This window comes from Anser cygnoides, chromosome 6, assembly GCF_040182565.1.
Source record: "Anser cygnoides isolate HZ-2024a breed goose chromosome 6, Taihu_goose_T2T_genome, whole genome shotgun sequence".
NCBI lineage: Eukaryota > Metazoa > Chordata > Aves > Anseriformes > Anatidae > Anser > Anser cygnoides.
In genome coordinates this window covers 4,562,575-4,706,753 of record NC_089878.1, presented here as the reverse complement: position 1 = coordinate 4,706,753, position 144,179 = coordinate 4,562,575, and positions in this window count along the sequence as shown.

Sequence of the window (144,179 nt, the reverse complement as noted above, 5' to 3'; positions counted from 1 at the left end):
TTGAGCTGCTCCAGTGAGGTTTACAACGCTAAATCTTGTTTTGGAGGAATGCGTAGGATGGTTTCTCTAGCCTGATTTCTGTGTCACAAAGAATTGCGTAAGGTGTCCTTAAAAGTGACAGAACTGGTTACAGTGGATCTCTTTTCAGCTCATAAACCTTATTGATTTTTTTTTTCTTTTCAAATACAAGTATGCCATTAAATTCAGAGTCAAAAGCAGCTGGATATTGCACGCCTTCCATGGAAACAAATGTTCAGATTTTTGGATGTCTTCCAGCCACTTTCTCATGCTAGACTGGTGGAAAGCAGGCTTGAAACTGGTGATGCCTGCCAGGATCAACACGGGAATTCTCTCTTATATGACTGGAATACAGGCTCTAAAAAACTGAAAGAAATATTGGATGAAGATACAGGTTTAAGTGATGTTTGCCTGTCCCATCCTTAGCTTCAGAGCAGCACTTTGGTAGCAAAGACAGCGCTAAGTAACCCTCAGGCTTCCACTTGCTAACAGGACAAAAGTGTGCTATTTTGCATTGCAATGATACAGCATGGGACTCTAAAATTTGTCCACAACTCCATGGCCTGAGAGAAATGGAGCAAGGCTAAGGTCATCAGCTGGATCCTGCGATTTGGTCACCTCCAGCTCTTCCCAAGACAGCTGTGTGACAGACAAGGAGCAGAGCTTGGGAGCTACCAAAATACACACACCCTGGAGGCTGAATAGATGCTCTTCTTCTGGGAATCAGGGGTATAAATCTCCTAATACAGAGAGGAGTAGAGATAGAGAGAGAATTATATGTGTGGAGAGAGAATTGCATGTGTGACACCTCACAGTAACCCACTATAGTCTGAATTCTAGTCAACTTTGAAGAAGTCTGGAACTAAAACAGAAATTTTGTGGGGAATCCATCTAATCTGTTGCAAAAAGAATTAATTTATTTTTCCTCTGAATTCAAGGGATGGGATAGGTGCAGGTAGGTCTAAAGCTCCTTACTCTATAGTTAGAAGCACAGACAGAAACGTAATTCCTGCAGTTAGACACTGTAATGCAAATAGTCTGTTCTGGTAATTTGTATTATTAGCTGGATGAAAATCTTTAAAATGAATAATTTATTTGCTGAAAAAAAATAAAGGATGTCTAGCTCTCTTTGTGAAAGCAGTTTAAATTTGCCAGAACTTTTGGGGAAAAAGAAAGAGGAGGATAATAGAACTCAAAATATTTAACATTTTCAGTGGGGAATTTCCTTTTTTCTTGTTTTGAAACAGTGTTTTGAGACTAAATTTAGATACTTCAAATAGAGAGAAGGTCTGAACAAAAAGTATTTCATTCTGGACCAGGCCAATGTTCATCTTAAGTATGTTTTTTAAGGGTTCAGACATCAATGTAAGTTACATACTTTTTGTATGTATCTCTAAGTATTACAGCCTGCTTTTCTGCAAATGCAGTGTTGCACTGTACATTCATTCACCATTAATTTCTTACAGCACTTCTTTCTTACGACCTGTTGTTCAGTTCATAAAGAGAACATAAGCAATTAGCCTTGGTAGTAATGTTCAGTAACACCTGAAATGGCTTCCAGCACCCCCATATTAATTCAAAAGTAATAACAAGAATGTCAATGCATCTTCAAAAAAAAAGTCACTGCTATGTGCAGCAGTCTATGCAAGGCATTGGCTGGCAGAGAGAAAATCTTTTGCTGAAATATTAAGCAGGTTATAAAACATCATTTGTGTCTTACTTTCACAATGGTTTTAATCTGTCATTATAAAACCATCCAATTAGGACAACAAAAAGGAAGGATATATTTTGAAGAGCTGTTTCTGTCCAAATTAACTGCTTCATTTTGACTTATATTTTTTTCCAAAGTGTTATGTTTGATTTTTATGAATTGCACAACATATTTTATTTTTGTTTGAAATGGGAGCCATGGGAAATCTCCTCTGATCTACTTGGAAGCTTGAGCTAGGATAGCACAGATTTTTTAAGCAAAGACAGCATTTTAACCTATATACACTGCACCACAATATCGTAACCAAAATGTGGTAGGTTTGTTCCAACTGCAATTCAAAGAAATTTGGATTCAAGCTTTTTATGAACTTCTGTTAAACCACTAATTATCGTATTAGATTTTATAAAGTACCAAAGAAAGGGAAATCTTGGTTTCTGACTTGGAGAAAACCATCTGTTTTTATGGGAAGTGCTATTTGCTTGTGTACTGGCAGTGAGAAGAACCTTGCTTTATAATAGCAGAAATAGCAACAAATCTCCAAATCCACAACCAACTCTGGTTTGAATTGTAAATATATTCACTCACTAAGCAGGTCAAGGTGTTATTTGCAGTTTGTTGTTCAGTCCATTCTAAAGGTGAACCTGACACCAAAGCACCCTGCATTTTCACTCAGGGGTTGCTTCATGCATTTCTGAGATGCCATTTTGCTTTGCTGGGATTTTTTTTTACTTTTAAGTTATAGAAAAACATATTATTTTATGCATACACGTGTTTTCCTATCATAAATTTTTGCCAACTCTTTGTCAGGAAAAGGAATTTTTCTTTATATTTCTCCTGGACTAGTTACAAATAAACTCAGACCTCTCTCCTAGATTTATTAGGGATGGACTCCTACAATGCAGTATTTCTTGGGGCACTGACAAAGCTTGTTCATATCTAAAATACATAGCAAGTCTGACACCGTAACATACTGTACGCTTATGTTGTAGCCACATACTTGTGGCAGGTTTCTGCTCCTTGCACTGCAAAAAGGGAATTTTTTCCAGTCCTCCCTACATTTTTTTCTCTTTCCTACCTCTTGCATCTACCTTAGCAGTCAGAAAATAGAGGGGCAAAACTAAAATTAGGAAATAAGGTCCTGAATGAGGAGCAAATGTTCTTTTCATGAGAAAGTGGCAGAGCCTATTTAAGCTAAGCTAGCAGCCAAAGTATACCAGAGCAGCAAAACAAACAAGAATCAAATTGTTCTAAGACGGCATAGCACATTTTTATACACATCCCTGGATTTACTGTCTTAACGTGCAACATATTTCCAATCTCCGTTCTTCCTAACGCTGTATTTTTCTCTCCTGATCTTTCAAGTTTATAACTGTCCTAACCACCTGGTACATGGTATGAAACTGTTCTCTCAGGGAGAACACAGCTTAATTAGGCTTCTACATGGTATTTATTCTGCTTATTTCCTTGCCAGTTAGACAAGTAAATCATCTGACAAAAAATGTCCCAAATGTGTTTCAGTTTAGATGCAGATTTGCCTCTTCCTTGCACACATGTGAGTTGACTCTCGCACTTACACAGAGCTCTTCTGCTGTCAATCTTATTTACAGCAGAAGCAGCAACAAGCTGGAGATTTATTGAAAATTGTCTGTGATGGAGAATTACATGCACACATTTCTTTGTTCTCCTATCTGTTCTTTACTCCTTATTACAGCTTCTGGATCCACTGATTGTCCTAAAATTATCTTTATGCTTCACGGTTATAATTTTTCTAGCCACCTTGTCCACAAGAGCTTTTTCAAGTAACAGAGCAATGACACAAACCTCAGGAAGTTGTAAACAAGGATATTTTAAGGATTTATGTCTGAATTATAACTATCAAAGTCAAACCAACAACAAAGTACTTTGTGCCTTCACATAATTTCTGGCATTCTATTAATACACAAAAAAATATTGTTTTCAAAAAAGGGTAAGCATCAGTGCTAAGTCTAGGGTTCAGGAACAAAAGGGTGTGTTCTTTCCCAAATATTACTGGATTTCTTTCAGGGAATGATTTTGCAGTGCTACTGGATCAATATGTTGATCTCCTTTCAGGATATTACATTGATAATGTAACAGAAGCTATCTATTTTCCTTGATCTGAAAATCTTTGAGCTATTTATTATATATTAGATTTATATATAATTTTCATTACTATTTGGAAACTAAAACTACCTAGAGTTTAGAGTGTCACAGAAGCCTTACAGAAATCTACGTACAGTCCAATACCCTCCTTAAGAAGTTTCAGAATAAAGTAATCATAAAAGTCTGAGGCAGTTGAATAATTTCCAAATACTTTTCATAGTCAAAAGCAATTTAAAATGTTTATAGCACCTTAATATTTTTGCTGTAAGTGCTCCAATTTGGAAATCAGTGAGGCTGAATGCTCACAGCAAAGTTCAGGACATGCTGAACTTACTTACAAATATAGCACTCAAAATGGAGATAAATAGATAGATGAGGACGGCCAGCTGGGGAAAAATAACAGCCCAAAAATAAAAAATCAGCTTTGACTGAATAAAAAGAACCAATCAGAACTCCTTGTGTTCGGCTATGTATATTGTGCTGAAATGAGAGAAAGAAAAGTGAGTGTCTCTCATGCTATGAAAATAAACAGAAGGAAACAAGGCTATAAAGTCTCGGCAATAGCTGGATATTTCATTACGGTTGCTAATGCTCTCTTTTCAGAATGATTTCTCACGTGCAGGTGTCTGCATACACCCATTCACTTTTTTCCTCCCCTCCATATAGCAACACAGCATTAGCCAAACTTTTTGAAGGACACTGACATACTTTTCTGGTTTGGTAAGGAGAAAAGAATTGTGTCACACCTCCTCCAAGTCACCTTTCTTCTGCAGTGCCACAACAGGAGCACGCGCACGGAGCCAGGCAGGAAAAGGAGGCTAAGCCCAGCTGCCACATCCCAGTCTCCAACCCAGTCACCTGCCCTGCCCTCACAGCCCACTCCCCACCTCCTATGTTCTGCAACACCCACAGGCACTCGTTAACATCACGGAGACCCTGTTCTGTCATGGCCACTCTTGGATGCTGTGCATTTTATCCCCCGCTCTCTGAACACCTTCTCACTCTCCTGCAGCTCCATCCAGTCAATTGTGTTGAATCTCTATAAGTGGCCACCCAGTCCTGAAAGTCTCCACTGCCAAAAACGCTCCTGTCCACTAGAAGAATTATTATTGTGAGACACCAGACATTGATTTGCATATTCCGTCAGGCCAAAAAAAAAAAAAAAAGTTTTAAACACTTATTTATCTGCTCGTCTGTTCTTTGGCAAAAAAGCTCTTTGTGGCCACCAGCAAATGGTAGTTTATTTTGGTTGACCCACTGAACAGTACTTTGACAAACACAATCTGTACTTTGTTTGTAGGCAGTATATTAAACCTGAAACAATACCAAGTTAAAACCTCAAATTACAAGAGATGTCACATACTCTATTAAGAGCACTACAAAAAAAAACACATTCATTTTTAACTAACTATAGCAATAAAATATGACACTGCAATAGCATATTCTCACTTGCGCTGGAAAGCTGACTTTATCCTCAAGGTAACACTTTATTTTCCACCCCAGTTTCAGTGGTGACCATGAGCACATAGAACCTATCCGACAAAGATCTGAGGAAAATTTGTTACATCAGCAACAACTCCTTCCAAAAGAAAAAAAGAAAGAGAGAGAAACTGAAGATGCTACTTGGCCTAGAAGTTTCTCTGTTTCTCTATTCACTGTGTTAAGCAACACCTGCCTTATTTTTCCTCCCCACCTAAAATTTTACTTCAGACAGACTTATTATTTAGGAAAATGTTTAGAAGTTCTGTAGGAAGGAGTAATAAAACCAACAAGAAAAACCAAAGCTTTAGAAGGGACGTGCTCCTTCTGGCCTTTCCTCCTCTACAGTGAAATCAGTTCTACTACAAAGCTTCAACCCATGGCTCACACATCCCCTACATCTCAAACGACAGAGTCCTATTTTAGGGACTCGCATCAGACCTTCTGTTGGTACAAGGTTGAATTTCACTCCCACCAGAAGCAATACGCTCACAGTCTGTGCATCAGACACGCTTCACCTTTGCACCATGCCTTTATGAAATTTTCAGACTTTACTGAAATATAATGGAAGTGCCACATGTCAACTTAGGGTTTATTTCTGTATTGTGCCATTCATTTCTGCAACTGTGTTTTGGTTACCTAAGAAACAGTCACTGGGTAAAATGTGACTGATTATGTTGTCAGGTTGATTGTCAGTACCGTGGGTAGAGTTTCATGGGGGTATATGATTGTGGAGGATGCAAAAATTAAAATAAATACTTGACAATGTTATTTCTTTTTGGTAGTGTTACGGAAAAGCTATACTTAAACTGGGAGAAATTATGCTTTTAAGAAGTTTATTAGGAGCTGAATTACATTTTGAGGTTAATTTAGCCAAAGCAAGAAAAAGAGAAGAGGCCTACAAGCAGAAAATAAGTGTATTTTTAGAAAAGCAATCTGTATTGAAAGGTTAGTAACACAATAACTTCATAAACTCCCCAAGATTTTAATAAGAACTGAACTTATTTTCAAATAACTGTGCTGCTCAATGCTTTCATTTGTCATTGCCATACACAAAATATGGAAGCCTAACAACCTTACTTTGTGACTTTCTAGTGTCAGAATCTCTACGTGCTTGATTATTTCGGCACCGAGAATATGTGCCATTTTGCTTGCAACCCACATTATTTAGATTGAAAGAACTTGCTAAACAAAAACTAAATAGCTGTGTTCAGAGATGAATGCCACCTTCTAGTTAACCCCATGCAGCATGGATCTGCTAAGACCACTGCCCTACTCCTCGTGGAAAGAAAGAAGCTGCCACATCAAATAGAGATTTTCTGCAGTTGTGGCATGTAACTAGAGGAAGGGAAGAAAGAATATCATTTTAATTATCATGAACATAAAACAGGATTTTACCAGAGCTCTGATAATATTACAGTGATCCATTTGTATTGAGAAGCATATGTTCTTAAAGATTTTTAAGTAATAGCGTGTATCAGAGGAGAGATTTTTGGGCACAACCTAAAGGTCTTTTCCTCTATTATAACCTCCCCAGTACCTCTTACAGATGTAGTTTCACTCCCCTTATTATTATAGTTCTAATGACAATGGGAGATTTGCTCAGCAAAGTTATGAGATATTACCCTCTTCTTTCATGTTGGGCAAGATTGTTAGTGCTGCATCTGCAACGCCAAAGTATGCTGACAGCAACACACAATTCTTTGATAAATAACATTTATAGAACAAGTTTTTTGGGGAGAAGAGGGATTGCTTTAAAGTATTTCAGCGTCAATTCTCCTACCATAGATGCTGAATGGTTCAGCCAAGGACAGAACTGTACACAGTGAAAACAGAAATCTCTAGTGGAAAAAGTGGTTACTGATGACTGTGTAACAGTGGTGAAGAAAACTGTCTTGTTGACCAGTCCTGAGCATGGCACAGTTGCTCCTAAAGTGTTCTTCTGGCTGGACATTATCCAGAGGTTTCTGGGTGCAAGTCCCAACAAGGTCAGCTATTTTTTCTCTCATTAAAAAATAATGTCAGAACCACTGTAGCATGGTGGCTCGACAGCCTAATGTATCCTGGTTAGTGCTCTGGCCTTCTGCTCTCAAATACCAGTTGGGGATCAAAACACACAGTGAAAACTCAATGAATTTCCAGGTCTGTTGCACAGGAACAGAGAGGGGTCTTTGGTGTTATGAAGACATTTAGCTTTTGGGAGGGGAAACAGACCATATGTTTGGAGAGATGACTGACTTCTGCAGGGATTTGAAAGAGCACAGATCTACTTTGTAGATTATTTCCGTAATGAGGATAGAGTGAATAAACACATTACCAAAAATTCAAAGTACTGGAAGAGTACTTCAAATGAGAGTGTGACTCGATGTTGTACAGCATTTGCTACTAGACATATTTAATGGGCATGTTACCTGAAAAATAAGAATTTATTTTTCAAAATATGTTAGCATTTCAGAATTTTTTTCTTTTTATTCTCCATTTTTTTTTGAAAATTTTTTTTTCTTTTCCTTGTACTCATTCCAGGGAAGATGAAGCTTTGGGAAGAAGAGTAAAATAAAAATAAAATAAAATATTTCATTTGTACAGACAGTCTAGGTCTAATAAAAGATGGAGCGTAAAGGTAGGGTTTCTAGTATAGTTTCCAATTTCACATTAATGAAATAGAAGTTGCTTAGTACAAACCAATTGAAGAGATAAAAATACAACTGAGGTGAAGAGAAATAACAGAAGTTGAAAAACAGCATTTTGGCTGGCAAAGCCTGGGAGAAGAAATAGGGATCACAGGTTAAATTTAGATATCCTGCTCTACTGTAATGTACCCAGAAGATATTCCTGTTTATGAAAGGGTAAATTTTTTCCAGGAAGAGCAGACTAGCTGCTCCAGCCTTTCCAGAGGAGGGGACCTGCTGGGCAGGAAGGGAGATCTGTTACCGTGCTCTGAAGTGGGCTGACAGTTATGAGAAAATTGCTATAAATGAAAGAGGCATTATGGTGTATTAAGCCATTTGCTTATTTGATCGCCACAATGAAATTCTGCATTTCTCCAAGCCCTCGTGCGTAAGCAGTATATTATCACTGGGTTTTTGCCTTCTGATCCACAAATTTTGGCCATCTATCTCATCCACTAACAAAATTTGCTTTAAAGAGGGATAGAAAATGTTCTACTATCAGGGAACACCATTCAGGAGTGCACACACTGAAAGCATAAATATTGTCTTAATGAGAGGAAGGTTGATGCCAAAGACCAATACAGCAAGTCTCCACAATATTAAGGTGACTAGGTCGGAGCAGGTTTACTCAGTTCACTTTCCTGAACAGTACAAACCATCTGAGGAATGGTACAAAGGAATAACGGCAAGCTGAGGAGAGTTAGAGGCCCATCCTGAATAGAAATAAGGTTTAACAATTTGCATGTGAGAAACAAAGTGAACAACATATTTAAGTATTACACTACAGCTGCAAGACAGGCCATAACCTTGGTTATATTGACTGCAAAGTATATTTACAAGTATATAAAATGAAAGAAATGACAGCAACAAAAAACAGTTTCACAGTGTCCTTTTAATGTAATTAGTTGCACCACTATAATATGCAAAAGTAACTTGAGAGCAATAGTTGAACTTGAATTACTTCAAAAGATGACAAGGCTGCATCTTTAGATGCTTCACCTCTAATTTCTCTTTTTCTGTGTCACACAAAAAGAAAGCTGGTGTGTTGAGAGTGTCCAGATAGGTGTTTGCCAACACTTTTTTACCAGTCCAGAAGACGACCTTAGTACATCTCTGATACATGCTGAAGGGGGAGCTCAGTTAAAGTTATGCAACCTTTCTCTACAATGCCGGGGATAGGTCCATTTTCTACTGCTGTATTTCTACAACTGATGATTAAATAACCCACCATGCAGTTGCCTTATGGCAGTCAGTACAAAATTAAATATTTCCCCATGCAGAGTTCATTAGGCATTAGAGTTTCCCAGTTAATTCGTTAGGCCTCTATGAATTTCTAGGGAATATTATAAAATTATCATTTTGGTCTATTCTCCTCCAGTCTGTTACAGAATACATTTCATTTTCTCATATCTAAAGCATAGTGAATGAAACTATTAGAGGAGAAAACACATCTGGATCTCATTTACATTTCTTTTCATGCAGATCAACATAACAGGAAGCATTCCTTTCTTCGATATGCTTTCTTCAGGGAAGAAAAAAATCAAAATGAAAGAACTACTAGATTGCCCCTCATACTACATAGCACTATTTTTTCCCCACTTCATTCTGTACTGTTTTTAAGGCAGAAGTACTATTTCAAATAACACAGCACCTCCTGGAGAAGGGAGAGAGCATCTGGAGGCATGAAGAAGTTGCCAACTCAAATTCACACCTTAAAGCCCCAGACATGTCTCTTCCACACTGTGTTCAGCTGAATGAATTTAACCTTGCATCTACTTTCCACAGGAGAAATTGTATCTTCACCTATACACTGCAAGAAGGTCCTAGCCTAGACATGGCAAGTTGACTCATGGGACTAATATCAAGAGCAGACAAATAAGAGAGTTACACTTGTGATCTCTAATCAGCAACACGAAGTCCTGAAATAAGGAGTGTCATGCACAGCAGAACGTTCAGCTTTTAGATATCTCACATTTCACAACAAACCCCAACCCATTTAGCAGATGTAGAGGTGGGAGAGTGGGCTGAAAGTCCATGGAGCTCTAGAAATATCCCCATCGTGCTCCAGGTGTCTACAGGGAAGGAGCCAGGGCAGGGAAACAGGCAAGACTCAAAATGAACCCATGTCAATTCTCAGGTTGTAAGGAGAAAACAGGAAGGATCCATATTCTTTCTTTTTGAAGCAGTTAACTATCTCCAGTAAGTGTGGTACGTCTGACATTTTGTCCAGGTTTCTCTGGACAAAACTGATGTTAGGAAAAAATATTGTGCAAACATAATCTAGAAACTGTCATGGCAATAAAACACTTGCCACCAAATTTGATGGGGAAAGGCTACATTCTGCTTTAGTGGATATAAGATCTCAAAGAAGATTTAGCTGAGAGTATTGCAAATCCTGGCTCCCCACAGACATTTCAGAGATCTGGGCGGCTTCGTAACGCATTTTGTGCAAAAGAATAAGTCTCCATAAATAAGGCTGAATTATTTTTGACACAAAAACTGAAGTTGTTAATTTTCCTTACTGTCAGTACTATCATTACTTGCTCATTCAGAGATAAGGTCCTAAAGTATTGGATACGCTGCTAATCTTGTTTGCAGACCAAGCTTGCTAGCAGTTGTGGAGTCACTTGTCTCTCCTAATCAGATAACTGCTCTACCATCAACGATGTACTCTAATCTCTAATCAGTAGCCATTTCCCAAAACCACCCAGCGTGTTTTCATAAATACAGATATATTCACTGCATTTTTTTTTTTATTATTTTTGCCAAACACTTAGGCAGGAGAGGGGCCTTATAACTAATCATTAATGTTATACTGAGGTAAGTGCTTTCTCTCCTAGCTGTCCACTAACAGACAGACAGCTGGTCTAAAACTGGAATGTTTGTCTGGATGTTAATACACTTTATCACGAATATTCATGTATTCAAGTGTTGCTACACAAATAGAAGCATATATGGATGTATATACCTGTGTACATACCTACTGTTCTGCAGTCTGGCACCTTTACTCATTCAAACGCATCTCTAGCCTGGTAAGAAATGCAAAACAGCAAAAGCCAAATTCCTTTAAAAGTGAAATAAAACACCTCTAAGTATTCCAGAGCATTGGATAACAGAATTAATGATGAAGGTATACTGAGCTCTTGGGAATCTGATTTAGATTAATTCAGACGATACAGTTGCTTACTGTTTCATTTAACTTCAGCAGTCCACATTACAAATAAAACTTGCCTCTTACTCCATGAAGCTAGCCTGAATCCCAAGCAGGAAATGCTAGGTAGTCATGCATCTTCTGTCTTTTTACCAAATTCTCTACAATACTAATCACCACAGTTTACAGCAGCATAAAGAATGTAAACGTATGGTTTTCAAAGTTCAAAAAGCAAGGCTGTTCAATGGAGGAGCATTTCTAGCTATTAGTGTTAGGCTTTGTTTTTCCAGGTGGCACTGCCCTATTTTGCACTGTAAGTACCTTTGGCTGAAGAAAGTGTTAGTACAGTTGACCTTGTACCATGAGAAAGTGAAACTTGAAAAAAAAATAAATCACAAGTCATTTGTTTCAGATATAAAGTGTCAAATGCTTTCTGGCCCTCACATGGATGTTCCAGACATATGAAAAATGGGGTGTAGATTCCCATTTTTCCCCTCTTGCTTTTACCACAGGTCACAAAAAGGCTTGCACTAGAGTCCTGTGTCCTAAAAAAGCATCAAGTGCTAAGAGGTATGCACCATATTGCTTACAATGCCTAAGAACAACAAACCTCTGTGGGTCCCACAGAGCTGCTGATCCACATCTCGTAACCTTAAAAGCTGTCCCACTGACTGTTAACTAGCTAAATACTGACACAACATTCTTGTAGGAAAGAGAAACGGGACTGTAACATAAAAATGCAGGGTTTTGTGCGTAGAAACAGGTGAAATCCAGGTTTCTCGGTCCACGGAGAGCTCTCCCTCCCCAAAGCAGATTTCAGAATCCACTCTAGCATGTCTGAAGATAACTGAAAGTGTGCAGCTTTATTATATCTGTGCTCTTCCTCCTGACACTGTATGTTTTGCACATACCTGAGGTACTGACAGGAAAATATGCACTATTTTGTCTTCAGCATCTGATCTTGATATAATTATAGCAATCTCAATTAGAAAATTTTGATGGCTCTGTTACGGAATGATCTCTTTGTAGCATCCCTCCTATTTATGTGCTTCATCATTCCTGACTCTTCTGTGCCTTTTGTTCTTTTAGTTATGAAGAGAACAATAACCGTGGAATATACTGACACAAATTAGAACAGCTTATTCTCATTAACTTCCCTAACAAAGAGAACAGAGAATGAACAGTATCCACAACAGCTCTGTCAAACACTGATTTATGCTGCACTACCCTAGTTCATGAAAAACAGGGATGTGGGATGGCTTGCACAAAAGTAAACAATTGGTTGGATGAAACCCACTTATTTTCAGTTCTGTACGAAGAGACTAAAACCATTCAATGTCCTATTGCTCTGTGTTGTGCCTTTGCAAATCCTGCCTCCTTTTCCTCTCTGACCCTTGTTACAGGGATACCTCTGCTCTGTGCTTGTCAGAAGCTGCAGCCCAGGCAGTGCTGGTGGCCACCAGCGAATGGCTTAATTGACAGGTTGCTGGTGGTCCATAAAGCACTTCACAGGATGTGAATAAATTACTGTCTTGGCCTGCATTTACAGCTGCCATGTGGAGGTAACCTGAAAACTTCCAGGTGATGAATGCTTAACAAGTTCTCAGCCAAAGTCATCAATTCTCAGTTTTTTTCCAGGCTTACTTGCATTTTTCCATAGGCAATTGCTGCAAGTCTCTAAAATCCCTTATCATTGAATTGCTTTGCTAATCTGCATATGCAAACAGAAACAATTCAAAGTTAAGTGTCAATTTCCATAAACATGACAATATCTTGCTTGATAATATACATGTGCATGTGAAATACTAAGCCTAATTAGACCTCAAGAGTATATATAAATAACTTCCATTGTTTTTCTGTTTTGAACCTAAGCTTTCAGACACTTGAACTCGAAAAACAAGAGCTTATTGGTTGTATTGCAAGATATATTCTCTGATCCTTTAATGTTAGAAGTTTCTGCTGTAATAACCCCTGCCTACAATCAGAACCATGCTAATTTAAACTAATTTATAGAATGAAATAATATCTCAAGAGTTCCCTTTTCCATAGGTCATTTTTGTTCTTTGGGAATGAGTAAGAATAATATATCAATGCCAAATATAGTTTTCTGCCAGTAATTTCAGATGCACGTGGTGGTATTTAATGACGCTTATATTTTATTTCAGTGAAATATATGCTAGTTTTCTAAGCAGCAACACTTCTGGCTTTGATAATGAGAACTTTTTGTGAACATTGAGTTTCTTACAGGTAGATAAAAATGTGGAAAGGAAATAAAAAAGACATAGATCTGGGTTTACAGTATACATAATATGCCTGCACTTATTTGTTATGTTCTGATTTAAGGCAGGTTGATTCTCATCAACCTCAAAGGTTATGTCAGATTCAACTCTAACGAAATCAAAGGTATTGTGATTTTTTTTTTCCAAAGTTATTTCTTTAAATAAATAAAACAACATATGCAAACATTTAGAAATAAGAGCTAAGGAATGACAGATATGTGCATGATTGGTCACTTACTAAAATTTAATGCATGCCTTTTTTTTTTTTCTATTTTTGTTTACATATTTAAATAAATGTTTGGATAGTGTGAATACAAATATATTGTGGAAAGTTAATATTCCAGTCAGACATGAAGAAACAGTCTTGAAATTTAACCATAAAACATTTACAAATATAATCAGATCCTGTATAAAAACCTGTCTTGATTTTGTAAATGGTTTAGGATGAGGGCTGCCTTTGTTTTGAGAACTTGTGGAATGGGATCCTGACTAGTGAGACACCTTTAGGTGTTTTTCCTATCAACAGACCAATTTCTAATCACAGACCAACAACAAAACCTTAACTACTGAGTATACAAAACAAATACCAGCATTAAATAATTAATCAACACTTAAATTTCTAAAATGTTGACAGTAGATGTGGATTTTTATTAGTAGATTTTTATTTATGTCGAAAAGCAGCTTTCTAATAGCATTAAAAAAAAAAGCAAAGAAAAGCCAGCTTTTACAGTGATGAGTTGAAGTTTTGAAGACAAATTCTGGAAGTGTTTTTGTAAAGAAAGGAAAGAAGGTGCAGGGGTAAAATCCAGGGTTAGGGATGCAACAGGGCAGGTGCACTGCTTGAAGAACCAGCTGGTGAAGGCAGGCACAGAATGGAAACTTGAGAGGAGAAAAGAACATACCAGGAAGGCAAGGAAGAAAGAATTATTGTATGTAAGGGTATTTCTGAAAGACCAAAATGACCTTGGTAGTGTTTGTGATAAAACTGCTAATGTGTGCAGTTGAAAGAACTATTATTATTTTAAAGAAGGAGAAGGAGAAAAACACATTCCCTGTGTAGCATTTCTCCCATGAAATGTATCAAAGACACATTTGCAGTTATCTTAAATTTCTTGTTTTAATCATGACCCAGTAGAAAACGAGGTTTATGCATTTCTGTGACAATCTTTGCAGCTTCCATTTGTTGCATTATGGTGCGTGATCCATGCACAGAGGTCTAAAGCGTCTATGTTTCTCAACAAATCAGTGCAGCTCACCTGACAGAAGGGGAATATGACAAGTTTTAAAAATAGCTGCACAGCTAAACTGCAATTTTCCCCTCTAACCAGCATGTCCTAATATCTCAGCTTTGATCTCCTCTTCATCTGGGAAACTTGACACTAAATACTCCAGGCAAATTTGTTTCACCTAGCTGTAAGCATTTCCTTGGAGACCATGCATGAATGAAATTGGAGGCTAATCTTTTTCATTGCCAGTGTTTAAGGTTTTAAAGAAGAGGGGCACCCACTCTGAAATCTGGGAAGTTTTAAAAGGTCCCTTCTGGTGGGACTGATGCAAAAAGCAACTAAAATATTTACAGTTCCACCCAGTTTGTTGTTATGAATGATTATACCTTCCTCATATAAAGTCATCTGGCTTGTAGCTCACCGCGGGAGAACTTGCCCATCCTTCATGGGGCATGGCAAAGGTACCCTTCTGGTAGCTGAGCACAGCTTCTGCCAGCCTTTTTGGGATATGTGACATTTAGCACAGTGGATCCAAGATAAACAACAACCACCATCCATATCCTTAAAGTGACTGATATTCTAAGTAACAATCACAGCTACGTCACGGATTTACTGGGCACGCCTCTCCTTCAACCACCACCAGTGTATACAAAAAGCATCTTCTGAAAGAAGACAAAAAAGCCTCTATACAGTAATTTTAATTGTAACCAAATCTAATAAATACAACAATAAAGAAATGCTAGGCACTTCCCATAGGTCAGCCTTTCAGGTTTAGAAACTTGCTCTATATTCAAGCACTAAAATAACAGTGGCTTCTATGTTCCAAAGGCCTCGAAAACAACATTTATTTCAGAGGTCTCACATGGTTTGCTTCCTTTCCTACAGATAGGGGATAATATGTCCTAAGAAGTCATGCTATGCCTGGACATCATCACAACACCCCCCAAATCTGAGGGAGTTATACAACACCCCTCCGCAGAGGGCAGGACAGAAGTCTGGTCATAAATTTAGCTAGCCCCCAGTGGAATCTCTACATGTTATTGAGACAGAAAAATATTGGACTATCTAAAGGCTAATTAAGGACAGAAGTGCTAATTACTGTTATAACGGATTTTTTTAAACATTTTACAAATAATTGGACCAGATATCAAGATAGGGCAAGTGTGGATGTGACATACACATTTAGGATAAAATCTGAATCAACATTTTTCTTTAGTTACCTCACACAACAACAATTGCAATTGGATCCTTGTTTGACAAGTCTGCAGAATGACTGTAATCAATGGCTTCGCTTTTTTAAAAAAAATACATTTTTGAGTTATCTGTGAAAGCAGGGCAGCTACTCTTTAGTTTTTAAGTAATGCCGTAGTGGCACATTTTGAGTACATAAGACATTATATTTAAGGAAAGTCTGGAAGAACCTGTCTATAGAAGCTTACAGTACTCTGCTATATCAAAAGCAAAAGACTGCAATGCAATCATAAACAATAGCAGAAAGACATCAAATGTAAAGTGCTTTTGGACAGTGCTTTCCAAATTATGGAAACACATCACCTTGAAAATTAAAAGCCTTAGTATTTGAAATTAAGGGGAGTGTAAGTTTTATGAGAGGATTTTCAGAGTGACAGCATTTTTTAGTTCAACAACTTGGGGGTCACCTCCTGCTGGTATCCCTCTCCCACCACTTTGTGCTGTGGCCTGAAACCTCTGTACCTTCATGTCATGCTGAACTTCATATTGGTTGCTTATGCCCATGCTTATGATCAAGAGCTCTAGATCAAACCTGTTTCCTTCATTATTTTTTATTTTTATTTTTTACTCCCCTTATTCAAGGCACCTACTAAATGACAGCAAAAAATCTTTGGTGTTTCCAGGTAACTGAAAAAAAAATCAACCACAAACTATCATTTCAAGAATAAATGTTTTAGGGACCTAACTGAAAACATCCTCTCTCAGCTCATGAACATTAATGAATTAATCAGCTTTTATATCTTTTAGTGACTGAGCCGTCATTTTGCATGTTCTGACTTTTTCAAGTTTAACAATACTCGTATCAAAGCTAAGTGGTCGTTTACAAATATATCAGTTCAGCTCAATGCACTGTTTAAATATTAATTTAACTCACAGTATATTCTTGCAAGGAAAGGATGAGAAGTTATTTTCCTTATTTGAACTTCCCGGCAAATAAAGCATTTAGTTGTATGTTTCTAGTTCTGTATCTACATCTTGATTCTTTCTCGAATGAACAATAAGGCTGAGCACCTGAAAGGTACCTGGGTCATTCTGCTTACATATGTGTCACCAGAGAATTATCATTACTAATGTCTCCAGATTTACTAAAAATCATCACTAGTGGTCTGAAGAAATGGTAATTCAGTTCTTTAGAAGCTCTTCAACATATCTCAATCAAAACCACTGCTCTTAATACACTCTTAATTTTAGTTTGTTTAGCATCTTCTTGAAATGCTAATGGAATGAAAGTTCATTGTATTTGTAGAAGTACTTCCAAAATAAAGAAAAGAAATAATTATAGAGAAATGGGAATTGTTATTCTTATAATGGATAAAACACACTGTCAGAATTCTGTTCAAAAATAAATCTCAAATTCTTATTACACTAACTTTGACAGCCACAGATTTTTTCCTGTACCATTTGGTTTCCCCTGTCAATTTATTGTAATCAACCACTTCTGATTCACATTCCCTCTTTTTACTTTATGTCTTATTTTAAAATAAATGTAAATAAATTAAAATGGGAATTTTGTTTCTTAATATTATTAGTGCTTTCTCTCACATTTTCCATTCTTTTACATATTTATTTGATATACTGATGCAAACCCTGGGTATTGTCTGAATTTTATATAAATGTCTGAAATTTTCTTTAGTTTATAGGGGTGCCTACTGCTAAATGTGTTTTCTAAAGCATAAGCTTTGTTGACATTTTTTAAAGTAGCATGGAAATTAGAACTAGAACTATGAAACAATTTGAAGAGGTGATGGGAAAAATTGTGTTTTTCTAGTTATGACAAATTTTATGCTTTAAAATTAAATTAGAATACAAATTTGTCTTTCAGCTTCCAATATATTTAGATGTAGTTTCAAATATTAAGTTCAATTATGAGTAATTTGAGACTAGATTGTCTCCTTGTTATTACTTTGAAAGCTTTCTCTGTCTTTCATAACCTGTGGTGACAAGGCACAAAAAAGCAATTTTTATGAGCTGGTAGCAGTCACTTTTTCTACTCTAATTAAAAGTCATAATTACATTTTTGATTAACCCAGAATGAACAATAAAACAGATTAGTTATCAGCTTGCTGCATTTTGTGGAACGACATTGAAGCTTAGAAAATTTTAAATTCTCTGACATTCTTAGCACAGCTAGATAAAGCAAAAAATGTAAATGCAATTTATGCTTAACAATTTACATATATTTTTTTTTCTATTTCGACATCTTTGGAAAATGTGCAGAGAATAATTCATACCAAAGGCTATTGTGGTAGATTTTTGTTGGTTCATAAGGTATGTGTGTTGCTTGCATTATTTTTAATAGCTTAATTTCATAGTCAGAGGTTGTGGATTTTATTTTTTATACCAAAAATCAGTTATTGTGTTTAACAGGTATTCAATTTTTGAATGTCAGAGCTGAAATATGTCAAATTTGATGCTTTTAAAGAGGTCCAATACACATATCTTTATGTGTGTGTGCGCGCAAGTTTGGTTTGTTCTTTTGTTTGGGAAATGATCCCTTTGATGATGCTGCAAAAAGAATAAATCTATCAAGTGACATGATCCAGTATATGCAGGTTGTAAGTCAGAAAGGCAAACTCCACCTCAGGATATTGTTAAACTACAATAAAAGAGAGTGCTGCTCTCTCTCCAAACCACAGGTGCCCTTATATCTTCTCTACAGATCCTTTCATAAAGTGGAACTAGAGTATTTGCAGTACCTGAACACAGGAAGTGATACTATTTTTCTCCAAAAATGAAGATTACCAATCACTTCCTGACATACTCAGCTCCTGTCCTATCTCAACTAAGAGGAAGATTCACTTTATTTTCAAAGAATATCAATACCTCTCCGGAGGTAAGCTTCTAATTCAATTTCAATGGGTAGAGCTGGTATTCTATGGGAACTATGTGTATTAGTGAAGCTTCATAAGCATGAGACATAGATATGATTTCCTTGGTCATCATAATTTATTATTTAATTAGCTACAAAAGCCATTGTAGTGTTGTAGGAAATCTATTAAATCATAGGAAAGAATCAAAAACTAGATGGTTTAAAATATGAAAATGCAAAGGTGGCTATGACAGCGATAGGAAAATCCTATGGTATTCCAGGACAGCCCATCAGAAAACTCTTGCCACAGACTCAACTGCTGCAGAGAACCTGTTTAAGAAGCATTGACTGTGGAAAGGTGTTTAGACCATTTTAATAACTGGACCCATGTTGCACAAGTATAAAAATAAACAAATGTTAATTTTAAATTACATCTACTAAGCCATAAAATATTATTAAATTTGGGGGTTGAATGAAGGGTGAAACCCAATTCAAATCAGGCTGACATCTAAAATAAGCATTTCAAATTTCCAGAGCTCTCTAAGAATATCCTAAGTCTTTACAGACAGAGATCATTTTTTCCGTATTCTTACAATCTTTTAAAGTGAGAGATACCTGTTTTTTTTTTTTTTTTTTTTTTTTTGTTATTTTTCCCAGATACTACTGAAAAGCACTGATCTATAGGGTGAAAACTGTTTTAAGGCTGCTGAAACTTACAAGTCTCAATTCACAAAATAAATCACTTTTGTATAGAGGACATGAAAGAAGCAGGGCTCTTGAGGCTTGACTTTGACAAAACTGAACTTATCAGCAGGACCATACCTATGCAGCTACTGCAACCACCTCTTTTTCACCTTCCTGCTTCTGACCACAAATTTGCCTAAGGCATGTTTTTACTTCAGATATGGGAAGGGGAATCAAAGAAAGATAAGTTTATTTTATTTTTAAAAAGTTGAAAAAGGTATTAGCCCAGTGTTTACAATTACAGGCTGAGAGATTCATACACTGATTTCAAAAGCAATGTTTAGGGATTTATGGAGATTGACCTGAGCAAGAAATTTTGCATATTGACTTTCTTTGGAATTTGTTGCTGTGTGTACATTAGAAAAAGTTGATGCATATTAATCTACTATGAGGCTGCTGGGAGAATCCTTAGTGTATTCAGGACTCTAAAATAATAGTGTTGCATGTGATCAAGAAAAGACCCAGATGTACCTCTAATTACTTCAGGCTTCTTTAAAAATGTATTCATTTTGTGATAAAATAGAAAATATAAATATTTAGAATACTCAGCAGACAATCAGCAGAAAATTACATAAGGTTTAACACATTAGAGAAATTACAAATTACTGAGATTGTATGTGATACCTACATATTATAATCTTAGTTTTAAAAGTGAGTTTCTACAATTCAGTATCCTAAAATTGATGACTTGTTTTAGGGGTTTCCTAAGGTGTTTCTTCATTTAAAGATATCTAATTATGGTTAATAGTGTTTTTGTTAACATATGAGGTAATTCTTTCATAGTGGAAGTGTACATAAGAGCCTAGGTTCTTTTAAACACAGACAGCTAATTCCAGAAAAAAAAAAGAAATAAGGAAGACCTTTTCCTTTTTCCCCATTAATTTACTTTTAAAAGTGGAAAAAAAAAAAGAAAAGAAAAGAAAAGAAAAGAAAAGAAAAACACTCCAGGTTTTAAATCTGCCTTAGCAACAATCTGGGAAAACTGGCTGGGCTCACCAGAAATCTAGAAGTGTATGCATAGACAAGAAAAAAAAAAAAAAAGCAATATTTTTTGTGTTCAGCAACATGAAAGATGCATGTGGCATAATTTAAAGAGGATGAGATCAGAAAGGGTCAAAACAGGCTGGATCATTATAAAAAAAAAACAAACAAAAAACACACAGAGGAAAAGGTACTTCTGAGAGACTCCTCCAAAGACATGGTTAGTCACATTAGTGTAATGGGTCAACACAGGTTAAGCTATCCTCTTTGCACATGATTAAGAAAGTTAATGTGTTATTGATGAATTAGGATTCAAATTGTACTTTCAAGATGTCAGCCATAAAGTTCTTTTTCCTATCTTGGCACACAGCAAACACTTTGTATCTGACAAAAATAGTATATGTAAAAGTGAATCTGAACTTCTAAAAACAAAAAACAAACAAAAAAAACACACACACACACAAAAAACGAATTAGATTGCTGTTGGGAGAGATGTCTAGTCATGTCATCCTCTGAGCCTAAAACCATGTGCTATAAATGTCTTATTTAAGAATTTTGGAGATTTCTCCTTAAAATTCATTGCTCTTACTTGGTAACTAATAACTCCTGGTAAAATATGCTACTCATCAAGTCCTTTAAAAATATTTATGACTTCATACATAAAATAACACAGATGAGCAATACAGCTGTTAACTAGTTACTACTATTAACTAATAAGCTCTATTTCCTCTGTCAAATCTAAAGGCAGACACATCCTCAATTCCTGCTTTGCAACGAAATTAAAGAAATGTGAACATCATCAGTAATTATGTAATATATGAGATGGAAAAAAGTTCCCTGTATTAAAAATCAACTCTGATTTCCAAAGCGTTCATCTTGCAGAGTGACTCATACTGAGAATAGCAGTCTCCTTTGATACTATTCTTTCTGTAATATTAGTTCTGAGATTTATATCTGTAGCAACATGAAACCTTTTTCTTGTAACTTTAAACACCCAGCAGTTGCCATATTTTCCTATAGATGTAGCAAGCTGAGCTATTATAAACAGTCTCAAAACCTGCTATGATATCCAGGGATACATCCCTATTCCCATGCCCAACCCTCACAATACTCAGCATCCGCACAGAAAATTAATGCTTATTTCTACTTCATTGGCACACATGACACTCAGGCAAGCACAGAAACACAAAATATTTTTTTGCAGTATTCTATCATAAAGGTTCAATTTCAGCTGCTACTTATTTACTTTACAAAAACAATACAGGTAATGAGATCCTCTACTGAAAAGAATGAAAGAAATTTTCTCACTGTAAAAGCACACAACAGTCAGTGACCAAGAAGAAATCTTTTTCTCTCAAAACTGATTCTTTTAGAGAGCATACAGGGTATATGAAAAAGGGTTTAGGAGAAAGTAAGAGATCTCTTAGAAATTATTTGCATTTCAAACTGTACCTCTTGAGGAGTATAGGAGTATGTTAATATAGCAAGCTGCATCCTAATCTCAGTTAGCAATGAATGGAGTAATGGGTTTGCAAACAACCCACCCTCATTCTCCATTAGCTCATTGAGACTCCTTCATGTATCTCACAGGGAGCAACCATTGCTAATTCTCTGCAAATTTCCTTGGGACCATAGACAACAAAGCTGCATTTGAGTGCAGCTGCATCACAATCTTTCCAGGCTAGGTCAGCAATAGCCTTGGGATTTCCTCATTCCTAAATAATATAACTCTCCCTCTCCATCTGTTCACTGTTTTCCCTTTATTGTGTTATCTATAAAGTTTTTGTTTTATCTAGGTTATTCTGTTTTTGCGTAACAATATGCATTTACCTACATGGTCAGCAACCTGAAAAGTCATCAGGATCCCAAACTCTTCCCCCAAAGTTCCCTGATAGCATGATTTTGCTGTGGGAGGAAGCCATGATTAATTGCATCAATGCTTCGTCCTTTCAAGCAGGAGTTGTTCATCCTTCCATTTTATATCACTGTAAATTGAACCAGTCACTTTGAAATTCTTGTTTAGTTAAAACAAAAACAAAACAAAGAAACAAAAACCCACGAAACCACCACCAACAAAAATGACATCAACTCTCAACATTTGAAAAGACAAAAAAAAAAAAAAGATATATGTGCAACATACTGCATCCCTGCCTAATTCTGGAGATGCTAGTAAACAGAAATGTCTGATTTTCTTATAACTATTAAAACACTTGTTTCAGCTCTCAGTAGCTTTGCAGGAAATTATTTATGTCAGAGGCACTCAAATGGTGGTTATGAGAAAGTTTCAGCTACTGGCAAACACCTCTTTTTCTTACTGGTCTGACTGAAGACTGTGAAGAGATTAGAAAGGGACCTGAAATTTCCATAAACTGCACCATTGTATTATGGAACTACATTGCAGAAAATATGGCTGTTTTTCATTTTATTGCTCTCTAATTCTGTGTTTTTATATGGGGGAGTGGTGGAACAAATCTGAACTATCGCAGAACCATCTCACCCTTCCTATTAAATTACTGCACTGGCAAGCAGACACACTTTGAGTGTACTGATGCTGCTCATCCTCTAATGCAAATTCTGCCTTTGCCAACAGTGTGAGTGATGGATTATGACACAGGGGTTTAGCCTCCGCTGGCAAATGCCTCCTCTTGGTTATATCATTTATGTTTAAAGTTTTCATGAAAATTAGTAATAGTATATACAGTTGACAAATAGATGATGAAATTATTACTCATAATTGTGCAGAAATAAATTTAGTTAGGAAATAAAATTAGTTGAACACTTTCTAGTAAAATTACCAGAAGAAACAGTTCAATAATATCGGGATAATTTCTGAATGTTGCATAACAGAAAGAAACTCATGACATGCAGAGAGGCCTCTCTGCAGAGAGGTTCAAAGTGATTTAATGTTGTTCCCATAGTTTCTGGCTACGGAGCAACAGCAGCATGCTACGTTCTCAGGTTACTACCTCAACGAAAGTGTCTTTGTGAGCTAAATAGAGCAGAACAGAACCCTGCTTTGATTGTGCAGGTATTTGTGAAAACAGCTGGTCACATTCTCTGCTATCACGGAGAACTGCAGGCAGGTCAAGACTTCAAGCTGTGACGTGACAAATTCCGTACTTCTTTTTTTTTTTTTAATAAATAATTCCACACTAAAGACAATCTCCTTGGCTTTGCTCTGCTACATCGTCAACATAATATCAGAGAAGAAAAGACGAATTTCAGGGAATAGAAACTCTATCTGGAATTCTGCTTTACAGAAGAGATCTAAAGATAAAGTGTGGTTTTTATTTTTCCCTTCTATTTTTAATGTAGGAAGTCTTCCAGGTAGGTGAAACTTAGAGAAGCATAATTATATTCAATAGAAAGTTTAAACCAAAAAAAGAAAAGTATGTCAAATGGTATCATAGCTATTCAGGGCTCTGAGTACCTCACAGCACATATTGAACTGTGGAATGAGTTTCACAAAAATAAAGAGGAAATTCTGTCAACTTCAGATCTGGAGAAAAACTACGGGTTTTACAAAACAAATCTGCAGTGGCAAGAGTTGGAGCTGGAAGGAAGAGTCCTAACCTATCCAGTTAATTTCTAATATTAAGATTGGCTTTATGTATCGTTGTGGCATGAAGAACATTCTCTCACATCTCTCTGAAGTTGTCATCGTGTAGTGTCCTAAAATAGTTTTAGTCATTATCCACTTCTGCAATAAATGTAAACTAATAGGTGTTTAAAAAATGCACTTTATCTTATTTTTATTATTTAAGTGATGACGTCCTTTGGAACTGTGCTACTAAGAAAGGAGAAAATAAATAAGATCAAGAGAAATGCATCCTACAAAGCTGAAGTGGTATGAATGCTTAGAAGTGTAGCATTTGAATTAAAGAAAAACCTAAAAGATTTTGAGATGTTTGCTTTACAAGCATGGAGACTACATCTGCAGAACTCTCCTATTTCACACAGAAATACACTATCATTTTTGTTTTATAATGTGCGGAAAACACAATTTTTGATCTGATAAAATAAAGAAATTCATCATCCAAATAGCCTGATTGTGAAGCCTTTGTTTTCCTCCAATATAATTAATGACAGAACTCCTAAAAGCAAATTTCATAAATTAAGGGCTCCTCACCTACAAGTCCCTTGTCTCCATTTACCTCCTTGTTCAACCTATTCACTTAGGGAAAATAACATTAGGGGACCAAAATGAAATCAGGAGGTGAACCCACTCTCCCTGCAGTGTTACCTCAACTTAGGTAGAAGTCTCTGTTAACTCTTTTGTTCAGTATAGTGGGATTTTTATTTTTATTTTACTTAGAGGGTAGGTTTACATTGTTTCCTTCTTCAAATGATGTTTTATTTTGCTTTCTGCTGTATTCTATTAATTGTCACATTCTTCTTATTGCACTCAGCCAAATACGGTTTCTATCTTATTTTATTTAACAGTGACTTGGAAAGTATCCTAGCTTTATACACTTCCTACCTAGGATGTTCAGAATGATCATTTTCTCTTAAAACTCCGAAAGTTTCCAGTTGAACTATGCTCTGCTATGGTCCCTGATGCTTCTCTTGCTACTTCCTAATTTGGAGCATTTCTCAGGCTCAGTTAATTTCCCATCAGTTCTCCTCATATTCCAATATTCATTCCATTTCTTCTCTGTCTTCAGTTTCTTCAGGTGAGCCAGAAGCTGCTTAGGCCAACTTTGAGGGCAAAAAAAAAGTATTAGAGTAAAAAAAAAAAAAGTATATGGGAGAAAAAAAAAGTATTTATATATATATAACACACATGAGTCACTGTGTAGAAAGTGAGGGAGTAACATATGAAATGGAGAGATTTTAGAATGAAAATGATTATGGAAGGTTATGGATCAAAAATGTGAGAAATGCATGGTAAAAGGGAATAGATTAAATATTTTCCATTGCATTTAAAAATATTTATTATTTCAATAAACTATTTTCCAAACAGAAGGCTATAGTCTTATGAAAAATTAATGGGATAAATGAAATGCAAATTTCAATGCCACTTATATATAAAGTTGTTGCCAACTGTGCTGTCATTCATACAGACAGAAATAATAATTGATTGTAAGCTTAATTAAGTATAAAATCGTTTGCACTGCTCACTCTGGCTTTGTACATATGCTTGCCTTTCTCAACTTGATTTATAACTGGAGGCAACACTGAAGTCTCTTAAAATCAGCCTGTTGTCTTTGCCTCCATCATATCCATTAAAACGTCTCGAGACTGGTGTATCAGTCACCTTATTTGTCATCTAGTCTTTTCTGGTCCTGCACAACAGCACCACTAAAGCAAAATAATTATTAAGCCAGGAAGACCAGCAGACTTATGAACTCCTAAACTCAAGGCAGCAATGAATGGGTGTGTGGGAACAGAAAGCACTGAGAAAACCCAGGAGAAACAAAGTATAAAATCCAGCCTAGTAACTAAATGTGGCTGGGAAGACTATTCTAAGAAAAAAGCCTTAAACAGACTTTTTGGGGCTGGGTGTTACTGTAAACTTCCATTGGAAGGAAGAATGTTACTTCAGTTTCTTCTCCTTTGTTCAGAGAAAAATGATTTACTTCAATAAACAACACTGTCTCAGAGATGGTTGAATTCATCTTCAAAATATCTAAAATAACTTTCAAAACCAACACATTCTGGCTGACTGGATCTGAAAATGTAACAATATATGTGGTACTAGGATGAATAAAAAAAGTTTCATAGACTTCATGTCTTCCAAGCAAGATTTCTAAATGAGAATCGCGCACACTTTTATCACCACTGAACATTTTCCAGTATGCGGGTAGCTTTCCCATGGGAGATATTTGCTGATATCATAGAAGGCTTTTCTGAAGATTTCCAGCATTCTTATGAGGATTCTAAAGTTCAGCAGTGCTTTAGCAAAGTCAGTCTGTAAATTCCAAGGTTTCTGGGATAAATAAGGGCTTCTGAGGTCTGGAAAGCAGTGAAACTCATGGGAGAAACCAATAAAACTGACAGAATGCCTCATGATCTTTTTATTCTTTGCACAAATGTCTTGCCTTATTTTAGGTAAGTCAAAATGGTAGCTGGAAGAATACTGGCTTAGCATAACTGCAGAAGTACTCACATGTGACAGAAGTGAGGAATAGGGAGGATGCAGCACACAACAAATGGTAGCATAGTTCCTTGTATTATATAGAATCTCTTCAGTTTTGTAAATACTGCCAATTTGATACTGTAAGCCTCTGTCAAACAGAATGAAAGTTATCAGATCTGATCAAAAACATATACGTACATATATATTTCCCCAGTGCTCTCTCAACCTCTGGGCTTCCAATAGATTGACCATATACAGGAATCTGGCCCATTTCATTAAACATGTTAAAGACCTCCTCAGAAGGTTTCTCTGAAGTACTTCTCACATCTACCAAAGATTGCTCTGTAAGATATAGTTTTAAACACATAAATACAAATAGCTAATCAACAAATCATTATCTTAATGCTACATAAGACTTTTGGATATAAAGAGGTCTCATTCCATTAAAGAGATGGCAAGACTGATGGAGTCTGTAAAGCGATGGGCATGATTGCCTAGGTAAGCATTTCATATGAAGACAACATTTACATAAAGAGTTGGATACAGTGTCTCCAACAAGAGATGACTTCTTGATCCAGTTATTTTAGTGAATATACAACTTCAGCATTCTGCATGGAACTACTGACAATACAACAGAGACTATAATTTCTCTCTGTTGGCTTCCATAAACCAAAAAGAGTATGAATCCAGTTCACCAAGTGAAGTTTATATAGTTCCCTATACCACAAATTAATCTAAAACACAGTCCATGAACTAAAAACATTGCATTTATCCTCAAAATATATAACATTGCTACTATAGAGTAAGACAACTCCAACAAAGTGAAACCTGTCATTAGTTGGCACATATCTACCTTGGATAAATATTAGTTCCAATAGAGAAAAGCCAATGTGTTTTATTTTGCATATGTAGGATTTCTTAAAGCCTGACTTATTTGCCTAATTTCAAGAACACTTTTCTTTTTCCAAAAATAATTACTCTGGAAGTGAAGAAATAATTCAGAAAAAATATTTTGGATTTTCAGATGACATTTGCATGCTAGTGTGAATTAACAAGAGTTAATCTTTTAATGAACAATGTGCTTCAGATGAAGGCTATGACAAATGTTAAACAACTTCAGTACTTTTCTCAAATGCAATAACTCTAAAATTAGTTTGACCTTTCTGTACCATGAAACAGCCTGAGTATAGCAACCTAAAGATCAAATTGAAAAGTAAAAAAAAATAAAAATAATAAAAAATCACAATCCTAATGGACACACATACGGAACAATCTGTTCTCTGCCTTTCTGAAATACTTAGAGGCAGTTTTTGCAAACTGCAGCAAACTCTTGAAAGCAAATTAGAGAGGCAATACTACTGCACATTACTTCTCTAAAGCTGTTCTGAGGGGTAGAATGATGTTAGATATCTAGTAAATATCTTATTCACTGTATTAATTCAAACTAAATAAAGTGAAATTCACCTGCTACTTTCAAATTCAGTCACTCCTGCAATGATTTTCTTGGCAGTAAGAAGAGTAGATGTCCTTTTGTCATGCACATATTAGTGTTTACTTTGGATGTAGGAAACTTACAGCTTATTTGCCTATCAAAATAGTGACAGTATTATTCTGGACATGGGGAAAATCTGAATTTGATCTGGCTATGTGCCAAATCATAAGAGGTTCATGCTGAAACATATTTAATGAGTAGCCAGAACAAGTGGCCAGTAATTGGCAGTTCTGCTACTGTGGTAGAGAATGCTCATTAGGAAGAAAGACTGACTAGACAGCTTCCTCATTTATTCAGATTTTGACCTGTAATTTAAACATGTCAAATTGTTCCATTCTGAAATACAGGACAAAAAGACTTTTGTGATCTCACGTATGGAGGTGGCAGTTCCCAAAATATTTACAAATGAAGCAGTCAGTTAATATCTTTTGCCATGCTTTCAATCACCTGAATTATATCTGACACTAAATAAACAACAGTGATAAATAGTGACAAGAAGCTACCTGTTTCAGAGAATGTACAAACTATACCTAATTTTGTCATTTCCCCAAAGTGTGCTTGCAGTTTTTTCCTTCCAGGACAATGGCAGTGTGCTCACTTGGTTCTCAAGCAGGTGTAAATGTTGTGTACTGTTCGTGCCCAGGGATCAAGGAAATGTAGCGCAGGACAGCCATACGCAGTCATGTGCAAGATGTAGTCAAACCCTCTGCCATTCAAGAAAATCACTGAATCTACCATAGATTTTTAATGGAGCCTGTATCAAGCAGCATTTGGAAAATCAACTTGAGTCAAAAAGCAACCAGACAACAAAGTAAGGCATCATACACTCAAGAAAACAAGATCAGGCTATTCATCAAGTGGGAGAACAAGGCCTCTTGTTGCTTTTAGACAAAACAGAGCACCTACCACCACAGCTGATGGTGAAGCAGAGAAGAATGATAGGAATTTCTGTAATACACTCCTGTGCCAGGACTGATTAAGTTCTGAAAATGAATTTGGTATCAGCTGGTAGTAAAACCAAAGTAAGCAAGTTCCATGATCCAAAATTAAATAACCGAAACACAGTAATAAGTTAATTCCCAGTCATTTTCACTGATAAACACTTACTTCACATACATAATTTGCCCGTATGCATCCATCAATGGATGTTCTGTTAAAGCAACCTTCCCACAGCTTACTGCCCCAAACTTCCCCAAAAACATTCCTGTGACTGCTCTGAACAAGCTGCTCTCCTAAAAAGTGTTTATGCATGTACTAAAATCTATAACTGAAAATCTATGTCTGCAAACACATGGTAGATCAGAGCCTAAACCTGTGCCAAAGAGTGCCCCATCATCATTGTATATACTGCATTTCATGGTCTAAGCTTCACAGTGATGTGAAACACAGCTCAAAGAACTGCAGATAGACTGTCCTCAAATGTATGAATTTGTGATGCTTTCCATGAGCTGATCAGATTTGTGGGCTGCTATCCAACAGGTTCAGCTGAGCGCGAAGTATGAAAAATTGAATCAAGAGACTCACTTTCCATAGCCACTTCATCCGATCTACTAAGCACCATCCTCATCACCAGATAAAAACATCAGAAGGGCCAGAGATGTGTTATGTCAAGCTACGCAGCTGCTGTGGACCATGCTGAGTCCAGCAGGGATATTCAGGAGACAGGGGGCAAAGAACATCCCAAAAGAAGTGTTATTTTGGCTTCCTCCACATCTTCAAATTGTTCAAAATCTTGGTCAAACTGTTCATGTCAACATGCACTCATTCTTAAATCTATGCTCTCAGAAAGCTCATTATTTCAATTTAGTCAAAGGAAGGACAACGACAGTCACTCCCGAATGCATGCTGGTACTGCAGGATGATTTAAACATGCAAAAACAACCTACGTCAGTCAGGCATCTGCTTGTGAGGCATGATACGAGTGATTACACACACAAAATCTCCTATTAGTGTGGAAGGACAGTTTGCATTTTGTTGTTGTTTTTAATTAACAGCATGGGTAATTATCAGTACTGATATTTAAACAGCTCGTATTAACCCAGTCCTTCCTCAGCAAAATCCTCTGGTACTATTCTGTTTATAAACTTAACACCTACTCCTGGAAGAGCTCTTTGCTTGTATGCCTTGTTGTTTGGAGGGACAACACAGTGCTTCTGAGAAAAGGGCTTTTTTTTTTTTTTTTTTTTTTTTTGTCAGGATAAGCTGCATCTGTACCACAAATCTTGGAGGATAACTACATCACTTATTGAATTTGTACGATTCATGGGTTCCCTCAAAGTGAACACATTAATCACAATTCAAACAAAAAAAAATCTATTTTTCCTCTTGAGTTGAATGTTTTTGTCCCCTCAAGACAATTTGAAGAAAGTCCCATCTTTCTTCAGTAACTAAGGAATTTATCCAGAAAATTCTGATGCAAGCTGATATCCCTTTTCTGCATTTAAACTGCTCCCTCAAAACCTGATTAAGGAAAAAATCCACCAAAAAAAGCATTTGAACAGTCAGGTATGGGGTTTTGGCCAGAGGCATGAGAATGGGCAAATCCTGGGTGCAAACTAGTTTCTGATGTAAAGATTTTTCAGATATTTGGGAAAAATACTACTTCTTCACTCTCTTGCTGGCAGTAAACATTCAAGAAGGGCACAGCATCTTGTGGGTGAGAAGTACTGCATGTCTGGGGGATTCACAGCCCTTTCTGCACTGGATGCAGAGCAAACAGATCCAGCACAGGACCAGAATGTCCCTTTGTCATAGCACCCTGGTGACAACCAGGTAAGGCAGCACAATGTCTACTGCCTCGTGCTCCTCTATGCTGTCCATGTACTCTAAAAGGCAGGAGAGACAGCTTCATGCCACTTGGGCAATGAAGCCTTTTGTAACTGGAGAAAAACACAAATGAATTTATCCTTCAGTATTAGCCACTCATTGTTAGCATCACAGCCCCAGCATGGAGGGCAAAGAAATGCAAAAAGCATCCAAGAGATTTCTGGCAGAGGAGGAATGACCATGTTTCACTCATCTGAGCAACCCTGACACTTCAAATATCTTTTCCCTGCTCTGGTCACATGGTAATTAACACTGTTACATCCATGAAGAGCGACATGTGGGGCCATTTCAATAATTTTAATTTCAAAGTGCATTTCAGACAACCTATTTAGTATAATTTAGTGCAGGTACACTAACTGATTGCCTAATATTGTCACCTTTTCAAGGGTGTCCTCTGTGTTGGATGTAATTTCATTAATATACTACCAATCTCCATCTAATTTTCTTAAAACTGTAGCAACTTCATATCATGCCAGAGAATGTTTAATTACTGATATATGTATCTCAAAATATACACATTACTGAACATATAATGAGTATATAAAAATAAAATACTAATGATAATTGTAGAACTATATGAGATATGTAATGTGCTAAACATAGCAATGGCAGAATGACAATAAGCAGCATGCGAGAGATCTACAACTAAATAGAGCAAAGACAACAAAGGAAAAACACTGGTCAACCTGATTCTGCACCAACTTATCTCAAAGAGTAACTGGATGTTTCTTTGTCTGCAGACTTACCAGTTATAAATATAAGCCCAATCCAAATACAGAATGAGCAATCTCCCATAAACAGAAATTTTATGCACCGTAGAACTGGTGGCTTTTCAGACTAGTGTTATTCACAAGCATACCACTTGCTTTTGTTCAGCTGGATTTATCCTTTTCTTGAGGACACAGATCGCAAAATATTGGATTTCAATGACTTATTTTTAGAAGTGGAAAAAAAAAAATCTATTAAGTTTGCATCACCAGAAACAGAACAAACAACCAATTTTTTTAACACTCAAAATATATCTTCTTTTAAGGAGGAAAAAAGAAAGGATTAAAATGATTTCTATTGACCTTTTCTATTAAAAGAGACACTGACAAACACAAAGTACTTTCATCTTGAATTACTACCACTTGGTGTTCTATCACTGATAGCAGTACTATTAGCCAAAAAAATAAAGTGTTTCAGATATTTACTTGTAAAAGTGTAAATGTTACATGTTTATACAATTCCTGTTTTGTTAGATGTAATAAATTAAACATTTTGTTTCCATAAAATAACCTCATTCTCAGATGTAGAATTGACAGCCAAAGGAATGGAACTCCTTTCTTTAGTTACGTTAATGCAGCACTACAAATACAAGCACAGGCATCTCCCCAGTTTCCCACCAATATTTTGTTATCCACATTCCCCAGGCCCACGTTGAATCACCGAATTAGCATATGCAATGAACTCAAGGATGGATATTCAGGCCCTCACTTATTTTATTACAACAACTTATTTTGTAATGATAGATATCACTTGTCAGACATTAAAGCACAATCCACAAACAAAATGTTTCCAAAAATTATTAGAGGTTTAAAGATTTCACATTTCTTGTAGCTTCATTATCAAAATAAATATGAAAAAGAAAAACAAACAAACAAAAAAAAAAACAACCAGTCAGCAAGCACAACTGATGGGTTTTTGAGAGCACAGACACTCAAAACCAGGTCTGTATCAGAAACCTTTGCCTGAATAGCATCCTTCACAAATACAGGGTAAATAAAGGAGATGGCATATTTTGTTTATAGCTTCCAGAGCAGGTTTTCTACCTACACATTTTCTGTATCTGCTTCAGGAAATTTTACCAATTAATAATCTGTTCAAGAATTTTATTCAAGTGGATTTTGACTGACTGTCAACTGAGAGTCCAAAAATTTCAGGAAGGGTATGTTATTTTAGCTTTTGAAATGCCACAGGATAGGACTTGGCATTTCCAATTAAACTTTATGACATTCCTGCTTGCCCATTTCTCATCAAAGTTGGAGTGCTCCAGAAGGACAGCAAAACCATCCTGTGGATCACCCACTCCTTCCAGCTTCGCCTTTGCAAACTTGCTGAGCACGCACTCTGTTGCACCATCCAGGTCATCAATGAAGGTATCGAACAGTACTGGTCCCAGTACCCACCCCGGGGCACTCCACCATGAACTGGCCTCCTGTAGGACTTTGTGTCACTGATTACAACCCTGAGCTTTGCTAGTCCAGGCAGTCTTCAGCCCACCTCACTGACCATGCCTCCAGCCTCCACTCCCCTTTTGATTCCAGTAGAAAGATTACCATAGACATAACATCTGGGGCTATCTGTGTATTAAATGTAGGATGATTATAGCTGGATGTTGGAACCAACAGACATGATCAAAGTGATTTCTTCCAGTAGCAGCTACACAAAAACCACATTTGCTATTAAAGGTTTGCCATTCATGTATGACATTAACTTGCTGATGCTGCTCACTCATTTTCCATATTTCATTTGTACACAAGTCTGCTGTGCCCCAAGGAGTTGCTGTAAATGAAGAGGGCATTTTTACCTCAGTAACGGTAGTACTTTAACTAAGAAATGCATATGATCTAGGAAGGGAAGAAACTTTTTTCCAGGTATATTTTTTCACCTGAAATTTTATGCTGTTTTTAAGAGCAAGATCTGAATTTCTAATCAAATGATAAGTGAAGCCAGATGTTAGCTGTGACTTTCCAGATTTATTAGAAAAAAAAATCTAAAATACAAAATGGTTTTGTACTAAACATTTCCCTATCTCTAATATAGACTAATCTAAATGTACATGATTTTTTTTCCTGAAATTTATAGCTATTGATCTAAGCTTCTGTATACAGAAATCATGTGAAATTATGGGTTGCTGTAAAAGACCATTTTGCATACATATCTGGAGCAATTCCTAGAATAAATTAATGTATTTAAGTCTCACATGCAACACCTCTGGCTTATTGAGCATTTCTATTGCCTCAGCTGAAATACTTTGTACAGGCTCTGCAGTTCACGAAAGATGTGAATAAACCACAGAGTGCAGAGGAAAGAAATAAAAAAAGGCAGAGGTCTAGAATGCATCTTCTCTGGTGCTTTTTTTTTTAAAAAAAAAAAAAAAAGCCAGAGTGGTTACCTCAAGGAAAAAAAAAAGTAGGAATGGTAACAGTTTTTAAGCACAAAAAAAAGCATCTATAGAGAGGAAGAAAATTATTTCCTTTAATGTAGTAGGTAGGAAGCAAGTCATGAGTTTCAATTTCAGCATGAAAGATTCACATTAGTCGTTAGAAAATGCATACTAATGGCTATTTCAGTAAGCACTGGAATAGGCTGCCTGTGGCCATCCCATATCCTCCTCTACTTTAGTCTCCTAGCACTCAGACTGTCAAGCAGCACTTGCAAAGAATTGCAAACGAGTTTGTGAACATAACATTTGGTATAACCATAGAGCAGTTACAAGGCAGAGCAATGTATGAGCCAAATGCTCAAGAACAAATGCAGGTCTGTGACAAATGGGTCTGGACTTCAGCAGCAGTTCCCTTCTGGAACTTTTTGGTTTGTGGTATTTTCGTGGTTATGTTAAAGGATAGACTTTCAAATATTAGAATACTATATATATAAATATATATATTTTTTTTAATAAAAATGGTACATTCATTTTAAAGGCATTGTATTATTGTGATATTTGGCTGTTATCTCCTTGGGAAATGTTCAACTTCAAATATATTTCAGTCTTACAAATTCAAATCTCTTTAAGTAAATATTCCTTACAGCTTGTCCATATTTTCTCAGAACTTTGGATACATTTAAAAGTTTTCTCCGCTTTGTTGTACCTTCATAAGTCTTCTTTCAAAATATCAGTAAGTCATATAAAGATGGGACTAATTCAGAAGGGTATAGCACACTATTTGAGGAATTTTTGTTACATGTCCAGTAATGTTCAAAAACACAGTGTACAGCAGCTGTGGTTCAGGTTGTAAGTACAATGAATAAAACTGTTTGGGCTACGGATAGGAATGAATCTGAATAATCTCACATTTAGGTATTACACCTTATGTCACTAACACCTTTTATTCAAGTGAGCATACACATTTGTTCATGGAACCCTGTTCTTACAAAGAAATGGTTCTCAAGGTGTAGCATATGCCACAGAGGAAAACTGCACCTTTAACCTACGTAAATCTACATGTTCACAATATTTCCTTTAATCTAAAAATCTTTCTTCTCCATCACCTGCAGAAATTTTTCAATCAAAATATTGAGTTACTGGGAAAACAAATGAAGAGAAAAATATATATTTATGAAATTTGGGAGAAGTTTTAAGCAGATTTTGAAGATCATTAATTTCGTAGTCTATTCTAATTATACACAAATTAGAATAGTTACCAAATGAATATTTGCCCTTACAGTAATAAATTATAATAATTAAACAATAATTATTCATTGAAATTATGTACTGAGAAATGAAGACATATTTTCAATGTATCTTTAAAAGATCAGAGCAGTTTTTTATTAATGGTGTTTTTTTCAGAACATACATATATCCTTTTCGAAGCAAAGAGAAAACAGCCTTGAAATTCCATTAATTTAACAAACATTACTCCTATCTCCCCATCCAGGGATATAAGAGAATACATTATATATGTCATGCATCAAGAATTTATTTTACTGTCCTGCCTCTAATTGCGCATTTTGCCCATTGAAAACTCTGTATGCAGCAGTCACACAGCCATTCGACTGAAAAGCAGTTGAAGTTATCAAAGGTCACTCTCAGGAGGACATATTACTTAGTGCTTATAAACAAGATTTCCATTTAATATTTCTCTGCATGACTTTGACCCCAAGAACTTTGGTGACAATTCAGCCAAACCGCTAAAGCACATGCATTATCCTGCTGCCCTTGGCGGGGGGCCGAAAACTTACTGGACCCCATTGAGTAAATCTGGTTCTGTCTTTCAGAATGACTGATGGGGTAATCCTGGAGGAACTGTTTCTCACATACCAGCAAAAATGAAGTAAGCTGTTGGACTGCTCATGTTGTCAAAAACAAAAAGCACAAAAACTCAGTTGAACTAGATACAGCAAGATGCAGTAACAACTAGCAAGAAACTTGTTATTTTAATGTTCTTGTAAAGAACTATTCATGATTTTATCACCTTTCAGCTTCTGAATTTGATGCACGCACTGTGACTGCACATTGTTGTTTTTTTTTTTTTTCTGAAACCCAACTAATAATCAGAAGATTTAATTTACAAGCATCAACTGACCCTTACTGGGTGATCACAAGAAAGTCCAGAACTTGAGAAACAGTTAATGTCACAAGACTCATCACAAAGAATTACAAGATTCAGAAATAGCTATTTACTGTGGGTCACATCGGCATTCAACCCTAATCAAATGGTATCAGTTATTCAAATGTAGTACAAATCCACTTAAAGAGCGTTTCTTAATCAATGGATTGACAAGGCCCTAAGGAAGTTGCAAAAGGCAATCAGCATATGCTGGCAGGGAACTGGAAATGTAATTACAATCTAGGAAAAGAAAGTTTCAGTGTGTCCTTTAAAATGAAGAAAACTATCATCATTCGTATGATGTCCCTCCTACAAATAAAGATACAGAATCACCATTCTTACATGTTTTCATGTTAGTTGTCTAGTAAATCCACAAGATTGTGAAATGTAAGATAAAAAGGGGAAAATAAATTTTGAGTAAAGGTGTACTCAAATCACTGGTTAAAATATCAGGAAGATTTAAGAATTTAAAAGTGATGCTACCAACCCCAGTTATTAGTCCTATGGATCTGATGGCACTTACAAACAACTGAAAGATTAATATCTTATTGAAGAAATCACAGTAATGTTAATATTGCTCTTATGTACATAACTCCATGAAAGAAATAAGTTGGCAGGTTTAAGTTGTCTTCTAAAGAAGCTGAAATACAACCACAAAGATAAGCAGAGAACTTGGAGTAACATTTATGAGTCCACAACCTACCTTTTGTGGTACTTGAATTCCCTCACACAACTTGATCACTCACGAGACTCTTTTTAATTGTACCACTTTCAATGATGCATAAAAAAAGATAAAGCTTGGTCATGCTGATGATATGAACTTTCAGTAACTCAGGTCTTCTGTATTCAAATACAATTTTCCCCTTTTTATTCCTGATTATTTTATGGCTCATTAACAGAAACAAAACCCAGCATGACATGAAAAATCACTTTAGTCTGATAAAATGAAGTAAGGATGTGTTCAGCAGCCGAAGTAGCTTAGCTTGCTCCTAAGTGAGAGCTGAACAGTAATTACTTTTATTTATTACAAAACCTATTTTACGATTTTAATATGTTTTCAAAAATTACACCTCTGAACAAGAGAGATGCTCTCCTACTGTGAGGAAATCTCTTTTTATTTTGAAATTTCCCCTCATATATACATTGCAGCGATTTTAGGGCAACTGAAGTTTCAGTTTGCTTCACGTTCAAAACTTATGCCTAATTAGGATAACCTGCAAACTGGAACTTATAAAACAGAGAACCAGCATATGAAACAAGTGAAGACTAGGAAAAAGGCTTTTTTCACCTACTTGCTTGCATGTTTTCAGTTACATTTCTGGAGTTAATTTTTAACAAGGCAGATTTATTATTAGTTCTTTTACTGAGAAGTCCCTGAAAAAGCAAGCACAAACAACACTTAGGCTACACATTAAGTTTCATGAAATCACGGAAGGAAAACAGCAGATACCAGGCATTCCAAAAACAACCAGGGATGCTCTAACCACAAATTGCTCCAGGCCCAAGCCAGTGGACTGATGGAGAACCTACAAGAACCTCCCTATAAGGGCTACACCGAGACAGGGTGAGGATGCGACCTGCAGAGCCACAGATGGGAGCTGGGAAGCCCCTGCAGGTCCCCAACAAAATTATACCCCAAGCCTTCCCAGCTGGCTTCTTAGGAAGCTTGGAAAGCAGCTCCTGATGGAAATGCCACTTCTTGGCAGCCTCCCTGAAAATAATAAGCAATAGCAAATTTCATTTTCAATAGCCAAAAAGCAAAACTCTGATTGCAAAATATCTTGGTTTTGTTTGACTAGGAATGAGACTTTTGTGTAAGTTAAGTGCTAGTGAGTGAAGAACCAATTTCATTCCCTCAACCCCTCATTTTATGTAAATCAGGCATCTTGCTAAGTTTTGCAATCTTTCTTTTCTTTAATAAAAAGTTGTAAAAAGAACACACACTCCCCATATACACACACATTTTAATGGCAAGTAGCAGATTTTGGAGCTTGGTTCCCCATTTGTTACCAAGGAAACTGCACTGACTTAGAGAAATTCACATGCAAATAGTTTCCTAATCTGCTCTGTCATAAGAGCACAATCTAGCACTCAACTAGTAGTATGCATTAAAATGCAAAACCCAGGATTATCAATGAGCTCAGTCTTAGTTTTTGCTCTTATATTCACTGCAGCACCATGCAATGAAACTGCTGCTAGACCCTTCTGATTTGTCTCATTCCTACGCTGTGCAATGAAGCCAGCAAGGTCCAAGTCCTCCTTCTCACGTACAGAGCAGACAGTCCTGTCTCCAAAGTCATCCTGGGGCAGGCACATCCAGCCCTGGTGTCCCCCTGGGCTGGAGGCTAGCAGAAGTTGCTCAAGTGGGCTCTGAACCTGCTGCTACAAAGGTCACTGCTCTATTAGACATGAAATTCGGGGATGTTTAAATGAAAACACTGGCAACATACAAGAGAGAAATGGAAGGTTTGAAGTCCTACAAACCTAATCTCAGAAACACTTCACCTACTTTCCTGAAGGGGAGTGTTTCTTCACTCTGAGCGGGGAGTGTGCTTTCAGTCACTCCCCCACCACCTTGACCTCAGATAATCCATGGACCTGCACTGGGGAGCCACATAGGCTCACAGAAGAAGCCAGAGCCTCCTGAAAGCTCCCACAGCTCTGCTGGGCCCACGCTACAGTAGCCTTGGCAGCACTTCATGCCCGAGCCAGCATCATTAATAACTTCATACCCTGCCAAGGCCAGCAGGCATATATATACCCTGAGGAAACACGATATTTATGTTAGAGAGTGCCTAAGGAAGATTACTTCAGGGCACAACAGCACTATAGAAACCTGTCTGCTCCTACCTCCTTCCACTCAGGAGAGGATGTGTTATCAGCCTCAACTCCCGGTTAAGTGATACTCCATCTTCGCTGCGATGGAAACTTGTCAGAAGCTGACAATGTGCATTTAGCATTTGATTACATCGCCCATTGGTCATTAAGGAAACCACAGTTGCATCTTCCTGTTACAGCCTGATTAAGTTATATGATACATCCTCCAGCATTATTCACGTCCATATACACTAGGAGCTAATTTCCTTTGCTGCACGTCATCCGGTTTTTATTAATGTCTCCTCTGAAATGAACTTTTGGACTTTTTTTCTCTCAGACCTTCTCACATTTCAGTGTAGTTATCACAGACATTTTATTAATTTATCTGAAGAACATACCTGTATTTAACTGTACCAATAAATTTTATTTCATACTTTATAATAAGTAGTTTTAGTCTCGGTTTAACTGCTTTTCCTTTTTTTTTTTTTTTTTTTTTTAAGAGGGGTGATTAGTTCACAAGTACTCAGCAAATTTGGTTTTGAACTACGGATGACAAGCAACTTTTACAACATGCTATTTTGCATAAATATAACTGCTGATATTAAAACAGGGAGGACTAGCTAGTGGTTTAGAATAGTGACTGAGAACATGAATTCTGTCACTGTCATATGCATAGATTGTAGAAAATTATTAGGAGTGCAGTGTTTTCACAATATCTCTAATAGTTCAAAGGCATAGAACATACACATAGAAGTAGATACTTCCAGTTAATCTAGTTACTGTTCATTTATATGCACCTGAAAATGCTCAAAAACTTATCTTCATCTGCCACAATTGCAGCCTAGCAAGGTAAAATAAGTGAAAATGCAAAACATCTACTTTTCTTTCAGTTCAGTCAGATTCCTAGCACAGATGTGCCAGATGTGGGACCCCTCTCCAGAAGACTTTGAAGGCAGTGGCCTGCTCATGGCAATACCTGCACGCAACAGGCTGAATCACCCCTTGCTAGAACATGAGAAGAGACCTTGGCTGAGAGAGATTTATGCTCTGAATGTAGGAACAATGTCTTGACTCTGCTTTCAAACCCTATTAAGACAAAACTGATGAGGCGTTTTCACATAGTGAGATCAATTGATACATTTTTCACATTTGCCCTTGCCATACCTGCTAGAACAAATGCCTGCAAATTCGCACATATACAAAACTTAGCTTTAACATTTCTCCTAAGTTTTGTCTCTCGAACTTTCAGTTTTGATTTAGAGCAGATCCTCTCCATTAAGTTTATAATATAATCTCCATCTTCTTCTATAAAAATGGCAGAAGTGAGCAGAGTATATGGTAAAATATGCAAGAACTGGACAGAGAAATTGATACACTGCGTGCATTATGGGTAGCAGTGAATAGGAGGCCAAGGCAAACTCAGAAGGTTCTTGAAAAAGAGCTTAATAAAAGATAAAATGCTTTGAAGTGTTTTAAGTCTTTCAGGATTATTTAAACATCTTCCTGGAAGTGAGCATGGTCCAATTTAGTCTTCCTTCCATATAAATGTTCTTTTCATTCTGAAAGAGATCTTCATAATCCCTTTGCTATCCTGTTCTTTTGGCTAATTCCAAATGTATCAAATACACTTGGAAATTCTGTTCCTAATTGCAATTAAAATTATATTTAAATATGTTAAAATGATAATTGCCAGCAAAAAAATATCAAGTTTATTTAACAATTTCACCCCATCTTGCTACTCTATAGAGTAGCTACTCTATAGGGGTCTATAGAACTCTACAGGGTTGAAAATAATTTGCATAACATGACAACAATGAACAATTACTCTAGCAGAGCTACGAGTGAATATGGTCGTCAGTGATGAAAACTGTCTGAACCTACTTCATCTCATTAGTCTTGAATTAAGTAGGCTTTATTTATTCATATGACATTAATGATTATATAGAGCCTATAACTGTCAAAGTCTCAGAAATTCTTAGTGCACTTTGGTGGGGGTTGCGTTTAGTAGCCCTATAAGAGAGGGTAATATAAAGTTTTCAGTCTCACTTTAAAACACCAGACTAATTTTTATTCTCAACCTGAACTTTTAGATTCATAAAACTTCAGCCTTATTTTTCCCCCTACAGCCACAGAATAGCTCAGTTTGAAGTACAAAAAGCACATCCATAATGAAAGGCTTCCATAAGAATTATGTGCTCTTCAACTGCATGATTGCTGTATGATTCATTATGTTCAAAACCAACAGCAGATATTATGAGGATACCATTTATTATATGATTACAATTATTGAATTCTTAGTACTTAATCTTGGTGCATTTAGTATTCTACTTTTTATTTAGCTCTTTTCTAAAGAAATATTGCTTGGATGTTACAACAAAAAAGACAGAAAAAAGAAAGGGAGGAACAAGATTAATATTTCTTGGGAATATGTGCTATTACTTTGATTTGTGAATGCATATGAATAAAAAAAATCTTCAGGTACATTACTCTGTTGGGTATACATGCATTAAAATTTAGCTTAAAGAAGGAAATTAAAAATAAAGTATGAGAATTAAATATGTTTTCAAAAAGGCTTATATTAGAAGGTCTAAGTGAATTGTATTTTACACAATATAAAATACCTTTGGGAGATGTTTAAGTGTCAGCTAGTTCCTGAGAGAAATAATATTGTGATGCTTAAACAGAACGGAGAGAAACAAAACTGAGTTTGATGTATCTGCGTGTCAGTACAGAACACCAGCTTTTCCTGACTTTGACTAAAAGAAGGCAGATACTTATAGCCCACAAAGCTCTGTTATGTGGTCGAGCAGAAATGATGGTACATGAGATCTGTTTTAGAAAGGGATTCAGAGACCAGTCTATTGCTAAAAATGAGAAGAGGTAACCCAGCAGTGCTCTCATCTAGTAGTCGTACCTATGAACACTGCCGCAGAACAGTCAAGAGAAGAATCCTGACACCTAGTTGTCATATTATTACTTCTTTGGTTTGACCCTAGAAGGGGGTCAGTAAAAAATATAGTTTAAAAAATGGCATCAACTTTTTAGAAAATCTAATGCATCAATCCCATTGGACAATTATCAGCACTTACAGAGAGGCACATTACAGTACCTGACAAAAGACTTCAAAAGGTTTTAATGGTGAATGTGAGCTAATGTTCACAGGTGGAGGAACTGAAATGCAGAATAGAAATGTCTTGAAATACCCAAAATCAAGCAAACAAAAAAGCAACCTCACATTCACCCCACTTTTTTTTTTTTTTTTTTTTTTTGGCAAGTCTTGAATACAAACACCACGTAAAATGAAAGCTGGTGAATGGACCATATTTCACTGTTCCCATAAACCTTCTAGGCAATGTTACATATCTTCAGAGGCACCTTTCAGCACATTGATATTGATCAGCAATGTTGTGTGCAAATACACGTATATGTAGCTTTGCTGATATATGAATATACATCATAATAATTATATTAACATATCTATTTAGGACACTTTGATAATGTTCCTGAAAGTTTGCTTCTAATGAAAGAAACAGCAGGGTGTCAAAATAAAAAACAAAAATTTGTTTTCCACTGCTTTGTCCTGATTTGTAGTTAAAAATTAAAAAAAGCAAAAAAATCTCGGAAGTGTTTTTCAAGACAGCTTATCAAATAATTGTCATCTAATAATTTAAACATTTCATTTAGTTTATTTTTTCCTGATTGGCTTGCATTCCAATATGAGATTTATATACATATGCATGAGTAAATATATACACACACATATAAATATAAATTGTAAACATTAGGAAAAATAATCTTCACACAAAAGCATCAAATGCAATGTGAACTACTAAGAAATTTGTAAACTCAGGAAAACATTGAAATTGATCTTTAATTAGGTGTGGTTTCAGAGAACTAGCAGTTTTCTGTGAAAATGATTCCCAAAGTCTTGGCCAGCTTAAAGCAAAGCAAAACAGCAAATAGGGGCTGAAGCATATGTCTTCCCAATTTCAGAACAAAGAGAGAAAGAGAAAAGGAGAAGCAGGACATGGCAGCTACAGTTTGATAAGATTTCCAGAGAAAACTATGGATTTGTTTCCTCACAGTAAAGACTGCATTGAAGAATCTCCATTGGATGTTGATTGGCTGAGTTCCTGTTAAAATAATTAATTCCCCACTGCTCAGATAGCTGTTATAGATAGTTATTGATGTATTGGGCCACCAGGAGACTTGGACAGGCAGCCTTAATTAATTATTATCTAAACAAATAAATACAATTAAGTAACTTGCCTTTGTGTGAAATTCAAATCAAGTCTCAGAGGTATGTAAATATCACCTTTGCTTAAAGTTAATCTGCACTTACAAACTGAAGACTTACAGAAACTTTTAAAGATCTACAAACATTTTGTTGACGTTGGAAAGACGTTAGTTGTAGGAGTTGAGAAAATACTCTGAAAACAGTATTTTTATTTTGATCAGTATAAAATCCCAATTTTGTCAAGAGAAAGGCAAAATCTGTGGCAAAGACACAGATGACAAAATAAATAAGAGATATCCAAAGGTTGTGACACTTAGAGTTTGCATTTAATATTTATTGCAATTTCATTTTTCCTCTTTCCAAAGTTTTTGGGCATGTTATCCCAATTTTAGGACCAAGTGAAGAAGTGTCTTCACCAAGATTGAAGTGCTTCACACAAATCTATTTATTGCAGAGGAATGGTTCCAGCTGTGAAAGAATGGCTGTAACACTGTCATGAATACTATCAGCAAAGAAAAGATGCACAGAAACGTGTGCATAGCCAGGCAATTTCTCTTTCACCGGAATGAATTATATACATTCACCACCCTGAGTCAGCTTCTCCAAAGGATATGAGATTGACTTAAAGATCATTATTTCACTTAATATTTTTTCTCTTATATTTTACTGTCCATATTTGCTAGCTCCTTTGTGTAATCTTAAGACCAAACAATATATTTTTTTAATGACAACTGAAGTTTTTACATTATAACCTCCCTCCAGGACATGAAACTTCATCAAGAGCATGAAATATCATGAGATCTAAAATTAGTAGCCTAAATGTTGCAAATGTTTAAGGTCTCTTCTGCAAACACAATTGCCATTTTATTTAACTAAAAAATAAAAACTGTTAGAGAGTTTGGTGGCAGGCAGAAGAAGGTCCTTACAGTAGTATATGTCTAAACTCCAACCCCAAATCCACTAAAATCAAAACAAATCTTTTCATCAGCTTTGGTAGGGTTTGAATCCAGATTCTACTGAGGCAATTAGAAGATTTAAAAGACAATACTTGCTCATTTCTCCAACAGTTTCCATGTTACTGTAAGCCCTCCTCATAACCTTTTGTATAACCTGAGAGAGGGATTTAAGCAAGAAAGGGTCTGTTAAGAAAGTTGCGATGTCAGAAAGTGTGCCCTCCGAGGCCAACGCAAGATGTCTAAACATTACCATGACTGTTTACTACCTGGTTAGGCATGAGCTGAAGAAAATCAAACAGAAAGACCAAACTGGAGAGGAGATTAAGGAAAAAAAAAATCTTAATAAATACAAAAATCAATCACACGAACAGAAGATATTCTAATGAGGGGAAATCCAGCAGTTTCCCACAGCTACTTTGAAGTAAGATTGCCATGCAACTGACACATTCAAGGAAGTGTCTTTTATTGCATTAAACCAATTGTTCCTGCCATTAAACCATTGTTCCTGCCTAACAAACTTGATTTCCTTTTATGATAAGATCACCCATCAAGAGAAACCAGTTGATGTGATCTTTTTGGACTTCAGCAAAGCTTTTGACATGGTTTCCCATAGGATCCTACTGGACAAAACGTCCAGCATACAACTAAACAAAAACATCATACAATGGGTGAGCACCTGGCTGATGGGCAGGGCTCAAAGGGTTGTGGTAAATGGGGCCACATCAGGCTGGCGGATGGTCACGAGTGGGGTCCCTCAAAGCTCCATTTTAGGGCCAGTCCTCTTCAGTGTTTTCATAAATGATTTGGATGTAGGACTAGAAGGTGTTTTGAGCAAATTCGACGACGACACCAAACTTGGAGGAGTTGTGGACTCGGATGAGGGTGGAAAGGCCTTGCAGAGAGATCTGGACAGATTGGAGAGCTGGGCGATCACCAACCACATGAAGTCTAACAAGAGCAAGCACCGGGTCCTGCACCTGGGACGGGGCAACCCTGGCTATAGGTACAGACTGGGCGACGAGATGCTGGAGAGCAGCCCCGCAGAGAGGGATCTGCGGGTTGTGGTTGGTAGCACACTGAATATGAGCCAGCAGTGTGCCCTGGCAGCCAGGAGGGCCAACCGTACCCTGGGATGCATCAAGCACGGCATTGCTAGTCGGTCGAGGGAAGTGATTGTCCCGCTCTACTCTGCACTGGTGCAGCCTCACCTCGAGTACTGTGTGCAGTTCTGGGCACCACAGTACAAAAAGGATGTAAAACTGTTGGAGAGTGTCCATCCAGAGGAGGGCTGGTGAAGGGCCTAGAGGGGATAACGTATGAGGAGCGGCTGAGGTCACTGGGCCTGTTCAGCCTGGAGAAGAGGAGGCTGAGGGGGGACCTCATCACAGTCTACAGCTTTTTACAAGGGAGAGTGGAGAGGCAGGTGCTGACCTATTTTCTGTAATCACCAGTGATAGGACCCGCGGGAACAGTGTCAAGCTGAGGCAGGGGAGGTTTAGGCTGGACATCAGGAAAAGGTTCTTCACCAAGAGGGTGGTCACACACTGGAACAGGCTCCCCAGGGAAGTAGTCACTGCACCAAGCCTGTCTGAATTTAAGAAGCAATTGGACTGTGCACTTAGTCACATGGTCTAAAATTTTGGGTAGACCTGTGCGGTGCTAGGAGTTGGACTTGATGATCCGTATGGGTCCCTTCCAACTCGGGATATTCTGTGATTCTATGAAACCACTGCAGCAAGTTTCAGCCACCTCTGTGCTCCCTCAGGGGCAGGGCGTAGGAGATAACCTCCTTCTGCCTTCCCTCTCCCCAGTTCCCAGATCGCTGGGGTAACTGGGAGCAGCTAGCATTTGCAACCAGAGTGTCATGCACAGCCACACAAAGGGAGAGTGCAGTGACAAATGACAACTTGCATCCATGACAATAATGGTGGGAACAAGGTCTGAATAAGCAAAATAATCCTGGTAGTTCATAGGAAAACACAAACTGAGATCTATAGTGGTGTGAACTAAGGCACCATAGGGAAAACAAAGGAAAACGAAGCAGTTTGAAAACACTGTCCAATCTGTGGCTTCATGGACACCAGCTCAAAGCCCTTGTGGTGAGACGCAGGTCTCAGGGCTGCAAGCACCTCTCACTTGCTCACTCAAAGCATCACATGCAGCTGGAAGAGCCAGCTTGCCACATTATTTTTCTTGAGCAGTCCACCAGCAAGAAGGAGAAAGTTTCATACTTCTGGGGTAAAACAGGATGGGGAGAAGAGATTATTTCTACTGCAAACTCTATACAGCAGTTTCATTCAAACTGAGGTGGAAGATGCCTGGGCATTTCAGGAGGGTTCTGCTGATCTACGCCATAATTTGAAGTTTCTACAGGCTAACCTGCCTTGCACAGGGATGACAATTGTTTTTCAAGCATTTAACCTCACCAGAATCTAGAAGAGTGTTTAACATTCATTTCCATTTCCCAGCCACAGTACTCACTTACCAAAATACTGTAATGTCATATGGATATACAGGGCTAGATCTTCAAACCCAGCTCAGAACTGAAGACTGAAGAACCCATCTGCCACTCCAATTTTGTGTCTGCTGCATTAACTAACTGCTGGAGCACAGGGACAAATTCCCATCCCAGGTCCAATGAAGACTGTTTGTAAGCATGAACGCAACGCATGGTCATAGAAGATTTCTCCTTAGCACATATATCACCTCCATAACTTCTGAGGACCATTTTGTGGTTGGTATGATATAAAGCAGGTAGACTAATCGATCTGAGCCATTCCTGTGCCTTGTTGTTTTTTTTTTTTCTTTCTAAAAAAAGTTCAAAAAATACACTGCCACCCTGCTCCTGAGATCCTCTTCCATTTCTGTTCATAATTTCAGCACTTTTCTATATTTTATATTCACTCCTGAGATTTCTGCTGACCAAATTTTTAAACTGTAGAAGATGCAACAGCAACACCTGGGCAAGTTTAGGATTCTTAGCACTATCCCCAGACTGTGGTCAAATAGGACGAGTTGTCAGCTCTGCTAGGCTTGCTCAGACTTCATGTCAGTGCTCCTCTGGGGCAGACATTGCAGCAGTTCTGCTTTCGTGCCAGTGTACCAGACAAAACCTTCTAAAAAGATTCTCTTTGATGTATAACCAAGGGAGAGCCCAGGTTCCAAGTTCAGTTAAGCACGTTGTAAACATGAGCTGGTTTAGCTCCAGAAAACAAACAAAAGTGACAACCTATAAGTCAAGGTATGAGTTTGGAAGGGTCGCTGCAAGAAAAGTATTTGAGACTCGGACACTACCTATACAGTGGATTTTTCAAGCAAAATATTGGAGCTTCTAAAAAGCACCCATGCCTGAGCTTTGTTGATAACGGAACAGGTATTAACAATGGGCTTTGTAGTGCTTCCTTACCAATACCTGTCCTAGACATTTTGGGGGGGGGGGGGGGGGTGGGGGGCAGGGGGCGGAATGTGGCATTTCCTTTCCCAACATTTAATTGCATCTTCTAATCAGCATGCACTCGACTTTTAGTCCTTTCCTCATAGCATTCTGACCTCTTTGTCCTCAGAATGAAAATTCACATCTGGTGATACCAAAGGCATGCAGCTGTCTGCGGTTAATCCCACGCACCCAAGGAAAGCAAGTGTCCTCCGGACCTAGCTCCCCACTCAGCACAGGTCAACCTGGATGAGCAAAATGGTATAAGCTGTCTGTGCCAGTTAAGTCTAGACAATTTTCCTACATAAAGCATCATTCTGCAAATGAATGGGGGCACTATCTGTGAGACAGAACACAATCTCCTGCCTCATTAAAAAAAAAAAAAAAAAAAAAAGAGCTGTTAAAATAAAACCATCCCTAACTAATGACTTAACACTAAAGGTGTCAGGCATTCTCCTTTCACACAGAGATAAACTGTTACTGTACACTGTCCTCTGAGCATCCATTTTACAAAACCGATCTCTGCCAATACAGTCAATGTATCAGTAAAATACATATAAGAAAACCAACCACATCACAATAAATTAAAAAAAAAAAATTCCCATTTCTCTAGAATGAAATATGATGTAAGTAGAAAGTATTTCCATGCTAACTGCAGGTAAAGTCACTTTTTAAAACTATGTTCCCTTTGTTTTTAAGTGCTGGTAGAAAGCTATATTTTAGTCACAGGAAGAATAAAGATTAACAATATTATAACTCAATAATAAGATCAATTATTATTAGTAAAAATGAAGTAATAGATGTATTGCAATAAAAAGCATTACTCGTACCTATTTTTCACATGTGCATCGAAGTACAATTGTATGTAGCTCGAATTTTATAGATCTATCAAAATACTGTTTACATAGATTATGCATATAAAGGACTAATTATAATTATTCTAAAAGTGCACTTGACATTCATATAAAAAGTGAGAGGAGCAGGCTGCTACTCTTTTGTCATTCTCAGCTGATATTTATCCAGCTTATTCTGAAAAATCTCAACAATCCCCCTAAGGCCACGTCTTGCAGTGCTGCACTCTGGATATTGCAGAAGGTTGGGGTTTTTGTTGTCCCGCCAACCCCCCAGGAGCAAGTCCAAATTTTTCTGTTTACAGTTTAAATCCCTTACTGCTTGTCTTGTGAGTCACAGAAGTTATTTTTTTTTTCTCCTCTTTGCAATAGCCTTTCACGTACTTGAAAACTGTTATAATGTCTCCCCGTGATTTTCTCTTCTAAAGGTTATAGCATTGCCATTCTGTCAATCTCAGCTGTGGATTGCTCTTTTCTGGACTCCCACCAATAAATCCATATCCTTCTTGAAGGAAAATCATTGTATTTTTACACAGGATCACTTCATGCATTTTTGCACTTTATGCTCTGTTTATATGACCTAATAAGGTATTTAGTTAGCTTTCTCTCAGCGACATGACAGTGTTGACTCACGTTCTGCCTGGAGAGCAGGAATTGCAGTTCTTCCCCTTCGTACACCTTGGGGTACTGGCTTACTTGGCTAAATCTCACAGCAGATAAAAGCATGGGTATAAGCAGGAGACTGCATGCTCTAGACTTACGGCAAGTCTTTCTTAGAGTTTAAATTCAACCTCAGAAGAGAGCATCACTTTCTCACAGACAAAGAAGAGAACCAGGGAAATCAGACGGATAAAGAAGCAGAGCCCTGATACTCTTGGTTTTCCAGATAGTTAATTTCTTTCCATCTGGATTCAACACAGCCAAAGCAAAACAATTTCTTTAAGGCACTGTCTTAACAAATGATAGTGTCTTCAGATGGGCAGCATTCACAAGTGATAACACTGTACTTCATAACATGGCTGTACGTGAAACCGTAACAGTGAAGAGGGAAGGCTAAATTATGAATAAACTGAACATTATTCAAGTTTATGAGAAGAAAAGGAAATCTAGTAGAAAATTTATTGGCATACAAATTTGTATTTATGCAAATACACATTTTCAGAAAAAGCACAAAGAAAGAAAAGGGTGCCCTCAAGGCAGTATCAGTTGTCAGAGGGAATTACATGATTTATAGGAGCTCTCACAGCTGGGGCAGGTGGCATAAAGATATTTATAGCCATCTTCCCAGCAGAACAGGTGTGTTTTGTGAATAAAGTTAATTTCATACAATTTCATTAGACAAATTTTCGTGGCTAGGGCCATGATTCATTAGATCACTTTTTCTATGATTATGGGTGTTTAAACGCCTTATTGAATCAGGTTACTGCATTCAGAGTCAAGCTTAAGACTGCAGCCAACAGCAACCCCGCCTTTGGTGGGAAACCAGAAAGAATTTTACAAAATTTCTTCCATGGCCTATTTCAAATGTTGTCTCAATACATGGACACATCTGTCCAAACTTTGGTCTTGAACGAATAAGGACTTTGTGTTTTGATTCTGACGTTTTTTCTTTCTAAAACACCGTGCAATGCCTAAATCAAATGTTTAGGTACAGGGTTAGACAGAATTCACTTCAATAAGCAATCAAGTTAATTTATTCTCTTCCAGGATATATTTACACTTTGATCTGGCAGCAAGCAGGGTATTTTTAGTGGTTAAGGACACCTTAGGGAGTTTGAAATTTGCTTTACAGCATCTCCATGGACAGTGACCTGTATATACACTCCACTGCTACTTGTGTTCACAACTCTTAACACAGACCGCCTGCACCTCAGGGAGAGCTGGATCTAAAAAGCTGGATGAACATGAAGCAGGATTTGGTGATCACTTCAGGTCACATGCAACTGTCAAAGCTGCATTTTGGTTGCTGCACCGCTGTGGATGGATATTTTACGAACAACACTAATTAAAATAATATGCACTGGATTGTGCTGATCATTCCAAACCTTTTTGTCCTTGTAACTTACTCTGAGTTAAAAAAAAAAAAAAAAAAAAAGTCTTGAATAGATATACTGATAACCCTGACACTTCCAAAATAATTAAAAATACCTTCTGAAGAATTAAAAATCTGCAAAATATTAATAACTTTAATTTTAAAATATTCCTTGAGGATTTTTCTTTTTCCAACTTCTTATCTGAAAGACAATGGAGAAGTCATCTTTTCCCCTAAATAATTTCCATCTCCTCACTCACCAGAACAATCTTAAAGCAGTCCTGACAGTTTAATTTTCTCTTCCATGTACAGAGAGCTGATATTGTAAGGAAAGTCTCAACACATGTCCCCTCTGAAATTGTTCTGCCTTCTGAGGGGTTCCACAAGACATTAGAACCAGAAAATTTGAAAGCCATTGTAGCAGTGTATTTCACACAAAGATAAGTTCAGATATTTTTCACAGAGGTAAAACTAGATCCAAGGTATTACCACTGTACGGCTTTTCTACCATCGTTTCATTGGAACAGCATTTGTGAACCGAAAACCTCAGCTGCCTGTCAGGACACCGGGAAGGACACCAGCCTGCTCTGCATGTATCCAAACAGCAGACGGCCTGAGCAGCGTGGTTAACACCTTCCGTTACAGTATTGTTAGTACATAGCTGTATAGAGCATGCTACAGGACTTGTTGCTAAGGTTGCAGATAAGGACAACCTCTGAGCATGATCACTTCTCAGTTTAGCTAAGTCTGGTGTGAGACACCATCTCTCAGAGATATTCCCCACTCTGAGCAATGTGTTGTGTTTTGTTTTTTAAGGCAGACACATTTTTGCCATTACCTAAAATTCCATCCTTTTTCTCAACCCAGAGCAAGCTAGATGGCCCATCAACCCAGCAAGTCATGGGGACAGAATCAGTGCAGAAGGGCTCTCAGATATAATGAAAACGGGGGCTACGCTACAAGAAAAATGGCACAGTTTGGCACTTCAGGGGAGATTTGCCCACACGGTTACACTTCCAGCTCTGATACAAACCTAGTCCACCAACAGTCTCCTATTTTACAAGTAGCCCAGAGTATTCCATAGTGGCCCAGACGAGTCTATGGTTTTAAAATAAATACTAAATCATATACTCTCCTCAGTTGTGCAAGGCTGCAGTTTATGCTTTGAGAAAACAGGTTCTTACTACAACAGTAGCTGTTTACATTCAGAATTCTTGCCATTGAATAATACCTTTTAATGATCAGAAATCATGATATTACACTCTTAGCCTAAATATCTCAAAAGGGTTTATGAAGGCATTAAATAAGTATATAAATAAGTGGGGGTATATGTAGAGAAAGAAATATGTCTCAAATATATAATGTTAATGACAAAGATTAACTCCAGTTTATAAAACTTTCAGGAGTCTTCAGGATGTTTTCAATAGAATCTTGCATTAATAAAAATATCCAAGACGATAACTGATTGAATTTGCTGTATTTAAACACAACTTATTGCATACTGGATGAAATCAAATGAATGAAATCATGAGTTCCTTCCTGAATCTCTAAGACCGGAGAAATAACAATTTGAAAACATTTATTCTAACCTTCTTTATCATATTTTGTATTGCCAGATTTTCTCTCACTTTTGTTATACATGCTTATTGTTTTTGTCTTTGTCCTGTCCCCAACATATCCCTTCTGCTTCCAAGAATAAGCACTGAATCCAGCAGCTTGGACTTAAGGGGTTTTCACCATCTTATTTTAGATTTCCCTTAATTTCCCCCCAACTTATTCTCATTTTTAATGACATCAGTATTGAGAATTGTCAGGTATGTCTTAAAATCTGCCTGAATATTTCATCAGTCTCTTCTGGACCATCTGATTTCACATTTCATTCATTCTAAGATTTTGATAGTTAAGAAACCTCCCAGGATACACTGTACATTTTTAAGCCCAAGAATTCCCCTGACGTACAAACACTTTTGAGACCATTTTTGAAGATACTGTCAGCTTTCCTGATAAATCAAACTCCTAAATATGAGAGGTTGGAGACAGTTCACAAGATACATCTCTGCAATATGTAACACTTGAACAAGGATATAGCTAAGATGGAAAAAGGTTAAGTCATAAAAAAAAGTAAGTTACTAGAAATGCATAAAATAAGCAAAATCCTAGCCAATGAACAGCTCAAGTAATAATCTTCCAGAGCTCTTGTTTAATAATGTCTTATTTATGCAAATGAAGCTGTGAAACCAAATTGTTGAATATTTTCTGGTTTTGCTTATTTCATTTTTATTTATTCTGTCATTTTTACACAGCTAGTGCAATGGAACTGATAAAATAACAAGCTTCTGAAAATGATTTGTATTGCAGTCAAATTATATTTGAAATACATACATTCTCACTTTTTTTTTTTTTTTAATTAAGCGCTTAATCACACGTGTATGAACAGGTTGTTTCTCTGCTAAGAGAAGGTAGATTTCAGCATGGAAGATGCAAACCAGATGCATACAGAATACAGCAGAATTCCAGAAGAGTATTTTGTGTTTAGAGAAAAGGGTAGTCAATGTGTTTTTCTGCTGTGCAGTTTGAGTGGACAAAAATTTTCATCTTAAGCCTTTTAGCTATTATCACCAAAAGGCAGCTTTTACAAGTGAAAAATTGCTTTCATCTATTGAAACCCTATTTCTTATTCACTCTGCAGATGAAGGTCAAAGTTGAAATATATCTTGCTGTGTAATGAAGACATAATAAAAATGTGAAGTCATAAAAGAGAAAGCGATTACAACCACTGTAATAGATGTCCTGTTTACTCTGCAGATTGCATTACATCATGCAAAACTAAGCTGTGATACAAGCCATTGCTACCTATGGCAGATGATAATTTTGATGTCTCTTGGGAAGTGACATCTTCAAGATTATATTTATGAACAACATGGTGCCAATACTGTTTGTTAGCCTGAAAAAGCCCTTCAGTGTTAAGTACAAAAATACACCCCGTTACCATAAAACATGTTGATGAAAACAACTTACAGTGCACATAAGCCAGAGGCTTTTAGAGAGTATACATTTGTAGTTTGAGACAGGAGGAAAAAGGAGGCCACCTGTGTCCCAGCAAGGAGGAAACACTAATGAAAGAACTAAGAAAGGATGCGATATTCATGTGAAAGTGATGGGTTATAGTACACAGGAAAAGAGCCTTATTTGCTTGAGGTCAGAGAAGTAATTTGATTTCAGAGAAGTTAAAAGGGGTTTTAAACTACTGAAGTTAGATTATAGTGGAGTATATTTTTGAACCATGTATGTATTTACCTTTGGGTGCAGGTGGTGTACCTATGTGTGCTTACATTCAGCAAACAAAGCAAAAATAAATTACTTATATTTATGCAGTTTTGTAGAATTGCAGAAGTCCTCAGTAACAGAGCTATCACATGCACCAAGTTCTGATCTTGGACACGCCACAAGAGCAGAAGGTTTTAAGCATCAATGTGGGCTGAATGTAATTCCAGCAAACAAAATAAGCAACTGACTCCAATGCAGCATATCAGCTATTCATATTTCTGGTGAGCAGAGAAGATATTTGAAGGAAGATAATTCTAGAGCACAGCTTGAGTAATTTCTTCTCTCCTCAGAGGTTTTAACTTCGCACCATTCAAGCTTTGACTTCTTTCCTGATCTGCCTCCTTTATGGGGTTTGTATTGTACAAACGCGCTGGTAGTCAGTCAATTCTCGTAACAAATCCTATTGCCTGGAATTGCTTGGGCAGTGGGAAAGTTCAGCAGTGAGCCAGCCCTGAAGCAACTTTTTTGGCAGTGCTTCCAGTAGATGTAAGCAGGAATTTAATGTTCGGTCCATCAGAAAGAAATTTTACTACTATAGCATTTCACAAACAACTTTGATCTCTACATAGGAAATTAACTGTGTTCACACAGTAATGTTCATTTTTTTTCTTCTTTTTTACTGTCCATGTCTTCCCCCACTTCCTTCCTAAAAACTAACACAACAATAAAACACATGCAAAATTACAAAGATGCAGGATGACTTGTAGCAGGGCTCGGGCAAAGACACTTGTTTCACTACAAACTTCTCCAGCTGCTCCAGTCAATTCAGTCATATTGCCTCTGGACTGAGCCTTGTGTCTTGCTACCAATCATTACCTCCTGACTGATATTGTACGACATTAAACCAAGCAAGTACAAATCACCTGCAGAACCCCAATTTCACTTAATTTCTCTCAGAGCATTATAGTTCTTACCTTGCTATATGGATGTACAAAGCAAAGAAACACAAGAAACACCAGTCTGTAATAGATGGGAGCCCTGTTGTTACCTCCTAAACCCCTGCCGGAACGCAGAGCAGATTTGTAGGCAGTACTGATGGTGTTACACCACGTACAGACCAGGCATGACTTTGATAGTGTAGCAGAGTACAACAGCTTTAAAGAAGCAACCATTTTGCTCAGAATGAGACACAAGCCACTATTTTGATACCTCTGTGCATATGCACTAGCTCCTAAGATTTGATCTCCAAAAGGGGGACTTGTGTCTCTCCAGAATAACACTTGCTCTACTCTATGCACATTTGGCACAAAATCCTGCAAAGAGGAGATGCCCACTGGATGGCCTTGCCCCTTCACACATTTAGGAGATTAAAGAATCTCCTAAATTAAAAGGTTTGGCTTAAGCCATAACATGACCTCCTTCAATAAAAAATAATCTTACTACTGAACAGAAATCTAAAATCATCATTCCTCTTAATGAAAACTGTTGGTGGCGGGGATACTGCACAGTTCTTTGTCACACCATATATAGCATCTCAGAGCTCCTCACTTATTGCGGTCTGCAATGTGGCTGTTCCCTCTGTGCTCCTTTGGGCCTCCATATTCTGGTCAGAAACAAACTTTCCCCTTTCCTCCTGTCAGGTAACTTTGATAAGAGCTGTTGTACGGCATTATTTCTTTTAGTATCTTTACTTACAGTTCACATGAGAAATTCCAGTTTACTTCTTTAAAAATTGGGTGCAGAAAGAGAAGCCATGTAGTACGATTTCTAAGGAACGCAAAACTCACTGACTGACTCACTGACTGTATGGCAGTACCCATTTAGAGACAGGATCTCAGTATTTATAATCTATGAATTATGAGGTGTCACAGAAGTACTAGCAAGAGCTTTTCCCCAGATTTTCCTGACCATATTTTTCTTTTATTTATCCAGAAAGACCAGCTTTCTGAATGCAGAAAACCACTTAACATTGAAAATTAATTGGACGTGAACATTGTTAAGAACAAGATGACAGTGGTTCATCTTGTCCTCTGCTTTAAGGAGGAATGCCTTTGTAGGAAACGCTATCTAGGGAGAGCAGCCAAGCTTCACCACTCCCTGCTGCTCATTGCAGTCTCCAAGCAGCCAAGATTGATCAAGGACAGTGAACGTATATTTCTGCCTCATCTTTTTAGTATTGTCCTGGTCTTGGCAGGAATAGAGTTTTTCTTCATAGAGACTTGTATGGTGCTATCCTTTGGATTTGTGATGAAAACAGTGTTGATAACACTAACATTTTAGTTGGGGCTGAGCAGTGCTTGCACAGAGCCAAGGACTCTTCTACTTTTCTACTTCTCATGCTGTCCCAGCAGCGATGAAGTTAGGGATGCACAAGGAGCTGGGAGGGAACACAGCAAGCAGAGCTGATCCAAACTGACTGCAGGAATTACCCCATACCATATCACGTTGTGCTCAGCAATAAAAGCTGGGGGGAAAGAGGAGGAATGATATTCAAAATGATGGCATTTGTCTTCCCAATAACTGTTACGCACTATGGGTCCTGCTTTCTTGGAAATGGCTGGACATCTGCCTGTCAATGGGAAGCAGTGACTGAATCCCATGCTGTGATTTGCTTGTGAGCACAGCTTTTGCTTTACCTATTAAACTACCTTTATCTCACCCCATGAGTTCTCACTTGCACCTTTCCAATTCTCTCCTCCTCCCCAGAGGGGGCTGAATGATCAAGTGGCCGGGTGGTGCTGAGGTGCCTACCAGAGAGAAACCACAAATATTCACTTATGGACTTTCTCTAACTCACTCTTGGGCTTACCAGTGCTGGCCCCTTTAACAACCTCCTGTGGCAGCTACTTTCAAAAATGTAGCACTTATTGCTGCATAGGCATGGACCTTCTTTACTTCCTCTAACCAGTCTCCTATTTTCTTAAATGCGTCTTCTAGTCTAAGTATTGCGGGATCTGCTGAACGAAGTTCTGCCTCCAATGCCTTTTCTGGGAGTTCAGAAATCTAGAAGAGCTCCTCCTCAGCCTTCTACCCGCAGACTGAGGAGCCTTTCAGCCCCTCCTCATAAGGCAGCAGCTCCTGTCCTTCAGCTGAGGACAGATCCTCATCAGGTCCAGTGTTAGGTTATGGTACCTAGGTGCACAACCACACATTCACCCCCCACTGAAGCTCTATGTGAGGCCTTTCTGGAGATCCTCCTTGTGAGTTGCAGCACCTGACTCCAGAGACTTGGTTTTCCCTCCCTGTTCCCTTTTCCAGGTCATTGATGAGATGTTGATGGAGATCTGGGGGACTGCTGCTTTGCATCAACTCTGTACGGCAACAATGAAGCACTAGTACTTGCTTTCTACCCTTTGATCAACATTCAGTCCAAAAATTTATGTTTTCTCCAATCTGGTGGAAATTTATTTTAACAGCTCCCTTGAAGCCCTTTTGGAAATCCAGCTATGCTACATTTGTGGGAATCCATTCCCATGTTGCTCACCTCACATAGCACTTCAGTGTTATTCCTCTTTTACAAGAGACTGTGTTTATTCACATTCCCAAAGATGTCATTATTTTATATTTCACCTTTCTAGTGGCCTGGGAAACAAGACTCAGTCTGTAGTTCCCCACAGAGTGCCTTTTGTGAGGAAGAAACAGGAGGGAATTAGACCAGCAACCCACCAGTCCTCCAACACCGGCTACTTGCAACGGTTAGGTAGAAACCCTGGCCAGTCCCTCTCCAATTTCATATTTGAGTTTCTCTTGGGCGAATGCCATCTGATCTAGGGACTTACTGACATCCAATATATGTTTGGTCTAACATTTCCTGTATATTTACCCACACTCAGCTACTTCATCTATTTACTCAAAAGAATGGCTCAGTTGTAGAAACCTCCCCAATGCCTTCAACAGCAAGGAGCAATGAAAGGAACTCACTCAACTTCTCTGCTACAGCTTTATAAATCCCAAGTTCTTCCTTACAGTTTGGTCATTAAGTGGTCCCACCTTTGCCCTGCCTGACCCCTTCTTTTGATTTAAGAACCTTTGAAAAGAAGCTCGAGCACCCCTTGTAAGTTGCTTTTCAAATTTTTAGTCCTCTATTTCCTGCCTACATTTGACCTGCCGTGATTTATAGGTTTTCTAGTTCTCATTTGGACAAGCTTTGTATTTTTTTTTTTTAAAGGGCATTTTTAAGCGTTCCCTATGGCAGCCTCCTCAGAGTCATGCTCCCAGGAGCTGGATCACTTTGATGCCTTTTTTCTTTTGTTTTGGTTTTTCCTTATTTTTAAGATGGGATAGTTTACCTGGGCTTTTGATAAAGCACTTTTGAACACTGCACACTGTGGGCATCTTAGTTTTCAGACTACTAGTATATTTATTTGAATAATTGTCTCTTTTTTCTTTTTTTTATATAGTTCCCCTTCTCTATACTGAAGTATTTGCAGACTGATTTTATTCAGCCTGCTCTCTCCCACTATGACATGAACTTTATTATATTGTGTTCACTGCTAAGGAGGGGTCTTTCTTTAATTCATCTTGAAGTGGAACTTTTGTAGAACAACACAATCCAGAATTGCTTTTTTTCTTTTGTGGGTCCTAACATTACCGTTCAGTCAGTTGTGTCCAAAAATTTTCTCTCTCTCTCCATCTCATCCTGATGAACCGCTGACCTATATCTGTGTGTGTAGATACAATCTCTTGTTATTATTCAGGGTCCTAAATTTGCAGCTTCTCTGATTTAACTTCACATTTCCTAATAACTGTTGTGGTCCTGCACAAGGGTTTGCAGTACATTCCTACTTATTTTTATTAGTTAATATCTATTATTAGAGTGGGCAGAAATCCTGTGCAAGACCTTCTCAGTGCTTCCCTTTCTGCAATATTTTTAAGCTGTTACACTTTTCATGCTGTGACACTCTCCTGCCTGTACATATTATTCTCTCATTCCTGCAAAGCTGGTAGCCTGGCAACTCTGTTACCCCATTGATCACTATTCCATTGATCATCCTCCTTCTACTGCATCTGAGATATGTATCATAGCAGGCTTGTCATCCGACGCCTGGCTCTCCTGCTCTCTGTCTCACTTTTTAGGCTTCTAACACTGGCACAGAAGCACTTACAGGTTCCACCCTTCCCCTGCTGTTTAATATTGCATATGCCGGTACACTGAATGCCCTTCTTTGCTACTGTCTTTGTATTTTTGATTCTGAAAAGACCAGGAAGGCAACAAACTGAGCACTAACCACATCCACACCCTGTAGGCTGTCTCAGCAAAAGCTAGGTGCTCCTCTCTGCGTGCCAGTTTCTCCTAATTTCTAGTTAGTGTTCATACCTGGGTTTGCTTGAGTGGTACCAGCCAGAGCAGAGAAAGCAGCAGGGATGTCTTACTTCTGCTGCCATAAAATCAGTACAGCACTGAATAGAGCATTTGGTTTGATTTTATGCTTGAGTATTTAATGCAGATTTTTAGGACCTGATTCCTTCACCCAATACTTTCTACTTAGGGTTTATTTGTGATTCATCATCATCCTTGCCTTTTTGCAATAGCATGGCATTTTTTACTCAGGTTTTTCATCATATGCCATAACCCTCAAACTGATTCTCTTTTTATGATTATTTTATCATCTTAAAAACACTAAAAGAAATGACATGCACTACATATAAACAAACATCATTAGCATTTACTTTCAAGTATGCCATTGACAGCAACAGCAGTACTCATCTTCCCTCTTTTTTTTTTCCCCCCAGACTCTTACTTCATACTTTTGTAACTATTAGAGCTTAAAAAATAAGCTTAATGCATCTGCAGGCTTACCAATGTTGCTACCACTTGAGCTACCTCCCCCATCGCTCTTCCTGGGTCTTGTATTTCAATCATCATTATACAGGCTTTGTTGATTCAATATTGTCTTTTATGCTCTAAGTTCGTAAAGCCTTATTAAAGTTTAATGAAGACATGAAATTGGATAATATTTGCATGTAAAATAAATCTGTAGTCTAAGCGATACAAAGTATCTATAATCATCAAAACAAATCATTCAGCTCGAGACAATAAAAAGAGAATGCAAACCAGAGAACAATTTCTACAGATTCTCCTCCTGGTAATCAACTACCAGAGGTTCACTATCTACAATCATTTAACTTATTAAAAATTACTCATTGAACTGGTATTTAATCAGTTTTTCTACATTAGAAACCCTGATATCTATAAGATTCTGAAATGCAGTAAGTGCTTATCCTGATTTTTAACTATTTCTAAAAACGCAACTCCAGAATACATCAATTAAGTGCAAACTATGTTGTATGGGCTTAAGTGGCACATGGAGGAGCCCTTTGCTGAAATGCTCCTCATACTACAGAGCAACATGGAAGGAAGGAAGTTTCAATATACCATTAAAATTAAAAAACAAAAATAAAAACATAGTGACAGGAGAGATGAAGGTGCATATCCTTTGCTCTTGTACTATCTGCAGGAGATCTAAGCAATTTAAGACATAATTTATTCTAAGATCAAAGTTGTCCTAGTTCAAGTCTCTCCGCTGTCAGAAATGATTTTAAATTAGCAAATTATTTTATTGTTTTTGTAGTGATTCTCGGGAGATGTGTTTTTATGTTCTTCCAATACAGTAGGAGGTGACTGAAGACTAGGAAATATTTTGACTGAGTCAAAGCCAACTCAGAAGTCTGCTTCTCCTTGAATACAGGTAGAACAGCACTTGTTATTCTTAGCGTAAATGATACCTCCACTAGTTAAGGAAGGAGAAGATAACATGTCCCTCATGAACTGCCACTAGAATTGAGTTAACGCTGCAAAATACTATCTATGAATATTCATTTCAGTTTTAAAACACATTTACTTGGACTTCAATTTTGCATCCCTTTTGTGTTTGCTTTTAGCATGTTCTAGTAAATTAATTGCTAGCAGAAATGTTTGCTGAAGCTGTGAATTTTAAGCAAATACTACAAAATATTTACTGAAAGTGCCCTTTGAATTTACAGTTGTGGTTATAGCCAGCAGCAACATGATTCTTTAGGTTAATTTAGACATGTCAATGGGGAAGAAAACAGCAGGTAAGCCACATCTTTGATTTCCTGCTATTAAAATCAGCAAGAAACCATTCATGAGTCATAGTGACTTAATTGCAGATAGATGCAGTAAATAATTTTGGATGATAAATATTGCAGAACGTGCAAGTAGTCCAAAATCATACTGCAATGTTAGGATGATACCACCTTTGTTACTCCAGTGTGATTATGTACATGGCTTTACAACATCCCTAGTGCTGGAGTTGCTGCAGGAATGGCAGCTCGTGCTTTATCTAAACAAGCACCTTACTGCTGGCAGTTTTTTGTGATTTTTTCTCCTTCTCCCCCAAAATCAGAAGTCTGCATATTAAATTTGAATGTTTATACAACTGGAGGGGAAAAAAAACTAACAAACAAAAAACAGCAGCATGTAAGCTGTGTTCCTCAATGCCATTCAGAAGACATCAAAATGCCATCCTGAAACTTGTGAGGGGGTAGATACATATCAGCCATCCACTGTAAAATGAGGTACAGTCTGTTTTCTAGCAGGCTATACACAAGTATTACTTACACTTTTAAGTTTTACTTAAACTCCTGACATAGCTGCAAAGCCTGGGATTTCAGCATAGCACAGTACAATTAACAACATTTGTGTTTTTGACTTGCAGTGTGTGACAGATTCATTTTGCTAACCGGAGCTGCTTTTGAATGCTGATTGCAGCAGGGAATGCGCCCATTGCTCTCACCAGGTCCACATCCTCCCTAATTCTTTGATGAATATTTACATCACATGAGTATTTACAACACATCTCCTGCCAACCTCAGGCACCCTCCAATGACTGGACCTAGTTTTGTTTTTGTTTAAAGTGTATTTAGCTCTCTCCTTCTCTCCCTCAAAACACCATATGTCTATAAAGTCATTAAGATAATCGAGTATATACGTGCTTCATACATACATCTGTGCCTACAATAACACAGAGTATAGCCATTCCAGCAGAGTGCAGTCTCTTTTCTGCTTAATAAGGTGCCTTGTTAACATCTCTTTTCACCAGCAGTATTAGATGCTACAAACTACCGTTTCTGCTGCAGCTATGAAATGGCCTGACCTGGCAACATGACTACTGTCTGAGCAGAAGAGCAAAGTAACACAACTCTTTAGGAGATCATTGGGTTTGCAGAAAGTCAACCTTGTACAATCCTAGCTCTAAATAAGCCTTTTATTAAAGCAATGAAAACAACAGCCACACACACACCCCCCTCAGAATACCAGTATGACTTTTTATTGGAGTATCCATGAAATCCATGAGATCTTATAGCAAGGGACAGATATGACTAACACGAGGTGGTGTCCATATAACTTTAAAATATTTTATGAGAAACAGGTGCTTACTACTGAACAGGAGAGGTTGAAAAGAGACTGTGGAATTATATTCATCTTCTTGGAATGGCATGACTTCGGGGAAAAAGCAGTTATTAAGCAGCAGCAGAAAGACTTCCTCCAGAACAGTCACAGCCATAAGGAAACAGTTGAAAAATAATAAAAACATGTTTGCCTCGATTACTTCTCAGGTAATGAAGGTCAGAAATTGGAAATATTGAAGGACATTTTGCTTAAAAGTTCAGCAAGCAGAGGGAGAAAATGTTCTGCTATATCTATGCAGATGCATGTAACACTAAAGAAAAATCATGAAGGAAATAATGAACTTTATTGTGATGATAGATTAGTTTATTTCTACTTTTCAAGATGCAGCATTTCAGCTCTTGTTTTCCATTCTCTAAAGACATTTTATGACTAAATAAAAACTTGTACTTTTATTAGGATGTTTACACAGGCAAAAAAATAAACTCTCAATCTTTGGTGAATAAGCCTCAAAAGAATTCCTCAAAATCCTACGGATTACTCTCTACCAAAAGATTGTGAAAAACAGCACTGCAAACAGAGTAAACTAAAAAAAAGAAAAAAAGAAGATAATTCAAAGAACAAAGAAACAACCATAGTGCACGAAGATGCCTTCAACATTTTCAATACTGGAATACTGAAATACATATTTCCATAAAAATGAAAAGTAATCTATACTTCCCTTTACTGATATGCTGCCATAACAGCATTCATTTTAAGACAAAAAATCTTATAATCATAGTATTATTTTTCTATTTTTCTATTCCACAATGTTTAAAGTAAAATTGTGATTTTTTTTCTTAAGATTCATACTTTGTTAGTCATAAGCATATTTCATAGCTTCTTCCAATAAAGTATTTTATAAGCACTACTTAATAGGAAATTACCCTTCTATTTCCTGTGATGTAAATCACTTCAGAAAAATAAGAGTAGTAATTACCCTAAAAATCTTTTCTCTAACTTTTCTTTTATAAGATCTGAGGTTAACAGGTTATTTTAACACAGTGCTGACTACTGAATAGATTTAATTTAAACTTGCCTATTTTTTCAGCTTGGATTTCACCTGCCCAGTGGTACAGTATGACCTGACAGAGCAGTGACAAGTTCTCATGTTGTGCTCTTGAGTGGCATAGGAAAGTGGAAGGCTGCTATGGGAACCTGTGATCCATGTTCAAATGAGTGAGGATGTTGTCTTTGGCTGACAAACTTCTCACTCATTAGCAAAAAAAAGATAACTGTCTGGGGACTTACAGGTTTCCATCCAACTGGATACCTCTAGAAGTAACAGCAATTGGTTCCATTCAAAGATGAGAAAGTTTAGACCAGTATTTATTTCAGATTAGCTGACAGGAATTTCAACCTCATACAGATACCCCTCTTCTCACTAGGCATCACCAAGTGCAGATGGCAACTTTGCTGTTCACAATGCAAGAGATCTACCAGTCAGGTCTCCTGTCTGCCTCCCTCCCCATCCCCAAGGGAATATTTTCATTCATGTCCCTAAAAACCAGTCATGTGAACACCTACTGGGAAAAGAAAGTTGACAATTTGAGAAGGGTCAAATAATTCACTCAGACTCTGAGGAGTGAAGTGCTTCATATCTTGTTTAGTTAGTGATCTGTTTTGTCCTTTGGACTGGAGAAATTTTAGAAGACTTTTTAGCCAGCCTGAGACTTGAGGTTCTACTCCATTTGTTTCTAATTCCTTCTTGTTTAGGAGTACCCCATTACTGAAGAGATGAAGACTGATCCAGTTGGGGTAAGATTAAAATACATGGCTTGGTCTGTTTTTGTTTGTTTTTTAATTAGTGACTATCCAAGTAATAAGCAGTTGATAGTAGGTGTTAAACTGCTGTTATTATTCTGGGTGGAATGAAACTCCTTTCCAGGGTAGCTTCTGTTACAAATGAATGGCCCAATTTCCCAGGTGTTAAGAGGCACAGCTATATCTACCATCTCACTTGAACAGCAGGACTAGAAACATAAAGAAATGCTACTGGTCATTATTAATTAGTTAATAAAATAACTGCTTACAATCCTTTTCTTTTAGGTTTATTAACCATCCTTCAAAGACATTTTGAGGCATTACTATTTTCACCTAGGATTCTGATAAACATTTCAAATCTTTGTTACAATCCTGTACTTCACATAAAAACCTGTTTGAATATATTATTGAATATGTAGAAGGCAACTATCTATGTTGGGGTGGATACACCATCAGACATTAAAAATAACGTATGACTCAACTCAAAAGAATAAGATGCATTAAAATGTGAAAATTCAAGTTTCTAAAGGTATCTCCAGAAATAGAAGAATTCACAAGTGGTCCACAAATAAAATGAGAATAGAGTTTTGTAATCTACTGTTTACCTGTCACTTCTAATTTCAAAAACAAAAATAACCACCATCTCACAGACTGCATTAGTAAATAGTTTTGCTCAAGTATTTATATATATTTTTTTTTCAGAATACCTTTAGAGTTATAACATGAAAACAATTAAGAAAACCAACGGCCTAAAAAAAAGGGATAATTTACAATTACTGAGTAAGAAGCTAAAGGAAAGATTTCTTGTTTTAAACACACACTACAGAGCTGAAAACTGCCGTGGAAATCTGAAATTTACTTCAAGGCAGAAATACACTCAACCACTTCCAAATGCAAGAGAGGAAACAGGTTGTGGGGCAGAGGGGAGATCTGCTCAGTTCTTGGAGTATTCTGTTTCTATGAGAAATTGGATAAATAGATTTGCACAAGGCTCATTTTGCAGAGATAGTCAAGATGTCAAGGACTAGAGTTTACAATTGGATTTTTTGTCTCAATGTGTAAAAGTAAACTATTTATATACTTTGTAAAGACAACTTTAGACATTTCTGACTGTTAACAGGATCAAGGGTGTTGACAATGAGGTGGCACAATCAGTTATCATAAAGCTTGATGTTTGGAATAAACGGGATGATCTAAGTTAACACGTGCAGTGGTCTTCCATTCCCAATAAGAACCATAAAACTGAGCTCAAATAATGAAAGCAAATGTTGTGGCAACAAACTAAACCAGAATGTTAACTCATAGTAAATCCATGACAAAGTTATGATACAGGAAAATAACACCCTAGCTCAGTGACTGTTTAAAAAGAACATCTCCAAGTATTGATATATTTCTTAGGTATAGCTAACATTTCACAGACTTTTCTCTGCAACATATGGAAAATCGTCCTCCTTTCTTTCCTGCTAAAATTAAAGTGCCACCCACAGGAGGAGAGAACAAAGAATCACTGTGCAGCCCACCTTGAAAGAGCAACTGTCTGAGCAAGATACTCCATGAAGAGATATGCAGTAAATTAATTACTCCCTGGAGCAAGCCGTGCTGGGAGGTGCAATCATGTGCATTCAAGGAAGATGGAGAAAAATGCAAATTATCTCACATATTTCTCAAGTATTTCTTACTGACAGAAAAATACTGACAAGTCTTGAGATTGGCCAGGACATCAGAGGGGCCTGGACAATACAAATTCCTCCCTAGTGTACATCTAAGAATCCACTGTGGCAATGTGACATCTGAAGCCAGTTACAGCTAGAAACAGTGCAATTAAGAGAAACCACTGAAGTGATCAGTGCTGAAAAATAATTTTTGGAGTTTTCTCTAAATCTGTGCCTAGTTGAAACTGACAGTACACAGCAGCAGTGGTAGAAGTCCACAGCTTTCTGGCCAGATTCTTTCTGAAAACACTAGCCTTTGGAGGCTTGATCCCACCAGTGTCACAACTGGTATGGTTTTAGACAAAATGAAATCTAAGCATATAATTTACTCCAATGAATATAATAAAGGAAGGTAACAAGTTCAGATAGTACTAAGAAGAGAAAAACAGTTACTAGCAGCAAGTACAAATAACACCTGTATGGCACTGGTGGGCCTTGGGTACAGTGTTCCCTTAGGTGAGGCCAGAATATCCATTTGACTTCTCTGATTCCATGTAATCTCTAACATCTAATCCAAAAATATATCAAGGCCATAGGAGTAAACCCACAATTTACAGTAGTATTTGAACAAGAGATTGCTCCCTTTGAGATACATAAATGTATTTCTTCTTAACAAGGAATGAAGCTAATTCTTAGTTACAGACAGCATTGTCAGGGACAAAACTCCTGCAGGACAAGTGAATGTTTGCTGAATTTGAGGTTTTGGTTAAAATTGGCCTCAGACAAGTGCCAAAGCCAATTAATGCACTAATCTGTGCCCATTATACCTAATGGTGTGTAAATCAACTTGGAATCTAGCCTTAGCATTTGAGGGAAGGACAGTGAAGACTCAACAACACTACAAGAACCGTAGTTCTTATGTTACCAATGGCCAACATTTCTTGACTAAATGTTTAGCCTTAACTTGATATAGATACATAAATCTGTTTTGAATGAATTAATTAACGAAGAATTTATCCTCTTTTAAAAAGCAAGATAACACTACAAAGAAAGTCAATACTAGATTTAAAACACCTCCATTTGCAACTGAAATCCTCAAAAATGGTTCTTTGCATTTGAGATTTATCTGGCTGTATTTTGCTGGTAATAGTACTCCTAGTACAAATGCAGTTACAAGCAGATTTGCCCTTAGCCAGGACTAAGATAATTTTCTTGCAGGGTCATTTTGATAATGTAGTCATGAGGACTCATACAGTAACAAAGAATTCTGAAAGAGTAAATATTGCCACTTTATATATCATGTAGTTTCCATAAAATGCAACATTTATGAACTTTTTTTTTGGGGGGGGGGGTGGGGGTGGGAGGGAACGACACTTATCCTATCTTCAGAAATTACACAGGAATAAAGTAGTTTTTTTCTTAAAAACTTCTCTGTATTTTACCTTAAAAATAATTTTTAAGCAGCACAACTTATACCTTTAGAACATAAATCTAAGAATCTGTACAACTTTCATGAGATTTCAGCTATATAAACTCAGGTTTTCATCAGAAAAAATAAAAATAAAAAAATAATAATGATAATCAAACATTGCTCAATATAAGCATAGATGGAAAACAAACAAAAACCCCAAAGATTATTTTGTTTTTTTTTGGTAAGAAATAATTCCATCAACTGAACATACAGATAAAAAAGTACTACAAATAAAAAGGATGTTAACCTGTGGTTATATTTGGGAACTAAACAAATGGCATAAAGGGGAAAAAACACAGCAAAGGATTGGGTGACATGTATGATGTATGTATATTTCTTTTTAGGTGTATTTCCTTGCAGAAAGAGAGTCTAATGGATTCTCCAGTTCAGCTAGATTCAAGAAAAAAATGCTGCAAATTAACCACAGTTTTTTTTTCCAGGACTTGCCATCTAGCATAAATAAATGCATGTGTGTGTGCTTACATGCAGCTCTCCAGCTGAAAACAGCTTTCCTGCATGCTGTACACTTATTCTTGAGACAGCAGCTGGAATACGCCATATAGTGATGATGATATAGAACAGCACAAACACCTCTTCAATCCCTCCAAAACAAAATACCACCCACTACAGGCTATTTTACGTAATTTCCAATTACAACAAGATGCTCTACAGTTTGCTTGGAGATGTTTTAAGCATCATATGAATTACCACTGCTTTCAGGATCCTCAGCGTGGCTATGAGTTCTACGGTGTTCTACCTCATACACCTGCAAACAGACCATTCCCTGCCATTCTAGTAATAAATCAGTCTTACTAAGGACTTAAATATTTTTTATTACATTTCTAATGCCTAATAATCAAAGATACGTCACAGGTACCTTCCCACTTCTACTTTAATTTACCTGAGTGTAAATGGGTATTATCTCAGAGTAGGCATAAAATGGTGAAAGGAAAAACTGACAGTGTATTCTGCAGTAGAAAACTGCATGCACCAGCAGAACACCAGGTTGAAATAACAATATCCTGCCCTTGCAAGTTTAGCAGAGAGATCCAATATTTTAAGAAGAAAGTGATCTACCTTAAAAGATAAAAATGCCTTCCATGCCCCTCCTGCAGCTTTTGACTCTCTATTTTTATTTTTTATTTTTTTAATCTTCTAATACCAATAAAGAATAAAAAAAACAGAGCTGTGTGGATAATCCATTATTGTTGGAGAGTAACTACAGCTTTATCACACAGAAAAGGTCTTGCAGTTCTCATTGGTCTTTTAAAAAAATCTTTCCAAGTGGATTCACATCTGCACAAAAAGTTCTTTCTATTGCACTGGCCTGGCTTTTCTTATTTATGCACTACAAATATTTTATGGTAGTAAGACCTCTCTCTGCATCAAAACTATATGCTGTTATCAGACCTTACAAATCCTCCAGTTGAGTTTTCCTTACAGACTTTCTACAAGCTAAAGACATATAACACTATATTTTAAAATGCAATAAATCTGAAATTCCAGAATTTAGTTCAACCTTTTGTCTTACATCTCCTCCATCCAACAGAACTCTAAACCAAATAACCTCACTGGGAAGCAATGAATTTAGTGAAGATTGCATCTACTAAAGTTTTTGATGTGAAAAACAATGCTCTCTTTGGTCTATGAGGTTGCAATATATATATATTGCTTATCAAAAGCAGAGCACTTTTTCCCCTATGGTTAGAAACTGATTCACAAATTCTCATAATGGAGAAAAAGAAAGGTATCAAAGACAAATCGATTGGCTCAGAAATTTTGCCTGGGAGATTAAGTCTGTATGCTGTGACTACAAAAGAAAGCTTCCAGTAAGTAGTAAGGAAATGAAAACACCCTACTAAAAGATGAAATTATGGATTTTTTTTTTTTCCAGCAGGAAAAGTGTGGGTATTCATATTGTCTGGCTTTATGCAGCCAACACTGTTGTCTAAGCAAATGCAGAGAACCATATCAGTATGAGACACATCCAAAGCTGATTCAAAATGCCTAACCTACCAGCACACTTATTTTCCCCGCATATTAAGCTGACTGCTAAACTACAGCTTATGCATAGCCTGAGTTATTTCTACTTTGAATTGCTTTGAGATTCCCCCTCTCTTTACTGGCATACAGGACCAGGGGAGACTTAGACTCCCTGCTACTCCGTGTGTTCTTGGACACAGCATGGATAAAATGTGTATCTATGAAAGAAAAGTCTTTCCAATGATTCATTTTTCATCTGCTTTAATAGGAGCATATACATAAAAATAATAGAAAGGGCAACAAAACAAAACGCTACAAAGATGATACAATTATCACCTTGGGGATAGGAGAAGGAATGAGACAGACATGACAGATGTGAGTTGCATCACTTAGTGCCTAGCTGCCAGGCTCCTGGATACTGAAGTGGTAAAAGAAGCCTAACAGAATATGACTGGAAAGGTAATGGAAAGCAGACATGAACCTCTGATTGATGGTTAGCTAAAACACTAAATTCAGACTTCAGAAAGGATGAAAAATATTTAATTCTTCATAAAAACGGTGCTGAATGAACAGTGTCAAACTCAATTCATAGTTAGCATTTTAGCTAATTGCAGTCATGCATTTAAAATTACTACAACTGTGGGGGAAAAATGAAATTAAATTTGTGTAGGGAAGCATGGCAGTTAAATAGTGATTATCAAGGAAAATTATGGGGCTTCTGGGAAGCACTCAAAGCATTGATCCCAAATAATTTACCATTCATGGGTAAAAGACTGCACATTTTATAGTTCCATAGAGTATTACTTCGTCTTCAGTGAGAGAAGAGGTAAGGCCCTTAACATACCACAGTGAGACCTACACATCCTGCTATATAATATGTAGACTACAAAGACAGAACACAACAAAAGCTTGAACCTTTCCTGTATCAGACCATGTAATTATGCAAAATTACATAGATTGACTCTTATCATCTATATTGAGACAAGTGAAATCTTAGTTTCCTGCCTCAGAATTGCAGAGACAAACTGCAGGACTCAGTACCAACATCTGTACATTAGTACATTTTAGGTTGGTTTTACCTAAAATTCTTGATAGAACTGACCACCTGAATGGTCATTAGAGGTTGGATGCACAAGATGGACTCATGGAGCACATCTCTGAGCCTTTTTGCATTTTAGTCCAGATCAGAAATGAATCTTCCAATCTTACCTCCTCTTAGCCTGTAAACGGCCATGGCACATAGCATGCCCTGATAGGCATGTTCCTATAAGAGTAAACTAATCAAAGATTCGCTCCAATCTGATGAGACCCAACCTCCAACAGACATTTAGTCTACAGGAGCAGGTAACAGCTAATGACTGAAACCCACTCGGTGAAGTTAGATACCTACTACCAACTGTTTTGCTATAAAGATTTACTGCTCCAACTGGGTCATGCTAGGTGGTTAATAAGTTCACAGCCAATGTGCCTGCCTTAGGCCAGCTCTGTTTTCTTTAAATGGCACTAAGTTAATAAAAAAGTATGAAATACTTAAGATAAATAAAAAATGACCTGCAGCAGACTTCAAGCTACTCTTAGTGTTTCCGGATAAAAAGCTCTTTCTGCAGATTATACGTATTCTGATTGTTTTAAACAACGCTATGCAACATGCAAGAAAGAGAGTGTGGAGAACCATGTGAACAAGATTAGCTTTTTTTTTTTTTTTTTTAACTTTCTTGGTTAATGATTTTTGGGATAGAAAACAGACATTTTTCAGCTGCACTGCTTAATTGCAGAACCAAGTTGGTGTTAAAGGTTTTCATGGGAAAATATAATTAGCACTGACTCAAAAGGCAAATAACTTCTGTTTCCATCCCACCAAGTAGGCAATAGCTTTAAAGCTATATTTAGACTTTAATAAACTCACTTCACAACCTGAATTTTACAGTGAAAAAGACAGCAATGAAATTAAAGTTTAGGAATAATATATTCTATAGCACAAGCTAAAAATCTACCTGCCTTGACAGATCAGAAGTTATGTCAACATGGCTCAGATAAATACCTTGTTGGACATCATTACTCAAACTGCTGTCAAAGTACTTAGGCAGTTGAATCCAAGGAAGAGGTTTTTTTTTTTTTTTTTTTTTTTTTTTTAAGACACCTTTTTTTCAGCCTTAAGCAGCTCTAGTTTGACTGTCTGATCTAGAAAGCTTTGAGAGACATTCAACTGTCCTTTCATGGTGACCAGTCCCATTCTTCAGGATCCTCCCTGATATCTATAGATCTTTACCAAAAGAATGCTAGAATGTGTGAATGTGAGACCATCCTCCAAACATGCAAATGGCATCTGGGTGCTTTAAAAAAAAAATCAGGAAAAAAAAAATACTGTTAAGCTTCTGCTCCCACTGCTAGTCTTCTCACATTTGAAGTAACAGGAATAAATTCAGCCAAAACAAGCAAACAGAAACCTCAGTTTTGAAACAAGAGTTGTCATGCAGTCATGTCTAATCTCAGAAACATAATTAGCATTGTTGTTAGGCAAAAGAGATGTCATCTCCTCTGTCCCAGTGTCACCAAGTAAACTCAAGCAAAAGTTCCTCCCTGGAACATTATAGTTTTGTAGTTAGGATCAACTAAAATTTATAAGTTGTATAGACTTTCCCAAGCCAAAGTGATGCCACTAAAATCATTACTTTCTTTCTAAAAATGTAAGATCTGACATGAACACTGAAGTTATCATTTAATTCAGTACATCCTAAGTCTTTCTCTGCTCAGGTCTTCAAGAAAATGTATGGGTATTTGAATATTCACAGGAAGCATATTGATACAAGTAGTATATCGGTACAAATGAGAAGCTTTTGATAGCCAAAACAAATCATTATAATGCACAGAAATCAATATCTTTCAGTTCTTTCATTACACTTCAGTTCTGTTCACATTCTCATACTGTTGAAATGATAATAAAGAACTACCCTTGTCAGTTGCTCAAGTAGATAGCACAACAGACACGGATTTTAAAGAAATACTTCCTAGGAAAAGCAAATCCTTTAGGGGAATGTTTCCTTTCCATATTTTCAGGCAAATGCAGGAACTGAAGCACTCAGCTACTGCTTAGACCCCCTGCCCTTTGTTACCTTCTAATATCAAAATATCACTGATTAATTCTTGGCAGACAGTGTATTTTTGTGACATTCTAAGTTAAGTGGAAACTTGAAGCATCCACAAATCTAAAAACCTAAATTCTCTAGACAGGTATTTTAACACCAAAATATTTACTCTGTGTTATTTTAAATAAATTTAAATAAATTAGCCTATCTACAAAACAAGAAGATTTCACAAAAGCCATCATATATATTTATTATTTTTAAACTCAGTTTTTAACTAGAAGAGTGCAGAATGGTGCAAGTTCATGAAAAGTTTTCATTGAGAACACACTGCGTCCTGCATTATTTCTGATTGGGAACCTGGAATTTCTTTACTTTCAAGATAAATGTACTGTTTCTGAAAAGGATTCCACAGCTAGTCCCTTGGAACTGCAACAGTAACTGGACTGAACAATTAAGCTTGACCAATGCTGAGCAAAGATGGGCAATTTTTAATTACTTAGCACGGGAGTGATGGCTACAGGCCTTCTGGACAGGTCATATTTATCGTGCCTTTCAGCCTTTAGAGTACTGAGCAGTTTTGTGAAACAGATTAGGGACTAATACCACCTTACTATTATAAAGAGCATTTAATCCTAAAGGTTTCTGTAGTGTTTTAGGGACTTCACCAGGAAATTTAATATTTGTCTGAAAGAAGAGAGCCAGTGGACTCATCAAAACACAAATAATAAATGAGAGGAAGGTACAAAGTGAGGCAGCTATGTTTCCACATTTCCTGAAACTGTACCAGATGGCCCAATGCTTGCCTTTCATTAACTAGTGTGCTGGGATAAAGCTGTGTTAATTAAATCACTAAACTACCACTAATTCTTTGTTATTTACTAATTCAACAAATTTAATTTTTTTTTTGTTTCGTTCAATACAGCAAATTCTAATTAAGTCTTGTAAAGTTAAAATGATCAATAATTAAATAAAATAGATGAATAATGATATGCAGTTGTCTCTGTTGTAATACTAGCAACAAAACACAAGTTTGAGGCACACAGTAGCTTACAAGGAAGGAACATTTTGCAGGAAAAAGACAACAGAACAAAATATTCAAGCAAGAACTTTATAATCTACTTGCTAGAGCATTACAAATGCTGCCAGCACGCTAACCAAGATGTAGGCTGTTTACCACCAAGCGTGCAGCTTTTCACTAAGATAACCTCACAAATGGTACAGTCTTCTCAGAACCTGATTTTGTGGCCCCCAAGTCATACAGCTTCAGCTTCACCGATTTTATAACATGCAGCACTCCAAGCTATAAAGAGCAGGTCCCATCTCTGCTCAGGTTTCCCTTTACCACAAAGTCAAAATCTTGTCAGGAAAGTAGCTGGAGTGCCAGGCATTCTTGTTACCCTTTCCTCCCTCATGGACTTTTGGGGGAAAACAGCCAGCTGAGCAAGCCAGAGCAAGCCACCAACTGTCCTAATTGTTCCCAGCAGGACTACCAATTCAGTCTTATCTGAGTGTTTTCCCTCATTTCGCTCTCTGCTTGCAGCAAGCAGTCCTAAGAGTGCAGAACATTATTTATTAGGAGCTGTTCCTTCACTCAGCTATAGTCACAGTCAAGTCCTTCCTTCCTTTATCTAATGTGCTGAAATTTGAGAGCCAGCAGAAAAAAATCACTCCATAAAATAATCAGACTTGCTCTTTTCTTTTTCCCATGCAAGGCCTCGGGCAGCCTTCTGGGTGCCTGACGAAGAGGCACATCAGCTCTAGGACAACAAAGGCGCAGCCCAGCAGGCACACAAAGCCTTGGAGGCTAAAGAGTGAGGAGCGGGAAGCAGAGGAGGACTGTTCCTGCTCCAGAAGGGCTCCTTCACATTGCTTGGTTAAAAAGTAACATGGCAGAGCTCACAGGCCACGTTAAAACACACATTTGACTTCCTCAAAAACAAGCTAATATATATATATATTTTTTTTTTCTAGTTAGAGAGCTTCATAGCATATGAACTCATCCAACAAAAATACTTGCAAACTCACAGACAATTACTAGGAAAATTTTTATCAATTTGTATGTATTTTTGAAGGCAGAGAACTGTACAGAAAATTGATACTTCAGGGAAAAGAATTTATGATTACAACTGACACTGTGTTCATATTCCAGCTCCATTCATAGCCTGTATCTTGTTCCTTCTCTGTGTGTGGGAAAATGTCCCACCACTAACATGTGTGCAAGGCTGACAAATATATGAAATCAGTACAGAAATCAAATTTACCTCCAATAGAGGAGAATCTTCTGTCAGGAGAGAGAAAATATCGCTGTTAAGTAAAGATTTTTTTGTTTTGTTTTTTCCCTGAAAGCTGGACTGTAGCAGAGACTGTTGAGAGGATGGTGGAAGTAGCACCCAGGGTTAATTACCAGTGTCACCCTAGAGAAGACAGATCATTAGCAGCACACAGAATGGATAACTACTTCCTTAGGTAACAGCTGCAGTGCTAATACTCTAAAAAAGATTCGGCAAATGAGCCTCTATCAAATATTTATGCGAAATGCTCAGCTATGTGTATGACAGGTGTAACTAACCTGTCCAGTTTTTAATCCCTTCCATATTTGTATTTATGTTTTTTGTGTAGTCTTGATACACTCACCCGTGAATTACACCTGTGCCAAAAAGCTAGGAGCTGGACTCGTTCGTTCGCATTCTAATAACTAATTATTATTTGGCTGTTAAGAAATGGTGATATTCTAGGAGACGTATTTGCTTGGTTTTATTCTTGAGGCTTTTCTTAAAAAAATATATACACATACACGTGCATATAGGACACATTAACACCATTTTTCTTCTGAAGCATTGGTGAAAGGAAATGCAAGCAAGCAACTGAATTGCATAAAGGGCTGCTTTCTTGGAAGGTTTCCCAAGTGATTAGTTGAAGAATTTGAGTTGTCAGAGAAACCTCAGCTGCAGAGCCTGCTCATGAATATGGACAGGCTACCAAACCCACCATGTTTCCGTCCCCAGATGAAATGTGCAGCATTTCTGCCACTGTCCTTCTGAAATCACTTGCAAACTGAGAAACAACTCAAGGCTAAAACCCCAAGTAAATCTCATCCCCGGTGCCTTTGGGGCAACACATCACTCTGACTCCCTTCCGAACGAGTTCAGCTCCTGTGGAAGCACCTCCCTGCCCCAGCAGCGCTCAGGCAGAGTGGGGTGAGGCACTGGAGCTCACTGTTGACAAAACTCATGGAGGTCTGTAAAAGTAACGCACCGTGCAGATATAAACGCTGAACAGCACCCGTTCTCAGAGTGGATACATAAACCTCCTTTAACACCCACTTTTGGGAAATGATTAAGAGACAAATATACCACAAAATATGAAGCCTAACAGCTTTTATATTGGTTTTAACTGAGAGAAATAAAAGTTGTAGCCAATTTCAGTTATAAAAACTGGCATCCCAGGCTTTTTTTCCCCTTTATATTTAAGCATCAAGTCTTCACCAGAATCTCTCTCCCCTCTGCTCTGTGTGCCTCCCTCTCCCTTCCCAGAATGGAATTGTTTGTATTAAAGAGATATTTCTGTCTTTCCATACATTTCTTCCTGTTTTCTTGGCAAAATGTAATAGTTTATAAAACAATTATTATTTCTTTTTTTCCTGCTTATTCATTTCCTTGTAGGAAGGATTGCTTAACAATGCATACAAGCAAAGTGAGTAAGAAGTTCTGTGGTCAAACTCCATTCATAGTAAGACAACTCAGGCAGAAGACTGTTGATATAATAGACATGTACGTATTATGGATATGATTCTATGATATGGATATACACACATGCAAACAGAAAATCTCAACTGCAGCCTCCATTCCAAACAGAATACCCAAAGAAAGTGCAATTTAAATGTGCTAATGTTTCATTACTGCTAATGATAATGAAACAAGGCTGATTTACATTGCACTCTGACAGATGACATTTTTGTTCAGCTTTTCCTCTGGAACAATTGCTAACCTGGATGTGTTCCTCACTTGGGAAGAGACTGTGGAAAGAGGTGAAGTGTGTACAGTTATGCTTTCTTCCTATTGTTTGTGATGCTCAAGCTGAACTGTACCTCTGTTAACTAAGGAGCTTAGCAAGGTCACAGTCTTTAAGGGATTATGCTCTACTAAATACTGAATAGTAGGTGTAAAATATTTCTCACCTGTACTAATGCCTCAGAAAACAATCCTTGAAGAATTTCAAAAATGATTTTGAATAAGTTTTGGGTGGGGGGCTTCCGCCCCCCCCACCTCGTTTCCCTTTGAGATTTTCTTAGTGCAAGAAAAAGAGGACTGTATTTAATGTATTTATTTATTACTATTGTTCTGAAAGAGAGATTATCAAAAAACTGAAGAGATTAGAGAATATTTGCAACTAGTTAAGCTTACCTTTTGAGAAAAAAATACCATTAATTTGCATGCTTCAAAAGATTAAATAGGAAAACACTTCAGAGGTTTACTTCAGATACTTTTTTTTTTTTTTTTTTTTTAAGAAAATACGGGGAAAAGGAGAATGACAAAAGCAATCAGAAGAGAAACCTCATTCTTGTCCTCTGATCAAAGGGAAAACAAGACAGAATATATTTTTTTAATTGGTTGCATTATCTGGAGAAAATAATGGTATCAAATCTGGCATACTAAGGTACTCAAGATGCTATAGTCAAAAATCACTAACATTACTGAATTAAATGCATGATGACCATTTAATTAAGTTTGCATTTTCAGTCTTTAACATGTTTGTATTTCTTTTAAACCTAAACTCCTTGGATTTACAGTAACTGGTCTAGAGATCATTACATGGCCTGTTAATTGTATTTCATCCTAAACTGTTACCAATACAAACTTTCTATCAGTCAAATTCTGCTTGGGAACAAACACAAATTACTTCCAAAATTCTCTCCAGTACCAGAAATACAACTGTTTATTGATTCATGTATATTGTCAGGAATCAGATATGATCTCAGCAGAATTTTGCCAGTAGTTCTGCTCTTCCTTTGGGACACAAATGAAAATACTTTGACACTTTAATTATCAGTAGTGCTCTCAGAACAGAAATTACATTTTAACACTGAACTGCCCAGTTTTTCTCCTCCCTTCTTGATCTTAGATAAAGCCTTCCAACTTACTCATCTGTAGTGAATAGGTAAAGAAATTAGAGGCCTAACTAGATTATTTAAGTCATAATTTAAATCTCTGAAATTTCCAGTTTATCAAGGTCTGAAGGTCCGTAAGGAAATAATGAATAAATCTACCTTAATCAGAAAGAAGTCCACTCTTTCTCAGCTTGACATTTTCTACTTTGTGCCATGTAATTTTTGTAAAGAATAATTATACTTTCTATTATCTGAAAACTGATAATATTTAAAACGTAGACATAGGCACTGAAATCTGCAGCCCGTATCAAAAATTCCATAGACATGAAGCCTTGCAGCTGCTCAAACTCTCCACGCATTCCACATCGCTTTTAGAAATACAAGGTTTTAATTAAAATCAACTTATTCTTGCTGGTTTGGATTGTTCTGCAACAATCTCACTTATTAATCTTTGACCCTATACACCCAAAATGTCACTTGCTAAATTAGCTGTCTGCAGTACTGTTCTAATCAGATTATTTTAATACATATGCTTTCCATTGGCTCCTTTGCAGTCTCAAATAGATGCTTCACAGCCACTCTGATTTTTTTTTGAACAAAGTAATTCTGAACTATTCATTACATTTGCTGATTGTGTCAAATTATGAATGATAAAATTATTTGCTATGTCAGAGTAAATGTAATATTTTATGTACCTTGCTAATAGGTTCATATGCATGCAAAACTCTTTGGTAGTCTAGAAGTAGCATGTTAAATTCACTTAAAATACCATTTTTTCCCCACAATATATCTTAGTTTTATATATACTGTTTCAACACACTAAGATACAAGTAAAAATTCAAATATAATAGCTGAACCCATCATCATTACCTTTCACATATCCACAGTTTATGGATGAGAATTGTCAATTATCTCCTACCTTAAAATATTAAATGAAGATACATGTTCTTCACTTAAATATGTTGTTTTGTTTTTGTTTTTTTTTTCTTTTTTTCTTTTTCTCCAGTACATCAGTATACACTGGTTCTATTTAAAAACCAAGTATTTACAGACCAAGGAAGAAACTACATCTATTTCATACCCTAAAGTACCAGAATAAAGAGTAATTCTGCTATTAGGAAACTGGTAAGAAACAGACACTGGACTAGGATGGTCATTGTACACAGCAAATTAAGATGCTTATTTTGAGCAGACTCATTTTAAAGACAGACCTTATTTGAATACAAGAAATAGGTACCTCAAGATATGCAACTCATCAGTGGACCTACCCTGGGACAAAGAAGATTTTGATCGATCTGAGCTGTATTACCTCCAGGCAGAGAATGACAACTTCCTTTCATCGGGGAAACAGGGAGCTGAAAATGGAGAGGAGCAGTGTTCTTCACTACCACCTTTTGCACACATTACCACCAATGGAAACGTTATTTAGTCACTGGGGAAAAAGGTTTCTACTGAGCACAAAAATTCTAACGAAGTTGACTTTTCATAAATTGTTCATTTGCTAAGTCTGTCAGTTGTTACTAAAATCCACTTTCCCTGAGACTGTAAGGTCCTATAAAAGAAACAGCTTCCCAGTCTAGTAAGTGAATGCATTGTGGAAAAAAAAATATAATTTGGTAATTAGAGTTCATCAAAAATTTTATCCTCCCCCCTTATTTCTTTTCAGAATTAGTGTTTTTTTTTCTCAAGTTTCATAAAAATAGGTAATGAAATTATATTTTTTTTAAAGAGGAAAATTAATGTCTTGTATTAACATTTTTTTTCTGCAAACAATACCAAAAATTAATAGTAGGTATGAGAATACATTACTTATTTCATTTTCTTCCAGTGGGGAGAACAGGATACTATAGGATGAACATTTGAAAATCTAGTTAATATCCAAATCCAAAACTCTAATCCATTTTCCTTATGCACTCTAATTAAACTGTCCCTCATGAACTCTTCTGTAAGAAAGGAGGAGTTATTTTGCTTCCAAAGCACTGATTTTAAGAAAAGAATGTATTGATTGTATTTGTGCTTCTCAGGTGGAAACAACCATTGAATTGTACTGCTAGCTGTTTGTAAACTGATTTTGTTTAAAAAATAAAAATAAAATAAACCAAAAACCAGGCTAGCGCTGCAAGTATTTTAACCAGACTGTAAGAGCAGAGAGGAAAAGTAAGCTTTATGGTGAACAAAGCAGTCTGTCACACTCTTGTGCCCTGAGGGTGAATATAATGCTAGATGTTTTATCAAAGAAAATAAAAACAGCTTGTACCTTCCTTACATTAATTGGTTCATGACTGAACTTTAATAAACCCACAAACTTTCCTCAAGTTTCCTTCCCATTTTTTAAGCTTTATCTTTTTATTTAAAATTTCCTTGTTTAATGGAATTTCTCAAGTTCAGTGCAGTGACAGGGTTTTACTGCCATTGAGTGCTTTATTCTTTCAAAGCATTTCAAGCCAGCATATGCATTCTTGCTCAAAATATTTTCTTCTAATTTTCATCTTATTTCTCTATAATCTTTTCAACTGGCTTATCTATATATGTTTTTATATATGTTTTATACATGTTTTTCTACCTTTACAGCTGACTTATCCAGAGTTGTATTATTTAAATGTTATCCTCTAAGACAATAGTAACTGTTTTGAAAACAGGAAAGGAAAGTTCCTTATTCATTTTCCCTTTTAGAAAGGGAAAATGAATAAGGAAACAACGGCAAAGCAAGCATTTAAAGTAATCCACATCCTTAAATTGCTTGTTTCTTTCCGCCAACTAGTATATTTAGACAGCCAAAGATATCTAGTATGTAAACTCCTGTAAGCTAGGTTATGTGAATATGCTAGTTTCTGTGTATTTAACTTCAGATTCACCTGTTCTGAGGGTTATTTTTTTTCCCATCTGTCTCAGTGTAGTGCAACGTCTAGAATTAAACAGGTGGGAAACAAAAGTGTTGGCAGTCAAAACAGAGCATGTAATGGAAATCAGCTTCTACCTTAACTCCAGAAAAGCAATCAGCTTATTCAGCCTGGTCATGATTAGTGAAATGACTGATGAAGGGAAGGGGCTTTGCAAAAACTCACATCCCTCTGAAAGATGAAGCTGTAGCATCCATTGACAATAAAATAAGTATGATGAAAGTTCTATTTCAATCTCTGCAGATATATTGCACTAATGCTGCTTTTTCAGTTCTGTAGCTTTTAAATTCAATCATATCACTGTTGATGAAACCAGCCAGCACAAAGTCTTTAAATTAAACCATTAAAAATAGCTATTCAGTGTAAGACCAGGTTAAGACTGGATCTCCTATTTAGAATAAAACTGTATTCTAAACTACTCAAGTTACATGTCTACCATTACGACATTTATCATTCTAACAATTTCAGGAGAATCTTGGGGAGTGAGGGAAGAGTATGGAAGAGTCTGGAAACTACTCCCATCAGCTCTGACTTAAAAGATTCAGCATCCTACTCTTTCTTGTCAGATGAAAGTTATCCAGTCTTCCATGCAACTTCACTGCTATACAGTTTATGAGGCACTTTACAGTTGTGCAAATTAACCTTTTATTTCCATAACTGTGGTGTGTTTAGCAGAACGAGGCATCATTAGATTTATGAGGCCATGATATAATTACTCTGAAGATTTTAACCATTACTATTGTTTTAAATAGACAAAGAAAACAAGTTTGCTTGGAGGCCCAGGGTTTTGACTTTGATCACTTAAAAATTTTTTTATGTTGAAGTCTACTAAACGACCATCCATCAAAAGTAGATGTGCTGGTCAATTTTAAATCCAAAGTCATGAATTCTCAAGTCTCTCTGAAGTGAAAGCTAGCTTGGGATGCACAGATACTGTAAAATTAGGTCAAGCACCTTTATACAACCTTGAATTATTTTATGACAGAGATAATGAAACAAAGTTACCTTCTAAAAAAAAATCCAAAAAGTCTAAGGTTAGTTGTCTTGTTTGTTCAATAAGCCTTGAAAATTAGATAAGATTGGCACCATTTGATTATGAATTACTGGGAAATGTTCCTACCCACCTGAGTGCTGATTTTTGAGCTCAGAGTATGAAGCTGTTATTTTCCTATGTTTTTATGGTGGGAGAAAAAATATGCACTTTTCCTTCTTGATCTGTGTAATTATTATTTTTAAGCATCATGCTTGTACTTTGGAGAAAAAAACTCATTTTCTGAAGGTAGTATTTAATGTCAGTAATCAGCAACAACTGCTTTATCAAAGACTAACAATTCAACCTATGCTGAAATAAACAAAACAGCTCTAATAAAAAAAAAAGAAAACTTAAAATAGCTTTTCCTCTAATTTTAAACCAATGCAAGCCTTACATTGGTATGAGTTTGTAGTCATTACATCAGTGAACATATTCACTTCATCTGCACTCTACAATTATGCACCATACAGCTAAGGCAAATACATAAGTCAAGTAAACTGACAAAAAACTAATCACAAAAATAAAACAAGTTCTTTTCAAATACCACAGCATCTGTAAAAAAAAAAAATCCTACACATATAATCTTTCTCTTTTAAAAATACATGCAATGATAACACCCCATTCTAAATCTATTGTAGCCAACATAGGAGCCATTAGTGTATCACAGTTACACTGTGATACAGTTGTTGACCACTTCCAGCGTTATAGAAGCAAGTTTATAAAAAACTCATACTTGAGTCCAAAATAAAGTAATTTTGAAATAATGGTCAGAAGAGCTCTGACCATATATTCAGATGTGCTTATACTCCTTGACTTTGTATTTGTTTCCTCAACTTTATTTGATTTCCCTATTATTAAAATTAAGTCACTAAAAATTGCTATTTTAATCCCCCAACTCAGTAATGGCTGGAGGATCTGGCATGCTGACCATTTGAAGAACCACTTTATGAGGCAATATATTTGCGAATTTCTACAGTTTTGGCTTCTGGTTATAACTGCTAGATGGGGAATTTTATATGCAGAAAAACATTTCTGTGCTAGTTCTTTCTCTTTCTAATGAAGTTCATGTCATCTTGTAATATAATTTAGAGCAAAGAGTTTACTGGTATTCATGTGATTCTTTTTTTCCACCACTAGAATCACTTGCAAACTTCATTAGGGTGATAGTTGTGCATATCAACTGCAGATTATTTTCATAATCTCACTATAATTTTGCATTGACTATTTAATTCCTTCAATTCCTCAGTACTAAAGGAAAAAAAAAAGATTTGGTACTTCCATCAATCTGTCCATCTCCAAGTAGTTAGCGCTCAAATACTGACAGTGCAGGAACTGATTTACTGACTTCAGCTAAACTAGAGACTATTAAACCCCCAAGGATTAAACCTTTGGATTCAACAAGAGCTTTAGAATAAAACAAAAACTCTGGTTCAAAAGATAGCTCACAGATTCCAAGTATAACAGAGTATACTGAAAACCACTGAAGAAAATAATAAAAAAAAGAATAGCAATTCAACACTGAAGCTTTATTTGCTGGTACCACTGCACATGTTAGAAGCACAGACTGATTTAGGTTAGTAGAGATGTCCAGGGGCTTTCTGTAGTAAGATCCAACTACAGCAGGTTGCTGAGAATTACCTAGTTTCTCCATCTTTGAGAATGGAGATTCCACAACTTCTCTTAGCGGCCTGCTCCAGGGCTGTCTACCCCCCGAGGCTGAGAAGAATTTTCAGCATATTCAGTTGGTATTTCCCATTTTCCAACTTTTTGCCTGTTGCCTGTGAACCTCTATGAAGAGCATAGCTCCATGTTCTCTACATCCCTCCTATTAGGTGAAGGAAATCAGCAATGACATCTCCCTGTTAGCTTCTTTCTGCCTCTCCTTGACCATCACACGCAGTGTCCTTATCATGCTGTCTCCCAGCTTCTCCTTTTATGCTACTGGCACGACTTCCTTTATTCTGGCATCTAACTAAAGGCTTTAGTTTCCCTAGAGTAATATTGAAAGCCTTCATAACAAGTCTCTCTATCTCTCCCAGAAGTATTAGGCTTCAGGATTAATTAATTGTATGAGGTACTTCATGCATAAGGAAACGGGTAGCTGAAGAAGCCCACGCAGAAGTTTTGATGTTGTCATTTTTAACAGTAAAAGCCTCCTCAATGCTAATATTGGACAATATTTCCACACACACAATCCACAATATTCCTAACTGTCCTATTCTTTTTTCAGGCTGAAGCAGCAGAGAATCCATGGTCACATATCAATGCAAAAATTTTGCAGAACTAATTCATTGGTCAAGGAAGAATATGACAGTATGTTTTAATTATTCAAGAAATAATTATCAAATAAAATTAAATTAAAGGATCATTAATATGCAAAGCCATGAATATGTGAAAGTATATCCCTGAGACACCAACCTCAGAAGTGAGATGCAAGTCAACACTTGACTTGGAGTGATTTACAGAAACACATATGCACACAGAGATATGACAATACTAAGAATCTGGGAAAGTGAAGAATATTTTTGACAAACAACTAGGTTCACAACTGCTGATGCATCTATAACTGATGGAAAACAAATTCACCAGCATTAAAATCAGCGGAGCTATGCTGATATACTCCCTTAAAATGTCAGATTCCCACTGTTGTCCCCTCCAGCTCCTCAAGATGCTTCTCTTTTGCCATCATGCTGGAAATTATTCAGTTCTCTAAGTTACTTTCAGCCTAATTTCTTTCTTACCCTTTGTTCTAGCTGAACGTAACAAGAATCATTTCAGGAGTTGTTAAACAACTGAACCCATAGTCTCCAATATTTATTAACAGAAACAGAGCGGAGTCTTATTTTGTCTGATCAATAACAGTTTGAAACAATTAGGACTCAATGAACCACAGCATCACATACCTTGCTCACTACTCTACCATTGCCTGGCAAATCTTTAAGATCATGCTTAATGCATTTTAAATGTATACTTAACATAGATGTTCAGCTAGCCTTGAGGTCGCTGGTGCTATATAGTACAAAAAAAATGTAATGCCTCACAGCAAAGCATTCAGGTATATGTAGAAGTCTAACACATCATTCAAACTAAAAGGTATGCTTCACCTCAACTACTTTGCTGAACAGTGGCCTTCAAAAAAGGAAGCTTGTTGGATGAAAGCATATAATATGGTACTTATTACCACTATCTCCTACATCAGAGGAATTCATCCCACAGATCAAAATCATTTTGCTAAACACCACTGTTCAACTTAGAAATACTATGAAGGGAAAGCAGTAGGAACACTATTCTGCATTAAGCAAAAAAAAAAATCTTTTTTCCCTGAAGCACCTTGTTGGCTGTGAAACTTAGCTGCATGACAAATTCAACTTCAGAACAGAAAGTGTGTTGCTTCTTGTAATGATAGTCAATTGCCAGCTAAACTTCAGAAATTAGCAGTATTTTGTTCCCTGAAATAATCTATCAGTAACTGTTATTTAAAAATGCAATATATTATCAGCTTCTGTTGCTGAGTTCCCCCCCCACCCAAAGTTAACTCCAACTCCAAGCTGTTTTGAAGCTATGGGAATGGGAGCAGAAGTGAAGAGCTGTTACTAGAATATTTTGCTAAGTTACATATCTGCTACTTACTAGAGTATCTTGCAACTTTATTGTGCAACCACAGCTTTAATGAGATGTGACCAATGTTTGAGAGCATTTGGTTATGAATAAGTATTAGTAGTTTGAAAACAGAACAATTCTTACATCTTATTTTATTCTCTCAGCAATTCTTGATAGTAAAAATTAAGTAAAGGTGAATCATCTTAGCATTGCTGACTAACTTAAAATATAAGACATGAAGCAAAAATTGTGAAATTCAATACAAAAAGGACAAAACAGAAAATGACTAGAATTGAACACAACAGGAATATGGCAAGTTGGAATCCTGAGTTCTCAAACTCAGTGGCTCAGCAGTATAAGGAATGAATTGTACAGCTGAGCTGAGCATACAACACATTTGATACACATTAATGGTCTAGAAGAGTTTTTTTTTCTTTCTTGCTATAGAGCTATGATTCTGCAGACTTCTGCAGGAAGAGGTTTGTATGCATGGAAGAAATATCACTTAAATATTTGTCTCTCACAGAAGTACTTAGGGATCTAATTATAAAAAGTAATGGAAGGAAGGAACAAAGGTACAGTTTTGGGTCTGCTCGTTTTATGACTTCCCCGTGAAAACTAGTTAAAATCTGAGCATTATGTACCACTATACTTCAATAGCAGAATGAAAAGGTGAGAAAAGCAGTATGTTGGTCACTCTGAAGACACACAGGGTAGAAGTCTCATAATGCACAGAATCTGAGAGAGAAAGAGAGAAAATCTATCCAGGAAAAAGCTGCAAAGTACGTGAACTTGAGCTGTAAAGTATGCAAACTGGGTCCTGGTTTTGATTTCAGACACTTAACACACTTGAAAACAAAAGGTGGGATAGGCTGGTAGCAGAGTTTATATTGTATCTGAGTTTCAGAAATTATATAATAGACACACACTGTATAATTATATAATATACATACACACATTGATACAGGAAGCACTTACATTTATATATGATGGAAATTTTTACTTCAGTTTTACAAGCTAATGTGTTTCCCAAGCATAAGAACAGAGATTACTCTCTAATACTCATTTTACTGCTTCTTTCCACTGATGTCCCCACCTTCAGCAGTAGAACAAGTCACTTGGTGCTTAGCAGGACCTTGTGTTTTCAACATTATAAATTTAATATAGCAGTATGCATCTAGAACTGGAGTAGCTGTATACAGTGTTACTAAAAAAGGTTTGGGGAAAATAAACAAACAAACAAACATTGAGCTAAGTTGAATGGGAGCTTATAAAAATGCATCATAATGCTTAATAAGTCTAAACACAGAATTGCAGCTACTGTCCAACTGTATAACATTTAAATTGTTTTTTTGTTATGGTCCAAATTCACAAGCTGAAATAACAATCAAAGTTTATCAGTTAAATAAAAATAATAAAAATCAAGCCATTAGAAACATGATTTTTAAACATTCTTTATCCAGCTCCTTCACAACTTCTTGACAGACCGTTTGGACATCAGCTTCTGTTCTTTCATGTCTAGGTCAAATACTTCCTCCTTTCCTTTCCCTTTCCTTTCCCTTTCCTTTCCCTTTCCTTCTCAAAGTCCCAAGTTTGTTTCAAAGATGGTTTTATTGTTTGAAAATTAATATACTGATTATGAAAAAGACAGCTGACAACATTGGAAACCAAATCCTCAAGTCACAGGATGGAGAGATGGGGCAATGGTTGTACTACTGTCTGTGCCAATGATCTGTCCAGGCCTGTTCAGGGTATATCATGCTTTCTATCTATTAGCTGAGCTGTTCTGGGATTCTGCAAGAGCAGCCTATTAACTTCAAAAATAAGTCAAAAGAGCAATCCTACAGAAACTAGTGAAAATACTTGTGCATATAAAATAAATCACAATTAAATCCTTCATTTTTATCTTCTAGAATTTTTAGTAAGACATCAAGTACAGACAATTTTTTTTCTTACATCAGCATTTCTCACAAATTGGGATACCAATTCCATTTCCACAGAATATTAAACACTGACCCATTAGCATCTCTTTTCTCTAGTGTTTATGTATCTAAAATGCTACTCAGGAACATTCTTAGGAGCAACAGATTCTAGGCTGGAGTTCTCTGTTACTCAGCTATTGTTTCCCATTGTAGCACTACTCCTAGGGTATATCAACCCTTGCAAATTATTTTTACGCAGGTGAGCTGTCATATCATCCTTCCATTTAGTCACTGGTTCTCTATCATTATCCAGTGAGGAGCTGGGAGAGTCAATCAACAATTCCTGAAACAAAGGGATTAATATGTGGTCTCCCTACTCTTTCACTCCAGGACTTTTTCCCTCAAAAAAGCTATCATGCTTGGAGAACTAACAATAAGTATCTACTAGCACTCACCACATTGTTTGAGTCAAGACTGCCGCCTCTATCTGTGTCCTTGAGTAATACAACCAGATAGAAAGCCATTACACATCCTGTCTACAAGAGGAAAAGGTTTTACAGAAGTTTACATACAATTTCAGAGCAGCGAATGGCGTAAGTACAAACATTTGCAGCTAGCTTCTCATTTTATAAGCATAAACTCAATACTACCAAACACCTGCTTCATGATGTTTTGGGGGCTTTTCACTGAGTACACTCCCTATAATTTTTGCCTTCTACAGGCACTCTCCTATGGTTTCTGTCATGTCCATTTCTCATACATCTTCCATAAGAAGTCACAGACATCACTTTTGAAGTTACATTACAATCTTTCAATTTACAGTTACAAACAAAAATAAGGCTTGAACCAGGCTGCCCTTACGACAAGCCACAACAGCCTTCTTACCTTTATTATTTGTGACTATCGTATTGTAGCTATGCACACTGAACTGTGTTGTCTCCAGAAGACTGGCATAAAAATAAATGATTGCTCCTTCTTAGCAAAGCTACTTAAAGTATCCAGGGGCTTGAAACAAGCACTAGGATTTCTCTTCTTCTGCATCTACTTCTATTACTGCTAGTAGTCTAGTTTATGATAATACATGGTGTTAAAGAATAAAACCAAGTGGACAAAAGACAATCCATTGATGGCTTCAGTAATAACTCAAGAAATCTGCTATGAATCAAGTTTGAATTAAGGAACTTGATAACTGGCACTGCAGATGCAAGTATTCAGGCTGCATCCAGACAGCTACTTATTTTCCAGGATGCATTGAGTAAAAAATAATAATAATAAAAAAATATACATACATATATTACAGCTACAGAGCTGTTTGAAACCTATTGTTTCCTAAAGCAAAGTACCGCATTCTAAGGAAAATGGGTTTATAAAGGAATTAGGAACCTTCCGAGACAATTAATGGGTGAGTAACCTGGCTATATTTGACAGTAAAAGACTGCTTTCACAGATGGAAATAACATACTGAAGGATGCAGTCTTAATGGAGCTGAACTGAAAGCAAACAATCACTTAAAATTAAAATTGAACAGAATACTCAGGGCATCAAAGAACAAAGTATTCACTGGACCTTGATGGGCAGATGTTAATTAGACTAGTGACCAGTGAGTGCTATCACACATGGAAACATAACACACTGTAAGATATTAGAAATGGAGTAAGATGTAGCAAAGCCACACATACTGCTGTGGCTCAGAAACTGTAGACATCATGCAAAAATAGCGTTTCATACTTGAAATGGAAAGAAGCTTTTACCACAATACCCAACCAGTGAATAAAAATTATTACAAGAAGTTGTACAATTCTGAAACCTTTCACAATAAAAGGAGCATCTTAATCTTGAAGTCAGGTGATCTAGTGTGCAGTAGAAAAATCAAGTCAGGCTGTGGATATTTTTTTTAATGGCACTGCCAAAATCAGAATTACTCCTATCAACACAGTTGTGCATGATGATGATCAAAGCACAGACTGTGATGCATAAAAACAAGACAGCTATATCTACAATCTGAAGGACTCCTTCAAGATGCTCCTCACGTGCAAGAAATCTACAAGTCTGCCCTAACCAGAACAAGCGCAGCTACCAAGTGAAATGACCGTAGCTGTGATCACAGCAGCTATATTCGCTAAAGCCAGGGGAAAAACAAAGTCAAAAGGAGTGGGGTGGGGGTATAATGGTATTATAACAACGCGATGTATTATAACACCGTTATTGAGCAACAGCCTTACTAATGCCAATTCCAAAGGTTTTTTGTTTGTTTTGTTTTCATTCGCAATTAATAGAGTAATACTTCGATGATGCACTACAGGGGATGAATGTATTCTGCAGGACACTGCTCTTTGATCACTTTTTAGGGGTGTGCTGATCTGTGGCACTGATAGCAAGATAGGACTTTGAAAAGCCTTTTTAATAATTATAATGACAATGAAAAGCAGCTTCATTTCCTTTATCCCACATGAATCTCCATTACTGTGAACAACTTAAGCCATGACAATACTAGTGTTGAGTAGCCAAGCAAAAGCATTGAGTCATATCCTAACAAACCTATTAAGAAAGGAAAATTAATAAGATCACATCTCAGTACCATGATACTCATTCTTTTCATGCAGCTATGCAATATATACGTATCAGCTTCTGCACTCCTACATTAATAAAGAAGCTGCAGGCTTAACCTGGATACCCTCATCTCTGTTCACATCTGCAGCAATGTTCTTCTTTCCTGCTGTTTTCTCTTAAAGGACGCCAAGAAAGCAACATTTAAGTCTTTTGTCTTCTCTTTTGCAAATCCTGCACTGTTATCAATTCCTGAGCAGAGAGAATTTCCTGCCAGGCACCATGCCCAAAGCCTTGGCAGTCAGAAAGGTTTTAACTCATTCCAGGACAGATTTGAGCATTTTGCATTGAATGGGAAGGAGATCGGTCACAAAACCAAACAACTGGAAGAGTTTAGCAGAACTTAATGAAATAAATCTCGAACTGTCATTTTGAATAGCTTCTCCTATCAGTTCTCTCTCTAAACACAAACACCCCACTTTTTCTTCATGTTGCTCTCACAGCACCATGGTCAGCATTTGACCGTCTCACTAGGGAAAATATCTCCAGGTCTCATTGCAAGGCAAGTCATCTCCTCATACACAAACTCAAGCAGCCCAAGCAAGGCTCAGAGGCCTCATCACACCAACATTTTTACAAGCTCAACTCAGCACTAATAGACCTGGGTCACCTTTTGTGCTGTTACAGTGCACAGCATTATAATTGTTAACTCACTATAGGACTAAGCCACCACTTAATGCTCCCCCCGTTCAAATGAAAACCCCAAGCTGTGCAGTGGTGTACCACCTTTGATAATTTAACCATAATTTATACCAAATCTGAATTAGCGTATACTGTGAAATATGCATTTGGCTAAGGCTTTAATGGTTTTCTGAAAAAAATAAAACAAACATACAATGTGGATTCAGATTAAAATGGTGTAAATAGAAGTTAATGAATATTATTACTTGAGTTATTAGAACTTTCTGCTTGAAAAATTTTAATCTAATATTCCCATTTTTAGCATTGCCAACAGCACTGGGGCATGCAGTTCAATAGTTCAAAGTTACCAGTTTTATAATTGCTTTCTACAGACCTTAAAAAGGCATTTATGTTTCAGGATATAACCAAATGGAATGAATTACCCATAGTCACTTCAAATGCAAAAAAAAAAAAAAGTTATTACTGTGCACCAAGGCTACCCATATACCTTTTCCTTTGAGGAACACGAGGAAGAACTAAAATGCGTGGTAAACAAGTCAGAGAAAAATCTCTGATGAAAAAATCAGGAAGTCTTGGGCATATCCAGTTCAACCAATACTTTTAACTAAAAAAAAATGATTTTTTTAATTGGTGCCATAGTTTTTTCTTTTAAATACAACATTATAAATACCAGATTGCATTTTACATACTGTTTTCTATGCTCTATGTACTCTGAGTATAACAAGTAAAATTCTGTCACCTATTACCCTTATATCACCTAAAGGAGCACACCTGAGGAGAAAGTTTTTCGCATGCTGTCTTCTGCTTAGATGGTATTAAAACATAGTGACAATTTTAACTTTGTCAGTTAACACTGAATGCACAGAGCATACCATTGGAAGGAGGAATTGTTTTATTCTCATACTCTACGTTGTCTTCTTAATGGCACCATCAGATTTACTATTTGAGTGGCAGTCACAGGAATACCTGAGTGACTATCTATAGCAAGGATGCATTATTTGCTGAGCAACTACCATGACAACTTATTTTCCATTACTAGGAAGTATCGATTAAAATAGTGAGTCTAAATATTAATCTTGATAGGGAAAAAATAAGGTAGCTAGCCCAAGAATTATTGTTCTAAAAATCACATTTCTATTGACAGTGTTTTATGAAAAAACTCTATATTTTTTTAACTTTCAAGCAAGCCTGGTCCTCAGTGGACAGACTTGTCTTCTTCCTGTTATCATTAAGGACTCAGTCCATAATGAAAATTCCTTTTCAATATTTAGAAAAAAAATGATAAAGTTTTAAACACAGATTTGTGTTGTGTTCAGCAAAGGGATGGAACATTGGTCAGCTTGGGGTCCATATTCCTCAGCCTGAGCACATTCACATGAAGCACCGGTCTCAGTTCTGCATATACAGAAGCAAGCAACCATTCTCTATAAGTCACAGCAGATAAGAAATCAATCACATAGAACATGTCCAAATAGTGAATATGAATATGAGCAACTGTGACAAAGTAAGTTGCAAGTTGAAAATTTGTATTTTGTTTTATAGTCTCAAACCCAAACCTGTTACTTTAATCAAACATACTTTTCCAGTCTGAATTGCGCATCATATCACATTTTCATAGATTAAAGAACAAGAGAAATAGTTATAACTCAAATATGCAGGAGCAGATTGATGCAAATTACTCTTGCTTAACCAGTCCAAGTGATTTCTAAGGCCTTGCTCCAAACAAAGCAATTTGGCCTCAAAATCTATAAGGTTCTCTGGGATTTATGGAATTCTTGGTGGATGGGAAAAGGCAAAAATGAAAGACCATCCTTGACCTAATACCTCTATGAACTCTATAGTTCTTCACTCTCAGCTACATCAACACTGAAAGTACCATTTATAAATGGAAAACCCCATGATTTTCACTGAGGCTATTACTGAGATAATTGCTTCATAATTCTGTGTTCAAATGCCATGATCAATAGCTCTGTGAGCTTTTAGGAGGTGAAGGAATAGTTTCAAAGAGATGGTGTGCCTTTCTTTCCTGTATTTGCCATGAATCACAGAATCATCTAGGTTGGAAGAGACCTCCAAGATCATCTAGTCCAATCTCAGACCTAACACTAACAAGTCCTCCACTAAACCTTGTCACTAAGCTCTAAATCACAGAATCACAGAATTGTAGGGGTTGGAAGGGACCTCGAAAGATCATCGGGTCCAACCCCCTGCCAAAGCAGGTTCCTTAGAGCAGGCTGCCCAGGTAGGCGTCCAGACGGGCCTTGAATATCTCCAGAGAAAGAGACTCCACAACCTCCCTGGGCAGCCTGTTCCAGTGCTCCGTCACCCTCACCGTGAAGAAGTTCTTTCGCATGTTGGTGCGGAACTTCCTGTGCTCCATAAATCTAAATGGCTTTTAAAGATCTCCAGGGATGGTGACTCAACCACTTCCCTGGGCAGCCCATTCCAATGTCTAACAACCCTTTCAGTAAAGAAGTTCTTCCTAACATCCAACCTAAACCTCCCCTGGCGCAACTTTAGCCCATTCCCCCTCATCCTGTCACCAGGCACGTGGGAGAACAGACCAACCCCCACCTTGCTACAGCCTCTTTTAAGGTACCTATAGAGAGTGATAAGTAAAAATAAGTGGAATTGAAGGACTTCAGAAATTTATAAAAGCTATCAAGGAAAAACAGGAACCACAGACAGACGTCCCCATGGAGTACCATGATTGAATGTATATGCAAGGAAAAAGCAGGATTCAGTGTGCAATCCTAGTATAGTTTGCTTTTCAGTTTTAGTGTGTGTCTGTACAATACAGCAGAACTGTCAAAACCTGCTTAAACTAAATGTTTAACTTGAAAATATTCCTCAAAAACCAGTGTAACCTGCATTGACTTCAATGGAGATTAACACCCCCCCCCCCCCCCAAAAAAAAAAAGTAATTTTGAAAATATCTTTGAGCAGAAGCTCAGATTTTTCAGAATTCCCTATAAATTTTGGAAGAAAACCAATATTCAAACTCCTTTTACTGGTTTGTAAGGCTTAACAGTACAGACTGGATCAGTACTTCAATATTCCTAGCTATCCCAAGAAACTGCTTGAAGGATTTTTATTTTTATTGTGAAATATCCAATTATTACTTCTTTCTTTTTACAGCACTGTGCATTATGAGAGAGAACGTGTCCACATTTCTGTCAAGAGGCTTGGGACCGGGCTATTGTCTCAACGGTCTGTGAAAACCTTTTTCTGTTTGGATACACTTCTGACATCAGCAGGTGATAGATCGCCTGAACACACTGAAATCCAAACCTCTGATACAAGCAAGGAATTTAATTATGAGCTCAATATTCACTGAGTGCTCATTTTGAATGTCAAAGCCTTCCAGGGAGAGATTTTTCATTTCACTTACACCAGTGCAAAACTGAAGTATGTACAGTGATTTTTTCCAGTTGTTTCTAAATTGCACTGATGTAACTGGCAGAAAGTTCAGCTCCATATTTCTGAGAAAGTGCACTTGAGAACAGGATGGCCATTGCACACAGCCTCATCATATAAATAGCAACAACTTTTTTCAGGAGCATTGCATGAATATCTGTCACGCTCAAAGACTGACTTTTAATCAAACATACATTTAAAAATAATTCAGTAGTATGTGGAAAAGATAAGAAAATCCATTTATAAAAGACTGTTACCTTTTATACCTTTAACAAAAATCTCCTTTTATCTCTTCTTCAACATAAAGACACCACAGAGTAAGTCTAGATAATTTCCAGATACTTTAAATAACTATTATTTGTGTCAAGGTTTGTGCGCAAACAATGAGAATGAAAAGAAATTTATTATTTGTCCCTGCCTATGGCAGGGGTGTTGGAACTAGATGATCCCTTCCAACCCAGGCCATTCTATGATTCTATGATTTATTATGCTGAAACATTCCTCCAACAGAGAATTACAGGAAGAAAATGATGACAAAAGATGCATTGGGAACTGACAGATTGAACTATATAACCTGGAGGAAGGCTGTGGGCCACCCAGACTCTGCAGTTGGTCCGGTTTTGGAGGTTTTGTACAGACAAATGCTCATAAGTATGGAAGATTCAAGTACAAAGCAGACAAAGGCAGCCATTGAACTCCAGAACCTCCAAGGGACCAGGCACTGCTGCAAACACCAGCACAGGCTCCTCTGTCATTACAGCTGGATTAACATTAGGGGGAAAAATTCCCCTTATATCACATAGTACTGTATAAAAGCCTGAGGCTAAGCTTCCCGAGGGAGACAGCCCTGAAGTGAATAGACTAAAAAAGAGCCTAATCCCAACTAAGCTGCCTGTACCTCATGTATGGGCACAACAACAGCAGCTCTTTAAAGAACGCTGCTGAGGGTTTACTGTAGTTAATAAAGGGGTGAGGGGGGAAATATTGAGAATCCTGTACTTCTTAGATATTACCAAAACAATATGGAAAAAAAAGGGGGAGGAAGATCTAAGCAAAAGTTCAAAAGCAGGACAATAGAGAAATAACCCTGAAAAGGGAACTAGGAGAGAAAACTAAGTCTTTCTGGAGTCAAATGCCTCATCTAACAACAAAGTACTTCAGACAGACTTAAAAAAAAAAAAAAAAAAAGAAAGCTGAGACAACAGGCAAAAAGTGACAAAGACCTTCAGTGGAGATGAATGTGCGGTTGTGCACTTAAGTATCATAACCTAATGCTGGACCTGACGAGGACCTGTCTTCCAGCTGAAGACAGCTCTGAGTCACCACTCACAGTTTGGCAAAATCATCCACTCGCTGAAGAGCGGCAGCTGGAAAAGTCACAAAACAAGGGCTGGACATTGCTGGAAGGCCAGCGAGAGCCTTGGAGAGCAGCAGTGTTTTGCTAGGATGTATTGCCTGGCTGCAGTGGACAGTGCTGGAGAAGGTACAGAGAAGGGCCGGCAAAACATGCCGCAGGGGAGGGAGCAGCTGCCTTACAGGGGGACTGAAAGGCTGAGGCTCCTCAGTCTGTGGGGAGAAGGCTGATGGGGAGCTCTTCAAGGTTTCTGAACTCACAAAAAAGACAGTGGAGGCAGAACTTTGTTCAGCAGATCCCACAATACTTAGAGTAGAAGACACTTATTTAAGAAAACAGGGGATTAGTTGGAGCAGGTAAAGAAGGCCTGTATTTACACAGCTGGTGGTGTCCTCACAGAATCTGAGAGACAATTTAAGAGGTAAACTCTTACCAGATTACAAAATAAATTTAAATTATTCAGTGATCACAGATCCATTAAGACATACTGAAACCCTCAATAGTGTCCTCTATCATCCCAAATATCTCTGGATGTGGAAGTTGTGAGGATACATGAAACTAAAACAAGTCAGGTGATGATGCTCTCCCCAAACAGCATTTTACTACCATACAAGATGGGAGAGATGACCAACACTGACCCAACAGAGCATTTATTACATTTTCATGGCCTCAATAAGTGTTTTTTTTCCCAATATGAAAAACTTACGATTTTGCATTTATCACATTGAAAAGGCTATCAACCCCTTTTTTCTTGCAAAAAGACATGAATACCACCTGATTTATCTTCTTTACACTATTCATCTTATTTCTTATAAATTTCCATGTAACATATTAAACATCTTATGAGAGATGGTTCCCATTCTTATCCTCCGGATTACCTCTAATTCTTCGATATTTGTACTTTTATATACATATATAGCAATTAGTACTGGCTATTGTTCCAGATGTTGTTACATAAGACACATTAGTAAATTAATTGTCACTATATTGTGATTTCTAGACTTGTAAATCAGAATTGTGCCCTGAGCAGTGCTTTACACTGAGCTGTCTAACAAGATGCCTGGGTAGGCTTCCTAACTATGCATCATCTAAGCCATATGATGCAAGAGTTCTCCCCTCCACTGCTTGACCTCACATTTATGAATGCTGAGCAACACTTCCCACACATATCTCAAATAACTCACAGTCTCGTCTGGCAAAGAATAATCAAACATTCTTCTTCTAGACTTAATCCTAAATTCAGCTCTCATTTTTTCAAGATTGTGAAATCACATTCATATGGAAATCTAAGGTACTCCATTTGCACCTGTTCTTTTTTTTTTTCTTCATCTTTTCCTACACAAAACTACAGTGGGTCTCTCATTCTTGTTTGTTTTTCATTCCTAAACAACACTTGAGTCACCTCTCCTTTTTGATCACTCAATCACTATCAGTTCTGGTTAAATCACCTGTGAACTCATCACCTCCCATACAATTTGCAGATAATTGTATTTCTCAGCCTTTCAGCTGAGCAGTCTGGTTGGCTGTCCACATGTTAAATTAGGCTATCACTGTGTGTGAAGCCAAATATAATCTTTCTTCCTTTGGTGAAAGATGACCTATATGCTTAGCACAAGTATGGAGTGGCATGCCAAGGAAAATATCTGGAATTTGGTCATCTTAGCTGAAATTAATTTTAATATTTAATTCAATCACAAATTGGCAAGAAATCAGATTTTTTTTTTGAGAGAAAAAATTATAGTCACAGAAGATTTACATAAGGATGGCCTACTCCCATTTCATTAAGAAATATATGTTTTTGAAACTACACTAAAAGTTGCCTCAGAAAGCTATTTTCAGTTACAGAAGTTTTAGTTATTTCATTTCTCACATAATACTAACTAAAAACTTAGAATGCTGTAACCCATTGCAATTATTTTCTTGCCCATTTAACATTAAGTCTGTCCAGGGATGGAGTATAATATGACTTTAGTGACACTGCTGGACATGTGAAATCTTTATAAAGAGGCACGATATGGAAAGTCTCAAACTGACTTTGGAGATGTTTTACAAATTAATTCAAATTCGTTGACAAAAAGTTCATTGTCAGATTTGCTGCTTCATGCCGGGTGCTACCCAAGCACAAAATATTTCAGTGCCAGTAATCACACTGGGAGAAGATTCCTCTAGTAACAAGCTGGCAGCTAGAGTACTTTGAACTCATGGACTTTGAGCTATATTCAGTTTTGAAACTATATTAGGTTTTGCTTCTCCCTAGTGAGAAAAATCAAGTTGCAACATATTAATGAGCATTTGGAAAGTCAGGTGATTCCATGGCTGCTGTTTCCGTCTCAGGTATATTGACAACTATCTTTTTTCTGCGTGTTTCAAGTAAAGAAAAATTCATATTTTTTTTTTTTTAAAAAAAGGAATGATAGTTATTACTGTGATACTACAATACAGCTTACAAATACTCTGTGGTTGTTGTGTAGTAATTCTTTAGAAGCAAAGAAAAACAGTCTCCCTACTGCATACTTGAAGTCCAACGAAATGAAAAATAAAATAATTGTTAGAAGAGACTGTAACAAATCAATCCTCTAATCTAAAAAAGAGATAAACAGCCCTCATATGAAGTTTAAAATAAATTCTAAAGTTCTTTTAACTTTAATGTCTACTGACAAAGCAAGTTGGATTGAATTATCCCATAAACTCTACTTGACAGTACTTTGTCTGAAGAAATCCACACCCTAAACAAAGAAACAACACGCTGCCTGAATTTCTGTGCAAGATGTACTAGGAGCCTCTGCTAAAAGGACATGGTCCCTATTGCTTGTCAAGAAATTTAATTTGTCATGCAGAACACAGCTTTTGATCTGTGCAACTTATCCCTTTTATTCTTTTCATAAACACTGAACTTTATTTTTAGTGCTTATTTATAGACTCATACAGATCCACTTCCAGGGATGAGCTTTAAGACAGGAGAAATACTTATAAAAAGGAAAAGGAAACAAAACACTGAACATTTTTTCTGCAGGCACAGAACCTCACCTACGTGGAGGTGCCTCAGCATTTCTGTGGGCCTCCTAGAACAAAAGTAGTACTGAACTTTACGTAGCATCCAGTAAAGATGAGGAGGGTCTTATGTAATAGATTTTGTTTAGCACATCAAGCAGTATTAAAATATAAGAATTGCTATGCATTAACCACATGAATTCTAAATTGCTAGTCAAAACCCAGGAATAAATCAGTCTACATCTGAAAGAAGGAAAGATGGATAAAGCAAGACTAATCTTAATATTTAAGCAATACTTAAAGGCTGCTTGTTGATGTTTAACTTTTGTCTATGAGAGATTCTTCGTCTCTGCACTATGCAGTGCAGATATGCTCCAGTGTAGGCCTTGTAGTCTTGCTACCCAAACCATTTAAAACAGGCAATAGCTTCCCTCCACTAGCACTAAATGCACATAGAAGTATAGGACCACCTATCTTGTCTATACATCCATGAGGAAGCTGCCAAGGATATCATTTGGACCTGGAAGCCAGCCAGAACACCTGGGACGTGCCTTACAGGTACAATCGGTATGTGGCCATGTACTGCAGTGCAGCAAATTTAAGTTGCCCAAGCAACTTCAATTGCATGGACTTACAACACTGGAAAGACACTGGCTGTGAACATCACAGCAATTTAACTTTTGTTCTGAAATTAAATACTTTCATTCAAAGAAAGTGAGAAATATAAACTAAAAAGGAGAAGAGACCTGCCAGAGTTCACTATAAAAAATGAAACTGTGCTGCAGGATTAGTTGCATGTCTTTAGGAGATGAAGGTTTTATTAATGTGTTAGCTATATATACACTTGTTATTTATCTATTTGATAATAAATAATACAGAAGTAGTACTAGACATCATTCAGGCTAAGAGAAGATGGCAAGGAGTACCATTTAGACTAGTCATTCTGAGAACAGCAGCTCAACCTACCCTCCGTGATAGATATTTTAATGGCCTGCAGAATATATCCAAGTACATAGAACGGAAGTCTCAGAGGAAATGAAAAACTCAGGGAAAAATGTGATCTAATTAGAGAGACTACAAACATTCCAAAAATGGGAGAGAATATTTGTCATTAACACCTGCAAAATGTTTCAATGAGATGTACATAAACCTTCAGACTTCTGGATTTTCAGTGTTAGAAAATGTTTTACAAAATATATTAACACAGCAGAAAAATCTTTGACTGAAGTAGCAGGGAGGGAAGGAGGGAATAAAATAATTAGGTTTGTTTTCCAAAGAAAAGTATTGCATTTTCTTATATTAATAGGTTCCGTGTTGTAGGATTGGAATCGCTTCTTTCCATTATTAAATGGAAGTACAACACGATGGCTGGTTGTTAGAGGGCTTTGTTCACCCAGCGAAATACAGCATTATAATCCTGTGGAAATGAAGCACATGTGCCTTGTTTCCCTAGATCAGCAAGAAACTTGTGAGGAATAACAAGAATCTTGCCTTCATATCTGCACTCCTGGGCTATACACCTGATGTTTTGGGGACAGACTGTCAGGGAAAAAGGAAAGCCACAAAACTCCAGGCAGGTACGTTAAGAAGTGAAGAGAGTGATGGAATCTGAAGTGAAACTTTAAAAATTCCTGACACTTTACATTGGAAAGCAAGTAAATGGACATTTGAATGAAGTTTTAAAGCAGCGTCCCAAGCATTAAAACATGAATTAAAATGAAAGAATGCCATGTTTTACTGTTAGAAAGTTTGCCTAATATTTGAAATGTTTCTGTTCAAAGACCATGAACATCATTTCTCTGAAAAAATACAGCAAGAAATTGTTTTTACTTTACATCAGTGTTCCTGTACTCAGCCTCAACTTCCTCTGTTTTATCTCAGTGGTACTTTATATTTGTAATTGTAAAAGTATTGTAAGTTGTAAAAATTGTAAAATCTGAGTACATTCATAGCATCTTCACTTATTCAAATGAAATTTTGGCAGCTGTAGTTTGAGAAATGATCTCTTTTTTTTTTTTTCAAATGAATAGTATTTTCTTTGCTTGAGACTTTCACTAGTATTTAATGCGCTTTTTCCCCTAGAGGGCAGTATATTGGCTTAAAGAAAACACTGGGCTACGAGCATATTAGTAGTTCAAAACCTCTTCTTTCTTTGCTATTAATTGCTATAAGGTTGAACACCCAAGTTAATAAGAAGATGAGAACAAACATACCGCTCCATGTTATCAACATGAATAGGTTATAGATTTTATTAGTTGCTCTCGCACAAATCCACAGAGCACATTCTGAAAAAGATTAGTACTTTAGCTGCAAGGAAAATTTTGGCAGAGACCATTTTCTCAAGTACTTCATCCTGAAAACATGCAAAGTTTCAGTTCCGCCACCTCTGTTTAATTTTCCAGTGTCACAAACTAATTGAGGACACTGTTTTAGCTACACATCTCACTGGGAGAAATGGGACCTGTGTGGGGATTAGTACTGCATGCAGATAAGGTCAACTATTAGTACTGAAACAAATGTAAAATGTTCAGCGAGATTAAGTAGGAGACACAGAGGCCGGAGCCACCTGCTTGAAGAAATCCATAGTCTTTTTAGGTGTCAAAGAGAAGGGTCAAAATCATGACACAGCTCTTCTGGCAACTATTTTACAATCTCTTTACCTATATATGATAGCATTTTTAGAGCAAATTGTTACACCCAGGGTGTAGTAGCTCCTACTGTTGGACTGCTAGGAACTCCTTCAGAAAAATTTACAATCAGCCCAACGTCAATTAAAAGCTCACTCCATTGATAGCCTTTTAATCTTTCCATGCCAATAATTCAGGATATTTGATATTGGCTCATTCTCATGTTATGCATTCCTGTAAGTCCTTGTTTCCAAACACACTAGAGTAAGCAAAATATCTAGATATCTTATCACCAAACCCTTCTCTTTCTGTGTGAAAGTCACTAGCGTCCCTTTTTCCTGGCTATCTGATGTATTTACAAGTATGATTTCTTGAGCTACAAGCAGAGCTACACTTACTCCTAAATTACTATAAACTCCATCAGGCTAATGCAGAACAACTCAAACAACAGTTGAACTTCTGTTGTGTCTGAAAACAATGGTTCAAACCTAGAACAACTCAAATACCATATTAGCACATGGAAGCACCCATGAGATTAGAGTTTAGACTCTCTCCAATTATCCCAATATGCAAGACAGAAAGGCATATCCATGGTGCATTTGTAATCAAAAAAGTCTCAGAAGAAAAAAGCTATGGAGAAGGAACCTGCTTCTCACAAATGGGTTCTTATCCAGTTTAGAAATGAAGACTATAAGCACTCTTGGTAAACTAAAGGCTTCTGTTTTCAGAGCTGTCAACCTGGTAAGATAAGACCATGAAATCAACTTTCATTTCACATTCAAAAGAAAAAAAATCACAAAAAAGAAACATTTACATGAAGTTATTGTAAGTAAAATACAAATTCATCCCACCTCTAGCAAGGTGACCACTTGTCACATATTCCATCAAGATTTCCTACAAGCCTGAAAATAAACTTCAGCTGTACGTAAGACTGATAATTAACGCATGCACATCTGCTCCTGTGGTTATACCATTTAAAGCACACTTAATTCCAAGTGGTATTGCAGGTATCTTATGCTACCAGTACTATCTAGGAGCTTCCTGTGCAGAAGTATTTTCAAGCTCTTGATACTTTCAATTGCATCATGAGGAATTACACTTAAAATATTGGTTCTAAGATTTTTGTAGCTTATGCAATAATGCAGAGGGTAACATGCCTTATTGTCTTACCTCATCCCCTGCAGCAATTTTATGAGCTTAAATACATTAGCTCACAGTATACAGCATGCTGTGGAACTAATGTTTTTAATTTATCTCCCAATAGTTGAAACTTTTCCCTTAATTCTTACAGACATCAAAGCAATTCAAAAAGTTAGCCAAAAGTGTCATATTGTCTGGGTGGGCTAGGGTTATAGGTTAGACTTCAACGTTTTACCCAGGCGCATTAAGTAATTGCATGAAAATTAAAATTAATTTAAAAACCTGCAATGACGTAAAGCTTCCATTCTGCTTCCCTGTCTTTTTAATGGTCCAAGATTATGTTATCTTGTAGCCAGCTCAAGCACACCTCAGTACTCACAATAACGTCCTTTTTTGTATCATAGATTCAATTCCATACCCTTCTTCCTAATTTAGATTCTCATTAATATCATCCCTCCTACATATTAAAAAGACAACAGCAGTAATAACCCGGACTACTTAACTTATTCTCCCCCGGTTTTACATCAAATGGGTATGCCATGACAGAAGCCTCTGGAACACCTCCCACTTTAGTATTAGTATAATTCAAGACTGATACATTATTTTGAACAAACAGCCTTTGCTTCATTTTAAACCATTAGGTCAAAATATAGATGCTTGCAGGGGAAAAGATAAACTGACACTAGCCATTTTTGAAAAATCTTAATTGAAACAGGTCAGCCTTCACAGACTTTCATTTAATCAGATGGTTTTATAAACCAGTTGTAAGCTTCGGTTATAATTTTCCTTTCCCCAGAGTTTTGCAGAAATGTATGTATCTCTATATGTTTTCAATTTCATTCTTTGGGCTAAATATATAATTTCATATTTTTCTTCACTTGCTAATTTTACCTCAACATATCTTCACAGATGACAAGAAATTATCTCCTGTGGCACATTCCTTTGGGACCAATTGCATATCCACAAACATAGCTGTCATTGAAGTTACCTGCTTACTGACAAAATATTGTCTAGAAACAAAGTAAAAAGCTACACAGTTGTTCAAGCTCTCTAACTTGAGTTCCATGCTACTTTGAAAAAAATCTTCAAGACAGGTAAAGGGAATGCTGAGGACTGGCTAGGAGCCTGTAGAGCTAGTGACACATGTAACAAAAAAGTACAGGTAGAAGGGTATAGAAAGGAAGGATAGGTATTAAAAACATGAATTACGTTTACATAGTCAAACAAAACTTATTCTATACTATTTCCCACATACAATTATATTTCCTTATCTCAGCATTACGATAGAAATATTTGGTAGAATATATCTTACTTTCACTTCACTTCTGCATTCATGCAGGCAATAACCAATATATATCATGAACGCAAAAAGCGTTGGAAGCTGAAAATGTAGTGTAAGGACAGACATCTCCTTTCCCTGTTCATTTCTCATTGTCTACTGCAGACATAAGCATGTTAATTGGGCTATTGCTTTATATTTGCCAGCGTTTCTTATAAAACAAGAAGAAATATTTGGATCTTGGATCAGAATAAAACCACCTCAATACTGCTCTGCTCTGGATCAAGGCAGCTATTGAGATCAGGGATACGCAAAACCACATTTCGCTTGAGAAGTACGATATGTAATAAAGATTAAATGCCCTTTTCTGTTCCGAGACATTTCCTAATTACATGGTGAGCCAGCTAGCTGCCCCATCTTCCCTTACTTTTATCAAGGTGTGACCCATCAAGACGAGATATGAGAATATTCTTACAGACAGGCTAACCTGTATCTATATCAGGGCGTGTTTCTGCAGTCCCTGCTTTCTAAGTATCCAGAGGAGAGAACCTGATGCTAGCATGACCAGGCTTATTTTCACAGCAAAGTAAAGGAGTGGAGAAGCAGCACATTTTCATTCTGCTTTGAGACGTGCTGGGAGAGACATACCTCATACTTCTGCAGTACAGATACAGCTGTTGCCTCTATTACTCTCCATTGACTAGTGTTTTGATGATTCTCTTTTTACCCATGGAACTTGGAAGGCTCATGAAATAGAAATGCATTTGTCCTGATATACTATATTAAAACGTTCTGTCCTGAAACATACCACTAAGCAATACAAATCTCTAAAACCCATAACCAAAGCTATCTAGCTTGCTTTCTTACTTTATCAAACATGAGATTGTCTTTTCATGTTATATCATCACAAGCTGGCAATTACTAAATGTTCATGTCTCCAGAACAGTAACTACATTGGCAATTTATTTCAAAGCTTATGATGTATAACAACAAAAAAATCTCAAAGTGATTGGGTCTTATAATCAAGAGTATTATAAGTCATTTAAATGCACGTGTAGATCCATCACAAGTGATGGTAGAAGCAGTAGATGAGGCATACTGTAGCTATAAAAAATATCTGAAAGGGCCCGGTATCATAAATTACTAGTTATGACAATGTATTTTCACCTGTGACAGTTTACACTAAAATTTAATTGTAGATATAACGAGGTGTATCATTTGAAAAGCAAGGGAGAAGTTGCAACTCATACAGGACTTCTAATCTGTTTGTATTTGATTTTATAGACATTTTTCCAGTACTCTTGTTAGAATTAGACCACTAAACTGGTTAAAAAACATTTCTTTTTATACAGATAGATTGTTACATATTTGATAACAGTAAAGCTTTTATTTTTTTCTCTACTCTTATTTATGCATTATCACATAGGAATCAAAAATTAAAAGATCAAAAATCAACACCTAACTCCCAAAATTATGCTATCCAGAACAGCTGCTTATAATAAATGCCAGTTAGTCACCTGGCACATGCAAATAGTGGCCCTTGACAGTGAGAAAAGAAAACTAGACAGTCTAAAAATGTTGGTTCAGTTTAAAAGAAAAAAATCATGCAACAGTTCATTAAAGCATAGAATAGCCATGAAAATATTTCTGCTTGGGAACATGTAGTATTCCTTCTTCAACTCAGTATTCCATCAACTTGGATTTCATACAGCAAAAATCTTACACAGTTAAAAGCAACGCTTCTTTCTCAAAACAGATGGCCAAGGTAGGTCCAATTAATATTGAACAACCACCAGAAGACCTTTATTTCTCATGATTTTTTTTTTGGAAAGCATGGTAGCAAACAAGTCCTTAAAAAATGGACTCACCATTAATGAGTCTTACAAGCCAACTATCACACAGAGCTAACTGTGCATAGTCACCCAGCTTTACCTTGAAACACAAGCTCCATCATTACTTCCTTTGGACTTTAAGAGATTTGCTGCCTCTAAACAAGATCTGCACAAATAAACGATATTAATGATGCATAAGAAAAGCCTTAATCTTCATAGTGCAGACAAACTGCAGGTATAGCAGTTAGTCAACTGATATATAGCAGATACAGTCAACAGGTATAGCAAATAACAAGAACATTTTGTCATTAGAGACAGCAGATAGGACAAAGCAGATTCAGGGCACATACATGAATAAGGGATTAGAGTCAGCGGAGCTGCCTGAGCACTTCCCTCAGCATCTGTGAGCACTGAGGAATGGCAGCAAAAGCTGATGGACCTGATGCTTTGCACGAAGCCTCACAGTTAATGCTGTGTATTCACACAAAACAGTGGAGCTATACAGCCTAAGGCAGCGTGATTATTTAAATCTCACTTGACAACAAGGCTACAACCTAAAATATCACAGCCACTTTCCACTTCATCCTAACGACCATATCATTCCTCCCCGCCTGGAATAGATCTACCCACTTGGATATTTACATTGCTTTTTTCCTTCCCCAAGTTTATCTAGCATTTACTAAAACCTCATGAAGGAAACATACAATTACATGGAGCATAAATGTCTGAATAGATAAAGAAATAAATTCCCCCCTTCATTGGGGCATATAGCAGGTATTAACACTTTTTTCCCTATCTAATCCAACAGAGACTCTGGTTATCACACTTCATAAATTTTACTCTAGAAGTGAGTTAGCTCCTTTGCTCTCTGCAAAATTTATTTAAAATTACCTACTCATGCAGAGTTTCATCTCAAATGCTAACAAGATACGATGTTGCTCTTTACCCTCTAAACTTTTATGGAACTGAATCTGGGACTTTCCTATGTGAATCCTCTACACCTTCACAAGCAGCAGATGCCTTGGCTCCTCCTGAAGTACGCGTGAGTTTTCGAGGATCACAGTGCATGGAATTCAGTCAGATGAGTAGCTAACCGTTTTTATGTGCGATATCACAACAATTTCATCTAGAAAATGGATAAATCTATCTGGCCCTTCCATCACCTTACAAGTAGTTCCTAAAAGTGTCATAAAAGATGCACTTCAGTATATATTATAGGGTAGTTCGTTGTTTCAGAAACAAACTGTGTTCTATGCATTGTATATGTAACACTAATTTTATCACATGAGTGTTGTGGAAATTCCAGAAATACAACCAATCTCACTGAACTCTACAGTACCTGTGATAGCAATCATCCACAAACTGCTGATATATCTGTAAAAAAAATAAATCTAAAAGCAGCTTTCATTTCACAATTCATGAAGGAGAATGAGGAAGATAAACACAATCTGCATAGCAAGCTGACACATCATTATGATGGCATTATAGAAACAAGGAGAAAGTCACTACAAAATTAAGTAGAGGAACAGCAAACAGCAGCCCAGAGAGACTGCACAGTCACTATGCATAGAGGTTTTCAAAATCCCAACAGGATAAAGCCCTGAGGATCCGAAGCTAAGTTTATAGTTGACCTACTTTGGACAGGAAGTTGGGCTAGAGATGTCCAAGGTCCTTTCCAGCCTGAATGATTTTGTGATTCTTGCCTATATTAGTTCTTCAACATGAAGATGATAAAGCCACTTCACTGTTTACCAGTTTCTTTGGTATTCAGTAACATTCAGCTCTATCAGATGAAGAATAAAATCATTCTAGTCAATCTCTAACTTTTTATTTTGAGAGTAAAAAAAAAACAACTGTCTTACTGTAAGGAAATAGGAAATTTCTAAAGTAAACTTCAAGTTACACAAACTCAATATTTCTTACTTTCCTTGTCTTTGGCACTGAAACATATGAAATAGTCAAATATAAGAAACCACAAATTCTGAGTATTCAGTTTCGCATTTTGATATTAAACCTCTTTCAAAACAAATTAGAACACACATTGGCTAATTCTCAGAAAGTTTTTTCTATCTTCTTATCAAGTATAGTTTACTACAATGTTTGACTCTTGTTAAAATATGCCTTTCTCCCAAGCCAAGCAGTAACCTGGCCATTACCAAAAAAAAGGAAAATACGTCTACGGTATTCCTCCTGCTTTGTCAGAGACTTGAGCATCATTACCCAAGAAAGTAGATTTCTGTCCTTCTACTAACTTTGATGCTTGGAAAAGGAGTGTTGTTTTCTTAAGAGAAAAAATGGATGTTATACTGAACAACACCAGGAATGCTTCATCTTTTGCTAACAGGCATATTAATAAAGAGATAATCTTCTCACGTTTATACCAAGGTTGAGACAATCCATAGTACTGAAGCAAAATCCCTCATTCATCTTCCACTTATGCCCTGTTAGTCATATAATGTTATTATAAAAAAATATAGTAAACTAATTATTGTTCAGTTACTTTTCCTCCACACTATAAACTAAATTACTTTCTCATGGACACACTCGATTCTCAATGCAGTCGGACTGTTTGTTTATTCTCTTGCCCTCCAGGCTGTTCAATGTCATTGAAATTTGGAAACACCACAGTCATAAAGATGCCTTCACACATACCTGAGGGGAAGGGGGGCAGGTGGGTTTCCTGAGGTCCCCCCTGTTTCCCCAGAGGAAAAGAGGGGAACAGTGGGAGGGATAGGAAGCAGTAGGGGGGAAAACACAGCATTAATGAATTTTCTCCTTGATTGTCAGATCCAATTTTGAATTTTATTTGAAAAGTATTCTACAAAATTTGGAAAAGCCTATTAGATGCATTACCGTATAGCCTGACATTAAATTGATACAATGCATCAGTAACAACAAATACAAAGTGAATTACATCTATTCCTTCATTTACATATGTTATCATTATATAGACAGATTATATAGGATCAGGTAATATTAAGTAGCAGTTGACAATCAAAATACAGTAGTACAATACAAAAACTGGGAAAGAAATGCATAATTGAAGATGCATTTATTAGAAATTTCTGGAATGATGCATTTTAAGAGCAAGAGATGGCAGAAACAAAAGCTGATGGAAGACTTGCTAGAAGTTCGTTCATCCTTTTAATGAAGAATTACCTTGTATATGAGGTGTTACTTTGAAGTGTTTTCCCTTGTCTGATCTTCTACTATTAAATTTTGGTCCTGTCTCACCAGGGTTAGTGACTTGAACTTCAGTAAATTGAGCACAGTTTGCCTCAGTTTCCAGTAGAATATATTCCTCACCACCTCGTCTTTATAATCTCACACTTAGAGAAATCACCCTATAGTGGACAGTAACAGTGATGCTAGTCTTCAGCCTCCCTATTTCATCACAAGTAAATTCCTTCAAGGTAAGGAGTGGCCTGCAGAAGATGACAACTAGCTTTCACAAAGAAACCCACAGAAAAACTATGGGCATGCTCGATGCACTGCTGAGCTACTGTAACTGAAGTATTATGCATCCATATTTGAAGAATATGAAGCAGAAAACACTAGTTTATGAGAACAGAGAGCAGACTTTCAGGGAAAGATTTTATTTTAAAAACAATCCTCTGTAGGATAATGAGAAAATAGAAACAACGTAAGCTTTCGAAATAGTCAACAGGGTAAAACCACACTAGCATTTTGTTTTGGAGTACTGAATGCTGAATATTGAGTTCTGAATATTAGAATAAATATTGAATGTATTTCAAAATATTGGTGTGTTGGAGGTGTATATACTCATCATGTTCAATGTTATTTATGAAAGCAAATCCAAATGTGTTCTGAAAGGGTTATATTTGAAACTGAACCCAAAGACATATTCGGTTTTATTACACATTATTATTCTTCTATTTGACAGATAAGAACAAAAGGCATTAATATATGAAACAAAATGTACTACTCATTTTTCATAGCACAATACTGAATATTGCCATCCATTTTTGAGGACAATAGAAAACTTTTATACTTGGAAGGCAAAAACCAGATTATGGAATCCATTCCAATCTTGTAAGGTCATTAAAAACATATGGTTTGAAATGGAAGCTAAATATAAATGAAAAAATCCTTCAGTACTATATCTAATGCTTTACATCTACTCTGCTGATTTATGGGTAAAAACGTAAGTACAACTATATATGTTTGCATGCACAGTTTGTATTTGAATGAAACACTGTAGACACTTTCAGCAGAGAAACAGACATTTTACAGACAGTAACGAATTAATCTCAGATAAGTTTCATTTGCTTCAATAAAAACTGACAGTACTGGAAAATGAATAATAATATTTAGGAGAGAAAACAGTCAAAATGGATTTATGGTGGATTCATGGATTCCAAAGGTAGTAGGAGACAAAGGAGACAGGAGTCCATGGCCCGAGTTCTTGGTGGATTTTAGCACACTTTTCTTATTTGAGACACACAAACTCAACTTCCAGAAAACAAAATCATACACTCAACCCTTAAAATCATTACATAGTACTGAGTTATGATGTGCAAATCAGAATTGCCTTTTGAATCCTATACTAATACAACTTATTCCTACACATATATTCACAACAGGTCACTCAGAGAAGCCAACCAAGACTCTTTACAAAAAGAGGCACACAAAACATTAACATCTTTGGAATTTCCAAAGAGGTATGTATGTATTTTACTTTCAAAAAATAGACACAGATTCCTTTTGTTAGGAGGGAAAAAGTTAATAAAATTAACTGTAATTATATTAATAAAGTTAGAAGACCTAGATGTTTGGAAAACTTTCACAGGTAAGCCTTATCCCAGGAATTTGGATTTTTTTTTTCCACCTAGTTGCTTTCAGCATCCAGAAGAGAAGTACCCCAGCTGAATGCATGAAATGTGTTCATGGCTGAAATTCCAATTTTATTTTTTTTTTTTTAATAATTCTGATTAATGGGTCACATTTAAATGAAAAAAATATAATTTAATAAATTATGTTCAATCTTAAACTGAACTTTAGAAATGCGTAATATGATGAGAAAGTGCATTGTTGTAAAAGGAAAAGGAGCAAAGCCATAAATGTACAGTAATGTTTTCAGTAATTTATCTTCAATTTTCTACACCGCTCTTTCTAATTGTGCTGGAAGAAAGTCTGTAGCTTTCAAATAGCGTGCTATTTTTAACGGTTTATTAAAAATAAAGTTGATAAAATAGCTTTCCTTTAAACTGATTTACTTCAAGGAAGGAAGTTTGCAAATCATTTACAGTAAATCTAGTCTTTAGAATTCTAGCTAAACGTACTTTTTTCTCCATGACATTTCTCAGTGACAATTTTTTTCTACCACTAGGGTAATACTCTTCCACACTGCTGTACACATTTAGACTACTGATAGATAACCACGATCAGATAAAGCAACCTATAGAAAGGTAAAAAAAAATCTAAACAAAAGTAAATACTTTTTTTTTTTTGGGGGGGGGGGGGGGGGGGGGGGAAGGGCGGGGGGAATGAGTAGTAGTTCATTTAGCTCCTGTTCCTGCACCTTAAGCTCTTGACTCTCTCTCACCCTTTGGAATATGATACTCCTTCAGTAGAGTTTTATGGTTTTATGTTTACCAGAGTATTTATAATGCACTGAAATATAAATAGAAAAGATTAAATCCTGGTATAATGGAAAATAAAGTGTGTCTCCCACCATTCTCACTGAGACAAATCTCATTCTTTACATATCTACCACATGAAAAACAGGATGGAATTTCACATCTTATTAGTCTGAAATTATTTTTTTAATATCTAAAATTGTTTACGAAAACAAACACCTAAATCAGCAGTATTCAAGGGAAAAATTCTCAAAAATTGCTAGAAAACTTTTTTTCTTTACACTAATCTATTGCTTAATTAAAATAAAACAGCAGAAAATTCTGTATGAAAGGAAAAGAAACACTGAAGAAATAAGGAAGAAGTTTATTTGTAGAAGATTTCTCATAAGTGAAAAATTATTTCATTCATATTTTTCATTGGAAGAAAAATTTGGCCTAGTTTTGAGAAACAATGTTAATCTTCTTGTTTTACTGGGTTAAACTTATCCTTAAAAGATATAAGTGACGGTGTCATACACAGAACTGCTAGTGTAAGGATGTGATATATGAACATGGGAATGATGCTCCTTCCTAGTGTGTAAGAAAAGCAATAAGAAAAATACAAAATAAAACTAAGATGTCACTAATCATCAGAAAAGATGAACTGACCAATACTTTGTGATATATTTTTAGAAGCAGGTGCTTAATGGAGCATTATAGAACAATTTTAGCCAGAGGAAGTACTGACCCAAAGTTTCCCAAAAACTTAGGACAGTTTTCCATTGAAAAAGTTCCACCCTACAAATAACTAGATCAACCATTTAGTATACATATTTAGGGGGTAAGATCAAAGAGTGCTACATGCTTAATAATTCTGCTACTTAGTTTTTTAAGTAATGCTATAGTGTGTTTAGGGGTTATTTTGTCCAATTTTGATTTCTGTACTAAGTTCATCAACAACTTATAACAACTAAGATTATAAATTTGAGTCAGGCTTCTCTCTTTCTTATATTTTCAAATTCATTGCCTATTCTATAGAGCACACCAGAATTTCAAACTTCCAGGATTCACAGAAAAAAAATGTTTCCTTATTCCTCATCTGTGCAAGCTGAGACCTTAGTCTTATAATAGCCACATCTTATGAATCTTCTAGCCTCATTTTTGGAAAAAAAACATTTAAAGAAAGCAACCAAAGCCTATTATTTCTCAGAATGATAGTTAGATATTGGCCTATGCAGAAGTCACTTCAAAAATCAAGCTATTTACTTAATTGGGTAATGGGATGAATTGCTTTCTGTCTTTCAACTTCTTCAGAAATACTAAGTAAATACCAAGATAATACTCTGCTACTTCTGTGATGCTACATGTCACTTCACATTAGATTTAATGCCGATTAAGAAAAGATTATTGCTCAGTTCAGAAGCATTAAAAGCTTTTCTTTTTACTACCAATGGATTACTGATCCCCTAATCTTTAAAAAAAAGTGAAGTTGAACTTTGATATGTGCTTTCTCTATCCTGATATTCACCTTTTGTTTTCATCGTAGGACTTCAGAATAAATGGCCTTTTGTGAATGCCTTGTTGGAACTACGGTCTCTCAAAGTCCCTTAGTGCAAGCCAGTGTCACAGTAAGTGTTCTACTATGTTTCGGTTCTGGTAATCAAAAATGCTATTCTATCAATTATGTGCAAAAGGCAAACTTAGCTTACTTAACAGCTTTTGTCCAACGGTAATATACTAGGAAAAAAGATAACTATTTTATTTCAAAAAATCTAAGCCAAATCCTACACACTTCATCACAATGAGCACTTCAAGACATCTCTGAAGGTCTTTTTATACTTATATAAAACACCATCCAAATCACTCAATTGAAAATAGACAATTTTCTTATCAAAATAGCCCTGAAAAATCGGATTAGGTCTCATTTCCTTCAAGATATTATGCATAAAGATAGCTAAAAAAAAAAGTACTAAAATCTCCACATTGAACTTACTCCTATACAATTCATAGGAATGAGATTCCTACAACTTTGGCCAGGTGAATACAAAGCACTTCAAAGATTTCAGGTACAATGTCTACTGTATAGCAAATAAAACTGCCGAAAATACAAAGTGAAGTAACAATCTCTTCATACTCTGCTTTTATTTTAAAACATGTTATGAGAGAACTTGAATCGCAACTCTTACCATAGAAGAAGACATCATCCTGACCCTATGAGATGAATAAGGATAACCACTGCTGTTGTTTAAAAGACAGTACTGCAGTACTTACTAGACTCACCAGGCTAGTTGCTAGGTCTTTACTTTCAGGTTCACCTGCAAGAATATTTTATTCACTACAACTTTTCAATATCAGGATTTTTGATACTAGCATATACCTTAAAGCAGCCCACACAATGCTCTTTTCAGAAAGTCTCAAGTCAGTTTATATCTAAAGTGTTTCACTTCCCACTCTAAAGTTACCACTTCTTTTCCCTACTTTCCATCAGCAGATTTAACTGCAATTAGTATATGTATACATATTTGAAGGATACTAAACTGTACAAACCCCTAGAGTAACTGCAAAGAATTAATAAAGTTATGTTAGGTTTATAAGATTTCCTTTGCAATCAACCTTAAAAGCACAAGAGACATTCTACCATGTTACAGGTGTGTCCAGCAGGTCACGTTCCCAGTCGAGGATTAGTTTTCACCAAGTTTCTTGCTTTATTTCCACTTTACATTAGTGCTATCCCCTCACTTCGTTAAAAGCATGTTTATACTAATGAGCGATGAGTACATTTACATTAGTCATAGCATGAGTTCCATAGTATTGCCATACTTCTTGTTCAAATAAAAAGTTACTTAAAAGAATCAGTGGAGCATGGGTCTTCAATGTCAAATTCTTTCCTTCCCTTCTGTTAAATATCTAACAGCCTGCATTAAAAAAAAACCACTGAAAATCTATAGTATAGATAACATATGGTATGCATGGGAAAGTATTTTTCTATTACAATTATTTTTTTATGAGCTGCACTCTTCCCCCCCCCCGCCCAAAAAAAGATATCAAGCCAAAATACACCAAACTTGCATGTTAATTATTAAGAAGTAACATAAATAAAGAGCTCCTTTTCCTTCTGCTGTTTTAGCTCTATACTCTAGCCAGCCTGGGGAAATAAGCATAAAGATTTTGTTTTGTTTCATTTTAATACCAACAGAATCAGAAATGCAATATAAAGCGGATTTTTTTTTTTTTTATTGTAAATTTTGCAAATTAGATAATCGCTTCTCTGTATTTGGGCCTGATTACTTATTCTCAAAATGCTATATTGGTGTTCCAGGTGGAAAAAGTTTGAAAAATACTGTGTGCTGACAACCATCTCTTTTGCAACAACAAAGATCCTATAGCAGCATCACGCTACATGTAAACCACCAGCTTTCAAGGTGCTGCTTGGAGTTACAAGTCTCTGAACCCTTACATCCGTCTGTCCTATTCCTAAAGCTGATGTCAGCTAACCTGCTCTCACCAACAGCCCTAAACGCGTATGTTCTGTTGCCCAATGGCAAGGTACTCTCATAAATTCCCCAACCCCAACAGTCTGGCACAGTCCAAGTTCACAAGCCTTCAGAGCATGCTGCAGGGCTTATCTATTTATTCAGGCTTTCACCTGAGGGGTTGGGCTGCAGAAGCAAAGAGAAGGTTGGCAAGTTCTTTATTCGCCAACTAGGTCAATTTTATGTATTAATTTATGTACATGTGCCTAGAGATTCTGATGGGCACAATTTATACAATAAAAAACAACTTTAGTCATATCCTAAATAACAGGAAAAAAAACTCTACAGAATTCCATTATAGACACGTTCCTGTAAAAAATAGCCAGGAACATAGGTACTACAAAACACAGGAGAGTTTGTCAGGCCCAAGAGGAAAAGGGAAAATACACTGGGCTTCTCAAGTTGAGATATACATGTAAAAATCTAAAGCCAATACAAGCATTTTATATAAGTACATGATCCTGTTTGGTACTTTTTTTTTTTTTTTTTTTTTTTTTTTTAAGTCCTATGAATTATGACAGAACACAAAGGAGAAATTCTCCTAGTATAACCGGGCATAAGTTTGCAAAACGTTCAGAAGGGTTAGAGATACTGTAATTCACTAAACTTGAGAGGAAATAAGGAGCTTCTATGAAAGGAGTACCTTGAAAAAGAGCACAAAATAGTACGCTTTGTGGTGTTATACTGAAATGGTATAATCAATAGAAGAAATCAATTGGAAAGTGAAGGTGACTGCCGAATACTTTTCTAGCAAGTCTAAAGAGACCTTCCTGCAGGTGTTGGTTTGACCCATTCCCTGAGGCTTGATATTAGATTGCCAAGTCTAGGGCACAACTTAGAAATAGCATTGTTTTAAAGAAAAAAAGAAAATGCATTTAAGGTGAAAAACATCAGTTCCACAAATGTGTTTGAAAGAAATGCAGGAAATCTTATGGCACCCCTTTTCTATGTTGGTAAAATGATTTAAACTAGTATGTTACTTGGCAAAACCAAGTACCAGTAAAAAGACATTGCTTCAGTGACAAACTTCCCATAATTTGGGACTGTTCATGTCCCAGGCCAATATATTAAACAATGTCAGAGCAGTATTCAGAGGAGCCAATAAAAGTCTTTAAGAAGACTTTAGAGATGCTAAGAGAAGCTTCAACATCATAAAATCTTGCTGTACATTTGCAGTTTCTCAGAAAGAGTTAAAGTGAATCGTTCTGACTTGGGTGGCTATATTGACCGTTTTAAGAATTGCTTTGCACTGATGGAAATACAAAGTGACAGAAATGCAACTGAGGATTGTATCAAATGCTATAAAAATGATCAAGTACCAAGGGTTTATAAAAAAGCAAAAGGAACCTGAAGTTGTAAGACAAAAGCTCATACGATTTTTAGAAATATATTCAAAATAACAGAATAGCTTATCTGCCACTGACATTATTTCCAAAGGGAACGCATGGCATGGTTGCACTCCTATTGAGGAAAAGAGATGCAAGACTCAGACTTTCAAACATGCTCCAAGTATGAAGTCACACATATGCCTTGATGATAGGCATGTTCCAAATACCTTTGAGAAACATTCACAGCAAGTAAACAGAAAACAGCACATACTGAGAATGATACAAGTAGGGCAGAACTCAGGAATTTAACCAGCTTTATAAGGATGGCAAATAAATGTAGTCACAAACATTTATGTAAAATGAAGATGGGTAATATGCTCAGCAGGTCGCACTTGAAAGCTTTCTCTTTCAATATCTAAATTACAGGAACATTCCTGAGTATGATCTATCCTTTTAAAAGAGGATATTGACAATATCAACAGACCTTTAACTAACGAAAGTTTCCAAGCTTCACTAGTCTGCAGCTGGCTAATAAATTTGTGTTTTAGGCCATATGAAACTGCTTTTTATGTAACACAGAATCCATTCAGTAATGCCCTCCAGTTCCAGGTATCCTTTTCCTTGATACATGAAGCATGTTTCAAAAGAGACAGTGATCAGAACTGGGGGGTTGGGAGACTCCTAATCAAAGTCTGTGGGCCTTCTCCCATTTGTCACCCTTGAGCTCTGAGTGACTTACAGAGACCATTTTGCAATCTGTAGAGAAACATGATAAAGTTCTTCTTTAAGTACAAACAAACTCAGGATGAAGAACACCAAGATGACTTTAGATTTCAAACTTATCTCCTAGCTCTGTTGCAGGATAAAGCAGCCCATAGCTCAGCTGCACAATCTGCTCTGTGCATGTTTCTCAGTGTAAGTAGGGGAACAGGTGGACTTAAGCTGTATTGCCAGTTCAGGTACAAGTTGTGATAAAATGCTACATAAGAGATCCTTACTGTGAACAATCATCCCGTCAGGTTTAGGGTCAACTGCCCTGTATGTAATGCAATAATTCCTAGGTGACAGATGAGGTTAATGATGTAAACTCAACTTTATGTTCAAAATAAACTCAAGCCTGCTAGAGCAGTTGCAAAGTACATTAAATTTTCTTTGACAAATGCAAACATTTCATTCTAGTTTTAGCACTATATAGAGATTCAATAGTGTTCATTGACATTATTGCTTTAAACCCTTATTTAACTATAATGAAAAACTGAAATATATGATATCCCCTGGAGTATCATTTCCATCAATATTTTCATTCAATATATTTGCATTCAATATTTTTATGAGACTAATTGGAAAGTATGCCTACTTTTACATATAACTGAGTAAGTTCTGGAAATCAAAAGCCAGTTGCAGAAGTTATTTACTGTGAAGAATTCCCTATTTCACTTCAAACACTGTTCACCTTAAGCAGTAAAGTCACTAAGCCACTAAGACTTAAGTATGAGTGCCTAATATCATGAGTTTGAGATTTTTTTGGTTATCTATTTTCTTTACTCAGAACTTCTGACAATTGTCATCAATACTAAAATGTTAGAAAGTGATTATATTATCCAATCAATGTGGTTGGAATGGAAAGAAAGGAAAAAGCTGTTTTTCCAAGGTTTAGGAACATTAAGTCCTTAATCTGTCTACTTGTTTATCATGAGACCGCTCTGTCTTTGTTGGGGATGCGATACCACACATGACAGATGGTCTGCCAAAACCCTGTCATGTTTGCTTCAATTATTTGTGAAAGCCTGTAGAGAAGAAGGGAAGGACTATGATTATACAATGAAATCTAGAAGAAATACAAAGCCAGGTACTAAAAACAGCAAGAATGATATGCTGAAGCAAATTGGTATACATGCTGCAACCACTCCCAAATATTCCACTTCAACAGAAATGATGAAACTACAGAGCCAAATGAGCATGATGCCAACCCAGACAGTTTCATTGTTCATTACGCCTATTTTTTCCCCAACCCTCCAAAGACACATGCAGCTTGCTTTGCATAGTTTGTCCATAGAATTTTAAGTGTGATATTATGAGGACATACATTGAAGATACACCATCAAGTATAGTAATTATCTTTAAGTCTAATTGCAAAAGTACCTAAAGGGCAAATTTGTAATGTGAAAGGAGATCAAACTACTTGCTAGATGTAAGGCAATGCTCAACACAACAGAGTTGTGCTTTTGTTTCGCTTAAGCCTTTAAAAATGCTTTTTCTTGCTTACTCAAGGAGCTGCCATGCAGGAGAATGCATGCAGAACAGACATATGAAAGTTCTCTTTGGTTTCCACACATCTTATGCATCTGACACAAAATGGAAATGCAAAGAACTTGGTGCTACTTTAAGCAATTAAATATTAATGGTAAAAGAAAAAGTATGTAGTGGAGATATTTATAAATGAAAGGATGCTTTTTATTATTATTATTTTTGTTGAGTTAATAGGATTTTACCTCATAGCTGCAGAAATTCAAGATATTTGAGGTAAGATGATTTGTTAGTTTATGAAATCTGTAATCCTGCTGCATATTGCAAAAGAACTTCACTTTTACCAGCTACCTCTCCCTTACAGGATTCAATTAATTATATTTATTACCTTTCTCAAGGTGCCAAAGCTTCTTATGAAGACATCAAAACCAAAAAAAAAACCCTAAACTAATTATTTCTGACAGTATGTTCCAAAGATTCCTCTTTATGTATGAAAAAGGTCCAATCACCCATTTGTTGGGGTTTCACTTTCCTGCCACTGTCCCTTGACAAATGCTCCCCTTCAAAAATTCACCTGTTGCTTTCCTTGTAAGGACACACTGGCAAACTACATGTGATTTTCAATATATTAGATAAATTCAATACACACACATATAATTATATTAGATAACTAGATATTTAATTTTTTAAAATATGATTCTCTGTAGGAATATTTGCTCTATCCAGAACTTCCAGAAGGAAGCTGCTTTCTCCACCTTTCTAACGTTGATCATTAATTTTTAAGTGCATACACTAAAACCCCAGTTAACTTCATTCTAGATTTCAATGTCACAAAAGCTGCCTCTATATTTGTACTCGTATTTGATTGTCTATTCAAGAATCAGAAAACTGTTATATTCAAATCAAAATAATTGTTAGACATGAAGCCCAGACCCCTCTCCAGTCCATAAGTGACTAAAGCATATTTATTCAACACCGTGGGGTACTATATCCGTAACCCCACATTGGGTTTTACTAACAGTAATTATCTGAATTGGAACCATTTTGTCAGAACAATCTGCACCACACAACCTGCCTAGCTCTTCAGATTTATTTATACTTCACTATTAATTCACTTACCTTTTTGTTAACCACGTAAGCCCCTTCACCTGTACTTTATTTTCAGATCATTGCTAGATATTGAGTGATATTGGACATTGTACCAATTTGCACCAAAAAATCTCCACAATTATTCTTCCCTCAAATAAGATTTCTTGCAACAATCGTTTTGAACTGTAACAAGCATTCATTCTTTCTCAGGTGCACATAAGGGATAAAATAAAGGAGTAACTTCTTCCTCCACGATCAGAAATGTTATGCAGCATGAGATGAAAATAGATCATTTTCACAATTAGAAATATTTGCCACATTTAAATTGTCAGAAAGTGAAGCCAGCTTATTTGACAGGGCATTTTCCATAAATCCACAGACATCATTAATCCATATTACTTCTCCTATTATTTCATTTCATCCTAATACCAACTGACAAGACTACAGCTGCCTTGGGCATCCAGCTACAACTTTGCTCCCTCCAGTCTGACTTCTGACTTACATATATATATAATCAAGAAGTATCTTACATGCATATGAGAATCAGTACTCTTAAGATTCTGTGAATACTGTTCTGAGTACAAAACAATTTGTAAGTAGTATTACTTAAACTATGCAAACTAATCAGAGAAAAGAAGTCCAAGTAGTATATCATTATATGTTAAATTAAAACTATTACCATAGATTTTCAGTCTCACAGGAATCAGATAGAAGAGCTAAATCAGTTTCATTGCTTCAGTACTTCTTGAGGCTATTAACCATTTTGATTCCCCAAAATTACTAGCAAAAAGAGATGCAAGATTGACTTCTGTGCTTCTACCCTCATATAGATCTAACAAACTGAGCTGTTCCTTTCATTTACAAAGGAGATAATAAATAAAACCAAGACAAAGGATGATTAGAAGTGCATCACATGCTATCAACACTGGCAAAAACTAAATTTTTGAGATAACTAAATTATATTCTTAAAGACTTTAGATTTTGTTTCATGAGGATTTGAGTCCTTCCTGAGTGAAGTAGGAGTTTTGATTTAAACCTTAACCCTCCTGCTTAGAGATAACTATATTTTGCATTTGGGGGTGAAATGTGCCTGAAATCTGGAGTTCATTTTAACAATTCACACTCCAAGCTATACAGTAACAGATCTTTACACACAGCAACTGTGTGGTACTGTATTCCTGCACTGTATTGCATGGCTTATACAAATGCACCTTTCACCTCTTCTAGTGTAAAGGTTGCTTTAAAGTTGGATTACAGTGTGAAGTCTGGTCCCCGCTCCATGGGTCTACAAAAACATTACCCAAAATGAATAGTGGCTTTCAGGTTCAGAAGCAAAGTTTCACATCTGTAGGCTTATGATTGAGAGTTACCTTCCCTCTTCACTGCACACACCTCGGTTTGTTCTTTGACATGTTACACTTGTCAATATAACACTTCTCAACATTTGAAAGTAAAAAAAAAAATTTAAAAAAATCAATAATGGTATAAGAGTACTCCAGGAACATACGCTAATTGTCACCACCTTAAGACACTTCAAAAAGGCAATAATCCATTCACTGTCCATTAACTCTATGGCCTCTTCAGATGAAACATTTGCCTAAAAACAACATCAAAACAATTTGAGGCTCACTGGTAATGTTTGATAAGAGTAATGACATTGACAGAAGGTGATGGGGCTGCAGTAGGTGTAGAGTTCCCTACAGATGGTTCCAAAAAGCACCAGTACAAGGCAGTGTTAGAGTCACAGATTGTGAAGAAAATTACTTAAACCATCATGTGATATATGAATAACACAAATTCCTTCCTCTCACTGTTCAAGAGGTGTTATAGTTTCAGCTTTTACTAATATGCATTTTGAGTATAAAATCAGAGATCTTGGAGTCGTCATGAAATGTTGCTTCCTGCTCATTTTTCTGGCAGTGAAATCTCTTTGGTCATTAACAAATAATTCCTTTTGAAGAGACAGGGACCATAGTTCAGCTGAGTAACTATCTAATTTCTTAATAAAAGAAAGCAAGTCTAAGTTACCTGTGAAAACGATGGAAGAAATGTCTCTGCAATTACCAATTGTCACAATTGTCACTCTCGCAAATTCAGTCACTCTTTCCAACGTCTTGTTCAAAACAAGTGTGCCATCACATGTGTCATTGCAGATGATAATGATATTCAATCCTATTTTTGAGTCTTCATTGTAGGAGGAAAACAAAATAGCATCTGCACTTCAGTTATTTTTTGCTTGTATATGTGAACAGTTAACAGTAAAGAGTGTTGATGTTCAAGTACATGTAAATCATGTCTGTGTAATATTCTAACAAAGAGAGAGCACTCCACATTTTCCACACCATTTCAGAGTAAAGACACTAAAAGTAAATATGAGAGCTATGTAACATCAGAATTTTAATAGCTGCCCTATTTCAGTTGCAGGAGTACACTTTTCTCATCTGTCTAGCCCTATGGAAGCTGTACAAACTTTAAACAGTATGAAATAATTTCAAATAAAATTTTAACTATAACAACAGCAGCAAGCCATTATGTTTCACAATCCATCATTTTTATACAAAAATGTATTTTCTTCACAATGAGCAATTTATAGATTCAGAGAGTACATCTGGGACTTATGTTCGTAGTCTATTTCAGAAAAAAATAGTTCTAGTAAGACTAAGGCTAGATAAATATTGGAATAGGTTGACATTTTGTGTAGATTTTTAAAATCTAAAAATAATTTGGTAAGCATTGCACCAAATAGTGAATAGAAAAATCTGCAGCTGGGAAGCTGATGTTTTCAAGTAATATACGTTCCAACAGAAGAGAAAAAACACTTCAAAATAGGTGTTATTTATGCCTTTTACTTATACTTAGCTTTGAGAGCATAACCTGTTGTGATCACCAAATTTGTAGGTCACTTTTCTGGTGATTCACATTGCATCACCTGTGCACAGATAGCTTTGTGCTTGTAGCACAAAATTTGCCATAGTTAGTAGTAAAACCATATAGCAGTATCTACCATCTTCGCTTGTGACTTCAGAAAATAAATTCCACACACATACCCCCTCCCAACCCCCCTTCCCCCTTCCCCCCACACTCTTGGTAGCCCTTGGGAATCCTGCTGGGAGCCAGGTGCATGTATACTGAGAAGCTCTGGTCCAGAAATATCTCACTCCCTTCTGGAGAGGGCAAGTAGCCCATTAAGGCTTCCCACTGCTCCTTCAAAGCCAGTTTTGGTATCTCCACTTTGCACCCTTAGCAATCAAGCATGAGGTTTTTAGCTCGTGTGTTTTGTTGTTGTTGTTTGGTTGGTTTTTAAGAGCAACAGCAAATTTCACAGGTAGATCAAGCTCTGCCCATGCAGAGAATTCTAGATATTCATTCAGTACTTTTAAGTGCTAACATTCTTGATTTTTCTGTAAGTTGGCTACATATAAATATTAAGGGCATCCTTCATGACCCCTTAAATATAATGTAATTTCAACGCAGTTTGATACTAATTGACCAAGTCAAGAAGAAAACACACCTCTTTTGAAAAGTAGGTTTTTTTTCCCTTTTTTTTTTTTGAATACAGGACTTTCTTCACCCATTCTGAAAACAGATCCTTACTTTTGGGGAAGAATTAACATGTGACAAAATACCCAAGCAAGCCTAAGCATTTACAGGAAATAATGGATCAAATTTTCTCTTCAGAATCTACAAAATCTTAAGGTCTAGTGCATAAAATACCTTCTAATAAGCATATAAATCCCAAAGCCAAAGGGGCAAAGAATTATTTTTCAGCTCTAGCCAGTCCTTTATTACAGTATGAAATTAGTCTGCCATAAGCTATGTCAACAACATACAAGTTATACTAATGAAAACAAATCTCTCAAATACAAGAGTAACACATTAATCTGGTCAGACAAACAAGACGTTTTCCCAGATAAATGGACTCAAGCTGCTAAGTGATTTGGCTACAGTAATATCTTCAAAACACTGCATATAACTGATTTCCTTCTTCTACAAAATCTTCCCGTATATTTTCAAAACTACAAGAATCAAGTACTTTGAAATTTGTATACTAGTAAAGGATATGTTCATCTACTTTACTTATACTCTGCAGAAATGTTGCCTATGGATAATCAAGCTTTTTGAGGGTGGGGAGAACAGAGGAATATAATGTGCCTATGCCTCCAACATTATTATTCCTCATTATACAACCTTACCTTTTTACTTGTAATAGTTTCCTAGTCTATTAAAATTGATTCTACACTACAAACATAGGATACCCACACAAAATATTATCTTTAGATTTGAACAATGAAATAAATAAAAATTAATGTTAAGAGATACTTCCTTATCCACTTTTTCTTGGGCTTCTCTCTTCCAAGAGATGAAAAGTTACTCTTCCAGAAATCACACCTCAAAATGAAGATCAGTAAATAAAAAAATAAAAAAATACTTGTGCAAGAAACTTTGGAAGGTTCTCCATTACAGTGGCCTCCTTACGGGAAGCTTTGAGATCTTTTCTGAAAAAGCCTAACTTCTCCTGTTAAAATTCTTCATTTTTAAGACTTGAATAGCTTCATTAACCTAAATATGTTCAATATTTGAATGGATAATAAAATTCTCATCAACACATTGGTACCATGGAACAATGGTGTCTGTTCTGTATAATCTCCATTAGAACTGCACATACAAAGCACAAATATTCCAAATTACTTAAAAAAACAGATATTCTCATCCATCATGTGAAATCTCAAGAATTTAATTGATAGTCACCCTAAATAAAAAAAAAAGAGTGATATCCAAGGCAGTTATGGCAGTCCTAAAGCTAAAACAACATTTCAAGTTCTGAGCACCTCACTTGCAGGACTAGTAACAACTCACCTCATTTATTGCCTGTAGTGCAATTATGTGCAATCATATCTGCTATCCACTGTCTAAATTGCCTACAGGAACTAATAAACAGTAGTCTCACCTTGCTGCTGATCAACTGGTACTCAAGGTACATGAAGCATCACTGAGAAATAAGCATGAGGAAACAAATCTGTACTTGACAATAACATGTTCTGAGAAAAAAAAAAAACAATCCTTTGACTAAAAGACAACAACTTTAACTGTCATGTTTGAATGTTATATAACTTCTCACTGCAGAAGCGTTTGAAAAATGTGCCTTTGAATCACTGCAGAAGTGGCATTCAGCAGATCTGCTGATTATCCACAGTTTTTAATGAACCTGTAGCATATTTGCAAAAGAGAGGATATTAACCTTGGTGTTCTGGTTAAGTTCCACCTTAGGTAAATAAAGTTCACCTGCTGTGATTCAACTTCCCACATAGCTGGCAATAGATAAACCTATCTTCACTTCTCTCCAAATACACTTCATGCAGTGTCATAGTGGCAGAGATGACTGCATATCAGCTGTACAGTGTTAAATGTACAGTAATATTTGTTCCAAGGAGGAATCTGCTGATGGACCAGAAACTCATTACACTTATCACACAAACACTGTGTCAGAGCATATAGTTGCAGAGATACGTATAAACTGTGTTTAACAGCATGCAAGAGGTATAGGGGAAGATTAAGACTTTATACACATGTGCTTCTGGCTTTATTGTTATACTGGCAACACATAGTGCAGAAATATTTGTCAGTCACTGCTGAGCAACATAGGATGCATGATGCAGCTTAAATTAGAGGTGAAAGTCCAAAACAGCTTTCAAAGCTTCAGGATAAAAACACCCAATAGCCCATGAAGTGCCATTAAACACCCCTCTCCCAATTTGGATTCATGTAGCATGCTAACTTTGGCTTCAGTTCAGAAAGTTGCTTAAGGATGCAGCTAGCTTGAATCCTTTAAACGGCATGCTGATTTGAGACTACATGCACGCATATACTGGGGTACAGTGACAGAGCCACAGAAGTTACTTAGGATCTTAATTCTTATTTTTTCTCTGTAGTGCAAAACCATAGACTTGTGTGTACACAGCTGAATGATTTTTATTTTTATTTTTAAAGACCCAGCAGCTTTATTACTCCACCATCTTGTTGCCTGTGAACATTTTTTTTTTTTTTTGCATAGTCCTGTGGTACATTTTCCATAATTCTTCCCATGACCTCTCATCAACATGGTCTTTCATTATAGGTACAAATCCTTGTTCCTATGTTACAGACAACATAGCTTCCATGCACCACCATTCCATGAATAATGGAAAAAGGGGAAAAGGCTGAAGGTAAATTTACTATGGGATTAGTTTGCTCTTTCCTTAGTAATTAGCTGATAAACAAAAGAGGATGATTTTATCGATAATATTTTTTTTCCTTCCTTTTATTACACAATATCTTGTATTACTTGTATAAGTATTACTACTTATATGAATAAAATACTCAAGGAAAAGAACAAGTTCCACTTCCATTTGACTCTTCTTGGACCACTTTAACACCTCACAAAGACCTAAAGCTACCCAGGAAAAGCCTCCCTAAAACTGGGGAATTACTTAATGACAAGAATTATTTCATATATTGAATTTACCCTCTACATACAATACCCATACTAATGAGCCAACAGGCGTATTTTCCCTGGATATAATAGCCCAGGGATATTATCCTCTACCTGGAGGAGAGGCAGGGAGAAGAGGGGACAGCTCCTGAAGGACAAGAGACTGAAAGGAACTATTAATCCTTGAGTACAAAGGCTGAGATTTTAAAAAAAAAAAAAAAAAAACTTATCTCTCAGGGCCTGTTGATAAGATAGCTATGCTTGTAAGCCTTGCATTTTACTTAAGAACGTCATATGAGAAGATCTTTATTCTTAAAAAGCAACTATTTTGTAAATATTTGTTCAGGTCACTAAACTCACTGTTATCTACCCTTTCTGAATAACTGGTAGCTGATAAGCTTGGATGGACCAGGTGAAGAAAAACGGAAGCAATAAGAAATTTGTAATGCTAAGCCCAGAATAAGAAAGCCTGAGCTGCTGAATTCCTGGACAGATGGCAAGAGAAAGTTGGTGAATGGGTGTGAATTTTCAGAACCCCAACATCGGCAATACAAGGAAAGCATCCCAAGCTTGGGTGCATGCAGCATGCATCCCTCTAAGATTGGCCTGTCAGGAAAACCAGGACACATGGGCTAAAAATAAGAGAGAAATTGTGGCTCACTGGCACTCTACACATATCACAGTAAACAGAATGATTGCCAAGGTTTCTCCTCTCTCTGTTTTAGGCATATGCAGCTGGCACTGATGTGTTGTTCTCATGCACCAAAGGCAGCAGATGGAATGAATTACATATTTCAACAGCCCTTGACATCACATCAAACACCTTGGCTTTTAGTTTTAGAAGAGTAACTCTTGGGACTCTTTTCAGACTACACCATCCAAATAAGTCATACACAGTTATTTCCTTCTCTATAGGACAATATAGCCATGCCATATGTTGCAGACTTGCCAGTCTTGCATAGTAAAACTGTGCAACGGTAGCAAAAGAAAGCATTATAATTGATGGTTTTTAGCTAAGACATAACCACTGAACAGTGTATTTATTATAGGTAGCCTTTGCAACAAAGGGCTTTACAGTTTCCGTCATATGACAGAAAAGATGGGGAGTTAAGCATTTTTCTAAGGAAAATAAAGAAATTTCAAGTCTGCAATGTTCAAAACAGCTACATTGAGCTATGTTAAGTCATCTGCATTTAACAAACATTCTTAATTTCTTGTAATTTATTCCTTAAATTTCAAAGTTATGTCTCCCTCAGCAAGTCCACCTCTGTCACAAGTGGGGGCCCTTCCCCTGCGTGATGCTGATTGCAGTGACAGGTTGGGGGCAGTGTCTGGCACAGCTGAACATGCCCCACAGCACATCTTCATGGAAAAAAATCTCTATACACACAAAGCTTAGCTGAATGCCTGTTTCTGAATCAGATCACAGGGACTCTGAACTTACGTCTGCAACTGTAATGCTACATACAAGCTGGACAAGGAATAACACCCCACAAGCCTGCTCCAACACCTGACCTCCATCACTTGCTTGCTTTCCTCTCCCAGAGTGATTGTCAGACAGACCAGAGGAGTCACTGTTATTATTCACTCTACATATGCATCTGAACCATCTCTGTGTCCTTTCCCCACCAAACCCCTAAAATTACGTGCTTCTGCTAGACTGGGAGACCAGCTGGAGACTGCTTCAACATAACAGACTGGAAGCTTCAGCACAGAGCAGATGGTAAGAGCAAACTCTGAGAAGGGGCAAGCAGGGAAACACCATGTCTGCTCAGGGCCAGGAAAACATCTCATCTAATTCCTCTGAAAACTTCCAAGTGATTAAGGTGATGAGTTTTCCTGTTCTTAGAAGCTTGCAGGCCTTCCATCTTTCTGGAGCAAGTTATCAACAGCCTCTGCTTTTATGTTACCAATCATTTCTTCCAGTCTCAGGATTTTGGCGGATCAAGCAAACGTACTTTGTTATGACCTTGATTCCCTCCGCTTTTGCTGAAATGTGATCAATGGTGGCTATTCTGCTGTTTTCAGATAACGAATAGCTTCTAAGTCTTCCAGGCTATATCAGACCCATATCCTCCTATAGCTTTTTAGCTGGAAATTCTGCATGTACAAGTGACTTTGATCACAGCCAGCTCAATACTTCTTTGAAATACATTACCTAGTAGCTACTAACACTCGTGTCAATCTCTTAACCATACTCTGTATTCTCTTTCCTCCTTTCAAATATTAATATCACCATTTTCCCAAAGGGAAGTTTACTTGCATTCAACCACTTACTATTTTAGTAATCCTAAAGCTGAGTTTAAGTCTTTTTTAATTTTCATTTAGCAGGAAAACACTTGAGCTGCAATACAGATTTTTCTCCTGTGTGCACCTTTTTCCTCCAAAACTTTTTTTTTTTAAGTTAATTTTTCTTGGGAGAAGATATCCTTCTACCTCATTTTCCTCAGTTTTAAAAAAGTTTCAATATCTACACCTTGGAAAATATATTCCTAAGAATTTTCTCTTGCTTCAGGGTCTGCCATGTTAATGGTTCAGAGTGAATTGATAATCTGTTACAGATCCCTATGTAATATTGGGTGTTTTCATGTTCTTACCTCCATCCAAAGTGTACTCTTTTCTCCACCTTTAAGATACATACTCGCTTTGCCTCTTCCCAATTTTTCCATGTATTGGAAGTTTAGCTTTCTGCCCAGTTTCTTTCTTTTTTTTTTTTTTTTAAAGCAGAGGGGACTGCTGTGAGAGACAGGATTGTTCTGACAAAGATGAACTACTTCAATTCATCTCTGTTGTCCACTATCCTAATCTTTCAATTGCTTTAAATCAGCCACTCTAAGTGAACAGACTAAAACAGCTTCCAGAAAAAGAATGAGAACATAAAGCCCAGCCCAGATATATCAAAAAGGTGGAAAGAAAATGGATTGCTAAGTAAAAGCAAAGTAAAACATCAACTCAGCTTACAAAAGCAGACAGAAATCAGCAAGATGTAGGCAAAATACATCACAATTGAAACTACATAAGATGGAATGAGATTGGAGTTCTCAGTCTGTATAATCAGAGTCGCTTTAGGAAAGTGTGCCAGGCAAAGTACTTACTTGTTGTCATCAACACTGCTTCAAAATAAACTGATGTTAGCCTTCATGCTCGGTACCACGCTTATCTAATGTATTTGCTAATTCTATGTAGTTCATAACATGATGCAGTTAAGACATAATTGAAATAGAAAAAAATCAACTGCCACAGTCTTTAATTTAAATAGTAGATATGACAGTGTATCCTGTTCCTTTTATAGGAGTCAAGCACAGATATACTTTTCTTTGCCATTGATCAACTAAATCACCAGCTGTTTATGCAGAATTGCTGGCAACCTTGGAAGTGCAATTTGTCTTCCTAAGCTCTATGAACTTGATTCACCCATTTGTTTAAGAGCACAGCAAGCTAACAATATGTATGTTTTTCTCATTAGTACATGAAAAGGCTCAAGAAACAGTCCCTAACCATGCAAAACTTCTACTGGAGAAAATTCTACCTGCTGAAGAGTTAAAGGATGAACTCCACAAGTTCATCACAAGTAGCATCTATATGAAATGAACATCTTAAATTGCTAGAATAAACAAATCTTTCAGCTCACTGCCTAGCTCAATTTGTACTGCCTAAGGTCTAACACTTGAAGCTTATTATAGGCAAATTTTAAAAGTTGTACCAAGTCCATACAGGTGTGCACACATGCAGGAAAAAATGTGTCTCTTTCCCCCACAGTTTTACTTTTTTTTTTTTTGGCACCTTTTTGTTATCAGCACTTTATCCTCAAGAGCAGGGACAACCCTTTTAAGTTAATTGCAACTTCTCAGTGATGGTGAACAACAAGCATGCTACTTTTAGGTGTATAAAGCACTCAGATTCACATGTAGAAAATTATCACTAACAGGTTTACAACTAATACTGACAGGACCAGGAGAAGTGTAATATACTGGAGGTCAGACATCAACCCATGCAGACTAGTGTTCTTATGTGCACCCTGTATATTCTAACTTTTGGAGTTTGTGACAAGCATATATTAGCCATTTAGAAGTGTCTCACCCTTCTTCTTTTATAGCTTGAAGCTCTGATCCTGAAGGCACAGTCCATGAGGCCTATGCAATCATGTTCTTTTTCTAAACTGACATTACAAACACATAACTGCTCTTTTAAGAAGATCTTTCAGAATGTTATGGAATAGTCACTTCCCCTTTTTATGAGTCCTTGAGATCTACGCCACTGTCCAGAAAGCTTAAGTCAGACAAAAAAAATTCTTAAAAGATGCTTAAAAGCTATTACAGCTTACTATCATGGTCTTGCGCAGCTGAGTAAAACTACAGAAGTCTTTACGTACCACAGACATTTTGATATGCAACAATCCATGACATGGACATCACATTCACTACTTTCACATAAGAGTGTAGTTTCAGTTTTCTGTGCATTTCAAAAAGCAAGTTAATAAGGACCTACGAGGGGTAGGTCCTGCCTAACAAATTTGACTTCCTTTTATGAAAAGATCACCCATCTAGTCGATCAAGGGAAACCAGCTGATGTGATCTTTTTGGACTTCAGCAAAGCTTTTGACACAGTTTCCCATAGGATCCTACTGGACAAAATGTCCAGCATACAACTAAACAAAAACGTCATACGATGGGTGAGCACCTGGCTGATGGGCAGGGCTCAAAGGGTTGTGGTAAATGGGGCCACATCAGGCTGGCGGATGGTCACGAGTGGGGTCCCTCAAAGCTCCATTTTAGGGCCAGTCCTCTTCAGTGTTTTCATAAATGATTTGGATGTAGGACTAGAAGGTGTTCTGAGCAAATTCGACGACGACACCAAACTTGGAGGAGTTGTGGACTTGACTGAGGGTAGAAAGGCCTTGCAGAGAGATCTGGACAGATTGGAGAGCTGGGTGATCACCAACCACATGAAGTTTAACAAAAGCAAGCACCGGGTCCTGCACCTGGGATGGGGCAACCCTGGCTATAGGTACAGACTGGGCGACGAGACACTGGAGAGCAGCCCCACAGAGAGGGATCTGCGGGTTGTGGTTGGTAGCACACTGAATATGAGCCAGCAGTGTGCCCTGGCAGCCAGGAGGGCCAACCGTACCCTGGGATGCATCAAGCACGGCATCGCTAGTCGGTCGAGGGAAGTGATTGTCCCGCTCTACTCTGCATTGGTGCAGCCTCACCTCGAGTACTGTGTGCAGTTCTGGGCACCGCAGTACAAAGAGGGTGTAAAACTGTTGGAGAGTGTCCAGAGGAGGGCGATGAAGATGGTGAAGGGCCTAGAAGGGATTACGTATGAGGAGCGGCTGAGGTCACCGGGCCTGTTCAGCCTGGAGAAGAGGAGGCTGAGGGGGGACCTCATCACAGTCTACAGCTTCCTCACGAGGGAGAGTGGAGAGGCAGGTGCTGACCTATTTTCTGTAATCACCAGTGATAGGACCTGCGGGAACGGTGTCAAGCTGAGGCAGGGGAGGTTTAGGCTGGACATCAGGAAGAGGTTCTTCACCAAGAGGGTGGTCACACACTGGAACAGGCTCCCCAGTGAAGTAGTTACTGCACCAAGCCTGTCTGAATTTAAGAAGCGATTGGACTGTGCATTTAATCACATGGTCTAAAATTTTGGGTAGACCTGTGTGGTGCCAAGAGTTGGACTCGATGATCCTTATGGGTCCCTTCCAACTCAGGATATTCTATGATTCTATGATAAGTCATCTTGGAAATATTGATCACAGTTTTCCACCAATTTTTGCTAACAGTCCATTCTCAAGTTACTTACATCAAAACTTATTAGTTCAGCATATATTGGCTATATGTTTGCTATCACATCCTATCTGGAAGCCAGGTTTCCCTCTGTCTGAAACAAAAGCAAACTTATTTTAACACCTCACACTTTCATACAAGATACTCATTAACAAAATTTGACCAGGCACAATCAGATCACATCTGGTAACTTGTCTAGATTTAGTTGAACAGTCATGACCATGCACTAAGATTAAAATCCTCATATTTTAAGGATATGTCACAAGTGTTCCCACTGTAACAGATCTCCAGTGCAGTATTTTACAACAGAGTGGATCACAACCTCAGAAGAAACATGTATGCAGCAGAGAGAATGCATATGCACAGAGTCGAGCACATGGTACCTGTCTTTTTCAAGCTGATTATTCTGATGCATTCTGACAGAAGCTACATCTAAGCTGTATCATTTTCAAAGGCTCTCTGACCGCGTGAAAGTCAACAGATGTGGCAATGGAATAACAGTTGGAAAGACTGAAAAACCAGGCATAGAACAGCAACTGTTAAGTTCAATTTTTCTCTCCCTGCTATGACACACAAACACACAGTAGACACCAAGTAAAGCCTCCTCCTGTAAACCCAACTCTTTGGAGAAGGGATGAGAACAGCAGGGAAAAGGCAAAAAGGAAGGAGTAGCAGGAATACATCATTCTGTCTATAAAACGAAGTAGGAAGGAAGCATGTGCCAGAGCCAGCAACCTATCATGAACTATGTGATAGAAAACAAACAGTGGGGAAATTGAGACATTTTAAAGACACTTGCAAAGATAATTTACAGTTACAATAGTGATCCAGAGCACTGAAAAATTATAGCTGTCAAATGACTAATTGGTGATGAACACCAAATGACTGAGTGAAGCTGTTTGACAATAACTGTCAGCATGATCACAAACAAAATACCAGCTACGTACCCAACAGTCCCACCCAGCATATTAATAAGAGAGCTGGGACAATCCTTCAAACTACGCTGCATAACTGAGGCCTAAGCCAGTGAGGTCAAGTGACAAGTGATTTCATTTCCAATTAAAGCTCTTGTAATCGTGCATTAGCAGGTACCTTTTAGTTGCAGCACTCACAGGTATAAACCAAACCAGTTTCTTACAAATAAAAACAATCTATTCTAACCATACAAAGGACTTGCATCTGAATCTGCACAAACTGTTTCCTCCCAAGATTACAAATGAAAATAATTTGTGCCTAAGAGTCCTTTTTAGAAATCTGTTATGATTTTAATCAAATTCACTCACCCCCAAATACTACAACATGAAACTAATCACTTGCTTTGTAAGTTTGCAGAGACGCTACAGAAGTTCCAACAGCTATTGGAAAAATGTTGCAGCCTCTGACTTTTTAATAAAGTTGCTGCAGCCGAGGTTTACTATAAATTGATGATTTAGCTGGATTTGATGTTAATATGCAGCTTGATATATTATTCATGAGACTCAGTCACAGACCTAATTAGAAACATGACATGAAAAGCTTTTGAGTCCACAATCTGGATTCTCCCTGACATGAAAGATTTGACATGTGAATAAATTTTCACTTACTGAGAGAAGAGAGATAAATGACCTTTTACATCTAAATGTAAAAGTGTCATGTTGGAGATGCATCACTTGCCTTCCTGAGATTTTGGGAAAAACGGGAGCAGTATCCATTTTGATATAAGAGAAGCCCTTCAGAAACTTGAAGTATTTACAACACCACCCATCTCTACGTGCTTGCAAAATGTCTGTTCCATTCTCCTGTCCAGTCACAGACAGGAAATAAAAACATATAATCCTCTGCCAGACAAACTTTTCAGGAGCTTCATTAAAATGGCCTAGAAACAGGCCTCCTTCACACAGCTAAGCAAAGCTATGTTGTAACTACACAGCCCTAAATACCTGCATATACCAGTTTGTGTAATGTCAGCTTTCCAGGCTTAATTGATGATTAATCTTAGAGAATTGTTACTTAACTCTTTTGGTCAGAAATACCATGTTAGCGAAATTAGTAAGAATAGATTCAGACAACAGCAGAAGGGAGCTGCTGTTCAATTAATGATACTGACTAGCAGTGGTCAATAAGTATACCTAGGAAAGTGTTAATAACACTTCATATTAGGGGACTATTTTGTGCAGTGAATTAGTTCAGTAATAATTTTTTTCTTGGGGCATATGACAAAACCCAACTTGCTATAACACCAAGTGAAGTTGGTATGGTAGCATAACCCTTAATTATTTGCCTTCCTAAGGACTACCTTTTTTTTTTTTTTTTAAAATCAGGACTGACTTTAAGAGCCCATTTTCCCACACTTGCCTATTTCAGTGCATATCAATGAGTTTAGGATGCCAAATATTGTTTTGAGAAATATTATTGCTGTTAAGAAGTGATTTATTTTTTGCAAATTTGGGTTAATTATTTCTTACCTTGGTACATAGAAGTTTGATAATTTAATTTCTACTATAATTCTTTAAATCCTCTATTCATATGCTAGGTATTATCTTATGCAGAATGAGACCAAGTCTCAGATATAGAAAAAAAATGAAGGTATCACTGGATACATTTGAAATAAATATGGTCTGCCAGGCATAGAGAGAGTATGATGAGAATATGATGAGAAACACTTTCTTCAGTTTACAAAACAAACCACCACGATATACTAATTAGCTGACAACATGGAAGAAAGTACTTTAAAAAGAGAAATTAAATTTAGACAGAAATTAGCGTCTGAAACTTGCAATCTCTCTCTCTCTATATATATATTCCTAGCCAACATTGATCTGAACCTGGTAAAGCCAAAGGATAACCCAACATAATCAAGGCTTCTGAGTCCATGAAAACAATCTGAAGTGGCATATAAGCAACTGAAAGCTTTTTCTAGACTTGACAACATTGAGAAATACAACAGCACAGAGCAAGAAAAGTCATTATTAATAAACACAGCCAACAGATTGTAGTCAGATGTCTTTGTATGAGGGCAATACTGAAGGAGATTAGAAGGAAGAGGTCAGAATGTACTAGTTTCCAAAATTAATAATTAATTAACATTTCATTTGAGATCTATTATGAAAAAGTCAGAAGAGGAATAGAGTAATTCTTAACATCAATGATCTCAGTGTCCTGATTTGTACAGGATCAGCTCCTAAGCCATCTGTAAGATTTACATTCACAACCAAACTCGCTTCACTTACCTCAAGTTGTTTATGGTTTTCCAGCTTGCAGGAAACAAACACTGTGACAAGGATAAAGGACTATTTACTTCTGAGTTATTTTAAAATAGTATTATGTTTTAGACTTATTGCCAAATAGCTTCTGTTGGTGGTACCATTCATTGCACTCCGAACGCACCAAACAGCAAAAAGCGCCAACTGAGTAGAAGCTACAAGCAAGCAGTCACTGTCTCAAAATATAACTGTGCCACCTGGCCTTTTGAAATTTGTAGCTGTTTCTAACAAAGCACTAACTAATGCTTTTCATAATCTGCCATTGTTCAGCAATACGTTCATTTTCATCTCTAGTGAAAACTTTTTCAATCAATGTAATTCACATTGCAGAAGAAAACATGGAAAAGATTAGAGGTAGCTGATTTTTTTATTTATAAATCAGATTAAAGCTTCAACCACTGTTGTAGAGATTACTAGTATGTTCATGGTCCAGATAAATAGTTAAACAAATTGAAACCCCATATTTATAAAGATAAATAGCTTAACTAAAGAAAGATCATGAAAACAAAAAGAACACAAAGCAAATCAAAGAGCACAGTCTTGACAACATAAGCCTTATGAGCCCAATTTCAAAGTCTGTCATTTAGCTATAACATATTCACCAAATGTAACTCCCCCAAAGGACATAACTCTTCATAAGTCTTACTAAAGATAAAATGAGCAACTCACACCTTGACATTGTCATTGACAGAAAATATACCTCAATGTGCCAGTGTTCAGATGTGTATTTATTCTAGAGAGGGAGCTCTTCTCTTACCGTACATGAAAGAGCAGATCCTTTATATTCTCAGCTGAGCTGACACTCCATTGGTTAAAGCTAGGGAGGGGAAAAAAATAAAAACATTTTAGGAAAGGGATTTTCACAAGTTTTCTTAGCCTGATATGTTTATACAGGACTTACAAGAAATAATCACAAGACAAAGGTTTAATTCCGACGGAGGTTGCCTATGTTATGGCTATTTCAAATTAAATCTAAAAAACTAACTGCTGATGCCAATGTACCATAAGTCATTACACTAGAAGACTATGGCAAAGATGAGGCAGAGTCTGGTGCTTTTCTATTTCTTTCTCCCAGTAGCCCATTATTCTCTTAACAGAGAATTAGGAAGTGAAAGAGAGCTAAGAAGGTCAGACATGTAGTACGATGAGCCTGCCCTATCAGAAAAAGTTTTCTACCTCTGCTCCTATACATGTTTTTGGGTTTCCTTTTTTTCCCCCCCCCTCTACTTCTTCTACACTTCTATGCTTGAGTGGTACAAGACAGTCAAACCTCAGGATACAATATTGACATCAAGGCTTTTATCAGAAGCACAGTTTGTACCTGCAGTAATCAAATACATATTCCTGCTGATGGAGCGTGATGCTGTAGCACAGTGCTTGGAGGTTGTATATTTTTAAAATTACTAACAACTAGGCATTTTCAAGGAAAGAAGGATTCCTACAGTAGTCCTATCAAATACAAGAACAATATTTTTTACTGTATTTCATAAACAGTATGATAATAAGATAACAGCATAGTCAGTAGGAATGCAACCATTTCACATTTTCATAGTGACTCTAAGTAGTGGATAAGCCTAAAACCATAATATGTCATTACTATTTTTAGAAGTGGCAGGACTGATAACTCAAAGTTATACAGTAAATAAAGCATGTAAACACTGGTTAAAACAAAAAGTAAGTTTTGCCTGTAGCATTGTGATGACAAATGCAAGTAAGAATATTTCAGACCTACTGACTAATGAATGAATGTGATTAATCCATTAGTAGTTTCTACACTTTCAAATCCCATCCAGTGCAGTAATTAATAGATGCTTAATAAGATGCCACATGTAGTCTCACTCAAATTCACCCCAGCACCCGCTACTAATTTCTCATTCCCCATGTAGTGATCTCTTTCAAAAAACAGCAATATACTCAAGTCAATAGGACTACCCATTCTGTAAAAGGAAAGAATCTAGACTAAAGATGTAAAGTACCTGTTTAATAAACCAAGCAAAGTCTGGGAGAGATTCCTGAATACAGTCAGCTCTAATGGAGACATTAAGTTAAACAGTGAAAGGAATAACTGCTATCAAATAACATTGATCTATTGTAAAGAAAATGTAATCTATTTACAGAACAAGCATAACAGCAACTAAGCTCAGTGTTTGATTCAAAAACAAATAGTATCAGTGTTTTAACTGAAGTATTCTATCTTCCTTTGAGACGGTAACAGTAATATTGTTAGAAGATTTATATTTTTGGCTTTCTAGTTCTGCTTTTCAGATAGCTACTATGGTCACCTGTAACAATCCAGCTAGTTATTAAGGAAGCAATCAACGTTTAGAGAGGTACAAAAGTCATTCCTCTCTCCTTCCTCTGCTAAGGAAACACGAAACATTCCAGATAAGAATTTAGGGATGCAAGTAATTTAACAGTTCAAGTCAGTGTTTTGTGAAGAAGTTTTAGTTTGGAAATTATGAACTGAACAAGCTACTGAGAAAATTCAGACTTTTAGATGCAGATTTAACATCACGCCCCTAAGATGATGCATTCTGCTACAAAGTAAGCCATTTAAATAAATGGGTTCCAGTCTCCCCTTTTCCAGATTTCTATTGTTTAATCTTGTAATTTAACAGCAATCTGATTTACCAGTTTAGCGAAAAAAAGCTTCTACAGCAAATTATTCTAATCTCTTGTTAACAGTTTGCTTATATTTAAACACACCATTTCCCTGATTACCAGATGTAACCAAGATTCCCAGAAGTGCTTATATCTAGGAATTTTTACTAGAATTATCAGTCAACATCAACACAGTATCTGCTGCAGAATGCATACTAGGCATTTCAATATGATAACATCACCCCAGACTGCATTTGCCTTTAATTTATTCAAATCAATTTAATCCCAAAGCTTTTATACCGCAGAAGTAGAATACGCTCCCTTGCACATACTTAAATGATAATGTTATATTTGACTTCAGAGTACTATATTAAACACTTGTATATCATGATATATCAGGCTTTCATCTGTGATCATTTTCCTTTCATGTTAATACTTCTTTCAACACACAGCAGCATTCACGTATGGCTCAGGCTCTCATAAAGCTGAGCTTGGCAGGAACTAAGGGTAATACAGCGAGGTCGCAGCCATCTGTCAGCACAACTAGCCATACATTCAAACAACAAAACAAAAGCAATTAGAAGTCATTGGCCTAGTTACTGCTAAGACCAGAAGAAAATAACTAGCAAATACGACACCCAGGAAACAAGTTTGTTGGACACAGGGCTAGTTCCTCATTCTCCTGTAATGTGCCTTTGAGAAGCAATATTGGGTTTCAAGAGCTGTCTTTCAGTGACTGGAGTTTGCCAGAGACCATGTCAAACACTCACCATAGTCTACTTGAGTTATCAGTTCATAACCTCAAGTTTCTAAGTTGCGATAGCTCATGAGACATTTCCTATGATCAGTCATTCAGATATATCCACGAAGACGATCCAGAGATTTACTGAGGACATGGAATGGTTCAGAAAGAAAACTAAAGAACTAGGCAGAAACACCTAGTTTGGACCACCATTTGTGCTTTTATTGCATTCTAATTAACCATCTCATGGCCACTGCAAGATACAGTTAGTAGTCCATTCAGGTTTTTCAACCTTATCACTGAAAGCATGAAATTCTTCCTTTTTTTTTTCATCCCAGGTGAATCATATATGCTTAATATTTGAAAACACTTTCTTGGTTGATCAGAATAAAGGTATATTTAAGCATAGTCACAAGCATTTTATAAATACATAAAATTCCCATCAATTACTAGATTAATTCCCAAGTTCATTTTTTGTCTTCTGCTCTTGCAGAATATAAATTAAGGCAACAATAACTGTTATTACTTGTAACACAGAGTGACCCTATCTCACTACAGTGCAATAATAAAGCAAATACTACCTAAGGGATGAAGAGTGCATCCCCCAGTATCTTCCACAATGATGAAAACTAAACATTTCAAGGACTTGAGCAATTAATTTTTTTAATAGGAAAGAAAAGAAAAATAAAAGAAAAAGCTTGGAAGAAGTCACGAATTCTAGCTCAAATACAGAGCTCACTAAGGGCTTCTAGATAAAGCTAAAGACACACACGCACTGTCACCTTATCAGCCTATGAGCAGTATCCCTCCTGAACAGAGATTTAGATCAGCTGGCTTAATGACAGGGAGGGTGAATACCGTGACCAATTTTAACTGTATTTTCTATAAAGAAGAACACTGTCTTTGTTCTAGACAGCACCATCCTAACATATGCTCTTTTATATATACTTATCGTACCATTTAGGTATCTTGACTACAGAATTAACAGAGCTAAGGTCTATTTAGTATCACTTGACAGTGAATCTTCAGATCAGAGATAGAAATCCAAGTACTTAAGCAATTAACTGGAAGAGAATAGGAAGATGATTTTTATTTTACAGGAAGGATTAAGTGGGAAGTAATAGAAGTTAGCTTTCTATAGAGGCAGCTCCCAACTAAAAAACTCTGAAGATAGCACCACAAGCTAAAAACAAATATGAAATCTGGTTGCGTTGCATGCCACCAATAGCATGTGAAACTGCTATAGCAAAATATCATGGAGACTATTTCTTCTCTTGTTTCTCTGAGTTCCAGAGAAAACCTTGCTTAAAGCCTGGCTTGCCCCATAGGTAGTTACAGTAATGCGAACAACACTGACCAACAGAAATGACTGCAATCATGCTACTACAATCTTCTACTGCAGAGAAGGGCAATCATGCAGATGAGTTTCCTGTCAAATTGCTATCTAATTTTAGTAATGTCCATCCAGCCTGGATATCATTACTTTGTATTTTTGTTTTTAAGTCATCACAGAACTGATAGCTGCAAGTAGAAAAGAAAGAAACAATGAGAATGGTCCTTCGGTAATAAGGAAGAGAAAACTCCTGGGCTGTGAGGAACTAGAAATAGCAGATACTACCTCTATCAGCTGTATTTTTTTTTCTTCTCCACCAGTGCCCATTCCAGGCATCCTGTTACTGTGATTTAGGATTTTGCAGGCTCAAATACAGGGGGCAGCAAATTTAAGAGGCCTACAAGAAATAAACCTTACCAGACCTTTCCCACCCTCCCCAACATAAAGTTTAAAGTATAAAATGAGAAGGACTACAAAATTTTTGTAAGCCTAATTTTAGAACAATACAGTATTAGCTGTAGATTCAAAAACGCAAGGGAGAATGTTTCTGTCAAAACAGATGCTCCGTATCTGTCTCTTTAAAGGGGAGAGACATGGAGAAGCAGCAGGGAATGCTCCTGAAAGTGTCTTTTAACACCAAGTAAAGAGACAAGTTAGCCATTTGAAAAGCAAAGAACAATTTATTTTACAGATCATAAGATGTATTAAGCAGGGCTACATCCTTGGGTTTCTGTTCTTGACCAGCAGCAACGTACTTACTTGTGGTCATGAGGACAGTAATTGCTCTTGGATGTTTTTGAGACAGTTTCTAAACAGAATAGGGGGAGACTGTATTAAATACACTTGATCACATCTTTTATGAAACCTGCACATGTAACTATAAAACAAGACTATGTAGTTGCTGTCCTAAATGCAACATTTTCCAACAGAAGAGGCATGCAAACCCTCCATCAGAGATACACTCTCAAAGGAACACATTTCTTCCTGAGACACCATACACTTTTTAAATTCTAGCTTTTGCAAGCTTTAACATTACAATCAGACTATCCAGGCTTTTTGTTATATAGCTAGGTTTGTAATCAAAGAAAAAAAAATCAAAAGGAATGAATCTCAGTTGGGACAAGTCCTGTTTTCTGTAGCATTAGAACCTCAAATGCAACTCGGGAAGGTAAAAGCTTGTGGTTGAAAGGTGTCCTGAAGATGCACACCAGCAGCTAAGGGCTAGATGTTTCAGCTGTTAGGACACCTGCAGGTGGTGACAGTTACTTGGCAACAGTGCAGAGCACAAGGGAGGTCAGAGGCAAGAGCTCTTGGTGTTTCCACCAGCACCTAGGCCAGTTAAACACCCACCCACCCACACCCGGCTGGAAGACTCATGCTCCCTCCCTACCCATTCTCTCACCATAGTACCTCCAAGTTTCACATCCCCAAGCCCTCAGCCAGGCAACCAGAGGACTTCCCACCTCCACAGGCATTAACAACCTGCACCAAGTGAGATGCTGATGTTAATTAACAGGTGGGCATCTCCCTATCCAAGGCAGGTACGGACATTCTCCTGACAGCCTGGAGAATGTTTCAGTTCAGAAGTGCAGAAGAACAACAGGAAGAGAAATATTACAGCTTTTCCAAATAATTTTAAACTAGTAAAAGAGATATTAAGTTACAGAAAGACTATGAGCATGGAAGTCAGGAAGAAAAATTGGAAGATGACAACAGGAAGCATGGCAAAGAAGCGTGGCAAGGATAAAGGATTCAAGGACAGATAAGAGGGGATTATAATCTTCGTAAACTGATGAGGGAAAATGACAAGGACTTGCACATTCGAGTTCACCATCCTGACTTGCATGCCTTCATCCCACTTCTCATAAATCCAATAAGATTCACTTCCTGGAACAGCTTCCAGGTCTCCATCCCCAGACCCACCTCCTCTCCGGCACTCCCCACCTGAAGAGAGAGCTGCAGACATATCAGGGACTCCCTTCGTAGCCAGCAGCATTCAAGGCAGCCAGAGAGCATCAAGAAAGTGGCAGCATGCAGCGTCCAGGAAAAAACGTTTTTAGGAAATAGGAAGAAGGAAATATTGATTAAAGGTCACATCTATTCTGAGTTTTATGCTTTCGGCTGCATGTTCCTTTCCTACTAAAAGAAGCACCTGAGAAAAGCTTGCCAAAAAAAAAAAAAAAGAAAAGAATGGGGTGGGGGTGGGTGGAAGCCATCATAACAAAAATATATTCCTATATAAGAAGAGAAGCTGATTCAGTTGTCACCAGACTACAGAGAGTGGTTTCATTACCAAAGAACAAGATATAACTTCTCCCCCTACACTTAGGCATTGTAATAATAAAAGGACCCTGTAAAACCACTGCAGTAAATTAGGAAGTTAGAAAAAATACACAGGGCACAGGTTAATGGCATTTATACATATTTTTGGGAAGAAGAACAATTACAAATTGCATCTCAGCACATGCCCAATACTTAGTATAACCTTAAACACTAATAAATTCAAACACAACAGATCACTGATGCTCCTACCTACTACTTTCCATGCACAGCAAAGGGCAGCAGCAAGTACAGCTCTGTTTTCCTGTGGCTGTTAACACTGCACTGCAGCTAGTCCAGCCACACCAGCACTAGAGTGGCTCCAGGTTATACAGCCAGTGCCTGAGACAGGCATGGAAGTGCATTGCCTCCCAGGTAAGGACAGCTCAGTACTCTCCTGCAACTTCTCTACCTTCACAGGGAAGAAAACAAGTAGTACCAATATCCATGCCTCTTAAAACCTTCACTTAACAGATTAGAAGAGCTGACAGCTACAGACTCCTCAAAAAGACTGTTAATAAGATGCACCCCACACTCCCAGGACCGGCCAGCCCCAGCTGCCCCTCATCTCCTTTTGTCACCTCCAGCTAGCACCCCACACCTAATCAGGTTCTGCTCTGTCCCAGGGCACAGCACATGCTTGAAGAAACAATTTCTAGAATTAGAGTTTTCTTCTTAAATTCCTTTAGTCTATGAGTTGTGATAGTAGTTTTTTGTTGTTTTGGTTTGCTTTTTTGTTTGTTTGTTTGGTTTTGCTGAGAAGTAAAAGAGGAGAAATTTACCCGTCTTATTCCTCTTCTGCAAGCCAGCCTACTTCTCTATCTCTGAGATAACCGTGAGCATAGCAAAAACCTTCTTAAAATCTAGTCCTGCTTGTCCAGGATCAGTAGCCAGATTCCCTCTCAACCCACTGAATGAAGCTGTGACCTTGAGACTGTACATTTGCCACACAGGAACACTTGCACAAGGTATAAATGCTTCCTTTGCACCAGCTCTGCTTCTGCACTGTGGTGCCCATACATTCAAAATAATGACATTTCTTACCACGAGATACAGAGCTGCACTTAAGCACCTAACAAATATGAATGTGCACTAGAGTATATAACTGAAATTCTGCCTCTAGACAGCTTCCTCCCCAAAAGATTTTTATCTATAAAAATGATATGTGGTTCCTACACACCTGGGGAAGATTTTTTTTTTTTTAAAAAAAAGGGAAACCAAATTCCATATGAAGATGCTTGATGAGCTAGATGAATGTTATTATCTACCATCTTGCAATTTATCTTTTGAATTTTATTGGCAGTGGTGGTGTCTACAAGACAGCAGAGACACAATCAGACACAAGCATGGTACATACACCCAGATTTCTTCACTTTCTATATAAGGTTTTGCGATTTCCATTGTGAAAGTAATAAACTGACACTTTTGTGTAGCTATGTGAATAAATGCTCATTTTTTTGTTAGTTAAAGCGTAATATTACTGCCCAGAGAGCAACAACATACTGGCCAGAAATGTGCTCATCTATTTGTAATACTGACAAGTAAGGCTGCAATCCTTTGTTGTGCAGGTGACTGAGCCCTGGCACAGGCTGCTCAGAGGTCATACAGTCTCCTCCTTGGAGATCTTCCGAAGCTGCCTGAACATGGTCCTGGGCACCCCTGTTCTGGGTGGCCTTGGTACAGCAGGGGTTGGGCCAGCTCTCTCCAGAGGTCCCCTCTAGCCTCAGGCATTTTAAAAAGTGATTCTGTAAAAGGAGAGCAGAATGGGCAGCAGCATTGTTTACTCATACTTCTGTTACGTGGAGATCTTGTGTTTTTGTTTTGTTTTGTTTTTATGTGTTAAACGCTTGTAATGTTGAAGTTTTCTTCTCAGAAAATAAAGGGAGAAATAATAGGGCAAATTCAGTCACCTGAAGTCATGTATGACAGTTTGTAGAGGTAAATCAAAGACACAAGAAAAGCTTTTCTGTGTGAAGACTGTCAGAGAAAATTAAGAGAGATATTGACAAGAGTATCAACACAGTAGAAATGAAAAGTATCTGCACCGTAATGGAGGCTATACAAAATCCGGCTCTGTATCAAGAGAATACAATTCATATTTCTGTGGCTAGATACCATGTATTGAGATCTTATTAAAATATATAATTCAGCATTCCTAACTGCATTCTGAGCCAGACTCAAAAGGAGGTGGGGACACCAGAAAAAGAAGGATTTTTCAAAAATATCATTAGTATATTAGTGAAGGTATTAAACCCTACATTTAGTAAAAATTTAGCTGCGGTACACTTTCAGAAGCACTATTGTGGCCCTGGAAGAAGTCCTCTCCCAGTCTCTAGTTAGCAGACCAGGCAATATGATGCAGAGCAGGGCCTGTCCCCAGCAGAGGTGCCTGCTGGCCACGCTCCCAGGCCAGGTGGTAGCATGGCCCTGGCTGGGAGGCTGCCTTTGCTGCTCCCCAGCACCAAGCAGCTGGGGACACCAGTCAGAAACAGTTGGCTGATTTTGTTTGGTAATAGTGGTGGAAAGGGCCACATTTCTATTTCCAAAGTGCAAAAGCAAAAGAAACAAGGTTTGTGACAGTAGTGACTTCAAAGCATGCTGCAATTTCATCTGCCACGCTGAAGGAAAAAATGGGATCGAAGAAACAGAAGGAGCAGGGAAACACAGAGCTACAGAGCAGTCTAGAGAATAAAACAAGGCTTGAATAGCCTGAAAACATATAGTCTCACAGCTTGTTAAGCACATATCCAGAAAAGAAATGCTTGGAATCAGTTTGTGTTGTTGTTTGCTTATTTTTAATTTTCTGGCCTCATGATAACTAAATGATGCAATCCATCTTTTTTTTTTTTCCTCTTATCTAAGACAATCTAGATTGTCACCTTTTTTTTTTTTTTTCTGTGTGTGCGTGTGCTTTACACTGTGATAGTTAAACTACTTATCATACAACAAAAATCCTTATGCGCTCTGCTTGCATTGACAAAACCTGTGGCAGCTGAGTTGTGATCATTGTGTGCCCCTAAAAGCCTCCAGCCAGTTTGACATGGATTGGCAATATCTGACTTCGAAGGACTGGTGGTAACGAGGGGTGGAGGAATCAATTCTTCATTGCTCAGTAAGAAGGAAAATAGAAGTACTGAGCTGGGTCTAGACTACTTCTGCCACTATGGATTTACTGCACATTGTGATACAATTATCTATAGGCAGGAATTGTGCTTGCTGATGAAAAACAGCAGCAGAGGGCTGAGTAAACCACCTCTAGTGCTGAAGGACAATGGATTAACCATTGCAAGGATTTCACTCCACGATAGGGTAAATAAACAAATTGCAGGTAAAATAAATCTACACACATC